Source organism: Heterodontus francisci, chromosome 8, assembly GCF_036365525.1.
Source record: "Heterodontus francisci isolate sHetFra1 chromosome 8, sHetFra1.hap1, whole genome shotgun sequence".
Taxonomy (NCBI): domain Eukaryota; kingdom Metazoa; phylum Chordata; class Chondrichthyes; order Heterodontiformes; family Heterodontidae; genus Heterodontus; species Heterodontus francisci.
The window spans coordinates 123,167,268-123,311,446 of record NC_090378.1 but is presented as its reverse complement, the minus strand read 5'-3'; the positions used below and the strand labels follow the sequence as shown (position 1 = coordinate 123,311,446).

The 144,179-nt window shown below is 43.2% G+C and overlaps 1 protein-coding gene, 1 long non-coding RNA gene and 1 gene segment (V, D, J or C); 2 read left to right on the top strand and 1 right to left on the bottom strand.

The window, feature by feature from the left end:
• Positions 1-3,149, top strand: part of LOC137373261 (centrosome-associated protein 350-like) — a 12,338-nt gene extending 9,189 nt beyond the window's left edge. The window contains exons 4-5 of the mRNA XM_068038111.1: positions 2,040-2,119; positions 2,980-3,149. Coding sequence (XP_067894212.1) covers positions 2,040-2,119; positions 2,980-3,149 — 250 coding nt within the window. The remainder of the gene's footprint in view (positions 1-2,039; positions 2,120-2,979) is intronic.
• A 28,346-nt stretch (positions 3,150-31,495) lies between these two features.
• On the top strand, positions 31,496-32,587 carry LOC137372602 (uncharacterized). Its single transcript, XR_010975458.1, has 2 exons — positions 31,496-31,603; positions 32,242-32,587. It is a non-coding gene; the product is annotated as an uncharacterized lncRNA (long non-coding RNA).
• A 31,191-nt stretch (positions 32,588-63,778) lies between these two features.
• LOC137373136 (Ig kappa chain V region Mem5-like) lies at positions 63,779-135,487 on the bottom strand. The segment is given in 4 exon segments: positions 63,779-64,724; positions 68,748-68,780; positions 134,879-135,178; positions 135,365-135,487. Coding segments are annotated over 4 exon segments (711 nt in total).
• Between the last annotated feature and the right edge of the window lie 8,692 nt (positions 135,488-144,179).

Below are 144,179 nucleotides of genomic sequence, written 5' to 3'. Positions count from 1 at the left end.
GTAGGTATTTATGCTCCACCTGAGCCTCCTCCCACCTTACACCATCTGACCCTAATAGTGCTTCCTCTTCCTTTTTCTTTCAGGTACTTATCTAGATTACCCTTAAATATACCTATATTATTCACCTTAAGCACTCCATGTAGTAGCCAGTTCCATAATTCTCACCACTCTCCATTCCACACTCTGGGTAAAGAATTTTCTTCTGAACTCCCTGTGGATTTATTCATGACTGCCTTATATTAATGGCCCCTAGTTCTGGTCTCCCCTCCAAGTGGAAGCATCTTCTCTATGTTTACCCTATTTGAACCCCTTCATATTTTAAAGACCTCCATCAGGACACACCTCAGCCTTCTCTTTTTTAGATTAAAGACCCCCAGTCGGTTCAACCTTTCCTAATAGTTATAACTAATGTTCCTCTCAACAGTTTAAAACCTTTCCAAAAACAAGCCTGTATATCTGATGCAAAACCGATCAGGTCATTCTGTATGACAGAAAAGAAGAGCATTGTTCAATAATTTTATTTTAAAGCAAACCTATGCAATTGCTCCAAAATGTTAATGTTCATACATTACCTGGGCAGGTCAATTGGGTGAGTTTTGGGATGTGCCATGAGGCAGTCCTGGGAGTGTAGTATTTCCACAAAATCCGTGTATTGTTGGGATTGTAAACTGCCATTTGTATACTCGCATCTCCTGCCCCCAGGTCGTTATGTTCCATGCACTGAAATGGACAATGACTCTTTTCTCCATTCATATTTAACACCCTTTCATACTTGAAATTTGAATTTATTTGCTGCTTCCGTTTACCCTATCTCCATCACACACTATTGTCTAAAGAGCTGGTTGTTCCAGCCTGGAGGCCCGGTTACATATATGAGTACTGCTCTGTAGCAACCTTCAGTGTCAAAAGAATCCATTCCACCATGTTACCACTTCCTCCTTTCACCATGGTCTAGCCAATGATGAGGGAAGGAGTAAGTGTCAATCAAGACAAAAACTCAACTTCAGGTTGACCCAATGCTTCCACACAGTGTGCACCAGGCCCAATACCTCCTTCAATTAGTTTGTGCTAAGTGCTGCAATTATATTCTCCTCTTTCGGGTGTTGATAGCAGACAGTCATTTAACCGAAGCTTTGTATGCTACTGGTTTAAGAAGATGGAACGATGCAACTGTTTGGCATCTTAATTTAATACGCATCAAAAGTGACTAAGTGCATGGAGCGAAATGTGTGTGGAAAATAAAAGTTGGAATTCCTTTATAACTGAAACATGGTAGATTTCTCCAGCATTTTGTATTTGGCAGCACAGAAATGTGATTGTAATATTAGATCAGGATGGTACCTTTCTTACTGCTGGTGTTTCAGGTTCATTTTTATTCAATGATAAAGTTGCTGTTTCAAGTTGGTGACCTTTTATCAGAATCTGATGCAAGGTCATTGACCTGAAACATTAACTCCATTTCTCTCTCTCCACAGCTGCTGCCTGACCTGCTGAGCGTTTCTAGCATTTTCTGTTTTTCGTTCAGATTTCCAGCATCTGCAGTATTTTGCTTTTGTCATTTTATTCAACTCATTATGGCCCAGAGTGGGAATTGTTTTACATTCCCTGGAAGACATTTTTGATAGCTGATTGCCTTTTTACTGATATAACTCCTCCAGGCAGCAGTGCAGAAATCTGTGTTCTTGCAGTTTAAAATGTGACTATTACCCAGAGACATCAGCTGTGTTACCAGCAGGGCAGGTTATAAGGTGAAAAGCAAGTCAGAAAAGCTTGCTGGGAAATAGTGGCACAACAGTTTCAGGGTTCTGACTAGGAGGCCAGTGTTGGTTTACCAGTTGTGTCTATCACAGACACTCCGGAAGGTTAGGCAAAGATTGGGAAATGCTGTTTAGTATGGGGACTGCCTGTTTATGCACTACAGTCTATGAAGGGGTTGACTGGATTTATCCATCACTGAAAATAGCTAAGTTGATTATACTGCACGGACTATATGATTTACGCTGCCGAGCTCTAAGTTAGAATTTGTTTTCTGTTTTCAGGACTGAATCTGCAAAGAGCTGGAAATCCCTTATTGAGGGCGAAAGATCCAAAGCATCGTTGGGCTCCGTTGCCAAACACGGTATGTACCTGTTACCACACACCAATAGATTTGGACCCCAGGGGTTGTGCTTTTAAACAGCTAAGTTAGTGTAGGATTGAAAAGCTCTAGAAAATGTTTACTATCATTTTAATATTTTGACTTGATGTATTGAGCAGCAAGCAGTCGGCCTTCATATTGAAAGCCAGTGTAAATCAGCAGCTGATATATTTATGTTTTTGGTAATTCTGCAATCGGTTGCTGCACTGATCTCCAGCTCACCTACTCTCCCTTGTATCTAGATCTTTCGCATTCAGTTCTGAACTTGTATGTGCCATCACCAGACTGGCTTTTTAAAAAAAAAATTCCAAATATTGTTTCAGTAAGGCTTTTTTGTTCCTTTACTGAGAATGCAATAGCTTTCAAAACTACATCCTCAAGTGGTGTCATTGCAAGTTTACATGGATAAAATAATTTCACGTCCCACTTCAGAGACCTGAATCCCATAATCCAGGCTGACACTTTAGTGCAGTACTGAGTGAGAGCTTCACTGTTGGTGGTGCTGTCTTTTGTTGAAGATGTTAAACCGAGGCCCCGTCTGCCTTCTCAGGTGGATGTAAAAGAAAAGTGTAGCGAGTTCTTCCCAAGTGTCCTGGCCAATTTTTATCCCTCAGTGAACACCTAAAACAGATTATCTCGTCATTGATCTTATTGCTAGTTGTGGGACCTTGCTGTGCTGCCGTGATTCCAACGTTACAACCGTGACTGCATTTCAAAAAATATTTGATTTATTGTCAGGTGCTTTGGTGGTGGTCCTGAGGACATGAAGTGTATTGTACACACACAATTTCATTCTTTATAGAAAGTGATTGAGTAACACCAATTACTTGTGTTTGTTACAGACCAAAGATTATCAAGTCCAGAAGGGCAGAAATCTAATTGCCTCAGTGAACTGCAAGCATCAGACCGAAGCAAATCCACAATCTTCGATAGTCGAGATTGGTCCAACAATTTGTTTCTCTCGACTTTGCGACAAAAAATTTCTCAAAGATGCAACTTTCCAGGAATCTGATGCAACTGAGGTTTACTTCATAGGAGATGCTATTGTCAGATTCAAGTGCTGTACTATTTTATATACTGAATCGATAAACTGATTTAATAGATATCTCTCAGCCTCGGTCTTAGACAAGGTTACATGTAAAAGACAAGTTAAACCTTCTGATAAATCTGACTTTATTTTGATGAACAGCCTCTCTGGTGATGTTGGATATTATTTTAAAGCTCAGTTGTTCTGTGAGCAGGCCTAGATTCATACCTGCTCTTGGATATCTCTGATAGTGATATTTTTTGTTTCATTTATAATTAAGGTTTCAAGTGTTTAATTTTAGCAGCATTTTGTTTACTCCAAATTCAGTCTAGGAACATAGGAGCAGGAGTAGGCCATTCAGCCCATCGAGCTTGCTGCGCTATTCTATATGATCATGGCTGATCATCTACTTCAGTGCCTTTTTCGCACACGATCCCCATATCCCCTTATGTCACTTGTATTTAGAAATCTGTCAATCTCTGCTTAAAACATACTCAATGAGTGAGCTTCCACAGCCCTCTGAGGTAAAGAATTCCAAAGATTCACAACCCTCTGAGTAAAGAAATTTCTCCTCATCTCTGTCCTCAGTGGCTTCCCCCTTATTTTTTAAATTGTGTCCCCTGGTTCTGGACTCCCCAACCAGGGGAAACATATTACCTGCATCTATCCTTTTAAGTATTTTGTAGGTTTCAGTTTCATTCTTCGAAACTCTCGAGAATACAGGCCCAGTTTCCCCAATCTCTCTCCATAGGACAATCCCGCCATCCTGGGAACAAATCTGGTGAACCTTCATTGCACTCCCTCTATGGCAATAATATCCTTCCTAGGGTAAGGGGAACAAAACTACATACAATACTCCAGGTGTGGTCTAACCAAGGTTCTATACAATTGAAGTAAGACTTCATTACTCCTGTCCTCAAATCCTCTTGCAATAAAGGCTAACATGCCATTCACCGCCTTACTTGCTTGCTGCACCTGCATATTAGCTTTCAGTGACTTATTGACAGGGAAACCCAGGTCCCTTTGTACATCTACACTCTCTAATCTCTTACCATTTAAGAAATACTCTGCACATCTGTTCCTCCTACCAGAGTGGATAACCTCACATTTTTCCACATGAGATTCCATCTGCCACGTTCTTGCCCACTCACAAAGTCTTTCCAAATCTCCTTGAAGCTACTTTGAATCTTCCTCACAACACACATTCCCATCTAGTTTTCTGTCATCCGCAAACTTGGAAATATTACATCTGGTCCCCACATCCAAATCATTGATATATATTGTGAACAGCTGGGGCCCAAGCACTGATAGCTGCAGTACCGCACTAGTCACAGCCTGTCAATGTGAGAATGACCCGTTTATTCCTACTCTGTTTTGTGCCTGTTAACCAATCCTTAATCCATGCCAGTATATTACCTCCTATCCCATTTGCTTTAATTTTGCTAATCAACCTCCTGTGGGGGACGTTATCAAAGGCCTTTTGAAAATCCAAGTATACCACGTCCACCAACTCCCCTTTATCAATTCTGTTAGTAACATCCTCAAAAAACTCCCAACAGGTTTGTCAAACATGATTTTCCATTCATAAATCCATGTTGACTATGCCCAATCAGACTATCCTTTGTTTCCTCTCACTGAGCCAATTTTGGATCCAACCTGCCACATTTCCCTGTATCCCATGGGCTTTCACTTTACTGGCCAGGCTGCCATACAGGACCTTATCAAATGCCTTACTAAAATCCATGTAGACCACATCCACTGCATTACCCGCATCTATCCATCTTGTTACTTCCTCAAAAAACTCAATCAAGTTAGCAAGACATGACCTTCCCTCAACAAATCCATGCTGACTATCTCTGATTAATCCATGCCTTTCCAAGTGGCAGTTTATCCTGTCCCTCAGAATTGATTTGAATAACTTACCCACCACTGAGGTCAGACTGACCGGCCTATAATTATTTGGCTTATCCCTCGCACCTTTTTTAAATAGTGGTATAACGTTCGCAGACCTCCAACCCTCTGGCACCTCTCCCATATCCAGTGAGGATTTGAAGATGATCCTCAGCGCATCCGTTATTTCTCCACCGGCTGAGTCGGTCACATGCTGGCTGCCTCAGGAGGAAAGTTGAAAAGGCCTTTGCGTGATCTCAGAGCTGCTCCTGGTCATTGTTGAAAAATGATTCACAATCCATGGCATAGGAATTCACCCATTGGGAAATCTTGAACCAACTGGCATGAGATGCTTCTGAGGAAGTCCATGTAACTCCAGTTGGGGTTCTCTAGATATCTTTCAATTAAACAAGAACCCTTCACACATCCAATAAGTGGGAAGATCATCCACAGTGTTAAACTGCAAGATCAGGTGATCTCCTCACTCTTTCCATCTGAGTGCAACAACAAGTGCACCAGGTTGGAATGGACCTGCTGGGAGATGGAAGATGTGGACCCTCCAATTCCACACTTGGTCAAGTTCCCCAACACGTTGAATACTTCCACCCGCACTTTCTCAGACTCTGCCCCAAAGAGTGGCTGAATTCTGGTAAGATTTGGATCCACAAAGAGCTGGATGGTGTTTGCCATTGACTGGATAATACTCAGGTACGACAGCACCACATGCGTTAGCAACTCCGAGTTCTGCTCATTCTCCAACAGGCTAATCATTGTGTCCATCACGCTCCAAGACTGTCTTTTAGTTCCAAAGTTAATATTTCTCCGGACCCAGTCACACAGCAACTGGCTAACAGGAGAGACATACAGCAAATACCTTATCAAACTGTTTAGCACAGTGTCTGTGAGCTACAGCTCTGAAACCAGTGGAGCTTTCAGCAGTTCTCCGAGGAGGTGATTACTTTAACTGCCTGATAGTCTTGGAGCCTCATGATGTGAGAAGCCAATTGGTTCACGATATGAGGCAGACTGTAGCCAGCATGTTCTGCCATTGCTCTGGCCAGCAGAACAACCCCCTTGTCGAAGTGGTTCAGCTTCATCCTTTGGCACCATCCTCCATTTCTATTCATGTTTTCAATGACGCCTCCATTTGTTGCTTGGCCTGGAAGGACCTTTAGTGTCTGTACACACTTCTTATACAGATCGCAACTTGGTGATGTTTGAAATAGGGCTGTGAAATCTCTCTGCTGCAATTCAGTATCTGAACAATCGAACAGAGAAATATTAACGCAGCTGGTTAACAAAATAATTAGGGTACTGAATATCAGTGGAAATAATGTATTCAGCACCTCTGCCAACACAGGCTTAGTGATAATCTCACACAACCTGCAGATGGCAGCCAGTGATACAGCGGTTGAATAGGGTTTTCTGTTTCCATTGATGGGGCAGGTTCTTTTCTCAAGTGTGTACACCAGCTACTTAATAGTCCTGACTGCACATTTGTGTCTTTGGCCATTGATCTCCACACGTCTCTGACAAATTTCTCCAATGGGTCCAGGGAGCTGAGGAGATGGGACACAACTGCTAGTATATTGTGCCAGGACAAAATGGTGAAACTACATAGAACAAAACATTTTGAATCCTCATAAGGAACTGACTCCAGTTCAACCCTCAGCATGTCTAGTATTTCTGAGACTTGGTCCCGTGGATCACTGCCTCACCTTTAATGATGATTTTTACGAGCACAGCGGCTGCAAAGGAACAGCTGGGGTGTTGGTCAGACAGTCCTTTAAAGACCATGAGGAGCAGTTGCACAGCTGGTTATGGGGAAAATTCTTGGAAATTACCTTTGCGATCTGATGGCATTTTTGCAAGAGGACTGAAAGGTCATTGTTGTCTAACTGTTCTCTGAGTGTGTTCAGATCCTCTAGCTGCTCCTGTTGCTGATCCAGATCGGTACCTTCATATTATAACTGAATGGACAGGATGGTGCACACAGAGACCAGGGCCATCTGTCACACAGGTAGCGAACTGTCTGCACAGTGCAGCATCAATTGTCCAATTAGAGTCCCCATAATATTTCCAGACACACCGTTTACTGACACTGAGTTTCTGCCAGTAAACTTTCAGAAGCTCTAAGGTGGTCTGCATGGCTCTCTGTCACTCATGGTCTTCAGTTGAAATGATCCCCTCCTCTACATGATGGATTGTATTTGATATATTCTGCTGAGAATTTTCACTTTTCTCAGTGATCTCTTTAAGGAGAGCTGTGAATAAATCTTCTTTGATGTCCATTTTATACTCATTCCACAGCCTACTGATTGAAATCAGATTTTGTTTGGTTGACTTCTTTTGGATTCCTTTTGAATCAGTGATCTTCACTGGATGTTTTTAACGCACTTGGCTTTGCCTCTTCCCTCTTTGCTCTTGCAGACACATGTGCACAGTTTGTAACAATTTGCTGTGTTTTATACAGCCCTGCAGTTTCTGTGTCGTCATGGTTCTCTGGTGAGGGGCAGGTTACATAACTCTTCAGTATTGATGTGGCCCTGGATCTTGCACCACACAAGACCTACCACCTGCGTGTAGCCAGTTAAGGTGGGTGGTGGGGATTTAAGGCCTGAGATGCAGACCATAGGGACAATGCAAATTCATAGACCTTGGCAGCCATATTTGGACTGAGCAGCTGTTTGTTCCTGATAAAGCATCTACTGCACTGCAGTCATTCAAAGTATTTGTGACAAGAGATGTAGAAATGGGAGTGTCAGACAAACTCTTTGAGCAGAATTTCCCCCAAATTAAGATGTTCAAGTGTCAGATCATGGGAAAATGCTGGAATCTATTATTAGGGGCATGAACACTTCAAGAATCATTAAAGCAAAATATTGCAGATGCTGGGAATCTGAAATAAAAACAGAAAATGCTGAAATGCTCAGCAGGTCAGGCAGCATCGGTGGAGAGAGAAGCAGTTAACATTGTAATCTGTGACATTTCATCAGGTCACAAATCTGAAACGTTAACTCTGTTTCTGTTTCCACAGATGCTGCCTGACCTGCTGAGTATTTCAACATTTCAGTTTTTACTTAAAGAATCATAATGTGTTTTGACCGAGTCAACATGGATTTATGAAAGGCAAATCTTAATTGACGAATCTCATGGAATTTTTTGAGGTTGTAGCAAGCAGTGTAGTCTAATTGCCCTTAAAAAGTTGGTAGTGAGCCACCTTCCTGATCCGCCACAGTCCATGTGGTGCAGGCAGACCCACAGCATTGCCAGGCAGGTGTTTCCAAATTTTTGACCAGCGACAGTGAAGGAACTGTGGTATATTTCCAAATCAAGATGGTGTGTGACTTGAAGGGAAACCCACAGTGGTGGTGTTCCCATGGGTCTGCTGCCCCTGTCCCCCTAGGTGGTAGGTCCTGTCAAAGGAGAGTTGATGAGTTGCTGCAGTGCATCCTGTAGATGGTGCACACTGCTGCCGCTGTGCACCAGTGATGAAGGGAGTGAGTGTTGGAGAAAGCCCAGTCCACTCTTGATACTAGCAAGGTAAAGTATCCACCGACATAACAACTTGCTGTGAAATGATTTATGCCGGGGCTGCACGGTACTGGGTAGAATACTGTCCTCTCACCTTTGGGACCTGGGTTAGAATCCAGCCCAGAATGATGGAGTGAAAGTCTTCTGTCAGCATTAATGAACTGGTGCAGCTGGCTCGAGCACCACACAATGCATAAAGTGGCTTACTCTTTTGAGGGTTAAAATTGAAAACAAATAAATTCAGACACAGGGCTGTGAAAATGTGGAATGCAGAAGGCGACAGATGCAGAATGAATTGAGACATCTGGAGCACGGGTAACGAAATTGGGTTTAAATATGTAGATGTTGCCAGGCCAACAAAATAACAAAGCGGCCTTGTCAGCTGAAAAGGCCGACCTTTGTTCCTCTGTATTGTTCCGACCAAGTGAGATAGGGATCTTGGGGTTCCCTCTCAGCCTTTGCCTGGTGTAACCATAACAGGGTTTAATTTTAAAAACACCGTGATTTTTGTTCCCCCTGAGCGAATCCTTGTTCACTGTTTTCCAATTGTAAGACAAACAAATTAATTAGACAGATTGTATTAGATTTAAACAAGGTGGAAGTTTATTTATCTTAAACTCTAATCCAATTAACGACTACGAACATGCAATGTGACCACACGATAAACACACATGCAGATAGAGAGAGGAAAGGTAGAAAGAATAAAGGGAAAAGTTTGAGGCAACAGATGGATTGTAGTTACAGTCCTTTGAGTTTGATGTTGAGTCTCTGGTTGTCGGTAAGTCTTGCTGTTCGTTGGGGCCCAGCGCACGCTTTAACTTGTTTCAGTGTCTGAGGTTTTCCACTCTTGAAGTTTTAGCAACTTCAGCGGGTCCGGAGACTTGTGAGAAAGTGAGAGAGAGAGCCAGGCAGCAGTTTGGCCAAACTGTCCTGTGAGCACAATTCAAAACTCCAAGTTGGCCAGCAGGTTAATTAACTGCCCAGTTGAATTCGGATGGGGGTCTGATAAAGGGCCGAGGCAGGATTGTCCCTCCCACTTTCTGACCTGTTGCCCAGACTTCCATTGTAGAAATAAAATCCAGCCCAAGGAGTCAGTTGCATGGTCAAAGTTGGAGGAGACGGGTGGCCTAAACTCCAGATTGATCTGGAGGCCACCCTGCTGACTGTGGATGCAGATTGCCCCGCTTGCAGCATGAATTCCTGGAGTCTAGTAGCTGGAAGGTCAGAGTGAACTCACGACATCCTGATCTTTACCGTAGAGCCATTCCAGGAAGTGAGGGGGTGACATCACTGAAGCTACTTCATACAGAAGGTGATGCTACACAAGGATCTCCAAGACACCAATAAAACTGACATTGAGTGCCAGATAGTCCACCATAAACCTCCTTCACCTTTACATAAGATGTATCTGGTTGCTTATCATGTCAGTGAAAGATCTCAAAGCACATCACTTCTGGAGTACATATGAACATACAAAATTGACGGACAGGAAAGGACCAGCTGGTCCATCAAGCCTACCCCAAACCTGGTCCATCATGACTAGATGCTTTGAGACCACTCCACAGTTATTTAACTTGCTGGAAGAGGCATGCTCTTCCTACCAAAATGTCCCCTTGTTCAAGAAGGGGAGTAGAGACAGCCCTGGTAATTATAGACCTGTGAGCCTTACTTCGGTTGTGGGTAAAATGTTGGAAAAGGTTATAAGAGACAGGATTTATAATCATCTTGAAAAGAATAAGTTCATTAGCGATAGTCAGCACGGTTTTGTGAAGGGTAGGTCGTGCCTCACAAACCTTATTGAGTTTTTCGAGAAGGTGACCAAACAGGTGGATGAGGGTAAAGCAGTGGATGTGGTGTATATGGATTTCAGTAAGGCGTTTGATAAGGTTCCCCACGGTAGGCTATTGCAGAAAATACGGAAGTATGGGGTTGAAGGTGATTTAGAGCTTTGGATCAGAAATTGGCTAGCTGAAAGAAGACAGAGGGTGGTTGTTGATGGCAAATGTTCATCCTGGAGTTTAGTTACTAGTGGTGTACCGCAAGGATCTGTTTTGGGGCCACTGCTGTTTGTCATTTTTATAAATGACCTGGAAGAGGGTGTCGAAGGGTGGGTTAGTAAATTTGCGGATGACACGAAGGTCGGTGGAGTTGTGGATAGTGCCGAAGGATGTTGTAGGGTACAGAGGGACATAGATAGGCTGCAGAGCTGGGCTGAGAGATGGCAAATGGAGTTTAATGCGGAAAAGTGTGAGGTGATTCACTTTGGAAGGAGTAACAGGAATGCAGAATACTGGACTAATGGGAAGATTCTTGGTAGTGTAGATGAACAGAGAGATCTTGGTGTCCAGGTACATAAATCCCTGAAAGTTGCTACCCGGGTTAATAGGGCTGTTAAGAAGGCATATGGTGTGTTAGCTTTTATTAGTAGGGGGATCGAGTTTCGGAGCCACGAGGTCATGCTGCAGCTGTACAAAACTCTGGTGAGACCGCACCTGGAGTATTGCGTGCAGTTCTGGTCACCGCATTATAGGAAGGATGTGGAAGCTTTGGAAAGGGTGCAGAGGAGATTTACTAGGATGTTGCCTGGTATGGAGGGAAGGTCTTACGAGGAAAGGCTGAGGGACTTGAGGTTGTTTTCGTTGGAGAGAAGGAGGAGGAGAGGTGACTTAATAGAGACATATAAGATAATCAGAGGGTTAGATAGGGTGGATAGTGAGAGTCTTTTTCCTCGGATGGTGTTGGCAAACACGAGGGGACATAGCTTTAAGTTGAGGGGTGATAGATATAGGACAGATGTCAGAGGTAGTTTCTTTACTCAGAGAGTAGTAGGGGCGTGGAACGCCCTGCTTGCAACAGTAGTAGACTCGCCAACTTTAAGGGCATTTAAGTGGTCATTGGATAGACATATGGATGAAAATGGAATAGTGTAGGTCAGATGGTTTCACAGGTCGGTGCAACATCGAGGGCCGAAGGGCCTGTACTGCGCTGTAATGTTCTAATACTAATTCTAAAAATGAATCACGTCACATTTCTCTGCTTTGAACTTCATCTGCCACCTGTCCGCGCATTCCACCAACTTGTCTGTGTCCTTTTGAAGTTCTACACTATCCTCCTCACACTTCACAATGCTTCATAGTTTCATATTGTCTGCAGACTTTGAATTTTTGCCCTGTACATAAAGGTCCAGGTCCCAACACTTCAAACCTTCTTCTAGCCGATAAAGCATCCATTAATCACGACTCTGTTTCCTGTCACTCAACCAATTCCGTATTGGTGTTGCTACTGTCCCTTTTAATCCATAAGCTTTAACTTTGCTCACAAGTCTGTTGTGTGGTACTGTCTCAAACTCCTTTTGAAAGTCCAGGTACACCACATCAACTGCATTGCCCTCATCAACCCTTTCTGTTTCCTCCTCAAAAAAACTCAGTGAAACTGACTGGCCTATAGTTGACGGGCTTATCTTTGCACCCCTTTTTGAACGAGGGTGTGAAACGTTTGCAATTCTCCAGTCCTCTGGCACCACGCCCGAGTCTAAGGAAGACTGAAAAACTATGGCCAGTGCCTGCACGATTTCAACCCTCACTTGTCTCAGTCCTGTGGACTGTTTGCATGAATAGAGATCAGAGCTCAGGCTCTGGGTTGATTATCCAGAGGGTTTTTCATGTCAGATGGGTGTGCCTAACCCTCCTGCCATATTGGATTTACCACCCAACTAACTGGTGTAAAGATGGTTACAGTCATAAAACGTGTTCCTGTTGCAGCCTAGTGGATGATAAATCGGCCTGTAAAGCATTAACCTACCACGCACTACTTCAAAAGGAAAAGTGTGAAGATACAAAAACTATCATTTTAAGCATCCTGAAACTGATTTTCATGAATGCAGTTTCTTGGATTGTAGAGCTAGGAGCTTTAAGGCCCGAAGTTCAGGTGGTCCTTAGTAGGAGGAGACAGCAGTGAAGAAGTGGGGCAAATAACATTGGGCAACAGGCCTAATTTTTAGAAGCAAGTGCTGGTAACAACATTAACTTACATCTTTGAGATGGAACAGAGGGGTCCGTGTTAAATATCCCATAACACCACTTCTTTTGGAGACTGAATCCTCCCAGCTTAATCAGAGGAAAGTACCAATGTCCATGACAAAGAGTGGCTTGGTAGCAGCATTGCTGGCTAAGTTCTAAAGGATATGATTGCAAGCCTGAGCTTTTCCAGGTGATGAGAACACCGTGAAGCAAAAGCCTACTTGACCTTGTCATCATCAGTCTACCTGTCGTAGTTGCATGTGTCCATAACAGCATTAGGAGGAGTGACCAGCACACAGTCCTTGTGGAGTCAAAGTCCCACCCTTTAATTGACGATATCCTCCATTGTGTTATGTAGTGCTATCAATGTGCTCAATGGGATATAATCAGAACAGATCTAGCAGCTCAAAACTGGGCATCCATGAAGTGCTCAGGGCCAACAGCACAATCTGTAACCTCATGGCCCAGCATATCCCTCACTTTGCCTTTACCATCAAGCCAGGAGACCAAACCTGGTTCAATGAGGAGTATAGAAGAATATGCTAGGAGGAACACCAGGTGTACCTGAAAATGAGTTGTAACTTGTGAAGCTGCAACACAGGACTGAACAGTGGGAGCAGCATGCTTTAGACAGCAAAGGAATTCACAATCAATGAATTCAGCCGTGAATAGTGGTTGACAATTAAACAACAGGAGGAGGAGACTCCGAGAACATTCGTATCCTGAATGATGGCAGAGCCTACATGAGAGTGCAAAAGACAAGGCTGAAGATAACTGAAGCAATTGTAACCATCTTCAACCAGAAGAGCTGCGTGGATGATCCAACATGGCTTCCCCATCATGGCAGCTTTTCCAAAACTCTTTTATTCAAATCTAGTGAAGCTTCATTTTTAGCACGAGAATAGCTTTCGAATAATAATAATAATTCCCTTCCATTTTGCTATTCTTAATCAATTCCACCATCTCAACCACACCCCATGCCATTCCCTCCATCTCATGCCATACCAATCCCATGCCATTACATCCTTCCCATGCCTTCCCTCTCATGCCATCCCATTCCTTCCATCCCTCTCATGCCATTCCCATCAATCCCATCCCATCCCATCCTTTATGGAAACAATCTCTCCAGTCAGGGTAACTTTGTTGTGCTCCCCTTACCTTCCAATGTTTTTGTTCTCCCCAAACCACAGCCTGCCATTGCTGCAGCCACCAACCGTTGACAACCTACGTACATCACGTACTCCAATCCTCCGCGTGTCCCATGTGCCTCTGTGTGCGACAGGCATCACCCAGCAACAGAAGCCCCCCTTTAACTGACCAATCAAAATAGTCCGGATAAACAAAAATAAGTGTATTATTATCAATGTACTTACATCTGTGTGTTATTTGTAAATACTTTTTGTATATGTGTTTTTTTTGTTTCTAAGTGTTTGATTTTACCTGTCTGTATGTTGTTTATCAATATATTTCTCTCTGTGTTATTGCTCAGTCTCTCTTATCAGTTGTAAATGTTGTTCTGTGAAGTTTGTTCTCCAATCATCTCCAGTTTAATCATTTCCCCTGATTTCTGCACTGTCTTATTTGCCATCTTTTCTTTCCAATCGATCTGGGCTGCTTCTCTTTTTAACTGATTGAAATTGGCCCCAGTAACGAACATTTATCACAGATTGTCCTCTTTCATTTTCAGTTTTTATATCAAACCTAATTAGATTGTCATCTGGTCATTGAGTCTCATGCTCTAGAGAAAGCTGCAAACTGATTCCTCCGAAAGAGATTCGACACCAATGTTGTGTTTAAACACTCGGGATCCAGTAGATCCCTGTTCACAAAGCACCAAATCCCAGCCCGCTGCCTCTCTCTGACTCCCAGTCACTCACACGGCCACAGTCAAACTATCAACTGCAATCTTTGTCTTGCATTTAGTACTGACAAGTCTGTGGCCTGTTCCCCATGTATCTGCAGGAGGCTTCACACCGATACTGAAGCCTTTCTGGTCACATGATCCTTTGGGGGCAGGACAGAACGCAGCAGACTAGAAAAGCCCGGTATTTCAATGTCTGTCAAAACGGCTGATTTTTAGAGCCCGTTTGTAAGATCGTGAGTGAGGGTGTCACTCACGATAAAATGATGTGAGTTGCAATGTCTGGTGTCTGTGTGTGAGTGAGTGTGTGTTCATCAGGAGAAACTGCACTGTATGAAGATCCACCAATAATTACAATGGCACAACAGAATATTTATTGCAACAAAATATTTATTTATTTACAATAATTTACAAATGTACAAATCATGTTGAGAGGAGGATCAGTTTGATGGTAAGAAGAAGTGGAGGAGGATCGGGGCCTGGATCTCTTTAGGCTTTATTCTGGTACTTGACAGCAGCAGTTCTTCCACCAGGTGACCCACCGGCTGAGGCGGTAACATGCTGGCTGCCTCAGGAGGAAAGTTGAAAAAGTCTTTACGTTAGAGGTGTGCAAAGGAAACCCGACGTGAGTCCAAATTCCAGACCCGGAAGTCCGACCCCATCCAACCCGAACCGGGCATATGTCGTCGGGACCCGTCGGGGTCGGGTTGCGTGGCAGGCCTTTACATCAGTACATGGGTAAATGCCTGCGACCCGACCTGACCCCGACCTGACCCCGACGGCATGTGTCGGGTTCGGGTCGGGTCAGGTCGAGCTTCCAGGTCCAGCATTCAGACTTGGGTCAGGTTTCCTTTGCACACCTCTACTTTGCATGATCTCGGTGCTGCTCCTGGTCATCATTGAAAAATGATTCACAATCCATGGCATAGGAATTCACCCTGTTGGGATATCTTGAACCAACTGGCATGAGATGTGTCTGAGGAAGTCCATGTAACTCCAGTTGGGTTCCTGTAGATATCTTTCAATTAAAGAGGAATGCTTCGCAGATCCAATAAGTGGTAAGATCATCCACAGTGTTAAATTGCAAGATCAGGTGATCTCACTCTTTCCATCCAAGTGCAACAACAAGTGCACCAGGTTGGAATGGACCTGCTGGGAGAAGAAAGACGTGGACCATCCAATTCCGCACTTGGTCAAGTTCACCAATATGTTGACTGCTTCCACCCACACTTTCTCAGACTCTGCCCCAAAGAGTGGCTGAATTCTGGTAAGGACTGGATCCACAAAGAGCTGGATGGTGTTTGCCATTGACTGGATTATGTCTTACTCGGGTAGGACAGCACCACATGCGTTAGCAACTCCGAGTTCTGCTCATTCCCCAACAGGCTAATCATTGTGTCCATCACGCTCCACAACTGACTTTTAGCTCCAAAGTTAATATTTCTCAGGACCCAGACACACAGTTACTGGGTAACAGGAGAGACATACCGAAAATACCTTATCAAACCATTTACCATGGTGTCTGTGAGCTGCGACCCTGAAACCAGTGGAGCTTTAAGCAGTTCTCAATGAAGTATTCACCACCTTTGCCAACTCAGGCTTAGTGATAATCTCACTCAGACGGCAGCCAGTGATACAGCGGTTGAATACGTTTTTCTGTCCCACTGATGGGGCAGGTGCTTTTCCCAAGTGTGTACACCAGCTCCTTGATAGTCGTGACTGCACATTTTGTGTCTTCGGCCACTGATGTCCGCACGTCTCTGACAAATTTCTCCGATGGGATTGGGAAGATGAGGAGATGGGACACAACCGCTGGTATATTGTGCCAGGCCAAAATGGTGAAACTACATAGAACTGAACGTTTTACATCTTCATACGGAACTGACTCCAGTTCAACCCTCAGCATGTCTAGTATTTCTGAGACTTGGTCCCGTGGATCACTGCCTCACCTTTAATGATGATTTTTACGAGCACAGTGACTGCAAAGGAACAGCTGGGGTGTTGGTCAGACAGTCCTTTAAAGACCATGAGGAGCAAGTTGCACAGCTGGTTATGGGGAAAATTCTTGGAAATTACCTTTGTGATCTGATGGCATTTTTGCAAGAGGACTGAAAGGTCATCGTTGTCTAACTGTTCTCTGAATGTGTTCAGATCCTCTAGCTGCTCCTGTTACTGATCCAGATCGGTACCTTCATATTATAACTGAATGGACAGGATGGTGTACACAGAGACCAGGGCCATCTGTCACACAGGTAGCGAACTGTCTGCACAGCACAGCATCAATCGTCCAATTAGAGTCCCCATAATATTTCCAGATGCACCGTTACTGACACTGAGTTTCTGCCAGTAAACTTTCAGTAGCTCTAAGGTGGTCTGCATGGCTCTCTGTCGCTCATGGTCTTCAGTTGAAATGATCCCCGCGTCTACATGATGGATTGTATTTGATATATTCTGCTGAGATTTTTCACTTTTCTCAGTGATCTCTTCAAGGAGAGCTGTGAATAAATCTACTTCGATGTCCATTTTATACTCATTCCACAGCCCATTGATTGAAATCAGATTTTGTTTGATTGGCTTCTTTCGGATTTCTTTCAAATAGGTGATTTTCAAAGATTTGGATGTTTTTAACGCACTTGGCTTTACCTCTTCCCTCTTTGCTGTTGCAGTCACATATACACAGTTTGTATCAATTTGCTATGTTTTATTCAGCCCTGCAGCTTCTGTGTTGTCATGGTTTTCATGTGAGGACAGGTTACATAACACTTCAGTTGTGATGATGCCCTGGTTCTTGCGCCTACATTAGAACTGCCACCTGCATGTGGCAAGTTAAGGTGGGTGGTGGGAATTTAAGGCCCGGACTAGAAGGAAAAGGCAAATTCACAGCCCTTGGCAGCCATATTTGGACTGAGTAGCTGTTTGTTCCTAATAAAGCATCCACTGCACTGCAGTCACTCAAAGTATTTGTGACAAGAGATGTAGAAATGGGAGTGTAGGACAAACTCTTTGAGCAGAATTTCCCCCAAATTAAGATGTTCTAGTGTCAGATCATGGGAAAATACTAGAATCTATTATTAGGAACGTGGAAGCAGAACACTTAAAAAAATCAGAATAGCAAAATACTGCAGGTGCTGGAAATCTGAAATAAAAACAGAAAATGCTGGAAATGCTCAGCAGGTCAGGCAACATCTGTGGAGAGAGAAACAGAATTAACATTTCAGGTCTGTGACCTTTCCAAAGATTCATAACCCTTTGAGTGTAGTAATTTCTCCTCATCTCAGTCCTGAATGATCGGCCCTTTATCCTGTGACTGACCCTGCTTTCTAGATTTCCCGACCAACGGAAAGAATCTCAGCTTCTACTCTTTCAAGCCCTTTCAGAATCTTGTATGTCTCAATTAGATCGCCTCTGATTCTTCTAAACTCCATAGAATATAGGCCCAATTTATTCACCCCCTCATTATAGGACAACCCCCTCATTCCAGGGACCAATTTGGTAAATCTTCACTGCATCGCCTCCAGTGCAAGTATATTCTTTTTTAAATGTGAAAACTACACACAGTATTCCAGGTGTGGTCTCATCAAAGCCCTGTACAATTTTACTAAGACTTCATTATTCCTGTACTCCAATCCCCTTGCAAACCAGCCTGCTTGCCACATTTGACCCCGAAATGAGCTTCTGACCTCATATTCCTGCTATCACTAAGACCAGCTATTTCTATTTCCATAACACCTTCGCCCCTGTCTCAGCTCATCTGCTGCTGAAACCTCATTCATGTCTTCGTTACCTCTGGGTGTGACTATTCCAAAGCACTCCTGGCTGCTGTCTCATAGTCTCCTCTTTGTAAACTTGAGGTGATCCACAACTCTTCTGCCCATGTCTTAACATGCACCAAGTGTTGTCCCCCATCCCCCTTTTGCTCGCTGATCTACATTGGCTCCTGGTCAAGCAACGTCTCAATTTTTAAAATCTCATCCTTGTTTTCAAATCCCTGCATGGCCCTGCCCCTCCATATCTCTGCAATCCCCTCCAACTCCGTAACCCTCCAAGATCCCTGCATTCCTCTAATTCTGGCCTCTTCTGTATCCCCGATTTTAATGGCTCCACCATTGGTGGCCATACCTTCAGTTGCCTCAGCTGCAATCTCTGGAATTCCCTCCCTACTTGTCTCTGCCCCTCTACCTTGCTTTCCTCCTTTGTGACGCTCCTTAAAACTTTTGCTCATCTGACCTCAGATCACCTTTGTGGCTCGATGTCATATTTTGTTTTATAATGTTCCTGTGAAGTACCTTGGGATGTTTTATTACATTAAAGGCGCTATTGTTGTTGTTGTTGTTGAGTTCCACATTCTAACCATCTCGGAGTCTAGAATTTTCTCCTGAATTCCCTATTGAATTTATTAGTGGTGATCTTATACATTTTGTCCTCTAGTTCTGTTCTCCCTGCAAGGGGAAATATCTTCTCTACATTTACCCTATTATATTTCATTACCTGAAAGGCCTCTCTCAGGTTACCCAAAGCCTTCTCTTTTCCTGAGAAAATAGCTCCAGCCTGTTCAATGTTTCCTGATAGGAATAACCACCCAGAGCCAGTAACATCCTTCCAAATCTTTTTTATACCTTTTCTAGTACGTCAATATCTTTTTCTTTATGTGAAGGTCATAACTATTCACAGTACTCCAAGTGTGCTCTCACCAAGGCTCTATACAAGTTGAACTTAATGTCACTGCTTCTCAATTCTGTCCTTTTAGATATGAACACGTGTTTTTTTTTTCTTTTTTATGGCCTTATTAAATAAGATTCATGTCTGATGGTGAGGAAGTTGGTTGAGTGGTAGGCGACAGAGAGTGGGGATAATGGGTAAGCACTCTGATTGGTAGGATGTGACTAGTGGTGTCCCACAGCGATCTGTGTTGGGGCCTCAAATTATTCACATTATTCATTAACGACTTGGATGATGGCATCTTAAGTATTATATCCAAATTTGCTGATGATACACAGTTAGGTGACATTGTAGACAGTCTAGATGATAGCATAAAATTGCAAGGAGATATTGACAGACTAGGTGAATGGGCAAAACTGTGACAGATGGATTTCAATGTGGGCAAGTGTGAGGTTATCCATTTTGGACCAAATAATGATAGAGCAGGGTACTTTCTAAATGGGAAGAGGTTAAGTACAGTGGATGTCCAAAGAGACTTGGGGGTTCAGGTGCATAGATCTTTAAAATGCCACGAGCAAGAGCAGAAAATAATCAAAAAGGCTGCTTGATAATTGAAATGATTGTAGCTTGCAGCCAATGCTAACTGTACTGTTGAGTGGCTGCACACCTGAGCAGAGGACAGAAACATGAGCGGCGAGGATGAGTTAAAACTATCTGCACTACTTAAAGCCTGGCTACACCTCTTAAAGGGGAGGCATGTGTTGGCTGGAGCAGGAGCTGAAAGTCTTTCTAAAAGTGATTTTGAAGTGGAAAAGACACAAGAATGGTACAATATGACATAGAGCAGGGTGCAAGATTTTCTGATGCTGCGCTGGAGGCCTAGGTGCAGGAGGTGGAGAGGAGGAGAGGTGTTATCTATCCATAGGGGGTCAGGTGACACTCCAGACCAATGATGAGAAGGCACTGGGACCGGGTAGCTATTGTGGTTAATGCCAGGAATCCAGCCCTGACAACCTGGATGCAGTGCCGCAAGAATTCAATGACCTCACACAAGTGGTCAAGGTCAGGGAATATATCTTCAAATGTTATCTCCTACCAACTGCACCATTAGCTTCATACACTGCTGTGTGTACCCCACCCCATCACCTAGCTACCAACAGTCACTATCAATCATGACTCATATCTAATATGCATAGTTTCACCTCACCCTCACACACTTAGCACTACTGCAAACCTCATACCCACATCTCATTGCTTGCATTCACTGCCAGCTATTCAACCATAACAACCACATCACCCAAACACATTGGAACACACTCTCTGACACATTTGCCTCTCCCTTGCAGAACAAGATGGAGGATAACCGAAAGTAGCTGCAGCTAACCGGTGGGGAACAGATCCAGCAGAATTGCCTTACCCCCATGGAGGAGCCAGTGCTCACCGTCATTGGAGCAGCCACGACTGAGGCCAGAGGTGGGGCTGAAACCATGGAAGGTGACGGCATGCTCATACCGAATCCTCCTTCTCACGTCCCACTTCCTCCTCATCCCACAATCCCTTCAGATTTACAAAGTACAGATGCTGTAAACATGCACCTCTTGCTTTCCCCCTGCACTCACCACAACATGACCCTTGTGCCTTTCTCCTTTCAGATACTCACGGACTGCAACCTGATCAGGTAGTGGTGAAAGAGCAAGAAATGGAAGAGGAGGAAGATAGTGGTGAAGAGAAACGGCATCTTGCGATCTCACTTGCAGCTGTCAGCTCAGATATTAACACTACATGTACTTTAGAGAATAGCTGAGAGGTGGGTTTGCATGTGGTGAGATGCTGGGCATGAGTGGCTTGCAGAAAAGCAGTGGACAAGGGTAGCACAGGTGTCAACTTGCTGGAGGGCATGGCTGCACATGTGTTCTGCTGCAGAGTATTCAGATGAGGACTTCTATGGTGTGGCCTACAGAAGAACACTGATAGATACTGAAATACTTGGTGTATTAGCAGGCTTGACAGAAATCCTACTGTCCATGTCAAGGATCATGGAGGAGCCCAGAACCAACTTGGCACAGGGCTTTGCACAGAGTTTGGAGCCCATGCTTTCCAGTGTGGAAGTGGTAGCCAACTTCATTGGCACGTTTGTGGACCAAACCATGACCCTTGTGGCATCTGATTGTCGATATCTCAGTTTCTATTGCAGCACAAGTTGCAGCCTCCCAACCTCTGGGTGCTGCAGTGGAAGATCGGAGTCAAGTTATGCAACGTCAGCTTGCTGTCACACACGAGCAGACTGATTCTATCATGGCTGGGGATACTAGTGTTGAACGGTGCTTGCATGGTGTCACAGCAGCCCAACAATCTGTCCTGCAACACATTACAGAGATTGCTGAGGCACCACCCCAGGGGAGTGGCAGTGGCCTCATGGAGAACAAACTTGTTGTCCTCTCTCAGGCTGACAGCATTCATCCTCCCACTACTGTCACTTCGCCAGTGTCCTTGCTGCCAGCCAGCCAGCCCAGACAACTACCACCCATGGGAGTTAGAGAGGCATTGGATCTGCGAGGAAACAGCCCAGGGTGAGAGACTATAAATCGGGACTGAGGCTCGAGGCCCACACTTACCTGGGAGTCAGAGAGACATTGGATCTGTGAGGAAACAGCCCGGAATAGGAGACTATAAATCAGGACCGAGGATCGAGGCTGACACTTACCTGGGAATCAGAGAGACATTGGATCTGTGAGGAAACAGCCCGGAATAGGAGACTATAAATCGGGAGCGAGGATCGAGGCTGACACTTACCTGGGAGTCAGAGACACATCAGGAGCTCCTTGGAATCAGAGGCACTGATTTGGAAAAAAATCTGTGATATCACAGCAAAGTCATAAGCTGATTGGTTGGTGAGTATGTAGTGTAAGTGTCTGATTGTAAAGAGCTTGACGCATTCAAAACTTTAGGTGGGTTAATAATTGGATTATAGAAAAAACGTAGAAGAAAGGTCAAAGTTTTTTTTTCTTGAACTCTGAAGAACCTACCTTGTACACACAGAAGGAGCTGATTGCTGAGTAATTTTACTTTCTACTCTCTGGTCTCCAGTTTAAAGTAAATAATCTGAAAGTAAGCTTAAGGCGTGGAAGGACAGCTCGGCTGCATGGAATGGCCATTCTGTGACGTGTGGGGAGTCGTGGACACGTCACGTGGCCCAGACGATCACATGCAGAAAGTGTCTCCAGCTGTAAAAACAAGCTCCTGTGTTTTGGAACTCGAACGGAGGTTGGAGTCGCTGTGGTGCATCCATGAAGCTGTAAACTATGTGGATAGTATGTTTAACAAGTGGTCACACTGCAGATTAAGAGCGTGCAGGCAGCGAGTGAATGGATGACCATTGGGCAGGCATGTAGTGCAGGAGTCCTCTGAGTCTATCTCACTCACTAACCAGTTTTCCATTTTGGATACTGGTGAGGGCAATGGTTCGTCAGAGGAATATAACAAGAGCCAAGGTTGTGGCACCACAAGTGTCTCAGCTGCACATGTAGGGGCAAAGAACAGTGGTAGGGCAATAGTGGTAGGCAATTCGATAGTTTGGGGAACAGACAGGCAGTTTTGTGGCTGTAGACCATGACTCCAGGATGGTAAGTTGCCTCCCTGGTGCCAGGGTCAAGGATATCATGGAATGGCTGCAGGACATTCTTTTGGAGGAAGGTGAACAGCCAGAAATTGTGGTCCACATTGACACGAGATACATAAGTAGAAAGAGGGATGAAGTCTTGAAAGCAGAATTTAGGGAGGTAGGAAGGAGATTAAAAAGCAGGACATCTAAGGCCATAATCTCAGGATTACTCCCAGTACCATGTGGTAGTGAGTTTAGAAATAGGAAGATAGAGCGAATGAACACGTGACTAGAAAAATGGTGTAGGAAGGAGGGCTTTAGATTCCTGGGCAGTTGGGACCGGTTCAGGGTAGTTGGCACCTCTGCAAGATGGACGGGTTATACCCTAACAGGACTGGGACTAATATCCTGGTGGGGAAATTTGCTAGTGCTGTTGCGGAGGGTTTAAACTAATTTATCAGGGGGTTGGGAATCTGCGAGGAAATGCAGATAGGAGAAAAGCAAAGCTGGTTATGGGAAGTAGAAAAGCTGTGAATGAAAGTGGAAAGCAGCAGAAACAAATGCTAGAACCAACCAGGGTCAAAATACAGAATAGTGTTCAAAAGGCAGAATTAAAGGCACTCTAGCTGACTGCAAGTAGCATTCGCAACAAGGTGAGTTGATGGCACAAGTAGAGTAAACAGGTATGATTGATTTGCCATTGCAGAGACGTGGCTGCAGGGTGACCAAGACTGGGAACTGAATATTAAAGGATATTCAACATTTAGGAATGACGGGCAAAAAGGAAAAGGCAGTGTGAAGTGCTGATAATAAGGGATGGGATTAGTGCATTAGTGAGAGAGCATCCTTGATTGGAAGGACAGGATGCAGAACCTGTTTGGATGGAGCTAAGAAACAGAAAAGGGGAACAATTGTTGGTAGTGGTTTACAGGCCACCAAACAGTAGTGTAAATGTAGGGTGTGGTATAAATCAGGAAATTAGAAGTGTATGTAGCAGGGACAATACAATAATCATGGGTGAATTAAATCTGCATATAGACTGGGTAAATCTAGTGAGCACCAATGCTATGGAAGAAGAATTCTTGGAATGTGTCCGAGATGGTTTTTTGGAGCAATATGTTGAGGAACCAACTAGGGAACAGGCTATTTTGGATTTAGTATTATGCATTGAGAAAGAGCTAATTAATAATCTGGAGGTAAAAGAACCTTTAGGGAAAAGTGACCATAGTATGATAGATTTTCCATGAAGTTTGAAAAAATGTAGTTCAATCTGAAATTAGTGTGTTAAATTTAAACAAGGGCAATTATGAAGGTATGAGGGGCAAGCTGGCCATGGTGGATTGGTAAAATACATTAAAAGGTTTGTCGGTAGACAGGCAATGGCTAGTATTTAAAGGATTAATGCATGGTTTTCAAAAAATATTCATTTCGGGCAAAAAAACCCAATAGGGAAAGCGAGTCAGTCTTGGCTAATAAAGGAAGTTAAAGATAATATTAGATCAAAGAGAGAGGCTTATAAAGTTGCCAAAAAGTCATAAGCCAGAGCATTGGGAGAATTCTAGAATCCAGAAAAGGAGGACCAAGAAATTGATAAAGAAGAGAGAATAGAATATGAATGTAAACTAGCAAGAAAAATATATACAGATTGTAAAAGTTCCTATGGGTATGTAAAAAGGAAAAAAATAGCAAAGACAAATGTGGGTCCATGACAGGCAGAGACAGGAGAATTTATAATGGGAAATAGATAAATGGCAGAGAAGCTAAATAATTACTTGAGTCTGTCTTATTTATTTAGAGATACAGCACTCAAACAGGCCCTTCGGCCCACTGAGTCTGTGCTGACCATCAACCACCCATTTCTACCAATCCTATCCTAGTTCCATATTTCCACCACATTCCCACCTGTCCCTATATTCCCCTACCACCTACCTATACTCGGGGCAATTTATAATGGCCAATTTACCTTTCAACCTGCAAGTCTTTGGGTGTGGGAGGAAACTGGAACACCTGGCAAAAACCCACACAGACACAGGGAGAACTTGCAAACTCCACACAGGCAGTACCCAAAATTGAACCCAGGTCGCTGGAGCTGTGAGGTTGCGGTGCTAGCCACTGCGCCACACATTCCTTGAAATAATTGAGATCCAAGGGGCTAGTGAGAATGAGGAACAATAAGAAATTAGGATTAGTAAAAAAGTAGTATTGGAGAAATTAATGGGATTGAAAGTTGACAAATCCCTGGGACTCAATGAACTTCACCCCAGAGTGTTGAAAAAGATGGCTACAGAGATAGTGGGTGCATTGCTGATCATCTTTCAAAATTCCATAAATTCTGCAACGGTGCCTGCAGATTACAAATATAACCCCACTGTTTCAGAAAGGAGAGAAAAACAGGGAACTACAAACTTGGGCTGAATTTTACTGACCCCCACCCCCCGACCTTGGGGGTTGTGACAGGAGGTCCCGGAAAATGCTTCCAGGAGAGGCCTGCCATGGGCCTCGAGGCCAGGAAGGCTCCGCCCCCTTTTACCAGCAGCGACGAGGCCTCGGTGGTGTCCCTCCCTGCACCCCTGCCGCTCGGCAGAAAAAATATCATTAACTTATGTATATAAATTATACTTATAGAATAATGATTTACCTTACAGTGACAGCCATCCTACGCTAATGTTCCAGCCGGTGGGGATGGAGGATTTGCATTTTTTGGGGGGCATGAAAAATAATGCTGTGATTATTCATTGAGTCGGGGAGGAGAGGGGTTTGGAAGTGTGACTCCATTTTTTCAAATTGTTTCACAAACCTGTGCCTTTAAAAATTTTAATACAATGGAAGGCCCTTTAAAAATGGCACCGGCACCTATGTGGTGGCTCCAGACACTGTTGGCGAGGACGGAGCATGCGCCCCTCGGGGTGGGCGTTCAACCCCCTCCATGTTAATGAGCCACCGCCTGACGTGGGTAGTAGGGAAAATACCAGAATCTGTTTTAAAGGATGTGTTTACTGGGCACTTAGAAAATAATGGGCTGAGTCAACATGGAGTTACGAAGGGAAAATCATGTTTTACTAGCAGAGTGGATAAGGGAGAACCAGTGGATGTGGTGTATTTGGACTTTCAGAAAGTTTTTGATAAAGTCCCACATAGGTTAGTAAGAAAAATTAAAGTGCATGGGATTGGGGGTAATATACTAGCATGGATTGGGGATTGGTAACAGGCAGAAAATAGAGAGTAGGAATAAATGGGTCATTCTCCAGTTGGCAGGCTGTCACTAGTGGGGTACCGGCGGGATCAATGCTTTGGCCCCAGCTGCTCACAATCTACATCAATGATTTGGATATGGAGAACAATTGTAATATTTCCAAGTCTGCGGATGACAAAACTTGGTGGGAATGTGAGTTGTGAGGAGGATACAAAGAGGCTTCAGGGGATTTGGACAGGCTGAGTGAGTGGGTAGGATCATAGCAGATAGAATATAATGTGGATAAGTGTGAGGATATCCACTTTGGTAGGAGGAACGGAGGTGCAGAGTATTTCTTAAATGATGAGCGATTGGAAAATGTTAATGTCCAAAGGGACCTAGATGTCCCTGTTCATAAGTCATTGAAAGCTAGCATGCAGGTGCAGCAAGCAATTGGGAAGGCAAACGGTATGTTAGCCTTCATCACAAGAGGACTTGAGTACAGGAGTAAAGAAGTCTTGGTTCGGTTGTATTGAGCATTGTTCAGGTTGCACCAGGAATATTGTGTGCAGTTCTGGTTCCCTTGCCTGAGGAAGGATATACTTGCCAGAGAGGGAGTGCAGCGGAGGTTCACCAGACTGAGTCCTGGGAAGGTGGGAATGTCCTATGTGGAGAGATGGAGGAGACTGGGCCTGTATTCTCTGGAGTTTAGAATAATGAGAGGCGATCTCATAGAAACTTACAAATTTCTTAAAGGGATAGTCAGGATAGATGCAGAAAGAATGTTCCCCCTGGCTGTGGGGTCTAGAACCAGGGGTCACAATCTCAGAATAAAGGGCAAGCAATTTAGGACTGAGATGAGGAGGAACTTCTGCACTCAGAGGGTGGTGAATCTTTGGAATTCTTTGCCCCAGAAGGTGGTGGAAGCTCAGTCACTAGGCCTGGAGCTGCTTGAGGTTGGCCTGCAAGGCCATCTACATTCTTCTCCACTGAAAGAGCTGGATTTTATGGCTCTCGACTGGGGATCTTGCTTCCAAGAGCTGCTGGCCAGTCACAGGTCCGGCAGTCCAACAGTATAGGCAGCACCACTGGGAGTAATGGCCACTGCTAACATTGCAGGCCGCAACAGACATCCATGAACCTTGACCCGTGCTCTACCGAGTACTGCAGGCCTCCTTCAGAATGGTTCAGGCAGTAGAAGCGCTGTTTCAACATCCCAATGGTCTGTATATTCACATTTTGTGTGGCAGCGTGGCTTTCATTGTATGCATGCTGCAACATGTGCACCAGAGTCTGAATCATATTGTCAGCAGATAGCCCTTGTTGCCCAGGAGCCGCCCTCTGGTTTGTGGTGGTGGCTGAAATACAAATGGCACAGCCAACTGCTGCAGAATGAAGGCATCATGACTGCTGTCAGGATACCGGGCATTGACCTGCATGCATCTGGTCACACACCAACTGGATATTGAGGAAGTGAGATCACTTTCAGTTGTGGTATATCTCAGAGTTAACATGCAGTGCCAGCAACGCGACTTGTGTGGAATCAGTGGCACCCTGCACCGTGGGGAAGTTGCAGTCCTCGTGAAGCCACATGTTTGCTCCACCTATTTCTCTCTGGCAAGACAGAATGAAATGCATTCAGCATTCTTGCAATACAGAGGCTCAGTGGCCTCCCTTATGCAAGAGTAGTTGGCACACTGAGAGAAGTTACAAATATTGCCTGCTGCTGCCTGGAAGGAGCCCAACACATAAAGTTCATGGTTACGATCACAGTGACTTCACAGTCACTGGCAATGTCATCCTCACCCTGCTCTGAACTGCAGTTGTGGCTGTAGCTTGTGGCAGATTTCAGTGAGGACCTCCTTGGTGAAGTGAAAACAAGTTTCCCACAGTTCTTCGCTGAGGTTCAGGTGGGAAAATTGCTCCTTGAACAACCTGGGTGGACATGGCCTCCTGCTGAGAGCCCTTCTCCCCCTCCTCCTCCTCCCTCTTCCAGCAGCTTGTCCTGCTCTGTACAGTAAAGCACCACTATTACATTCAGGTACAGTAATAAAAAAAAGTACATATATCGCACAGCCATTTACTGTAAGAAAGCATGTTATTAATATATTAGTCAAGTACAGCAATACAGTTGAGTACGAGTATTACAGTCAGATACAGTACTGCAATATAGTACCAGTATTACACAGGCATGCACAGTGACACAGTTTCAATATTATCAAATCAAATACAGTATGATACAATCAAGTAGAGCCATGTACTGTACCATAATTTGAATTAAATTGGGAGCATTAAAGTTAACGAACCTGTTAAGTTGGGAAAACTGGAATTTCATTTGTTACCACAATGAAATTATCAAGGTTTGAGAGACTCTTTAATTCCAGATACAAGGCTCACTCATGTAACATTGACAGTTTGAATTTTATATGTTTATTGCTGTGAACTGGAATTTGGAATCAGCCTGGTTGTTATCAAAAAATCATTGGGTTAGAAACCTCTTACAAGACGATGTTAGAAAGTTTGGAAACAATTGGAAGTTAATCCAAAACGCTGACTTCCTTGCCAGAGACATTTTTATTTGGAGTTTGAGTGGCGCAGTGGTTAACACTGCAGTCTCACAGCTCCAGTGACCTTGGTTCAGTTCTGGGTACTGCCTGTGTGGAGTTTGCAAGTTCTCTCTGTGACCATGTGAGTTTCCACTGGGTGCTCTGGTTTCTTCCCACAGCCAAAAGACTTGCAGGTTGATAGGTCAATTGGCCATTGTAAATTGCCCCTAGTGTAGGTTGGTGGTAGGGAATATGGGAATTAATGTTGGAATAGTATAAGTGGGTGGTTGTTGGTCGGCACAGACTTGGTGGGCTGAAGGACCTATTTCAATGCTGTATCTCTCTATAAGTTGATGATGTTACGAATGATTTTTGCTGTTTTCACTTCCTAAGGATACCAAAAAGAATTGGAAAAAAAACTATTTTAAAATGGAGTTTGATTGTTTTCAATCAGGAAAGTATTTTGAAAAAAGAAGTTACATAAAGCGACAAATCTGAGAATTATTTTTGCTCCATCTGCGTTTTCATTTAATTCACCACACAACTTTTGCATTGCTGAGTGTAAAATTTATATATTGGACATTATTAAATTTTAAGTTTCTAAATCGGCAGATGTATTTGGATAAGTTAACCCATTTGGCTCTGGGGCAGAGCCACAATGGATTCTTTGTGTGTTTTTTTTTTAAACAGGCGACATGAGAATTGATGCCACAGCACGAGAATTTAAGAACTTATCTGCAGACATCAGATTTGGACGAAAGGCTTTACCTTTTCTAAGATTTTTGTCATTTGTTATCTTCCAAGACAAAGTGCATGAGAATAAGGCTCTTTTGGGGAGAAATAAATAGAACATGAATAAAACTTGTCACTCCAACAACACTGTTATTTGAATTTGGGATAATTTTGAGATGCAAAGAGTCCAACGTAATTTTGCAAGTTACTTTTGAGAAACTAAAATGCCATCTAAGAATAAGAACAAACAAAATCTTGTAATGCCTGGGATCAAATGGGAATGTTTGGTTCTCAGGTTTAAAGATATTAGAATATTGTATTGGACTGTAAAGTTCTTCCAGGGCTCAAAAAAATGAAATCGAATTCTAATTAATGGGATTAATTATAATATTGGAAGTTAAATCGGGCTGGTGCAAGAGCTAATAAGGGAATTTGGGGAACAAATATTAGAAAATTAAAATTCAAACCCTTCAATTAGTATAGTGTATAATTTCCGAGAAGTCCAGTACTTTCCAGTGGAAGTTAAGATGTGTAGATAAGAATTGTAATTGACACTTTTCTCTTGGAAATATTTGTATCCTTGCTTTGGAGTTTTTTTTTAAAGAAAACCACATTTAAATGTCCAGCCACTGCCCGAGGTATCAGAACCATACGGGGGAGATAAGCAAAGGTTTTGTGACAGACACCCCACTTTTTGATCTTTTGATAAGATCACCTGAGAGTTGAGAATGTGTGGCGTGATATTGGGATACCAGTGTAAGAGTGCAGATGTGACTTTTTACATGTGAAGTAATTAACATGCAAAATGCATGGTGGAAATGCACTGACGAACGGTTCTCAAACATGTGCAACTACTTGACAAACAGCATGACATGAAATGGTTAATGTGGCCAGTGGAGTGAGACAACATTTTGAATCATCAAAGCATTGACATGTATTCCATAGAGAAACTGACTTTAAATTAATCAGATAGAATTGTACCTGTCAGAGGGAGTGAAATTAATATAAAGAGGGATATAGAATCTGGATTGCGACAATTAAGATCTAAGTCTAGCATTTAATAAGAATTATCCAGAAGTTGGATGCAGATAAAAGGAGAGCTGGAGAATCTTAAGTCCATGAATGATTGATTGCTTGAATTATATGTATTTATGTGCTCATAGTTGAGAGCATTATTGAGTGACGTGATCTGTAGGTGGGGAAGGTCAGAACAATCAATAGTATTCAGACATACCAGGGGTAGGAGATCAGGTCATGGTCAAGATTTTAAATGAAAAGACAGGATTAGCACCCCGATGGCAAGGGCCCTATGAGGTCCTAATGACAAGGACACTTGCGCACGTGTGGATATAAGAGGAAAGGGTAGTTGAAAATATTGGTCCCAACTTAAACCTTTTAAAGGCGCAAAGGATAATAAGGACTAACCAGTCATGACCGGCGTCCTCTGTGATTTCTCCCAACAGTGTAATGATGAATTGGAGAGATGGAATCATCGCAACCATCCTCCAGGGAACTGTGGCAGCCTGGGAAAAGCCTCTGATAGTTATTAGAAACAACACCTGTTAGCATCCTGGCCAGTACATACAGCTGCCCAAAGGAGGCCATGGAGAGTGGGTAAGGAGACCCAATGTCTGGATATTGGACAGGATGACCGGAGACAGCCATCGCATCATCTCGATTAGTTTGAGGGATGTGACAACACAGGTATCACTGTCCAGACCAGGTCTTACATTCTGCCTGCCAAACCCGTGGTCCTCGTGTAGAGACGACGTAGGCTCTTGGCTGTATGAGCCTGCAGGCTGCATTAACTCCTCTTGTCAGTGCCACATACACAAGTCTAACTTGACCTGTATTACCAGTACGGGTAATGATACGATGTTAAAAACGTTGATGACCCACTACAGGTGGAGGAGAGAAAATAATAAAGTTTCTGATGACCCTGCCCCAGTAACATACCAATGAGAATTATCAAGGGGGATGTAAATTCAAATCATTAGGAATAGAATAGACTGGGTGGGTATACCAGGTGGGATCCCGGGAATACTTGGTGACCAGTAAGAATACCACCTGACTGATGACAACACGGCAATGTTGTACAGAATCACAGCATTTCATTGTCTGCTCAGGCAACAGCTTAAAGCCCATCAGTAATAGTTCTGCCATTGTAGTGTCAGTGAATCCTCTGGAAAAGGCCTTCAAGGCAGTCCAAACCTTCCTCACACAATGGTCTTTCCTGACAGATAAAACAGAAGTTTAGAGTGTGGCAACAATCACACTTTCTGTTTGCATATAATTGACTTATTTACTGTTGGAGACTTCCACATAGCTGGTAGGGCTCTCACTGGATACATGTTCAGCCCACGGTGGGACAAAACGCAAAGCATAGATGATGCGCAGGAGAGATAGCCTGGAAGGAAGGCGATAGGTAAGGCCCTGATTATGGCCAATAAATATGCGAAGGAAAGTTACCAGGCAGTAACCAGTGGGAGAGTACAAATACACCAGGCAACAGAGAAAGCCAGGAAGCTGGAGGATTCAGCACAAGGCAGTGAAACAATAGCAAGAATGCAGTATGATTAGTGGGACAGAGAGAGATATGTGGCAGCAGGTGCATCCATTGTAGTGTTGCTAATCAGCCTGTGTATCTGCTGTTCCCAGAGACTGATGATGTCTCAAGCAGAGCTAATGGTAATGCTGGCCACCAAAAGATACAATCCAATGCCCACAGGGTCACGCACCTACTTAGGGGGGGGCAACCTCAGAGAGGTAATAATGATGTAATGTAGGTAGAATCAGTCCCAGGCTCAGCCTAGATCACTAAGACCTCAGTAAGGCCATAAGAGGACCTCAGGAAGAGATTTGAAGTTTGTCGAGTCCCAGATCCTCAGATTGTTTGACAGGTGGAGGATTCAGGGAATGACCACCTGGGCCACCTGGGCCAGATCGTATCTGACCAGGGGTCAAAAGTGGGGATTAAAGTAGGGAATCATGGAATAATTAGCAAGAAGAATGTTGAAAACTGCCAACATTGCACATAATGTGTAACCTCAACCTGTTTTTCAGAAGTGTGAAGCAATGGGCCATGTGAAGATATAATTAAAGTGAGACATGACTGGGGAAGGAACAAGAACGAAGAAGGAAATTGAACGATCAAACCACAAACTGATGGCCTTGGAACGGTTAGATGATTAAAAAATAGTTGATATGTAGAAACAAAGTATGTTGGAATAAGCAGCTGGCCAAGTGAATATGTGAAAATAGTTGACGCAGAGAATGTCATGTGAAGTTAAAGTATAAGTATGTGAATTGAACAAAGGAGTTTTGAGTTGCCTCTTGGATCTCACTGAGAAATGTACTCCCCTGTATGCATACTTGTATCTCTGAATAAATTTTCCTTAGTTCACCTACAGCCGTCTCGTGTGAAGTGCTTTCAAGAATACTCCACAACACACGCACACAAGAAAAGATGGAGAGTAGAGGGTAGTGTGCAATATTGATTCCAATTGTAAAGAGTTCAGTCTTTAAAAAAAAGCTTTAGAAGTTTTTTTGTGAGGAAATCTTTCATCCGTACAGGTCTGAATGTTCATTGTCTTGAAAAGGATGAAGTGTCATAGGCTCCTTGTGGTTAAGCCTCAGTCTGAAGTTGGTGGTGGGAAATCCTGGTTCCCCTTGCAATTTTTCTGCTGCAGTCGTTAAAAGATGTTATCACTGAGGCTTCTGCTTAGTTGGCACTGTCTCATAGCTGGTCTGCCTGGAAAAGACCTTCTTTGGCTGCTCATTGGCTGTTCTCTATCTCTCTCTCTCCAGAGAAATACCTTTTAAGGGAGAAACTCACCAGGTTGGGGTGTCGGTCAGGTGACTAAGGGCTCTGTCCCCTGGGGTGATTTATACAATGTTCCAGGACATGGGAACCAATTGTTACATGATGGTGTCTAAATATGGTCCATTTTGATAAATAGGTGTTCGTACCTATAATTTTGGCCTTGGCTTTGGAGTCAATCTGTCTGCAAACGTCTTTGTTAGCTCCATTCCTGTCGATAGGAGTTGTTAGCATGGAATGGGCTGTTTTTTCTATTTCAATGTGCTTTCCCCAAAGCTAATTCAGATGTGGATAATGGGTTTAATCTTCAATAGACATACATGTTTATTGACAATACAGGAGGGGTCACTTGACCTTTACTCCATTTTGTCTGCGGCACGAAGGTGTCCATTTTTTGTAGCTCGGTTCAACAGTTGAGTTTTATTTCATAATTCTTCCAGTTCATTTAATAATTCACCACTTCCCTTCGTGGCATGACAACTCCTAGATATAAATTCCAGTGCTTTGTTAGAATTTTTAATATCTTTACTGACCTACGATGCTGCATTTAATCATTTGTTCACTTGTATCCTCAGATCACTTTTCTCTTCTGCCCCATTCACTTTCTTATTTTCAAAGGAAAGACGATATTTCTATTTTTCCTATCATAGTGCATTATCTCACATTTATCTGTCATATTTCATTTGCCAATGACCACATGCAAATACTGCTGGACCAAGTCTCTGGATTTTCTTGCTTACCGGTGTTTTCCCTGCCAGTGCCTGGTACTGTCAACAGCAGGTGATAGGAAGCTCTGGAAGGTAGTGGTAGTTCCTCGAGGGTGGTGGTAGCCCTGGAAATTGGCAGTAGGCACTGGTGAGTGGCAGTAGAATGCCCATGCAGCTGGATGGAGGGAGAGGAGTTATTAGTGGTCTCATCTCCCTTCCTGTCGATCTCAATTACTAATCTTTTAAGGCTTTAGGATTAGACTGAGGCTAAAAATGAATTCCATTCCTCCCTTTCTGGGCTCTTCTGTTCCCTTTAAATACCCCCATTCTCTCAAAATCCCCTTTTCCTCAGGTGCTGTGGTGACAGTCTCATTGGAGAAATTCCAGAATTTTCTGGCTTTGCAGCATAGGCCTCCCTCTTGGTGGCAAGGATCACTGTAGGAGATTTACTTGCACAGCGAATGAGCTCTGACCATGAAATCAGGTTGGGGGTTAATTCAAGGTCAAAGTGCCGAGCAGAAGTCTTGTCTCCCCAGTATCCAACATCAAGAAAATACAGGCCTTAGTGTCAAATCTCAAAGTTACAGGATTGAAAGTCATGGCTCATAGAGGAAGAACAATGTATATTGATCCAATGATGTATTAAAGTAAAAGAGAACAATACTGAGCTCCTGTAATAGATGAATATCTGATCCAAGATCACTCCAAATGAACAAAGAGTTCCAGTTATTGGGAACGCTGAGGAATGTAAAATCCATCTGAATGATCTGTCACAATTGCAGATGGCCAAGAATAAATTGTGTAGAAATGAAAGCCAAGGGTGGAAGTATAACATGCAGAAAATTATAACTTGCTAAAAGGAGAAAGATGCAAAGTTTTACACTAATATAAGAAGTGGAGACCACAGAGCTGATTCTACAATGCATTCTCTTGAGAGGTGGATTTGGACTTCATACTTGCTGGCTGTCTATCTTTTGGGAAAAACTTCAGAACATGTCAGTAACCGCATATAAAAATCAACGACTGATCCCCAGCCAGCAGCTCAGTGAGGTCCTCCAATGAGCAGCTGAACAATGCAGTCCAGAAAGGTCTCAAGTTCAACCCCTGGTCTATAAAGAGATAGTGATGGAGACTCTCCAATTGACCTCAGTACCCATAGGTTTGGGAGGGGAAAACTGGCTGGGATTCCTGTTTCTGATCTCTCCAGCGGTGCTGACTAGATCTGCTTGAATGTGGTGGCTGGACAATAACAGATTCGCGTTTGTGAGGCCGTGCAGACAAGGGAGGAATGGAATTCATTTTTATGGGCGGCACAGTGACGCAGTGGTTAGCACCGCAGCCTCACAGCACCAGAGACCCGGGTTCGATTCTGGGTACTGCCTGTGCGGAGTTTGCAAGTTCTCCCTGTGTCTGCATGGATTTCCACCGCCAAACGACTTGCAGGTTGATAGGTAAATTGGCCATTGTAAATTGCCCCTAGTGTAGGTAGTTGGTAGGAGAATGGTGGGGATGTGGTAGAGAATATGGGGTTAGTGTAGGGTTAGTATAAATGGGTGTTGTTGGTCTGCACAGACTCGGTGGGCCGAAGGGCCTGTTTCAGTGCTGTATCTCTAAATAAATAAATAAAGTCCCAAATTTGGGCAAAGAATGTACAGGGAGGAATAAAAACAGAAACTGCTGGAAACACTCAGCAGTTCTGGCAGCATCTGTGAGGAGAGAAACAGAGTTAACATTTCAGGTCTGTGATCTTTCATCTGAACTCGGTCCAGATCGTGTCTGCATTGTTCACTCAAGAAAAAACAAGCACGAAGCAGCAAGATGGACTCTGCATTAACGTTATTTCAAGGGTTAGGCACCCTGATTGCAGGTAAGGTCATTTTTTTGCAACTTTTCCGTTGCAAAATGTCTGGAAGTACTCTGGAGTATTTTTGAGAGTTCTTGGATTTACTAGAGAGTGTTGCTGCATCCTCATGGTGAGGGACAGGAGGGCAGAGAATGAGGTGACCTTTCCACAGAGTCATAGAATTATACAGGACAGAAACAGGCCCTTCGGCCCATCTTGTCCATGCCAACCATCAAGCACCGAACTATTCTAATCCCATTTTCCAGCACTTGGCTCATAGCCTTAAATGCTATGGCGTTTCAAGTGTTCATCTAAATACTTCTTAAATGTTGTGAGGGTTCCTGCCTCTACCACTCCTTCAGGCAGTCTGTTCCAAATTCCAATTTTCCTCAAATCCCCTCTAAACCTCCTGCCCCTTACCTTAAATCTATGCTCCCTGGTTATTGATCCCTCTGCTAAGGGAAACATTTTTTTTCCCATCTAACCTATCAATGCCCCTCATAATTTTCTATACCTCAGTCATGTCCCCTGTCAGCCTTCTCTGCTCTAAGGAAAACAACCCTCGCCTTTTCAGTCTCTCTTCATAGCTGAAATGCTCCAGCCCAGGCAACATCCTGGTGAATCTCCTCTGCACCCTCTCCAGTGCAATCACATCCTTCCTGTAATGTGGTGCCCAGAACTGTACACAGTACTTCAGCTGTGGCCTAACTAGCATTTTATACAGCTCCATCATAACCTCCCTGCTCTTATATTCTCTGCCTCGGCTGATAAAAGCAAGTGTCCCATATGCCTTCCTAACCACCTTATCTAACTGTGCTGCTGCCTTCAGTGATCTATAGACAAGTACACCGAGATCCCTCTGACTTTCTGTACTTCCTAGGGTCCTCCCATCCATTGTATATTCCCTTACCTTGTTAGTCCACCCAAAATGCATCACCTCACACTTCTCAGGATTAAATTCCATTTGCCACTGCTCTGCCCATCTTACCAGCCCATCTATATCGTCCCATAATCTAAGGCTTTCCTCCTCACTATTTACGACACCACCAATTTTAATGTCATCTGCGAACTTCCTTAGCATACCTCCTATATTCACGTCTAAATCGTTAATGTACACTACAAACAGCAAGGGTCTCAGCACCGATCCCTGAGGTACACCACTGGTCACAGGCTTCGACTCACAAAAACAACCCTCTGCCTCCTGCCACGAAGCCAATTTTGGATCCACATTGTCAATGTTCTCCATGATGCCAGATGCCAAGGGCCCCATTGCAATCAATCCATAGGGCTCAGGAGATGCAGGCGTCTTATTCTGCCACTGGATTTGCCCATGCTCCATTCTATTGTGTACTACCTTGTCTTGCAAGAGAGAGGTCAGAATGTCACTGCTTGTGTAGCACTGTATTTGGGTAATGTGTCTGCCATAGCTGAATAGCTGGAGATATGTGAAGGCAGTGAGAGGTGGGTGTGAGGCTGGCAGCATTGTTAGGTGTGTGAAGGTTGTGGTGGAATATCTGATTATTAGACCTGAGTCCTGAGTGCCAGCGAATGTTGTCAGATGAGTGATGGGGATGCATTGAGCAGCGTGAAGTGTTGATGGTGTGGTGGGTCGGAGATTTCATGTTCTGACCAACTGCATGAGCTCATTAGACTTCTTGCGACGCTGCTATCAGGTCCTTGGGTCCAGACTCTGAGAGTTGACCTTTCTGGCCACCAGCTCCCACTTCCATCTGAGGGGTGTCCTTGAGGGTCTCCTAGCTCCCTGCAGAACCACGGAATCTCTCCTCCTTCTCACCTGCTCCACTAATGCTTCCAGCACTGCATCTGTCACTCTGGAATCCTCTGTCTACCCTGGTGTTTACGTTATACTAATTTGCATTGCACAAAAATAATGATGCAGCTTTCCTTTAAGAGGGACAGACTGCCTTTAAGAAGAGTAAGCTGGCTGGGCAATGTGACCTACAAACAATGCTGCTGGGCCCTCCTGCTGTGTGTAGGGGCCACAGGCAGTGTTCAGGATCAGACATCAAAGCGGAAGCTGCTCAGGCCAATGCCATAATCTTTCAGTTGAGGTGGCGACATGATGCTTGTGTTGTCCACCTTGAACTGAATGGACGCAGACAGGTCACAAGTCATGACCTCCATGTCCAAAACTTGGGGCTAACCAAATTCTAGCCCCATATGTTCTACCAAAGTGCCCCAAACAACTCGTGCAAACACGCAGCTGATATGTGACTCATTTGATGGCCAACATGGAACACAGCAACATGAAAGGGATATGTGCAAGAAAGAAGATAATGTGAAACAGCAACATGGCCCATTGAAATGAGTATGACGGAACCTTAGCAAAGGCCAGCAGTGGGCAAAGTTCCCTGCATTTTCATTTATACCAAGTTTATAGTCCGAAGCAATAAAGTTCAGCAAGACAATCCAGATCGACACGTCTCCCTCTGCCTGCTCCTACACTCAGGTCACAGACACCACCTCCCCCAATGCTGCTCTGGCTGTACACTTTGTTTCCAGGTGACCCTGTCTTCCATGTAGACCCAGCCTTTTGAAACAGGCGGCCGTTTAAGTACCAAATCTGAAATACCAAGCCTAAGGGGTGTGACTACCTCCTGGAACAAAGTGTCCAGGTAACTTTCCCCCACTCCCTGATGCCTCGCAGTGTCTGAGTCTCGAACTCCAGCTCGTCAACTCTGAGCTGAAGTTCCTCGAGCTGCAGACACTTACTGCAGATGTGGTTTCAGTGAATCACACTGGCATCCACCAGCTTCCACTTGCTACAGCTGCAACACATCACCTGCCCTGACATCTCGATTGTGTTTCAAGTTTAAAAATATTACTGAATGATAATTTGTAGTTATATTAATTTGTTTAACTCATTAAGCTACAAGTTTATACATTACTTATATTTCCCCAGTACCAGTTTACACTGCCCCATTTTAGAAAGAAGAAAAATACTTTTTTTTATTCTATCACGGGATGTGGGTGTCGCTGGCTCAGCCAGCATTTATTGCCCATCCCTAATTGCCCTTGAGAAGATGGTGGTGAGCCTCCTTCTTGAACCGCTGCAGTCTTTGTGGTGTATGTACACCCACAGTGCTGTTGTAAAGGGAGTTCCAGAATTTTGACCCAGTAACAGTGAAGCAACAGCAATATAGTTCTAAGTCAGGATGGTGTGTGCCTTGGAGGGGAACTTGCAGGTGGTGGTGTTCCCATGCATCTGCTGTCCTTATCCTTCTAGGTGATATAGATTGTAGATTTGGAAGGTGCTGTCAAAGGAGCCTTGGTGCTTTGCTGCAGTGCATCTTGTAGATGGTACATACAGCTGCCAGTGTGCGTCAGTGGTGGAGGGAGTGAATGTTTGTGGATGGGGTGCCAATCAAGTGGGCTGCTTTGTCCTGGATGGTGTCAAGCTTCTTAATTGTTGTTGGAGCTGCTCTCATCCAGGCAATTGGAGGGTATTCCATCACACTCCTGACATATGCCTTGTATATGGTGGAGAGCCTTTACGGAGTCAGGAGGTGAGTTACTCACTGCAGAATTCCTAGCCTCTGACATGTTCTTGTAGCCATAGTATTTCTGTGGCTGGTGCAGTTCATTTTCTGGTCAATGGTAACCCCCAGGATGTTGATTGTGGGGGATTTTGCGATAGTAATGCCATTGAATGTCAAGGGAAGATGGTTAGATTCTCTCTTGTTTGATGTGATCAGTACCTAGCACTTGTGTGGCGCAAATGTAACTTGCCACTTATCAGCACAAGCCTGAATGTTGTCCAGGTACTGCTTCAGTCTCTGAGGAGTCACGAATGGTGTTGAATATTGTTCAATCGTCAGCAAACATCTTCACTTCTGACCTTAAAGTGGAGGAAAGGTCATTGATGAAAGAGCTGAAGATGGTTGGGCCTAGGACACTACCCTGAGGAACTCCTGCAGAGATATCCTAGAACTGAGATGATTGACCTCCAACAACCACAACCATCTTCCTTCATGCTAGGTCTGAATCTAACCAGTGGAGAGTTTTTCCACTGATTCCCATTGACTCCAGTTTTACGAGGGCTCTTTGATGCCATACTCGGTCAATAGTGTCAAAGGCGGTCACTCCCACCTCACCTCTGGAGTTTAGCTCTTTTGTCCATGTTTCAATCAAGGCTGTAATGAGGTCAAGAGCTGAGTGGCCCTGGCAGAACCCAAACTGAGTGTCAGTGAGCAGGTTATTGCTGAGCACGTGCCACTTGATAGCACTGTCGACGACCCCTTCCATCACTTTGCTGATGATCGTGAGTAAACTGATAGGGCAGTAATTGGTTGGGTTGAATTTGTCCTGCTTTTTGTGAACAGGACACACCTGGCCAATTTTCCACATTGTCGGATAGATGCCAGTGCTGTAGCTGTTCTGGAATAGCTTTGTTAGGGGCGCTGATTGTTCTGGAGCACAAGTCTTCAGTTCTATTGCCGAAATGTTGTCAGGGCCCATAGCCTTTGCTCTATCCAGTGCCTTCAGTCGTTTCTTGATATCACATGAAGTGAATCAAATTGGCTGAAGACTGGCATCTATGGTGTTCAGGACCTCAGGAAGAGGCCAAGATGAATCATTGACTTCTAGCTGAAGATGGATGCAAATGTTTCAGCCTTGTCTTGCACACAGAGATGCTGGGCTCCCCCATAGTTGAGGATGGGGATGTTTGTGGAGCCTGTCACAGACCTTTAATTATTTTTCTTCTCAGATTAAAAACAGTGTGCGTGCCTTTAAGACGCTGTTAACAACAGTGCACCTCCAAGGGAGAGAATGTTTTAGAATTCCTGGAGACACAGTGCACCAGCTGCATTTTTGTTAAAATGGGCAACAGCAGGAGAGAGAAAGGTCACATGGTAATGTTTCCATTTTAACTGTGTGTGAAACTGGCAGAAACCGGCTGAGACCAGTTAGTTTTTGAGAGACTTTCCAGTGAGGCGATCTGAAGAAAAGGAGCTGTATTATTTTCTCTCAGAAAAATTCTACAAGGTGCTACAAGCCACGTTCATTCCTGAGTAAAGAAGAAAAGCTTTTCTTCCTCAATAAATTATTTGTATTGCTGTGCTCATCGTTCAAAGAACTGTTTAATGTGTGCTACAGCTGAAGAGTTGAATGCCTATCTTCTGAAGGACTGTTTTCACCAGATCCATGATAAGACCGCAAATGACCTTTGACTATTTTCACTTTAGAAGACCTCATCCACCAGGAACATAATCCACAAACACTTTCTTATTTTATTTATACTTAAGAGACAGCTAATTTTTAAAAATTCCACTTTAATAAAAAAAACAGTTAACTATTGTTACTTCTGAGTATATGTGTGTGAATGTGGGAGTTAGATTAATATAAGTTATAAGGTCTTTAGAATAGGTTTATCTTAATAGTGTTTAAGATTGCATTTTAATAAATAGTTAATTTATTGTTGTCTAAACATGCCTGGTTTGATCTGTTTCATTCTGGGGTTACTGTTTAATTTGGCAGTTTTCCGATTGGGTGTGAAAGCTTAATAATATGCTACGACCTGCGGAGTGACGGGACTGAATTAACAGTGTGTTGCTCCCATTACAGTTGTAACAAGCCTCCTCGCCCAGTTAGTTGTTTAATTGTCCACCGTCATTCACGAGTAGATATGGCAGCACTGCAGAGCTTAGATCTGATCCTTTGCTTGTGGGATCATTTATCTCTATCACATGCTGCTTCTGCTGTTCGACACGCCTGAACTCCTGGCTCCATAGCATTGGACGGGCTGCAGTCTCAGCAGTGGCCACCACTCCCAGTGGAGCTGCTGGGACTAAGAGCTGCCGGCCCACTGATTGGTCGGCAAGTTACTGAGGCAGGATCTCCTCCCTCAAGTGGGTGGAAGTCCTGCCTCGGAACAATTAAATCCCAGGGACCCGTAAAATGCAGGTTGGATCCCCGGGCTATGCGTAAAAGTCAGTGGTGAAGTCTCGTCCGCCTACGGTAAAATCCAGCCCATTGAGTGAATCTCACACACTACTGCTTTGTTGAGCCGCGTTAAATCCACACATATTCGCAGAGTTTCATTTGTCTTCAGGACAGGAACCATGGCTAATCACCAGTTCATTGGTTGCCTTACCAGAGAGATAATGCCCATTCTTGTCACCTCCTCCAATTGTTTTTGGGCTTTGTTTAATAAGGGATGAGGTATTCCTCTTTGTGTGAAGATACACACTGATTTGTCCCCTTCCTTCAGAGTGATCCTGTACTCCGTCTTTAGTTTTCTGAGCCCTTTGCACAGCTTCAGGAATTCTGTTTGAAAGGAATTGTTAGCCTTTGTTTGCTTGACTTTGGCTACATTTTTAATCAACTGCAGTTGTCAGCAGACATTCCTGCTTAGTAAAGAAAATGCTTGATTGTGCAAGAAATGCAAGTTCTCTACCAGTTGTCTGCCGCTGTGCTGAAGAGTTTCTTGGAGTTTGCCTTTTACTCACAGTTATGTCCTGCCAGGACCGTGCAATTGTATATCTGTCAGTTGCAGGTAATGTCTCTTCACCCAAGGATCTTGGTCAGACAATACCATGATACTCGCCCCTGTGTCAAGCTTAAACTTCATGAGGCGTCCATTCACAGAGATGTCTGCTGTCCAGAAATTTTGGTCTGTATTATTGATTTCTCCCAAGAGCTCTCCTGGTACTTGCCCTTGTGGATATTGCTGTACTTGATTCACTGCTGTTTGAGTGAAGGTTTTCTGCTTTGTACTTTTAAGTGCAGAGATTTTGCTGTGGCACATCTTCCCATAATTAAAACACTCAGCTTTACTTGCTGGGCACTGCTCTCGTCTGTGGGTCTTCTTGGCTCCACAACATTGACAAGGTTTTCCTGTGTCATGCATCTTCTCACCTGGATTTTTTTTCTGTTCCTCAAAGTTTTTCCCTGGCTTTGGCTTCACCAGTTGGTTGGGAATTGGACTCCTTCTCATCCACAGCTTGTCTTCAGCTCGTAGAATGTCCCTATTCTGTTTGTGAACCTCAGCCTGTCTTATAATTTGAATGGCCTTTTCCAGTGTAAGGTCTTCCTTGGATTGCAACAGGTCTGACAAGGATTCATCCGCTGTGCCGATGACTATCCTGTCTCTGATTAGTTCTGCTTTTCATTCACTGTGTTCACAACCTTCTGACAATTTGTACAGGTCATTAATATAGGAATCTACAGACTCTCCAATCATCTGCACCCACTTATTAAATTTGGCTCTTTTCAAAATTTCATTGGTAGGCAGATTAAAATATTTATCAAAAGCTTGGAGTAATTTTTGAATTTATCAGAAGCCTCATTGATCCCTTGTCGGACAGTTACATTGTCTGCTATTGCACCTACTGAATACAGGAGGGTGTTCACTTGCTCCATTTCAGATTTGGTCTGGAGTTGAGAAGCAATTCTGAATATTAAGAACCTTATTCTCCATATTAGCCAATTTTGGACCTGATTGAGACCTTCTTGGTTCTGGAAACTCTCAGGCATTCCCAATTTTGGATCCATATTGCTTCCTTTCGTTTTTTAGACTTTGCTAAGGTGGTCCTTGGCTCGAGGTGTTTGCGTTCTGTTTGGGGCTTTCCCACGCTCTCCGACCTTTCACGCACTTTCTGACAAATACCAAGCTTTTTTCCCTCGGTGAGGCTGAGCAATGGCTGCCACTGTACTCACCTCTCGTCGCCGATTCGACTGAGATCTCTTTCTGCACCTGATTTTTTTCCCAGTGCACCGTTTAAACAAATGGCCAATTTCACTGTCCCACCGATCCTGGATCGTCGTCTGGCATGAAGACTCAGACCCAACCGCTGGATGTGCTGGATGTACTGACGCAGAGCCTCCCATTGCTGTGGTGTGGTCTCCAGAGCCTCTTCACAGCCTCTTCTGCCAGTAAGTCATTTTCTTACTGTACTGGACCAGTATTTATCTTTAAATTTCTCTGCTTTACCCCTGGTGTTCCTTCAAAAGGTAAGGAGATCTTCAAATTCTCCTATAATAATAGCAAAATACTGCGGATGCTGGAAGTCTGAAATAAAAACAAGAAATGCTGCAACCACTCAGCAGGTCTGGCAGCATCTGTGGAAAGAGAAGCAGAGGTAACGTTTCGGGTCACTGACCGTTCTTCAAATTCTCCTGATCCCTTTCACAGCAGCCACCATATTGCGTTGTCGTGTTTGTATTAGTAGTTTTTAAGGGCGTTCTACAGAAAGTCTTCAATTCCGGTAAAGGTTAACAATAACTCTTTATTATTCACAGTTGCTATATACACTCTCCACAAGCCACTTAAACTAGTATCCTTCGTGCTGCTATACCTTCTCCTTCTCAAGTCTATCTCATGTGACTGTTACATCATCACTTGCACAGTGGGAGGGGTCTCATTGTCTTTGGTATTAACTCTTTACATCCTTATACTACACCTCGGTTGATGCTGGAGGTCTGTCCAGTTTCATTCCTTTTCGACTTTTCTCTTGTGATTTGGTACAACTGAATGGCTTGCCAGGCCATTTCAGAGGGCATTTAAGAGTCAACCACATTGCTGTGGGTCTGGAGTCATACATAGGCCAGACCAGATAAGGACAGCAGATTTCCTTCCCTAAAGGACATTAGTGAACCAGATGGGTTTTTATGACAATCTACAATGGTTTCATAGTCACCATTACTGAGAACATACGGACATACAAATTCAGAGCAGGAGTAGACCACTCGACCCCTCGAACCTGCTCCGCCATTCAATAAGTTCATGGCTGAACTGATTACTCCACATTTCCACCTACCCCCGATAACCTTCCACCCCCTTGCTTATCAAGAATCTATCTACCTCTTCCGTAAAAATATTCAAAGACTCTGCTTCCACTGCCTTTTGAGGAAGAGAATTCCAAAGACTCACGATCCTCTGAGAGAAAAGATTTCTCCTCATCTCTGACCCCTAGTTTGAGATTCTTCCACAAGGGAAAACATCCTTTCCACATCCACCCTGTCAAGACCCCCCAGGATCTTATATGTTTCAATCAAGACGCCTCTTACTTTTCTAAATTCCAGCGGATACAACCTAGCCTGTCCAATCTTTCCTCGGAAGACAGGCCACCCATTCCAGGTATCAGTCTAGTAAACCTTCTCTGTACTGCCTCCAAAGCATTTACATCCTTCCTTAAATAAGGAGACCAGTACTGTACACAGTACTCCAGATGTGGTTTCACCAATGTCCTGTATAGCTGAAGCATAACCTCCCTACTTTTGTATTCAATTCCCCTTGTGATAAATGATAACATTCTATTAGCTTTCCTAATTACGTGCTGTATCTGCATACTAACCTTTTGCGATTCATTGACTCATGCACTAGGACACCCAGATTCTTCTGCATCTCAGAGCTCTGCAATCTCTCACAATTTAGATAATATGCTTCTGTTTTATTCTTCCTGCCAAAGTGGACAATTTCCCACTTTCCCACATTATACTCCATTTCCCAGGTCTTTGCCCACTCACTTAACCGATCTGTATTTCTTTGTAGCCTCCTTATGTCCTTTTCACAAGTTACTTTCCTACCTATCTTTCTGTCCTCAGCAAATTTAGCGACCATACCTTCATCTAAGTCATTTATATAAATTGTAAAAAGTTGAGGCCCCCAGCACAGATCCCTGTGGCACACCACCTGTTACATCTTGCCAACCAGAAAATGACCCATTTATGCCTACTGTCTGTTTGCTGTTAGCTAACCAATCTTCTATCCATGCCAATATGTTACCCCCTACACCATGAGCTTTTATTTTCTGCAATAACCTTTGATGTAGCACCTTATCAAATGCCTTCTGGGAATCCAAGTACAATACATCCACTGGTTCCCCTTTATCCACAGCACATGTAACTCCCTCAAAGAACTCCAATAACTTGGTTAAACATGATTTCCCTTTCACAAAACCATGTTGAGTCTTCCTGATTACCTTGAATTTTTCTAAATACCCTGCTATAACATCTTTAATAATAACTTCAAACATATTCCCTAAGACAGATGTTAAGCTAACTGGCCTGTAGTTTCCTGCTTTCTGTCTCCCTCCCTTTTTGAATAAAGGAGTTACATTTGCTATTTTCCAATCTAAAGGAACCTTCCCTGAATCTCGGGAAATTTGGAAAATTAAAACTAACGCATCAACTATCTCACTAGCCACTTCTTCTTATACCCTAAGATGAAGTCCATCAGGACCTGGGGACTTGTCGTCCCGCAGCTTCAACAATTTGTTCAGTACCACGTCCCTGATGATTGTAATTTTCTTGAGTTCCTCCCTCCCTTCCATTTCCTGACTTACAGCTAATACTAGGATGTTACGTGTATACTCAGTAGTAAAGGCTGATACAAAATATATTTTCAATTCATCTGCCATCTCCTTATTATCCATCAATAATTCCCTGGACTCACTTTTTATAGGACCAATGCTCACTTTGTTAACTTTTTTCTTTTTAATATATTTATAGATGCTCTTACTATCTATCTTTATATTTCTAGCTAGCTTTCTCTCGTACTCTAACTTTACCTTCCTTATCAATCTTTTAGTCCTTCTTTGCTGTTTTTTATATTCTGTCCAATCTTCTGGCCTGCCTCCCATCTTTGCACAATTTTAGGCTTTTTCTTTAAGTTTTATATATCTTTAACTGTTTTACTTAACCACGAATGGCGGGTCCCACCCTTGGAATTTTTCTGTCTCGTTGAAATGTACCTATTCTGCATATTCTGAAATATCCCCTTAAAAGTCTGCCACTGCATCTCTATTGACCTATCCCTAAACCTACTTTGCTAGTTCACTTCAGCTCGCTCTGCTTTCATTCCCTCATAATTGCCCTTATTTAAGTTTAAAATACTAGTCTTGGACCCACTCTTCTCTCCTTCAAACTGAATGTAAAATTCAGTCATGTTCTGATCGCTGCTACCTAGGGGCACTTTAACTATGAGGTCATTAATTATTCCTATCTCATTCCACAATACCAGGTCTAGTATAGCCTGCTCTCTGGTTGGATCCTGAACGTATTGTTCCAAGAAATTATCCCAAAATCATTCCATGTACTCATCTAGGCTACCTCTGCCCATCTGATTTTTCCAGTCTATATGTAGGTTAAAATCCCCCACAATTATCACTATACCTTTCTGACAAGCTGCCATTATTTCTTCCTTTATACCCCTTCCCACAGTGTAGTTAATGTTAGGTAGCCTGTGCACCACTCCCACATGTGACTTCTTGTCTTTATGATTTCTCATCTCTACCCAAACTGCTTCATCATCCTGGTCTCCTGAACTTAGGTCATCCCTCTCTATTGCGCTAATGCCATCATTAATTAACAGAGCTACCCCTCCACCGTTTCCTAGCTTCCTGTCCTTCCTAAATGCCAGATATCCTTCAATATTCAGGTCCCAATCAATGTCGTCCTGTAGCCTGTAATGGCTATCTTCCTTGGCCTCCTTGTCTCGGGAGACAATGGGTAAGCACTTGGAGGTGGTCAGTGGTTTGTAAAGCAGCGCCTGGAGTAGCTATAAAGACCAATTCTAGAGTGACAGACTCTTCCACAGGTGCTGCAGAAAAAATTGGTTGTCGAGGCTGTTACACAGTTGGCTCTCTCCTTGCGCTTCTGTCTTTTTTCCTGCCAACTGCTAAGTCTCTTTGACTCGCCACACTTTAGCCCCGCCTTTATGGCTGCCCGCCAGCTCTGGCGATCGCTGGCAACTGACCCCCACGACTTGTGATCAATGTCACAGGACTTCATGTCGCGTTTGCAGACGTCTTTAAAGCGGAGACATGGACGGCCGGAGGGTCTGATACCAGTGGCGAGCTCGCTGTGCAATGTGTCCTTGGGGATCCTGCCATCTTCCATGCGGCTCACATGGCCAAGCCATCTCAAGCGCCGCTGACTCAGTAGTGTGTATAAGCTGGGGATGTTGGCCGCCTCGAGGACTTCTGTGTTGGAGATACGGTCCTGCCACCTGATGGCAAGGATTCTCCGGAGGCAGCGAAGATGGAATGAATTGAGACGTGGCTCTTGGCTGACATACGTTGTCCAGGCCTCGCTGCCATGGAGCAAGGTACTGAGGACACAGGCTTGATACACTCGGACTTTTGTGTTCCGTGTCAGTGCGCCATTTTCCCACATTCTCTTGGCCAGTCTGGACATAGCAGTGGAAGCCTTTCCCATGCGCTTGTTGATTTCTGCATCGAGAGACAGGTTACTGGGGATAGTTGAACCACTTCCAGAGTGTGGTCGCCGATATTGATGGATGGAGCATTTCTGATGTCCTGTCCCATGATGTTCATTTTCTTGAGGCTGATGGTTAGGACAAATTCATTGCAGGCAGCCGCAAACTTGTCGATGAGACTCTGCAGGCACTCTTCAGTGTGAGATGTCAGCAAAGAGGAGTTCCCTGATGAGGACTTTCCGTACTTTGGTCTTCGCTCTTAGACAGGCAAGGTTGAAAAACCTGCCACCTGATCTTGTGTGCAGGAAAATTCATTCTTCTGAAGACTTGAACGCGTGTGAGAGCAGCAGAGAGAAGAAAATCCCAACCAGTGTAGGTGCGAGAACATAGCCCTGTTTCACGCCACTCAGGATAGGAAAGGGGTCTGATGAGGTGCCGTTATGCTGAATTGTGCCTTTCATATTGTCATGGAATGAGGTGATGATACTTAGTAGCTTTGGTGGACATCCAATCTTTGTTAGTAGCCTGAAGAGACCACGTCTGCTGCCGAGGTCAAAGGCTTTGGTGAGATCAATGAAAGCAACATAGAGGGGCATCTGTTGTTCACGGCATTTCTCCTGTAGCTGATGAAGGGAGAACAGCGTGTCAATGGTCGATCTCTCTGCTCGAAGGCCACACTGTGCCTCAGGTTACATACGCTTGGCCAGCTTCTGGAGCCTGTTTAAAGCGACTCGAGCGAAGACTTTCCCCACTATGCTGTGCAGGGAGATTCCACGGTAGTTGTTGCAGTCACCGCGGTCACTCTTGTTCTTATAGAGGGTGATGATATTGGCATCGCGCATGTCCTGTGGTGCTGCTCCCTCGTCCCAGCACAGGCAAAGCAGTTCGTAGAGTGCTGAGAGTTTGGCAGGCTTAGCACTCTTGCTTATTTCAGGGATAATGCCGTCCTTCCCAGGGTCTTTTCCGCTGGCTGGAGAATCAGTGGCATCACTGAGTTCTGATTTTGTTGGCTGTATGTCCAGCTCATCCATGACTGGCAGAGACTGGGCTGCATTGAGGGCGGTCTCAGTGACAACATTCTCCCTGGAGTACAGTTCTAGGTAGTGCTCCACCCAGCGGTCCATTTGCTTGCTTTGGTCAATGATTGTGTCCCCTCATTTAGATTTGAGGGGGGCGATCTTCTTGATGGTTGGCCCAAAAGCTCTCTTAATGCCATCATACATTCCAATGATGTTTCCGGTGTCAGAGGCCAGCTGAATATGACTGCATAGGTGTTGCCAGTAGTCATTTGCGCAGCGCCTGGCTGTTCTTTGTGCAGCGCTTCTGGCTGTTTTAAGTGCTACGGATGTTAACTCGCTGGGGGCTTTTTTGTAGTTCAGCAGTGCAATGCGCTTAGTGGCTATGACAGGTTCCAGCTCTTCAATGTGAGATTGAAACCAGTCTGCATTCCGCTTCACACGTTTGCCATAGGTGGTCATGGCTGACTCATAAATGGCGTCTCTGATGTGGGCCCACTTGGTCTCTGCATCCCCTGTGGGATTGTTTTGAAGGGCTTTTCCAAGTGAATTTAGAAATTTTTGTAACAGCTGTGGATAAGAAATTCTGCTCGTGTTGATGCGCGGGTGGCCCTTCTGCTTGGAGTGATGCAGCTTCTTTGGTTTGAGTCTAACCTTGCTGCACACCAGGGAGTGGTCGGTGTCGCAGTCCGCACTGTGGAAGCTGCATGTGATTTGAACACTGTTTAAGGAGGCTCGCCTTGTGACGATGAGGTCCAGCTGGTGCCAACGACGTGATCTTGGGTGCCTCCAAGAAACCTGGTGACAGGGTTTAGTGTGAAAGAACGAGTTGTTGATGCAGAGGTTATGATAGGTACACAACTCAAGCAGTCTCTGTCCATTCTCATTCATCCTTCCAACGCCATAGCGCCCAAGGCAGGAGGGCCATGAGTCATGGTCGGCCCCAACCCTGGCATTAAAGTCCCCCAGCAGGAACAGATGTTCGGTATTTGGGATGCTACCAATGATATTATGGAGTTCCTCGTAGAACTGGTCTTTATCTTCATGTGGGGAGCAGAGTGTTGAAGCATAGATGCTGAGTAGGTGTACTGGACCAGAGGTGGTGAGCAGTCGGATGGACAGTATGCGTTCTGAGCCATTTGAAGGTGGCTCTATCATGCTGAGCAAAGAGTTTCTGATGGCGAAGCCCACTCCATGCTGTCTTAGTTCTTCAGGAACCCTACCCTGCCAGAAGAAGGTGTAGTCTTGCTCTGTTAGAGATCTGCTCGCTGGGAGGCATGTCTCCTGAAGTGCTGCAATGTCCACATTGAGTCTACTGAGCTCGTTGTTAATGATGGCGGTCTTCCGAGAATCGTTGATTTGTGTAAGGTCTTCCGACAGGCCAGGACACATAGTTCTGACGTTCCAGTTTGCAAAACGAAGGGCTGGTACCTTCTTTCCTTTTTTCGTGCTGTTTGGTGCAGTGTTGCAGTCCGCTTTTCGGGCAATAACCCTGAGCTCCAAGCACCCATTGAAGCAGGTGGACTGTGGGGGGACAGAACCTTATTGACTGGGGGCTTCCCGGTTTGAGGCGGGCGGTAGCTGTCCACTGAGGTGCGATGACCTCTTCCACTGACAAAGGCAACCCGTGGCGCCCAATCTCTACGCCAATTGAGCTGGACTTATAACCTGTAACTGTTGCCTTCCGTGTTGTTTCGGTTGCTGTGAGGCGACTTTGGAGTGACCTCTCCATGGCGCTTGCCTGGGTGAATGTATGGAGGTTGTGAGTTGCCCAAGCGTCAAAACCCCCCTCTCGGCCTTCTGGTGGGGTCCAAAGGAGTGCAGAGCACGATATTTGGCACCGGTATGGCTGCAGGAACTGCCGGAAACATGCCTAAAGTGACACATGACCGCCTACGGGGTTCCGCTCCGGATTTCTGTTAGGGTTTACTGCCTTAGCCTTGGACTCTCCCAAGACGCCAACAAGGCAGTGGGGTTGTTAGGGCCCCTGCTCAGGGCTAGGTGGATGCCGGTGGGAGGAGGGGGTGCGAGGGGGAGGGGTGGAGGGAAGGGGGTGCGAGGGGGAGCTGGGAAGGGGGCTGTAGAGGGGTGGGGGGGGTTCAGGCGAAGGGGGTGCAGGGGGAAGATGGTGCAAGGGGGGAGCTGGGAAGGGGTTGCGAGGGGGGAGGGGGTGGGGTAAGAGGGTGCTGGGGGGGGTGAGCTGGGAGGGGGGAGCTGGGAAGGGGAAGCGGGGGGAGTGAAGGGGATGCAGGTAATAAAACATTTCATCAGTTCCCACCATCCATGCCGGGAAAGCTCAACCGCGTCCTCCGGGAGGTGGGTGACAGCCTCCGGCGCCAGTACCAGCAGGAATTCGTAGACATTGAGCTGACAGTATTGGAGGCTGCAGGGAGCTGGCAGTATTGGAGGGTACAGGGAGCTGGCAGTATTGGAGGGTACAGGGAGTGGCAGTATTGGAGGGTACAGGGAGTGGCAGTATTGGGGGGGGGGAGCAGGGAGCTGGCAGTATTGGGGGGGCGGAGCAGGGAGCTGGCAGTATTGGGGGAACAGGGTCTAACAGTCCTGTGAGTCCAGGTATTTTGGATTTAAATATCCTGTTTCATCCACTTTCAAACCTCCTGTTTCCAATTTCTACTGTCTTCCCACCGTCAGCGTTTCTCTGTCTCTGCTCAGCTAAAATCAGGAGGTGACTGACTGCAAAACAATGAATTTCCAGTATACAATGTTTTCTGTCCAATGAAACAGAATAAAATCTATTATTTTACACCATTGCTGTCTCTCGGTGTTGTTTGCCAGAATGAGTTCCACATTCTAACCTCTCTCTGGTTAAAAAAGTTGCTCCTGAATTCCCTATTGGATTTAATGTTGATTATTGTATGTTCTGATCTCACCCACAATTGGAAGAATCTTCTCAACATCTACTCTATCAAACCTCTTCATATCCTGAAAGACATTCATGAGGTCACCAAAGAGCCCCAGCCTGTTTAGCCTTTCCTGATCAGTTTATCCTCTCAGTTCTGGTAAATCTATTTTGCACCTTCTCCACTGGCTCGAGATCCTTTTCAGAATATGGAGGCTCGAACCGTTCAGTGTACGTCGAGTGTGGCCTCAACAACATTGTACAGCAGTTCAACAGAAATTCACTGCTTTTCAATTCGAAGCCTCTAGAAATAAATCCAGCTGCTTGATTTGCTTTGTTTAAGTCTTTATTCACCTGTGTCACTACTTTTAGTGATTTTTCATATTTTTGCCTCATTGTTCCTATTATCCACAAATCTTCATTGAATTTCTCCAATCAGGTTATCAGCCCTGTCACATCACCATAACGGCTGGAACCAGTGACACATGGACTCATCTGTGACTTCAACCCTGGAGCATTATCCGTCTTCAACACACACCCACAGTACTGGGTAACACACCCACACTCAGAGACACTCACCTACAGACAGTACTGGGTAACGCACCCACATTCAGAGACACTCACCTACAGACAGTACTGGGTAATACACCCACACTCAGAGACACACCTACAGACAGTACTGGGTGACACACCCACACTCAGAGACACTCACCTACAGACAGTACTGGGTAACGCACCCACACCCAGAGACACTCACCTACAGACAGTACTGGGTAACGCACCCACATTCAGAGACACTCACCTACAGACAGTACTGGGTAACGCACCCACACCCAGAGACACTCACCTACAGACAGGACTGGGTAACGCACCCACATTCAGAGACACTCACCTACAGACAGTACTGGGTAATACACCCACACTCAGAGACACACCTACAGACAGTACTGGGTGACACACCCACACTCAGAGACACTCACCTACAGACAGTACTGGGTAACGCACCCACACCCAGAGACACTCACCTACAGACAGTACTGGGTACCACACCCACACTCAGAGACACACACCTACAGACAGTACTGGGTAACACACCCACACTCAGAGACACACACCTACAGACAGTACTGGGGAACGCACCCACTCTCAGAGACACACACCTACAGACAGTACTGGGTAACACACCCGCAATCAGAGACACACACCTACAGACAGTACTGGGTAATACACCCACACTCAGAGACACACACCTACAGACAGTACTGGGTAACGCACCCACATTCAGAGACACTCACCTACAGACAGTACTGGGTAATACACCCACACTCAGAGACACACACCGACAGACAGTACTGGGTGACACACCTACACTCAGAGACACACACCTACAGACAGTACTGGGGAACGCACCCACTCTCAGAGACACTCACCTACAGACAGTACTGGGTAACACACCCACATTCAGAGACACTCACTGACAGACAGTACTGGGTAACACATCCACACTCAGAGACACGCACCTACAGACAGTACTGGGTAATACACCCACACTCAGAGACACACACCTACAGACAGTACTGGGTAATACACCCACACTCAGAGACACACACCTACAGACAGTACTGGGTAATACACCCACACTCAGAGACACACACCTACAGACAGTACTGGGGAACGCACCCACTCTCAGAGACACACACCTGCAGACAGTCCTGGGTAATACACCCACATTCAGAGACACACACCTACAGACAGTACTGGGTAACACACCCACACTCAGAGACACACACTGACAGACAGTACTGGGTAACACACCCACATTAAGAGACACTCACTGACAGACAGTACTGGGTAACACATCCACACTCAGAGACACGCACCTACAGACAGTACTGGGTAACACACCCACACTCAGAGACACGCACCTACAGACAGTACTGGGTAACACACCCACATTCAGAGACACTCACTGACAGACAGTACTGGGTAACACATCCACACTCAGAGACACGCACCTACAGACAGTACTGGGTAACACACCCACACTCAGAGACACACACCTACAGACAGTACTGGGGAACGCACCCACTCTCAGAGACACACACCTGCAGACAGTCCTGGGTAATACACCCACATTCAGAGACACACACCTACAGACAGTACTGGGTAACACACCCACATTCAGAGACACTCACTGACAGACAGTACTGGGTAACACATCCACACTCAGAGACACGCACCTACAGACAGTACTGGGTAACACACCCACACTCAGAGACACACACCTACAGACAGTACTGGGGAACGCACCCACTCTCAGAGACACACACCTGCAGACAGTCCTGGGTAACACACCCACACTCAGAGACACACACTGACAGACAGCACTGGGTAATACACCCACACTCAGAGACACACACCTACAGACAGTACTGGGTAACGCACCCACATTCAGAGACACTCACCTACAGACAGTACTGGGTAATACACCCACACTCAGAGACACACACCGACAGACAGTACTGGGTGACACACCTACACTCAGAGACACACACCTACAGACAGTACTGGGGAACGCACCCACTCTCAGAGACACTCACCTACAGACAGTACTGGGTAACACATCCACACTCAGAGACACACACCTACAGACAGTACTGGGGAACGCACCCACTCTCAGAGACACACACCTACAGACAGTACTGGGTAACACACCCACACTCAGAGACACACACCTACAGACAGTACTGGGTAACACACCTACACTCAGAGACACACACCTACAGACAGTACTGGGTAACACACCCACACTCAGAGACACACACCGACAGACAGTACTGGGTAATACACCCACACTCAGAGACACACACCTACAGACAGTACTGGGTAATACACCCACACTGAGAGACACACACTGACAGACAGTACTGGGTAATACACCCACACTCAGAGACACACACCTACAGACAGTACTGGGGAACGCACCCACTCTCAGAGACACACACCTGCAGACAGTCCTGGGTAATACACCCACATTCAGAGACACACACCTACAGACAGTACTGGGTAACACACCCACACTCAGAGACACACACTGACAGACAGTACTGGGTAACACACCCACATTCAGAGACACTCACTGACAGACAGTACTGGGTAACACATCCACACTCAGAGACACGCACCTACAGACAGTACTGGGTAACACACCCACACTCAGAGACACGCACCTACAGACAGTACTGGGTAACACACCCACATTGAGAGACACTCACTGACAGACAGTACTGGGTAACACATCCACACTCAGAGACACGCACCTACAGACAGTACTGGGTAACACACCCACACTCAGAGACACACACCTACAGACAGTACTGGGGAACGCACCCACTCTCAGAGACACACACCTGCAGACAGTCCTGGGTAACACACCCACACTCAGAGACACACACTGACAGACAGTACTGGGTAATACACCCACACTCAGAGACACACACCTACAGACAGTACTGGGTGACACACCTACACTCAGAGACACACACCTACAGACAGTACTGGGGAACGCACCCACTCTCAGAGACACACACCTGCAGACAGTCCTGGGTAACACACCCACACTCAGAGACACTCACCTACAGACAGTACTGGGTAATACACCCACATTCAGAGACACACACCTACAGACAGTACTGGGTAACACACCCACACTCAGAGACACACACCTACAGACAGCACTGGGGAACGCATCCACTCTCTGAGACACACACCTACAGACAGCACAGGGTAACACACCCACACTCAGAGACACACACCTACAGACAGTACTGGGTAACACACCCACATTCAGAGACACTCACTGACAGACAGTACTGGGTAACACATCCACACTCAGAGACACGCACCTACAGACAGTACTGGGTAACACACCCACACTCAGAGACACACACCTACAGACAGTACTGGGGAACGCACCCACTCTCAGAGACACACACCTGCAGACAGTCCTGGGTAATACACCCACATTCAGAGACACACACCTACAGACAGTACTGGGTAAAACACCCACATTCAGAGACACTCACTGACAGACAGTACTGGGTAACACATCCACACTCAGAGACACGCACCTACAGACAGTACTGGGTAACACACCCACTCTCAGAGACACACACCTGCAGACAGTCCTGGGTAACACACCCACACTCAGAGACACACACTGACAGACAGTACTGGGTAATACACCCACACTCAGAGACACACACCTACAGACAGTACTGGGTAACGCACCCACATTCAGAGACACTCACCTACAGACAGTACTGGGTAATACACCCACACTCAGAGACACACACCGACAGACAGTACTGGGTGACACACCTACACTCAGAGACACACACATACAGACAGTACTGGGTAACGCACCCACACCCAGAGACACTCACCTACAGACAGTACTGGGTACCACACCCACACTCAGAGACACACACCTACAGACAGTACTGGGTAACACACCCACACTCAGAGACACACACCTACAGACAGTACTGGGGAACGCACCCACTCTCAGAGACACACACCTACAGACAGTACTGGGTAACACACCCGCAATCAGAGACACACACCTACAGACAGTACTGGGTAATACACCCACACTCAGAGACACACACCTACAGACAGTACTGGGTAACACACCCACATTCAGAGACACTCACCTACAGACAGTACTGGGTAATACACCCACACTCAGAGACACACACCGACAGACAGTACTGGGTGACACACCTACACTCAGAGACACACACCTACAGACAGTACTGGGGAACGCACCCACTCTCAGAGACACTCACCTACAGACAGTACTGGGTAACACACCCACACTCAGAGACACACACCTACAGACAGTACTGGGTAATACACCCACACTCAGAGACACACACCTACAGACAGTACTGGGTAATACACCCACACTCAGAGACACACACCTACAGACAGTACTGGGTAATACACCCACACTCAGAGACACACACCTACAGACAGTACTGGGTAATACACCCACACTCAGAGACACACACCTACAGACAGTACTGGGGAACGCACCCACTCTCAGAGACACACACCTGCAGACAGTCCTGGGTAATACACCCACATTCAGAGACACACACCTACAGACAGTACTGGGTAACACACCCACACTCAGAGACACACACTGACAGACAGTACTGGGTAACACACCCACATTCAGAGACACTCACTGACAGACAGTACTGGGTAACACATCCACACTCAGAGACACGCACCTACAGACAGTACTGGGTAACACACCCACACTCAGAGACACGCACCTACAGACAGTACTGGGTAACACACCCACATTCAGAGACACTCACTGACAGACAGTACTGGGTAACACATCCACACTCAGAGACACGCACCTACAGACAGTACTGGGTAACACACCCACACTCAGAGACACACACCTACCAGACAGTACTGGGGAACGCACCCACTCTCAGAGACACACACCTGCAGACAGTCCTGGGTAATACACCCACATTCAGAGACACACACCTACAGACAGTACTGGGTAACACACCCACATTCAGAGACACTCACTGACAGACAGTACTGGGTAACACATCCACACTCAGAGACACGCACCTACAGACAGTACTGGGTAACACACCCACACTCAGAGACACACACCTACAGACAGTACTGGGGAACGCACCCACTCTCAGAGACACACACCTGCAGACAGTCCTGGGTAACACACCCACACTCAGAGACACACACTGACAGACAGTACTGGGTAATACACCCACACTCAGAGACACACACCTACAGACAGTACTGGGTAACGCACCCACATTCAGAGACACTCACCTACAGACAGTACTGGGTAATACACCCACACTCAGAGACACACACCGACAGACAGTACTGGGTGACACACCTACACTCAGAGACACACACCTACAGACAGTACTGGGGAACGCACCCACTCTCAGAGACACTCACCTACAGACAGTACTGGGTAACACATCCACACTCAGAGACACACACCTACAGACAGTACTGGGGAACGCACCCACTCTCAGAGACACACACCTGCAGACAGTCCTGGGTAACACACCCACACTCAGAGACACTCACCTACAGACAGTACTGGGTAATACACCCACATTCAGAGACACACAACTACAGACAGTACTGGGTAACACACCCACACTCAGAGACACACACCTACAGACAGCACTGGGGAACGCATCCACTCTCTGAGACACACACCTACAGACAGTACTGGGTAACACACCCACACTCAGAGACACACACCGACAGACAGTACTGGGTAACACACCCACACTCAGAGACACTCACCTACAGACAGTACTGGGTAATACACCCACACTCAGAGACACACACCGACAGACAGTACTGGGTAACACACCTACACTCAGAGACACACACCAACAGACAGTACTGGGGAACGCACCCACTCTCAGAGACACTCACCTGCAGACAGTACTGGGTAACACATCCAGACTCAGAGACACACACCTACAGACAGTACTGGGTAATACACCCACATTCAGAGACACACACCTACAGACAGTACTGGGTAACACACCCACACTCAGAGACACACACCTACAGACAGCACTGGGGAACGCACCCACTCTCAGAGACACACACCTACAGACAGTACTGGGTAACACACCCACACTCAGAGACACACACCTACAGACAGTACTGGGTAACACACCCACACTCAGAGACACACACCTACAGACAGTACTGGGTAACACACCCACACTCAGAGACACACACCTACAGACAGTACTGGGTAATGCACCCACACTCAGAGACACACACCTACAGACAGTACTGGGGAACGCACCCACTCTCAGAGACACACACCTGCAGACAGTCCTGGGTAATACACCCACATTCAGAGACACACACCTACAGACAGTACTGGGTAACACACCCACACTCAGAGACACACACTGACAGACAGTACTGGGTAACACACCCACATTCAGAGACACTCACTGACAGACAGTACTGGGTAACACATCCACACTCAGAGACACGCACCTACAGACAGTACTGGGTAACACACCCACACTCAGAGACACGCACCTACAGACAGTACTGGGTAACACACCCACATTCAGAGACACTCACTGACAGACAGTACTGGGTAACACATCCACACTCAGAGACACGCACCTACAGACAGTACTGGGTAACACACCCACACTCAGAGACACACACCTACAGACAGTACTGGGGAACGCACCCACTCTCAGAGACACACACCTGCAGACAGTCCTGGGTAACACACCCACACTCAGAGACACACACTGACAGACAGTACTGGGTAATACACCCACACTCAGAGACACACACCGACAGACAGTACTGGGTGACACACCTACACTCAGAGACACACACCTACAGACAGTACTGGTGAACGCACCCACTCTCAGAGACACACACCTGCAGACAGTCCTGGGTAACACACCCACACTCAGAGACACTCACCTACAGACAGTACTGGGTAATACACCCACATTCAGAGACACACACCTACAGACAGTACTGGGTAACACACCCACACTCAGAGACACACACCTACAGACAGCACTGGGGAACGCATCCACTCTCTGAGACACACACCTACAGACAGTACAGGGTAACACACCCACACTCAGAGACACACACCTACAGACAGTACTGGGTAACACACCCACATTCAGAGACACTCACTGACAGACAGTACTGGGTAACACATCCACACTCAGAGACACGCACCTACAGACAGTACTGGGTAACACACCCACACTCAGAGACACACACCTACAGACAGTACTGGGGAACGCACCCACTCTCAGAGACACACACCTGCAGACAGTCCTGGGTAATACACCCACATTCAGAGACACACACCTACAGACAGTACTGGGTAACACACCCACATTCAGAGACACTCACTGACAGACAGTACTGGGTAACACATCCACACTCAGAGACACGCACCTACAGACAGTACTGGGTAACACACCCACACTCAGAGACACACACCTACAGACAGTACTGGGGAACGCACCCACTCTCAGAGACACACACCTGCAGACAGTCCTGGGTAACACACCCACACTCAGAGACACACACTGACAGACAGTACTGGGTAATACACCCACACTCAGAGACACACACCTACAGACAGTACTGGGTAACGCACCCACATTCAGAGACACTCACCTGCAGACAGTACTGGGTAATACACCCACACTCAGAGACACACACCGACAGACAGTACTGGGTGACACACCTACACTCAGAGACACACACCTACAGACAGTACTGGGGAACGCACCCACTCTCAGAGACACTCACCTGCAGACAGTACTGGGTAACACATCTACACTCAGAGACACACACCTACAGACAGTACTGGGGAACGCACCCACTCTCAGAGACACACACCTGCAGACAGTCCTGGGTAACACACCCACACTCAGAGACACACACCTACAGACAGTACTGGGTAACACACCCACACTCAGAGACACTCACCTACAGACAGCACTGGGGAACGCACCCACTCTCAGAGACACACACCTACAGACAGTACTGGGTAACACACCCACACTCAGAGACACACACCTACAGACAGTACTGGGTAACACACCCACACTCAGAGACACACACCTACAGACAGTACTGGGTAACACACCCACACTCAGAGACACACACCTACAGACAGTACTGGGTAATACACCCACACTCAGAGACACACACCTACAGACAGTACTGGGTAATACACCCACACTCAGAGACACACACTGACAGACAGTACTGGGTAATACACCCACACTCAGAGACACACACCTACAGACAGTACTGGGGAACGCACCCACTCTCAGAGACACACACCTGCAGACAGTCCTGGGTAATACACCCACATTCAGAGACACACACCTACAGACAGTTCTGGGTAACACACCCACACTCAGAGACACACACTGACAGACAGTACTGGGTAACACACCCACATTCAGAGACACTCACTGACAGACAGTACTGGGTAACACATCCACACTCAGAGACACGCACCTACAGACAGCACTGGGTAACACATCCACACTCAGAGACACACACCTACAGACAGTACTGGGGAACGCACCCACTCTCAGAGACACACGCTGACAGACTGTACTGGGTAATACACCCACACTCAGAGACACACACCGACAGACAGTACTGGGTGACACACCTACACTCAGAGACACACACCTACAGACAGTACTGGGGAACGCACCCACTCTCAGAGACACACACCTGCAGACAGTCCTGGGTAACACACCCACACTCAGAGACACTCACCTACAGACAGTACTGGGTAATACACCCACATTCAGAGACACACAACTACAGACAGTACTGGGTAACACACCCACACTCAGAGACACACACCTACAGACAGCACTGGGGAACGCATCCACTCTCTGAGACACACACCTACAGACAGTACTGGGTAACACACCCACACTCAGAGACACACACCGACAGACAGTACTGGGTAACACACCCACACTCAGAGACACTCACCTACAGACAGTACTGTGTAATACACCCACAGTCAGAGACACACACCGACAGACAGTACTGGGTAACACACCTACACTCAGAGACACACACCAACAGACAGTACTGGGGAACGCACCCACTCTCAGAGACACTCACCTGCAGACAGTACTGGGTAACACATCCAGACTCAGAGACACACACCTACAGACAGTACTGGGTAATACACCCACATTCAGAGACACACACCTACAGACAGTACTGAGTAACACACCCACACTCAGAGACACACACCTACAGACAGTACTGGGTAACACACCCACACTCAGAGACACACACCTACAGACAGTACTGGGTAACACACCCACACTCAGAGACACACACCTACAGACAGTACTGGGTAATACACCCACACTCAGAGACACACACCTACAGACAGTACTGGGTAACACACCCACACTCAGAGACACACACCTACAGACAGTACTGGGTAACACACCCACACTCAGAGACACACACCTACAGACAGTACTGGGTAATGCACCCACACTCAGAGACACACACCTACAGACAGTACTGGGGAACGCACCCACTCTCAGAGACACACACCTGCAGACAGTCCTGGGTAACACACCCACACTCAGAGACACTCACCTACAGACAGTACTGGGTAATACACCCATATTCAGAGACACACACCTACAGACAGCACTGGGGAACGCACCCACTCTCAGAGACACTCACCTACAGACAGTCCTGGGTAATACACCCACATTCAGAGACACACACCGACAGACAGTACTGGGTAACACATCCACACTCAGAGACACTCACCTACAGACAGTACTGGGTAACACACCCACACTCAGAGACACACACCTACAGACAGTACTGGGGAACGCACCCACTCTCAGAGACACTCACCTGCAGACAGTCCTGGGTAACACACCCACACTCAGAGACACACACTGACATACAGTACTGGGTAACACACCCACATTCAGAGACACTCACTGACAGACAGTACTGGGTAACACATCCACATTCAGAGACACTCACCTACAGACAGTACTGGGTAATACACCTACACTCAGAGACACACACCGACAGACAGTACTGGGTGACACACCTACACTCAGAGACACACACCTACAGACAGTACTGGGGAACGCACCCACTCTCAGAGACACACACCTACAGACAGTACTGGGTAACACATCCACACTCAGAGACACGCACCTACAGACAGTACTGGGTAACACACCCACACTCAGAGACACACACCTGCAGACAGTACTGGGTAATACACCCACACTCAGAGACACACACCTACAGACAGTACTGGGGAACGCACCCACTCTCAGAGACACACACCTGCAGACAGTCCTGGGTAACACACCCACACTCAGAGACACACACTGACAGACAGTACTGGGTAACACACCCACATTCAGAGACACTCACTGACAGACAGTACTGGGTAACACATCCACACTCAGAGACACGCACCTGCAGACAGTACTGGGTAACACACCCACACTCAGAGACACACACCTACAGACAGTACTGGGTAACACACCCACATTCAGAGACACTCACTGACAGACAGTACTGGGTAACACATCCACACTCAGAGACACGCACCTACAGACAGTACTGGGTAACACACCCACACTCAGAGACACACACCTACAGACAGTACTGGGTAAAACACCCACACTCAGAGACACACACCTACAGACAGTACTGGGTGACACACCCACACTCAGAGACACACACCTACAGACAGTACTGGGTGAGACACCCATACTCAGAGACACACACCTACAGACAGCACTGGGTGACACACCCACACTCAGAGACACTCACCTACAGACAGTACTGGGTAACACACCCACACTCAGAGACACACACCTACAGACAGTACTGGGTAACACACCCACACTCAGAGACACACACCTACAGACAGTACTGGGTAACACACCCATACTCAGAGACACACACCTACAGACAGTACTGGGTAACACCCCCACACTCAGAGACACTCACCTACAGACAGTACTGGGTAACAGTCACACCCACACTCAGGGTCATGTACACAATGATACCCTGACTGCTCCTCTCTCTAAACTGAGACCTCACTTGGTTCAGTTTTGTACTGTTACCATGAGGCATTGGTTAAGGTGGGAGAAATGAACATTGTGAGTGTGGCCTCCAGCCCTGAGATTGTCCCAGGCTCATTTCAGGTATTGCTCAGCAGTCAGCACAGAGTGCACAGTGCGATCCCACCAGCTGGGGCTACACCAACACCTCCAGTGTGAAGAGTGATGTGTGAATGCTGGGATTGTGATGATTTAATTCCAGCTGCTTTCAGTTTCTGTTTTTAATCTTGTAATCTCAAGGGATTTGAGATAAAACTGATCATTTTAATATGATTTACAATTGGCTATGAATCAATTCTGCTTCTGACATGTTATTGATTGACAGGTCAACCAGCCAATCATCAGATTCACTTGCTGAAATGCAGCCAATCAGCTGACAGGAAGGTGGGACATTTCCAAAGCACTCCCAAGACATTTACTGAATATTCTTAATGTTTATTACCTTTTACTGATTTACATTTACAGAAAAAAGACTTGAATAAACAGCCCAGCGAGAGGTAGCTGGAGAAATTCACAGGGAGAATGGAGGTTTATTAAAACAGTTGTGGAGATTTTCTCAATAACATGAGAATCCTGTCGCTTTAAACAGAGACTAAACTTTAAATTGTAACTGCAGAGTGAGCAGGAAGGAGGTCTGGTTTACTGAGCGGCGAATTCTGAGGTTCACATTATTTTAGCTCAGCTGACAGTCTTCAGCATCTTAGAGAGGTTTTACTTGGCATCACGAGTCTACATTGTCCAATCAAACACTCCCAGGGCAGGTCCAGTACGGGTTAGATACAGAGTAAAGCTCCGTCTACATTGTCCAATCAAATACTCCCAGGGCAGGTACAGTACGGGTGAGATACAGAGTAAAGCTCCCTCTACACTGTCCCAATTTCGAGCCTTAACCCCTGATCCTCAGAAGTGTCTCAGACCCAGTCACGAGAAGGAAGAGAGTTGAAATTCCGTGTTGAAAATGACCTTTATCCTCCCAGCTCACCCCTGTTATATTTAAAGTTGTGTCTCCTCTGCGGACTGTCTCTAACACTCTACACACATTCTGATCTGCTCACACTCTTACTGAGGGGAGAGGAGAGGGTCTCATGGATCAGGGCACAGGAGAAGCGGGCGTTGGACTCCCAGTCAGAGCCAGAGAGGGTCAGCAGGCTGCTGACACTGTAGGTGCTATCCGAAGCTCGCAGGTAGTTGCTGGTCTGAACCCCGGCCGAAATGGCTGCACCGTCCTTCTTCCACTCTACCCCCACTTCATCGGGATAGAAGTGATCGGCAAGGCACACCAGGGTGGCAGTGCCCTTGGCCTTGACCTCCTCCTCCGAGGGGGGCAGCAGGGTCAGTGTGGGTTGAGACTTCTCTCGGCCTGAAAGAGAAGAGAAAAACTGTTAATCACTGCATGTTTGTGTGCTCGGTGTATATATTTGTGTGTTGTGGGTATATGTGTTCTTTGTGCATTTTTGCATATTCTGTGTATATCTGTGTTTCCTGTGTGTATATTTGTGTGTTCTGTGTGTGTATTTATGTGTTCTATATATATTTGTGTGTTCTATAAATATTTATGTATTCTGAGTATATATTTATTTGTTCTGTGTATATGTGTGTGTTCTGCATATTGTTACAAGAGATTTATTTTTGTACTAAAATCTTAGAATTCTGTGTGTTTTTAAAAATTGAAAACAGGATTTCCAGTGGACATGGACACCTGCAACTAGCTGAAATTTTTGGATGTTGACTTTGTATACAAGAATAGGAAAAGCAAACCGTTTCAAGGAAGCCTGCCAAGGGGTTTTTGACCTCCTCAGAGCATCACTTTGAATGACAGTGGATACTCTATGTCTGGTCATGTGATTGGCTCAGGAAGGTTTACTGTCACTTCAGACCCTTTTAAAATCCAATGAGTTAGACAAAAAGCAGGCATTTGAAATTTGGTTGCTGATCTGCCTTGAGATCAAAGTTGAAGACCAAAAAAGACCTCTCTCTGTAAAGGAAACTTGCATCTCTTGAAAAGAAACCCTGCATTTGAAAGGTGGCAGATTCCGATTGCCTCCTGTCTCTGAAGAATTCCTGCATCCAGCATGGTTCCTGTTGCCTGCTGTGTTTTGGGAAATCCTGGAACCTGAAGAAAGCTTCTACTGCAATACTGCTGCTGTGAGCCCTCAGCAGACCTGTTGCTACACCCCTGCCAAAAGTCCTGTGTGACGCCTACTGTAGCCGAATTGCCCTGAACGCCGACCCATCACAGACTGTTCATCAACTTCTCCTGGAGAGACTTTGAGTGGCATCCGACTATTCAACTCTGGGACACCTCATTCAACTGAAGAACTTCATATCAAGAACGTGACAAACTGATTTATTTTATTTTTCCTTCTATTCCTAAGAAACAGCTGTGACCCGTGAAGAAGTGGGACTGAATTAATATTTATTTCTTCCACCTTGGTCGGAACAATATATATTATTTTGTTCTTCGTGTATTTGTGTGCTCTTTGTGTATTTATGTGTTTCAGTGTATATTTGCATTATCTGTGCATTTTTGTGTTCTATGTCTATGCTTCTGTGTTCTCTATATATTTTTGTAAATTCTGTGTTCATATTTGTGTGTTCTGTGTGTTTATATTTCTGTGCTGTGTGTTTGTGTATTCTGTGTTTATTTGTATGTTTTGAGTCTATTTGAGTGGTCTATGTGTATATTCGTCTGTGTCTCTCTGTGGGTGTTTCTACATTGGAATTCACATTGGATAACAGACAGCTGGGTTGATGAACTCCTGTTTGTGTTTAACCATTAGAGGTGAGAACCATTAATTCTTGATTTCCTTCTGTTTTGCCTAGCTTGCTAAGGTTAGTCTAAATATAAATACATTGAATCATTTGATGTTCAGATGGTTAAATCGTGTTGGACAGTTTTTTAAATCTGTAATGAAGGGTTACCACAAATTCAGCACTGAAATGGTTATAGTAAGAGTGTTTGAAGACTCAGTGTCCCTTTAAGACACTGTTAACCTGACAGGAAGCTCGAACTATAGATCAGTCCATCTGGAGGAAACAGGCTCAGTGTTAACAAATCTCAGATCACACATACACATCGGGAGAACTTTCTCCGGAACACTGGAACAGACTTGTCTCAACACACTTCAGAAATAACAACAACCAAAACAATAACTTGTATTTATATGTTCAGTGATTGCTTTTAAGAATAATGTACCTTTAAGATCTTTGTATGCTAATGAGGTGAGCACCACTATTTGAGATCTTCAACAGCCAGATCTCCACATACCTCATTCATGTTGCATCAGACAACATAAAAAGCTTCTCATTACATGGTGGCAGCTGTGGTGTATAGCGCCTTTAATCTCATTAAGCATTTAAAACATCTCAATGTGCTTCACAGGAGCATTATAAAACAGAAATATGACACTGAGCCACAAATGGAGATAAAGGAGGAAAGTGAGGTAGATGATGAGCAGATGAGCTGAGCAGGGACACAGTCGTGTGATGTTACTGCGGTGGAAATAGGGGGTCTTAGTGATGGCCGGAACATGAGGTCAGAAATATGACACCAAGGCTGTGAACAGTCTGGTTTAGTCTCAGACGGGGGGAAGGATGGAGGGATGGAGAAGGGTTGGATGACGTGGGGGAGGATGGAGGGATGGAGAAGGGTTGGGTGTCAGTGTAGAAGGTTCTAGATGTCATTTAAAACCTTCCTGCCCAGCACTGGGGTGAGGTCAAGGGTGAGGCTATAATTAGTCTCAGTGCACTGGGGTCAGGCAGGGTCACTGCTCCGAATGATCCCATGACCCCTGGAAGGTGAGAGTGTGCGGACAATGGGCGAGGGTCAGGATCAGGAGCCTCCAACCTCAAAGAAAGACTTGCATTTCTATAGCGCCTGTCACCACCTCAGCATATCTTCAAGTATTTTACAGCCAACTGTTCACAGTAAGATCCCAGACAGCTGAGTGATACTGAGCAGATAATCTGATTTTTAATGGTGTTGGTTGAGTGATAAACATTGTCCAGGACACCGGGGAGAACTCCCCTGCTCTTCTAATAGTGCAGTGGGATCCTTTACATTCACCTGAGAGGGCAGACGTCAGTTTGTCTCATCTGAAAGACAGCACCTCTGACAGTGCAGCATTCCCTCAATACTGCACTGCAGTGTCAGCCTGGATTATGTGCTCCAGTCTCTGGAGTGGGACCTGAAGCCACGACATTCTGACTCAGAGGTGAGAGTGTTACCCACTGAGACAACACTAAAACCTCACAGTCGAATAGCCTGCCATTCTCAACCTCCCGGCTCACACTTGGAGGAATGAGGCCACTTGGGGAGGGTGGAGCTGTGCCCCAGCCAGAGATAGTGCCTTCAGGAGAGAGATGGAGAGCAGATTACGGGAGGCCTGTAGTCTAGAGGGGTGACATTTAACCAGTCGATGGCAGGTGCTGAGCCCTTTCCCCGTAAGTATTATGTAAGTCGATGGGGAAAGTGGGAGGGGCACTAGAGTAACACCTTTGTTGCTGCTGAAACTCTTGCTATCTGCTCAGTCATGTCTAATAAACACACAGACAAATCAGACAAACATTAGTCAGTTTTCTGTGGATTTTCTGCTGGGTTCAGCTTTAATCAACAGGGTATTGTGGGAGCTCCCGGTTAATAAAAAGAAAAGAAAGACTTGTATTTATATCGAGTATTTCACACCTCAGGACCTCCCAAAGTCATTTACAGACAATGAAGGACTTGTTTAAAGAGCAGTCACTGTTGGAATGTAGGAAATGTGGCAGACAATTTGTGCACAGCAAGATCCCACAAACAGCAATGAGGTAAATGAGCATTTTTAGCAATGTCGGTTCAGAGATAAATTTTGGCCTGAACTTCACCCAAAGAGAAAGCAACTGAGAGTCTCCCCAAAACCCTGGAACACTGAAGCCACTGGATTGGGAGCCCTGCTGTCACTGTTTGTCATCAGAACTTTGACAAGAGATAAGCAGGGAGTGGACAGAACAGAGTTAAAGCTGGGGGAGGTGGGACCTCGGTGTCTCACTGTGCTGGTGCTGAGATCAGTTATATCAGAGACTGTGACAGAGACCCAGAGCTCACACTGAGACTGGCAGGAATCTAGTGAGGGATTTCACTCCATGGAGCAGGAATGTGACCACAGTCTGCAAACGTCCAGATCTCCTCTACACACTCGGTAAAAGTTGGTTACTTATATCTTGTTGGTTAAAGGGGGAATGTAACTAAAGAAATACAGCTGGGCACCCTGTTATACACAGTGCTCTTCAATGAACCATTTCATTGACTGCAGCTCCTTACTAACACCTTCCACTATTCAGCATTTGTGTTTTAGAATGTTTCAGTATTTAAAGGATTAGTAACGGAGGATTGAGGTTTACTTACTCAGTCTGAGCTTGGTTCCTTTACCAAACGTTAACCACACTGACAGCTTCCAGTGCAGGGGCTGTACAATATCCTCTGCTCTGTGTTTCACTCACTCACTCTCACACTCTCTCTGTCTTTCACTGTCACTGTGTCTCTCTCTCTCTGTCTGTATTTGTGTGTGTGTGTGTGTCTCTCTTTCTCTCTCTCTGTGTTTCCTTCCCTGTGTGTGCCTCTGTGTGTGTGTCTGTCTCTCTGTCTGTATTTGTGTGTGTGTCTCTCTCTGTGTTTCCTTCTCGGTGTGTGCCTCTGTGTGTGTGTCTCTCTCTGTCTGTATTTGTGTGTGTGTCTCTCTCTGTGTTTCCTTCTCGGTGTGTGCCTCTGTGTGTGTGTCTCTCTCTGTCTGTATTTGTGTGTGTGTCTCTCTCTGTGTTTCTTTCTCGGTGTGTGCCTCTGTGTGTGTGTCTGTCTCTCCGTCTGTATTTGTGTGTGTGTCTCTCTCTGTGTTTACTTCCCGGTGTGTGCCTCTGTGTGTGTGTCTGTCTCTCCGTCTGTATTTGTGTGTGTGTCTCTCTCTGTGTTTCCTTCCCTGTGTGTGCCTCTGTGTGTGTGTCTCTCTCTCTCTGTATTTGTGTGTGTATGTGTGTGTGTGTGTCTCTCTTTCTCTCTCTCTGTGTTTCCTTCCCTGTGTGTGCCTCTGTGTGTGTGTCTCTCTCTGTCTGTATTTGTGTGTGTGTCTCTCTCTGTGTTTCCTTCCCTGTGTGTGCCTCTCTTTGTCTGTATTTGTGTGTGTGTCTCTCTCTGTGTTTCCTTCTCGGTGTGTGCCTCTGTGTGTGTGTCTGTCTCTCCGTCTGTATTTGTGTGTGTCTCTCTCTGTGTTTACTTCCCGGTGTGTGCCCCTGTGTCTCTCTCTCTCTTCGGGTAAGAATGGATCTGACCCAGATAAATTGGAGAACTGTAACTGAACAATGGGCTGCTTTTAAAGAAGAGATAGTTCGGGCAAAACCAAGGTGTATTTCCACGAAGGGGAAACGTGGGGCAAACAAATCCAGAGCTCCCTGGATGACAAAAGAGACAGAGGTTAAGATAAAGAAGAAAAAGTCTGCTTATGATAAATGTCAGGTGGATTTTCTTTTGTTATTTGATCATGGGATATGGGCGTCACTGGCTAGGCCAGCATTTATTGCCCATCCCTAATTGCCCACTGAAGGCATTTAAGAGTCAACCACATTGCTGTGGGTCTGGAGTCACATGAAGGCCAGACCAGGTAAGGCCTGCAGATTTCCTTCCCTGAAGGACATTAGTGAACCAGATGGGTTTTTACAACAATCGACAATGGTTTCATGGTCACCATTCCACCAGCTTTTAATTCCAGATTTATTAATTGAATTCAAATTTCACTATCTGCCATGGTGGGATTCAAACACATGTCCCCAGAACGGCACAGTGGCGCAGTGGTTAGCACCGCAGCCTCACAGCTCCAGCGACCCGGGTTCAATTCTGGGTACTGCCTGTGTGGAGTTTGCAAGTTCTCTCTGTGTCTGCGTGGGTTTCCTCCGGGTGCTCCGGTTTCCTCAAACATGCCAAAGACTTGCAGATTGATAGGTAAATTGGCCATTAGCAATTGCCCCTAGTATAGGTAGGTGGTAGGGAAATTTGGGTACAGGTGAGGATGTGGTAGGAATATGGAATTAGTGTAGGATTAGTATAAATGGGTGGTTGATGGTCGGCACAGACTCGGTGGGCCGAAGGGCCTGTTTCAATGCTGTATCTCTAAAAAAAAAATTAGCCTGGGCCTCTGGATTACTGGTCAAGTGACATTACCACTACACCATCACCTCCCCCTACAATCGAGAACTAGGCTGAATGTAGAAGGCTCAGAGGGGAATTTAAAAGGCAAAGGGAAGAAAAGAGAGAGTATGAAAAGAGACTGGCAGCTAATACAATAGTGGATCTAATAGTCTTGTATCGGCATGTATATAGTAAAAGAGTGGTAAAAGGAGTAGTGGGGCGATTAGGGACCAAAAAGGGGATTTACACATGGAGGTAGGAGCATGGCTGAGGTATGAAATGAATACTTTCCATCTGTCTTTATCAAGGGAGAAGATGCTGCACAGGTCATAGTGAAAGAGAAGGTAATTCAGACACCAGATGGGTTTAAAATTGATAAAGAGGAGTTATTGGATAGGCTGTCTGTACTTAAAGTGGATTAAACACCAGGACCGGATGAGATACTGAGGGAGTGAGAGTGGAAATTGCAGAGCCACTGGCCATAATTTTACAGTCTTCGTTAAACTCAGGGATGGTGGCAGAGAATTGGAGAATTGTAAATGTGACACCCTTGTTCAAAAAAAGGGTGTAAAGATAAGCCCAGCAATGTCAAGCCAGTCAGTTTAACCTCAGTGGTGGGGAAACTTCTAGAAAGAATAATTCGGGACAAGATTAATAGTCACATGGACAAGTGCAAGTTAGTTAAGGAAAGCCAGCAATGATTTGTTCAGGGCAAATCATGTTTAACTAACTTGTTGGAGTTTTTGATGAGGTAACAGAGAGAGTTGATGAGGGCAATGTTGTTGCTGTTGATGTTGTGTACATGGACTTTCAAAAGGTGTTTGACACAGTGCCACACAACAGACTGGTGAGCAAAGTTATAGCTCATGGAATAAAAGGGACAGTAGCAACATGGATACAAAATTGGCTGACTGACAGGAAAAAGAGAGTAGTTAATGGATGTTTTTCAGGCTGGAGGAAGGATTGTAGTGGAGTTCCTCAGGGATCAGTGTTGGGATCCTTGCTTTTCCTAATATATATTAATGACCTAAACCTTGGTGTGCAGGGCACAATTTCAAAATTTGCAGAAGATACAAAACTTGGAAGTATTGTGAACTGTGAGGAAGATAGTGTAGAACTTCAAAAGGATACGGACAGGTTGGTGGAATGGGCTGACAAGTGGCAGATGAAATTTAAATGCAGAGAAGGGTGATGTGGTAGAGAGAATGCGGAGAGACAATATAAAATAAAGGGTATAATTCTAAAGGGGGTTCAGGAGCATAGGGACCTAAGTGTATATGTGCGGACGTCATTGAAGGTGGCAGGACAGGTTGAGAGAGAGGATAATAAAGCATACAGTATCCTGGGCTTTATTAATAGGGGCACAGAGTACAAGAGCAAGGAGGTTATGTTAAATTTGTATAAAACACTAGTTCAGCCTCAACTGGAGGACTGTGTCCAGTTCTGGGTGCCACAATTTAGGAAGGAAGTGAAGGCATTAGAGAGGGTGCAGAAAGGATTCACAAGAATCGGTCCAGGGATAGTTATGTGGATAAATTGGAGAAGCTGGGACTGTTTCCTTGGAGATGAGAAGGTTGAGAGGGGATTTGATAGGGGTATTCAAAATCATTAGGGCTCTGGACAGAGTAGATAGGGAGAAACTATTACCATTGGTGGAAGGATCGAGAACCAGACGGCACAGATGTAAGGTAATTGGCAAAAGATGCAATGGTGACATGAGGAGAAACTTTTTCACACAGCGAGTAGTTCGGATCTGGAATGCACTGCCTGAGAGTGTGGTGGAGGCATGTTCAATTGATGCATTCAAAAGGGAATTGGATTATTCTCCTAAAAGGAAGGATATGCAGGATGACGGGGAGAAGGTGCCGGAGTGTCACGAGGTGAATTGCTCTTTCAGAGATCCAGCACAGAAATGATGGCCTGAATGGCCTTCTTCTGTGCTGTAACCATTCTATAATTCTATCATTGTTTTTCAAAGTCTGTATTTGTCTCTCATTGCCTGCGTGTCTCCCGTTGTGTGTGTGTGGATGTGTCTCTTTCCTTCTGTCTCTCTCTCAATGTCTGCGTGCATGTCTCTGTGCCTCTACGCATATCTCCCTGTCCCTCTCCCACCTTCTCTCACTCATTCTGTCTCTCCCTTGGTCTGTATCTCTCTCACACTCTGCCTCTCACTGTTTCTGTGTCTTGCTGTGTCTAAGCTGCATGCAGCAGTGCTCGGGAGAGTTGGAATCCCAATTCAATGAAAACATTTTCAGCATCTCTTCATAAGTGCACATGGAGTGTTCGAGGAACAACTTAAGCCTTCAATGAGCAGTGGGCACCACAGGGGCAGGGGGGTGTAGTGGACAGTGAACATAATGTCATGGTTTAATTTGATCAGTTTACGTTCTTCATTAATTATATTACATATATAACTGTGGGATGTGTCAGTTCAGGAGGTGGGACCGTGTGTCCATTATTATATATTATATATAACTGTGGGACGTGTCAGTACAGGAGGTGGGACTGTGTGTCCATTATTATATATTATATATAACTGTGAGATGTGTCAGTCCAGGAGGTGGGACTGTGTGTCCATTATTATATATTATATATAACTGTGGGACGTGTCAGTACAGGAGGTGGGACTGTGTGTCCATTATTATATATTATATATAACTGTGAGATGTGTCAGTCCAGGAGGTGGGACTGTGTGCCCATTATTATATATTATATATAACTGTGGGATGTGTCAGTCCAGGAGGTGGGACTGTGTGTCCATTATTATATATTATATACAACTGTGGGATGTGTCAGTCCAGGAGGTGGGATTGTGTGTCCATTGTTATATATTATATATAACTGTGGGATGTGTCAGTCCAGGAGGTGGGACTGTGTGTCCATTATTTTATATGATATATAACTGTGGGATGTGTCAGTCCAGGAGGTGGGACTGTGTGTCCATTATTATATATTATATATAACTGTGGGATGTGTCAGTCCAGGAGGTGGGACTGTGTGTCCATTATTATATATGATATATAACTGTGGGATGTGTCAGTCCAGGAGGTGGGACTGTGTGTCCATCATTATATATTATATATAACTGTGGCATGTGTCAGTCCAGGAGGTGGGACTGTGTGTCCATTATTTTATATGATATATAACTGTGGGATGTGTCAGTTCAGGAGGTGGGAGCGTGTGTCCATTATTATATATTATATATAACTGTGGGACGTGTCAGTCCAGGAGGTGGGACTGTGTGTCCATTATTATATATTATATATAACTGTGGGATGTGTCAGTCCAGGAGGTGGGACTGTGTGTCCATTATTATATATTATATATAACTGTGGGATGTGTCAGTCCAGGAGGTGAGACTGTGTGTCCATTATTATATATTATATATAACTGTGGGATGTGTCAGTCCAGGAGGTGGGACTGTGTGTCCATTATTATATATTATATATAACTGTGGGATGTGTCAGTATGCAGGAGGTGGGACTGTGTGTCCATTATTATATATTATATATAGCTGTGGGATGTGTCAGTACAGGAGGTGAGACTGTGTGTCCATTATTATATATTATATATAACTGTGGGATGTGTCAGTATACAGGAGGTGGGACTGTGTGTCCATTATTATATATTATATATAGCTGTGGGATGTGTCAGTACAGGAGGTGAGACTGTGTGTCCATTATTATGTATTATATATAACTGTGGGATGTGTCAGTCCAGAAGGTGAGACTGTGTGTCCATTATTATATATTATATATAACTGTGGGATGTGTCAGTGCAGGAGGTGGGACCGTGTGTCCATTATTATATATTATATATAACTGTGGGATGTGTCAGTCCAGGAGGTGGGACTGTGTGTCCATTATTTTATATTGTATATAACTGTGGGACGTGTCAGTACAGGAGGTGGGACTGTGTGTCCATTATTATATATTACATATAACTGTGGGATGTGTCAGTCCAGGAGGTGGGACTGTGTGTCCATTATTATGTATTATATATCACTGTGGGAAGTGTCAGTATACAGGAGGTGGGACTGTGTGTCCACTATTATATATTATATATAGCTGTGGGATGTGTCAGTACAGGAGGTGGGACTGTGTGTCCATTATTATATATTATATATAACTGTGGGATGTGTCAGTCCAGGAGGTGGGACTGTGTGTCCATTATTATATATTATATATAACTGTGGGATGTGTCAGTCCAGAAGGTGAGACTGTGTGTCCATTATTATATATTATATATAACTGTGGGATGTGTCAGTCCAGGAGGTGGGACTGTGTGTCCATTATTTTATATTGTATATAACTGTGGGACGTGTCAGTCCAGGAGGTGGGACTGTGTGTCCTTTATTATATATTATATATAAATGTGGGATGAGTCAGTACAGGAGGTGGGACCGTGTGTCCATTATTATATATTATATATAACTGTGGGATGTGTCAGTCCAGGAGGTGGGACTGTGTGTCCTTTATTATATATGATATATATAAATGTGGGACGTGTCAGTACAGGAGGTGGGACTGTGTGCCCATTATTATATATTACATATAACTGTGGGATGTGTCAGTCCAGGAGGTGGGACTGTGTGTCCATTATTATATATTATATATAAATGTGGGACATGTCAGTACAGGAGGTGGGACTGTGTGCCCATTATTATATATTACATATAACTGTGGGATGTGTCAGTCCAAGAGGTGGGACTGTGTGTCCATTATTATATATTATATATAACTGTGGGATGTGTCAGTACAGGAGGTGGGACCGTGTGTCCATTATTATATATTATATATAAATGTGGGATGTGTCACGACAGGAGGTGGGACTGTGTGTCCATTATTATATATTCTATATAACTGTGGGATGTGTCAGTGCAGGAGGTGGGACCGTGTGTCCATTATTATATATTAAATATAACTGTGGGATGTGTCAGTAGAGGAGGTGAGACTGCGTGTCCATTATTATATATTATATATACCTGTGGGATGTGTCAGTGCAGGAGGTGGGACCGTGTGTCCATTATTATATATTACATATAACTGTGGGATGTGTCAGTGCAGGAGGTGAGACTGCGTGTCCATTATTATATATTATATATAACTGTGGGATGTGTCAGTCCAGGAGGTGGGACTGTGTGTCCATTATTATATATTATATATAACTGTGGGATGTGTCAGTCCAGGAGGTGGGACTGTGTGTCCATTATTATATATTATATATAACTGTGGGATGTGTTAGTCCAGGAGGTGGGACTGTGTGTCCATTATTATATATTATATATAACTGTGGGATGTGTCAGTATACAGGAGGTGGGACTGTGTGTCCATTATTATATATTATATATAGCTGTGGGATGTGTCAGTACAGGAGGTGGGACCGTGTGTCCATTATTATATATTACATATAACTGTGGGATGTGTCAGTCCAGGGGGTGGGACTGTGTGTCCATTATTATATATTGTATATAACTGTGGGACGTGTCAGTCCAGGAGGTGGGACTGTGTGTCCATTATTATATATTATATATAACTGTGGGATGTGTCAGTACAGGAGGTGGGACTGTGAGTCCATTGTTTTTTATTATATATATCTGTGGGATGTGTCAGTACAGGAGGTGGGACTGTGTGTCCATTATTATATATTATATATAACTGTGGGATGTGTCAGTATACAGGAGGTGGGACTGTGTGTCCATTATTATATATCATATATAGCTGTGGGATGTGTCAGTACAGGAGGTGAGACTGTGTGTCCATTATTATGTATTATATATAACTGTGGGATGTGTCAGTCCAGAAGGTGAGACTGTGTGTCCATTATTATATATTATATATAACTGTGGGAAGTGTCAGTGCAGGAGGTGGGACCGTGTGTCCATTATTATATATTATATATAACTGTGGGATGTGTCAGTCCAGGAGGTGGGACTGTGTGTCCATTATTTTATATTGTATATAACTGTGGGACGTGTCAGTCCAGGAGGTGGGACTGTGTGTCCATTATTATATATTGTATATAACTGTGGGATGTGTCAGTACAGGAGGTGGGACTGTGAGTCCATTGTTTTTTATTATATATATCTGTGGGATGTGTCAGTACAGGAGGTGGGACTGTGTGTCCATTATTATATATTATATATAACTGTGGGATGTGTCAGTATACAGGAGGTGGGACTGTGTGTCCATTATTATATATTATATATAGCTGTGGGATGTGTCAGTACAGGAGGTGAGACTGTGTGTCCATTATTATGTATTATATATAACTGTGGGATGTGTCAGTCCAGAAGGTGAGACTGTGTGTCCATTATTATATATTATATATAACTGTGGGATGTGTCAGTGCAGGAGGTGGGACCGTGTGTCCATTATTATATATTATATATAACTGTGGGATGTGTCAGTGCAGGAGGTGGGACCGTGTGTCCATTATTATATATTATATATAACTGTGGGATGTGTCAGTGCGGGAGGTGGGACTGTGTGTCCATTATTTTATATTGTATATAACTGTGGGATGTGTCAGTACAGGAGGTGGGAATGTGTGTCCATTATTATATATTACATATAACTGTGGGATGTGTCAGTCCAGGAGGTGGGACTGTGTGTCCATTATTATATATTATATATAACTGTGGGACGTGTTAGTCCAGGAGGTGGGACTGTGTGTCCTTTATTATATATTATATATAAATGTGGGATGTGTCAGTACAGGAGGTGGGACCGTGTGTCCTTTATTATATATTATATATAAATGTGGGAAGTGTCAGTATACAGGAGGTGGGACTGTGTGTCCACTATTATATATTATATATAACTGTGGGACGTGTTAGTCCAGGAGGTGGGACTGTGTGTCCTTTATTATATATTATATATAAATGTGGGATGTGTCAGTACAGGAGGTGGGACCGTGTGTCCATTATTATATATTATATATAACTGTGGGATGTGTCAGTCCAGGAGGTGGGACTGTGTGTCCTTTATTATATATTATATATAAATGTGGGATGTGTCAGTACAGGAGGTGGGACTGTGTGTCCATTATTATATATTATATATAACTGTGGGATGTGTCAGTACAGGAGGTGGGACTGTGTGCCCATTATTATATATTACATCTAACTGTGGGATGTGTCAGTCCAGGAGGTGGGACTGTGTGTCCTTTATTATATATTATATATAAATGTGGGACGTGTCAGTACAGGAGGTGGGACTGTGTGCCCATTATTATATATTACATATAACTGTGGGATGTGTCAGCCCAGGAGGTGGGACTGTGTGTCCATTATTATATATTATATATAACTGTGGGATGTGTCAGTACAGGAGGTGGGACCGTGTGTCCATTATTATATATTATATATAAATGTGGGATGTGTCACTACAGGAGGTGGGACTGTGTGTCCATTATTATATATTATATATAACTGTGGGATGTGTCAGTGCAGGAGGTGGGACCGTGTGTCCATTATTATATATTACATATAACTGTGGGATGTGTCAGTACAGGAGGTGAGACTGCGTGTCCATTATTATATATTATATATACCTGTGGGATGTGTCAGTGCAGGAGGTGGGACCGTGTGTCCATTATTATATATTACATATAACTGTGGGATGTGTCAGTGCAGGAGGTGAGACTGCGTGTCCATTATTATATATTATATATAACTGTGGGATGTGTCAGTCCAGGAGGTGGGACTGTGTGTCCATTATTATATATTATATATAACTGTGGGATGTGTCAGTCCAGGAGGTGGGACTGTGTGTCCATTATTATATATTATATATAACTGTGGGATGTGTCAGTCCAGGAGGTGGGACTGTGTGTCCATTATTATATATTATATATAACTGTGGGATGTGTCAGTATACAGGAGGTGGGACTGTGTGTCCATTATTATATATTATATATAGCTGTGGGATGTGTCAGTACAGGAGGTGGGACTGTGTGTCCATTATTATATATTACATATAACTGTGGGATGTGTCAGTCCAGGAGGTGGGACTGTGTGTCCATTATTATATATTGTATATAACTGTGGGACTTGTCAGTCCAGGAGGTGGGACTGTGTGTCCATTATTATATATTGTATATAACTGTGGGATGTGTCAGGACAGGAGGTGGGTCAGTGTGTCCATTATTATATATTATATATAACTGTGGGATGTGTCAGTGCAGGAGGTGGGACTGTGAGTCCATTGTTTTTTATTATATATATCTGTGGGATGTGTCAGTACAGGAGGTGGGACTGTGTGTCCATTATTATATATTATATATAACTGTGGGATGTGTCAGGACAGGAGGTGGGTCAGTGTGTCCATTATTATATATTATATATAACTGTGGGATGTGTCAGTGCAGGAGGTGGGACTGTGAGTCCATTATTCTTTATTATATATATCTGTGGGATGTGTCAGAACAGGCGGTGGGACTGTGTGTCCATTATTATATATTATATATAACTGTGGGATGTGTCAGTGCAGGAGGTGAGACTGTGTGTCCATTATTATATATTACATATAACTGTGGGATGTGTCAGTCCAGGAGGTGGGACTGTGTGTCCATTATTATGTATTATATATAACTGTGGGATGTGTCAGTATACAGGAGGTGGGACTGTGTGTCCACTATTATATATTATATATAGCTGTGGGATGTGTCAGTACAGGAGTTGAGACTGTGTGTCCATTATTATGTATTATATATAACTGTGGGATGTGTCAGTCCAGAAGGTGAGACTCTGTGTCCATTATTATATATTATATATAACTGTGGGATGTGTCAGTGCAGGAGGTGGGACCGTGTGTCCATTATTATATATTATATATAACTGTGGGATGTGTCAGTCCAGGAGGTGGGACCGTGTGTCCATTATTTTATATTGTATATAACTGTGGGACGTGTCAGTCCAGGAGGTGGGACAGTGTGTCCTTTATTATATATTATATATAAATGTGGGATGTGTCAGTACAGGAGGTGGGACCGTGTGTCCATTATTATATATTATATATAACTGTGGGATGTGTCAGTCCAGGAGGTGGGACTGTGTGTCCTTTATTATATATTATATATAAATGTGGGACATGTCAGTGCAGGAGGTGGGACTGTGTGCCCATTATTATTTATTACATATAACTGTGGGATGTGTCAGTCCAGGAGGTGTGACTGTGTGTCCTTCATTATATATTATATATAAATGTGGGACGTGTCAGTACAGGAGGTGGGACTGTGTGCCCATTATTATATATTACATATAACTGTGGGATGTGTCAGTCCAGGAGGTGGGACTGTGTGTCCATTATTATATTTTATATATAACTGTAGGATGTGTCAGTACAGGAGGTGGGACCGTGTGTCCATTATTATATATTATATATAAATGTGGGATGTGTCACTACAGGAGGTGGGACTGTGTGTCCATTATTATATATTATATATAACTGTGGGATGTGTCAGTGCAGGAGGTGGGACCGTGTGTCCATTATTATATATTACATATAACTGTGGGATGTGTCAGTACAGGAGGTGAGACTGCGTGTCCATTATTATATATTATATATACCTGTGGGATGTGTCAGTGCAGGAGGTGGGACCGTGTGTCCATTATTATATATTACATATAACTGTGGGATGTGTCATTGCAGGAGGTGAGACTGCGTGTCCATTATTATATATTATATATAACTGTGGGATGTGTCAGTCCAGGAGGTGGGACTGTGTGTCCATTATTATATATTATATATAACTGTGGGATGTGTCAGTCCAGGAGGTGGGACGGTGTGTCCATTATTATATATTATATATAACTGTGGGATGTGTCAGTCCAGGAGGTGGGACTGTGTGTCCATTATTATATATTATATATAACTGTGGGATGTGTCAGTATACAGGAGGTGGGACTGTGTGTCCATTATTATATATTATATATAGCTGTGGGATGTGTCAGTACAGGAGGTGGGACCGTGTGTCCATTATTATATATTACATATAACTGTGGGATGTGTCAGTCCAGGAGGTGGGACTGTGTGTCCATTATTATATATTGTATATAACTGTGGGACGTGTCAGTCCAGGAGGTGGGACTGTGTGTCCATTATTATATATTGTATATAACTGTGGGACGTGTCAGTCCAGGAGGTGGGACTGTGTGTCCATTATTATATATTGTATATAACTGTGGGATGTGTCAGTACAGGAGGTGGGACTGTGAGTCCATTGTTTTTTATTATATATATCTGTGGGATGTGTCAGTACAGGAGGTGGGACTGTGTGTCCATTATTATATATTATATATAACTGTGGGATGTGTCAGGACAGGAGGTGGGTCAGTGTGTCCATTATTATATATTATATATAACTGTGGGATGTGTCAGTGCAGGAGGTGGGACTGTGAGTCCATTATTCTTTATTATATATATCTGTGGGATGTGTCAGTACAGGCGGTGGGACTGTGTGTCCATTATTATATATTATATATAACTGTGGGATGTGTCAGTGCAGGAGGTGGGACTGTGTGTCCATTATTATTTATTATATATAACTGTGGGATGTGTCAGTGCAGGAGGTGGGACTGTGTGTCCATTATTATATATTATATATAACTGTGGTTTGTGTCAGTCCAGGAGGTGAGACGGTGTGTCCATTATTATATATTATATATAACTGTGGGATGTGTCAGTGCAGGAGGTGGGACTGTGTGTCCATTATTATATATTATATATAACTGTGGGATGTGTCAGTGCAGGAGGTGGGACTGTGTGTCCATTATTATATATTATATATAACAGTGGTTTGTGTCAGTCCAGGAGGTGGGACTGTGTGTCCATTATTATATATTATATATAACTGTGGGATGTGTTAGTACAGGAGGTGGGAACGTGTGTCCATTATTATATATTACATATAACTGTGGAATGTGTCAGTCCAGGAGGTGGGACTGTGTGTCCATTATTATATATTGTATATAACTGTGGGACGTGTCAGTACAGGAGGTGGGACTGTGTGTCCATTATTATATATTATATATAACTGTGGGACGTGTCAGTAATGGAGGTGGGACTGTGTGTCCATTATTATATATTGTATGTAACAGTGGGATGTGTCAGTACAGGAGGTGGGTCAGTGTGTCCATTATTATATATTATATATAACTGTGGGATGTGTCAGTACAGGAGGTGGGACTGTGAGTCCATTATTTTTTATTATATATATCTGTGGGATGTGTCAGTACAGGCGGTGGGACTGTGTGTCCATTATTATATATTATATATAACTGTGGGATGTGTCAGTGCAGGAGGTGGGACTGTGTGTCCATTATTATATATTATATATAACTGTGGGATGTGTCAGTGCAGGAGGTGGGAGTGTGTCCATTATTATTTATTATATATAACTGTGGGATGTGTCAGTCCAGGAGGTGGGACTGTGTGTCCATTATTATATATTGTATATAACTGTGGGACGTGTCAGTCCAGGAGGTGAGACTGTGTGTCCATTATTATATATTGTATATAACTGTGGGACGTGTCAGTACAGGAGGTGGGACTGTCTGTCCATTATTATATATTGTATGTAACTGTGGGAAGTGTCAGTCCAGGAGGTGGGACTGTGTGTCCATTATTATAAATTATATATAACTGTGGGATGTGTCAGTACAGGAGGTGGGACTGCGTGTCCATTATCATATATTATATATAACTGTGGGATGTGTCAGTACAGGAGGTGGGACTGTGAGTCCATTATTTTTTATTATATATATCTGTGGGATGTGTCAGTACAGGCGGTGGGACTGTGTGTCCATTATTATATATTATATATAACTGTGGGATGTGTCAGTCCAGGAGGTGGGACTGTGAGTCCATTATTTTTTATTATATATATCTGTGGGATGTGTCAGTACAGGCGGTGGGACTATGTGTCCATTATTATATATTATATATAACTGTGGGACGTGTCGGTACAGGAGGTGGGACTGTGTGTCCATTATTATATATTATATATAAGTGTGGGATGTGTCAGTACAGGAGGTGGGACTATGTGTCCATTATTATATATTATATATAACTGTGGGACGTGTCGGTACAGGAGGTGGGACTGTGTGTCCATTATTATATATTATATATAGGTGCGGGATGTGACAGTACAGGAGGTGGGACTATGTGTCCATTATTATATATTATATATAACTGTGGGACGTGACAGTACAGGAGTTGGGAGTGTGTGTCCATTATTATATCTTATATATAACTGTGGGACATGTCAGTACAGGAGGTGGGACTGTGTGTCCATTATTATATATTATATATAACTGTGGGACGTGTCAGTACAGGAGATGGGACTGTGTGTCCATTATTATATATTATATATAACTGTGGGAGGTGTCAGTACAGGAGTTGGGACTGTGTGTCCATTATTATATTATATAACTGTGGGACGTGTCAGTACAGGAGGTGGGACTGTGTGTCCATTATTATATATTATATATAACTGTGGGACGTGTCAGTACAGGAGGTGGGACTGTGTGTCCATTATTATATCTTATATATAACTGTGGGACATGTCAGTACAGGAGGTGGGACTGTGTGTCCATTATTATATATTATATATAACTGTGGGACGTGTCAGTACAGGAGGTGGGACTGTGTGTCCATTATTATATATTATATGTAATTGTGGGACGTGTCAGTACAGGAAGTGGGACTGTGTGTCCATTATTATATTATATAACTGTGGGATGTGTCAGTACAGGAGGTGGGACTGTGTGTCCATTATCATACATTATATATAACTGTGGGACGTGTCAGTACAGGAGCTGGGACTGTGTGTCCATTATTATATATTATATATAACAGTGGGATGTGTCAGTACAGGAGGTGGGACTGTGTGTCCATTATTATATTATATAACTGTGGGACATGTCAGTACAGGAGGTGGGACTGTGTGTCCATTATTATATATTATATATAACAGTGGGATGTGTCAGTACAGGAGGTGGGACTGTGTGTCCATTATTATATTATATAACTGTGGGACATGTCAGTACAGGAGGTGGGACTGTGTGTCCATTATTATATTATATAACTGTGGGACATGTCAGTACAGGAGGTGGGACTGTGTGTCCATTATTATATATTATATATAACTGTGGGATGTGTCAGTACAGGAGGTGGGACTGTGTGTCCATTATTATATTATATAACTGTGGGACATGTCAGTACAGGAGGTGGGACTGTGTGTCCATTATTATATTATATAACTGTGGGACATGTCAGTACAGGAGCTGGGACTGTGTGTCCATTATTATATTATATAACTGTGGGACATGTCAGTACAGGAGGTGGGACTGTGTGTCCATTATTATATATTATATATAACTGTGGGATGTGTCAGTACAGGAGGTGGGACTGTGTGTCCATTATTATATATTATATATAACTGTGGACGTGTCAGTACAGGAGGTGGGACTGTGTGTCCATTATTATATATGATATATAACTGTGGGACGTGTCAGTACAGGAGGTGGGACTGTGTGTCCATTATTATATATTATATATAACTGTGGGACGTGTCAGTGCAGGAGGTGGGACTGTGTGTCCATTATTATATATTATATATAACTGTGGGATGTGTCGGTACCGGAGGTGGGACTGTGTGTTCATTATTATATCTTAGATAGAACTGTGGGACGTGTCAGTGCAGGAGGTGGGTCAGTGTGTCCATTATTATGTATTATATATAACTGTGGGATGTGTCAGTCCAGAAGGTGAGACTGTGTGTCCATTATTATATATTATATATAACTGTGGGATGTGTCAGTGCAGGAGGTGGGACTGTGTGTCCATTATTATATATTATATATAACTGTGGGATGTGTCAGTCCAGGAGGTGGGACTGTGTGTCCATTATTTTATATTGGATATAACTGTGGGACGTGTCAGTAGAGGAGGTGGGACTGTGTGTCCATTATTATATATTACATATAACTGTGGGATGTGTCAGTCCAGGAGGTGGGACTGTGTGTCCATTATTATGTATTATATATAACTGTGGGACGTGTCAGTACAGGAGGTGGGACTGTGTGCCCATTATTATATATTATATATAGCTGTGGGATGTGTCAGTACAGGAGGTGAGACTGTGTGTCCATTATTATGTATTATATATAACTGTGGGATGTGTCAGTCCAGAAGGTGAGACTGTGTGTCCATTATTATATATTATATATAACTGTGGGATGTGTCAGTGCAGGAGGTGGGACCGTGTGTCCATTATTATATATTATATATAACTGTGGGATGTGTCAGTCCAGGAGGTGGGACTGTGTGTCCATTATTTTATATTGTATATAACTGTGGGACGTGTCAGTCCAGGAGGTGGGACTGTGTGTCCTTTATTATATATTATATATAAAATGTGGGATGTGTCAGTACAGGAGGTGGGACTGTGTGTCCATTATTATATATTACATATAACTGTGGGATGTGTCAGTACAGGAGGTGGGACTGTGTGTCCATTATTATATATTACATATAACTGTGGGATGTGTCAGTCCAGGAGGTGGGACTGAGTGTCCTTTATTATATATTATATATAAATGTGGGACGTGTCAGTACAGGAGGTGGGACGGTGTGCCCATTATTATATATTACATATAACTGTGGGATGTGTCAGTCCAGGAGGTGGGACTGTGTGTCCATTATTATATATTATATATAACTGTGGGATGTGTCAGTACAGGAGGTGGGACCGTGTGTCCATTATTATATATTATATATAAATGTGGGATGTGTCAGTACAGGAGGTGGGACTGTGTGTCCATTATTATATATTATATATAACTGTGGGATGTGTCAGTGCAGGAGGTGGGACCGTGTGTCCATTATTATATATTACATATAACTGTGGGATGTGTCAGTACAGGAGGTGAGACTGCGTGTCCATTATTATATATTATATATACCTGTGGGATGTGTCAGTCCAGGAGGTGGGACCGTGTGTCCATTATTATATATCACATATAACTGTGGGATGTGTCAGTGCAGGAGGTGAGACTGCGTGTCCATTATTATATATTATATATAACTGTGGGATTTGTCAGTCCAGGAGGTGGGACTGTGTGTCCATTATTATATATTATATATAACTGTGGGATGTGTCAGTCCAGGAGGTGGGACTGTGTGTCCATTATTTTTTATTATATATATCTGTGGGATGTGTCAGTACAGGAGGTGGGACTGTGTGTCCATTATTATATATTATATATAACTGTGGGATGTGTCAGTCCAGGAGGTGGGACTGTGTGTCCATTATTTTTTATTATATATATCTGTGGGATGTGTCAGTACAGGAGGTGGGACTGTGTGTCCATTATTATATATTATATATAACTGTGGGATGTGTCAGTACAGGAGGTGGGTCAGTGTGTCCATTATTATATATTATATATAACTGTGGGATGTGTCAGTACAGGAGGTGGGACTGTGAGTCCATTATTTTTTATTATATATATCTGTGGGATGTGTCAGTACAGGCGGTGGGACTGTGTGTCCATTATTATATATTATATATAACTGTGGGACGTGTCAGTACAGGAGGTGGGACTGTGTGCCCATTATTATATATTATATATAGCTGTGGGATGTGTCAGTACAGGAGGTGGGACTGTGTGTCCATTATTATATATTATATATAACTGTGGGATGTGTCAGTCCAGGAGGTGGGACTGTGTGTCCATTATTTTATATTGTATATAACTGTGGGACGTGTCAGTCCAGGAGGTGGGACTGTGTGTCCTTTATTATATATTATATATAAAATGTGGGATGTGTCAGTACAGGAGGTGGGACCGTGTGTCCATTATTATATATTACATATAACTGTGGGATGTGTCAGTCCAGGAGGTGGGACTGTGTGTCCTTTATTATATATTATATATACATGTGGGACGTGTCAGTACAGGAGGTGGGACGGTGTGCCCATTATTATATATTACATATAACTGTGGGATGTGTCAGTCCAGGAGGTGGGACTGTGTGTCCATTATTATATATTATATATAACTGTGCGATGTGTCAGTACAGGAGGTGGGACCGTGTGTCCATTATTATATATTATATATAAATGTGGGATGTGTCAGTGCAGGAGGTGGGACCGTGTGTCCATTATTATATATTACATATAACTGTGGGATGTGTCAGTACAGGAGGTGAGACTGCGTGTCCATTATTATATATTATATATACCTGTGGGATTTGTCAGTGCAGGAGGTGGGACCGTGTGTCCATTATTATATATTACATATAACAGTGGGATGTGTCAGTACAGGAGGTGGGACTGTGTGTCCATTATTATATATTATATATAAATGTGGGATGTGTCAGTGCAGGAGGTGGGACCGTGTGTCCATTATTATATATTACATATAACTGTGGGATGTGTCAGTACAGGAGGTGAGACTGCGTGTCCATTATTATATATTACATATAACTGTGGGATGTGTCAGTCCAGGAGGTGGGACTGTGTGTCCATTATTATATATTGTATATAACTGTGGGACGTGTCAGTCCAGGAGGTGGAACTGTGTGTCCATTATTATATATTGTATATAACTGTGGGACGTGTCAGTCCAGGAGGTGGGACTGTGAGTCCATTATTTTTTATTATATATAACTGTGGGATGTGTCAGTACAGGGGGTGGGACTGTGTGTCCATTATTATATATTATATATAACTATGGGATGTGGCAGTGCAGGAGGTGGGACTGTGTGTCCATTATTATATATTATATATAACTGTGGGATGTGTCAGTACAGGGGGTGGGACTGTGTGTCCATTATTATATATTATATATAACTATGGGATGTGGCAGTGCAGGAGGTGGGACTGTGTGTCCATTATTATATATTATATATAACTGTGGGACATGTCAGTACAGGAGGTGGGACTGTGAGTCCATTATTTTTTATTATATATAACTGTGGGATGTGTCAGTACAGGGGGTGGGACTGTGTGTCCATTATTATATATTATATATAACTATGGGATGTGGCAGTGCAGGAGGTGGGACTGTGTGTCCATTATTATATATTATATATAACTGTGGGATGTGTCAGTACAGGGGGTGGGACTGTGTGTCCATTATTATATATTATATATAACTATGGGATGTGGCAGTGCAGGAGGTGGGACTGTGTGTCCATTATTATATATTATATATAACTGTGGGATGTGTCAGTGCAGGAGGTGGGACTGTGTGTCCATTATTATATATTATATATAACTGTGGGATGTGTCAGTACAGGAGGTGGGACTATGTGTCCATTATTATATATTAAAAATAACTGTGGGATGTGTCAGTCCAGGAGGTGGGACTGTGTGTCCATTATTATATATTGTATATAACTGTGGGATGTGTCAGTACAGGAGGTGGGACTGTGAGTCCATTATTATATATTATATATAACTGTGGGATGTGTCAGTACAGGAGGTGGGACTGTGAGTCCATTATTATATATTATATATAACTGTGGGATGTGTCAGTGCAGGAGGTGGGACCGTGTGTCCATTATTATATATTACATATAACTGTGGGATGTGTCAGTACAGGAGGTGAGACTGCGTGTCCATTATTATATATTATATATAACTGTGGGATTTGTCAGTCCAGGAGGTGGGACTGTGTGTCCATTATTATATATTGTATATAACTGTGGGATGTGTCAGTACAGGAGGTGGGACTGTGAGTCCATTATTATATATTATATATAACTGTGGGATGTGTCAGTGCAGGAGGTGGGACCGTGTGTCCATTATTATATATTACATATAACTGTGGGATGTGTCAGTACAGGAGGTGAGACTGCGTGTCCATTATTATATATTATATATAACTGTGGGATTTGTCAGTACAGGAGGTGGGACTGTGTGTCCATTATTATATATTATATATAACTGTGGGATGTGTCAGTACAGGAGGTGAGACTGCGTGTCCATTATTATATATTATATATAACTGTGGGATTTGTCAGTACAGGAGGTGGGACTGTGTGTCCATTATTATATATTATATATAACTGTGGGATGTGTCAGTACAGGAGGTGAGACTGCGTGTCCATTATTATATATTATATATAACTGTGGGATTTGTCAGTACAGGAGGTGGGACTATGTGTCCATTATTATATATTATATATAACTGTGGGATGTGTCAGTACAGGAGGTGGGACCGTGTGTCCATTATTATATATTACATATAACTGTGGGATGTGTCAGTCCAGGAGGTGGGACTGTGTGTCCATTATTATATATTGTATATAACTGTGGGACGTGTCAGTCCAGGAGGTGGAACTGTGTGTCCATTATTATATATTATATATAACTGTGGGATGTGTCAGTACAGGAGGTGGGACTGTGAGTCCATTATTTTTTATTATATATATCTGTGGGATGTGTCAGTACAGGAGGTGGGACTGTGTGTCCATTATTATATATTATATATAACTGTGGGATGTGTCAGTACAGGAGGTGGGACTGTGAGTCCATTATTTTTTATTATATATATCTGTGGGATGTGTCAGTACAGGAGGTGGGACTGTGTGTCCATTATTATATATTATATATAACTGTGGGATGTGTCAGTACAGGAGGTGGGACTGTGAGTCCATTATTTTTTATTATATATATCTGTGGGATGTGTCAGTACAGGAGGTGGGACTGTGTGTCCATTATTATATATTATATATAACTGTGGGATGTGTCAGTACAGGAGGTGGGACTGTGAGTCCATTATTTTTTATTATATATATCTGTGGGATGTGTCAGTACAGGAGGTGGGACCGTGTGTCCATTATTATATATTACATATAACTGTGGGATGTGTCAGTCCAGGAGGTGGGACTGTGTGTCCATTATTATATATTGTATATAACTGTGGGACGTGTCAGTCCAGGAGGTGGAACTGTGTGTCCATTATTATATATTATATATAACTGTGGGATGTGTCAGTACAGGAGGTGGGACTGTGAGTCCATTATTTTTTATTATATATATCTGTGGGATGTGTCAGTACAGGAGGTGGGACTGTGTGTCCATTATTATATATTATATATAACTGTGGGATGTGTCAGTACAGGAGGTGGGTCAGTGTGTCCATTATTATATATTATATATAACTGTGGGATGTGTCAGTACAGGAGGTGGGACTGTGAGTCCATTATTTTTTATTATATATATCTGTGGGATGTGTCAGTACAGGCGGTGGGACTGTGTGTCCATTATTATATATTATATATAACTATGGGATGTGGCAGTGCAGGAGGTGGGACTGTGTGTCCATTATTATATATTATATATAACTGTGGGATGTGTCAGTGCAGGAGGTGGGACTGTGTGTCCATTATTATTTATTATATATAACTGTGGGATGTGTCAGTACAGGAGGTGGGACAGAGTGTCCATTATTATATATTATATATAACTGTGGGATGTGTCAGTCCAGGAGGTGAGACGGTGTGTCCATTATTATATATTATATATAACTGTGGGATGTGTCAGTCCAGGAGGTGGGACTGTGTGTCCATTATTATATATTATATATAACTGTGGGATGTGTCAGTACAGGAGGTGGGACCGTGTGTCCATTATTATATATTACATATAACTGTGGGATGTGTCAGTCCAGGAGGTGGGACTGTGTGTCCATTATTATATATTGTATATAACTGTGGGACGTGTCAGTACAGGAGGTGGGACTGTGTGTCCATTATTATATATTGTATGTAACTGTGGGAAGTGTCAGTACAGGAGGTGGGACTGTGTGTCCATTATCATAAATTATATATAACTGTGGGATGTGTCAGTACAGGAGGTGGGACTGCGTGTCCATTATCATATATTATATATAACTGTGGGATGTGTCAGTACAGGAGGTGGGACTGTGAGTCCATTATTTTTTATTATATATATCTGTGGGATGTGTCAGTACAGGCGGTGGGACTGTGTGTCCATTATTATATATTATATATAACTGTGGGATGTGTCAGTACAGGAGGTGGGACTGTGAGTCCATTATTTTTTATTATATATATCTGTGGGATGTGTCAGTACAGGCGGTGGGACTGTGTGTCCATTATTATATATTATATATAACTGTGGGACGTGTCAGTACAGGAGATGGGACAGTGTGTCCATTATTATATATTATATATAACTGTGGGACGTGTCAGTACAGGAGATGGGACTGTGTGTCCATTATTATATATTATATATAACTGTGGGAGGTGTCAGTACAGGAGGTGGGACTGTGTGTCCATTATTATATTATATAACTGTGGGACGTGTCAGGACAGGAGGTGGGACTGTGTGTCCATTATTATATCTTATATATAACTGTGGGACGTGTCAGTACAGGAGGTGGGACTTTGTGTCCATTATTATATATTATATGTAATTGTGGGACGTGTCAGTACAGGAGGTGGTACTGTGTGTCCATTATTATATTATATAACTGTGGGATGTGTCAGTCCAGGAGGTGGGACTGTGTGTCCATTATTATATATTGTATATAACTGTGGGAAGTGTCAGTACAGGAGGTGGGACTGTGTGTCCATTATTATATATTATATATAACTGTGGGACGTGTCAGTACAGGAGGTGGGACTGTGTGTCCATTATTATATATTGTATATAACTGTGGGACTTGTCAGTACAGGAGGTGGGACTGTGTGTCCATTATTATATATTGTATGTAACTGTGGGAAGTGTCAGTACAGGAGGTGGGACTGTGTGTCCATTATCATAAATTATATATAACTGTGGGATGTGTCAGTACAGGAGGTGGGACTGTGAGTCCATTATTTTTTATTATATATATCTGTGGGATGTGTCAGTACAGGCGGTGGGACTGTGTGTCCATTATTATATATTATATATAACTATGGGATGTGGCAGTGCAGGAGGTGGGACTGTGTGTCCATTATTATATATTATATATAACTGTGGGATGTGTCAGTGCAGGAGGTGGGACTGTGTGTCCATTATTATTTATTATATATAACTGTGGGATGTGTCAGTACAGGAGGTGGGACAGAGTGTCCATTATTATATATTATATATAACTGTGGGATGTGTCAGTCCAGGAGGTGAGACGGTGTGTCCATTATTATATATTATATATAACTGTGGGATGTGTCAGTCCAGGAGGTGGGACTGTGTGTCCATTATTATATATTATATATAACTGTGGGATGTGTCAGTACAGGAGGTGGGACCGTGTGTCCATTATTATATATTACATATAACTGTGGGATGTGTCAGTCCAGGAGGTGGGACTGTGTGTCCATTATTATATATTGTATATAACTGTGGGACGTGTCAGTACAGGAGGTGGGACTGTGTGTCCATTATTATATATTGTATGTAACTGTGGGAAGTGTCAGTACAGGAGGTGGGACTGTGTGTCCATTATCATAAATTATATATAACTGTGGGATGTGTCAGTACAGGAGGTGGGACTGCGTGTCCATTATCATATATTATATATAACTGTGGGATGTGTCAGTACAGGAGGTGGGACTGTGAGTCCATTATTTTTTATTATATATATCTGTGGGATGTGTCAGTACAGGCGGTGGGACTGTGTGTCCATTATTATATATTATATATAACTGTGGGATGTGTCAGTACAGGAGGTGGGACTGTGAGTCCATTATTTTTTATTATATATATCTGTGGGATGTGTCAGTACAGGCGGTGGGACTGTGTGTCCATTATTATATATTATATATAACTGTGGGACGTGTCAGTACAGGAGATGGGACTGTGTGTCCATTATTATATATTATATATAACTGTGGGACGTGTCAGTACAGGAGATGGGACTGTGTGTCCATTATTATATATTATATATAACTGTGGGAGGTGTCAGTACAGGAGGTGGGACTGTGTGTCCATTATTATATTATATAACTGTGGGACGTGTCAGGACAGGAGGTGGGACTGTGTGTCCATTATTATATCTTATATATAACTGTGGGACGTGTCAGTACAGGAGGTGGGACTTTGTGTCCATTATTATATATTATATGTAATTGTGGGACGTGTCAGTACAGGAGGTGGTACTGTGTGTCCATTATTATATTATATAACTGTGGGATGTGTCAGTCCAGGAGGTGGGACTGTGTGTCCATTATTATATATTGTATATAACTGTGGGAAGTGTCAGTACAGGAGGTGGGACTGTGTGTCCATTATTATATATTATATATAACTGTGGGACGTGTCAGTACAGGAGGTGGGACTGTGTGTCCATTATTATATATTGTATATAACTGTGGGACGTGTCAGTACAGGAGGTGGGACTGTGTGTCCATTATTATATATTGTATGTAACTGTGGGAAGTGTCAGTACAGGAGGTGGGACTGTGTGTCCATTATCATAAATTATATATAACTGTGGGATGTGTCAGTACAGGAGGTGGGACTGTGAGTCCATTATTTTTTATTATATATATCTGTGGGATGTGTCAGTACAGGCGGTGGGACTGTGTGTCCATTATTATATATTATATATAACTGTGGGATGTGTCAGTACAGGAGGTGGGACTGTGAGACCATTATTTTTTATTATATATATCTGTGGGATGTGTCAGTACAGGCGGTGGGACTGTGTGTCCATTATTATATATTATATATAAGTGTGGGATGTGTCAGTACAGGAGGTGGGACTGTGTGTCCATTATTATATATTATATATAAGTGTGGGATGTGTCAGTACAGGAGGTGGGACTATGTGTCCATTATTATATATTATATATAACTGTGGGACGTGTCAGTACAGGAGATGGGACTGTGTGTCCATTATTATATATTATATATAACTGTGGGACGTGTCAGTACAGGAGATGGGACTGTGTGTCCATTATTATATATTATATATAACTGTGGGAGGTGTCAGTACAGGAAGTGGGACTGTGTGTCCATTATTATATTATATAACTGTGGGACGTGTCAGGACAGGAGGTGGGACTGTGTGTCCATTATTATATATTATATATAACTGTGGGACGTGTCAGTACAGGAGGTGGGACTGTGTGTCCATTATTATATCTTATATATAACTGTGGGACGTGTCAGTACAGGAGGTGGGACTTTGTGTCCATTATTATATATTATATGTAATTGTGGGACGTGTCAGTACAGGAGGTGGTACTGTGTGTCCATTATTATATTATATAACTGTGGGATGTGTCAGTAAAGGAGGTGGGACTGTGTGTCCATTATTATATATTATATATAACTGTGGGATGTGTCAGTACAGGAGCTGGGACTGTGTGTCCATTATTATATATTATATATAACAGTGGGATGTGTCAGTACAGGAGGTGGGACTGTGTGTCCATTATTATATTATATAACTGTGGGATGTATCAGTAAAGGAGGTGGGACTGTGTGTCCATTATTATATATTATATATAACTGTGGGATGTGTCAGTACAGGAGCTGGGACTGTGTGTCCATTATTATATTATATAACTGTGGGATGTGTCAGTAAAGGAGGTGGGACTGTGTGTCCATTATTATATATTATATATAACTGTGGGATGTGTCAGTACAGGAGCTGGGACTGTGTGTCCATTATTATATATTATATATAACAGTGGGATGTGTCAGTACAGGAGGTGGGACTGTGTGTCCATTATTATATATTATATATAACAGTGGGATGTGTCAGTACAGGAGGTGGGACTGTGTGTCCATTATTATATTATATAACTGTGGGACATGTCAGTACAGGAGGTGGGACTGTGTGTCCATTATTATATATTACATATAACTGTGGGATGTGTCAGTACAGGAGCTGGGACTGTGTGTCCATTATTATATATTATATATAACAGTGGGATGTGTCAGTACAGGAGGTGGGACTGTGTGTCCATTATTATATATTATATATAAGTGTGGGATGTGTCAGTACAGGAGGTGGGACTATGTGTCCATTATTATATATTATATATAACTGTGGGACGTGTCAGTACAGGAGATGGGACTGTGTGTCCATTATTATATATTATATATAACTGTGGGACGTGTCAGTACAGGAGATGGGACTGTGTGTCCATTATTATATATTATATATAACTGTGGGAGGTGTCAGTACAGGAAGTGGGACTGTGTGTCCATTATTATATTATATAACTGTGGGACGTGTCAGGACAGGAGGTGGGACTGTGTGTCCATTATTATATATTATATATAACTGTGGGACGTGTCAGTACAGGAGGTGGGACTGTGTGTCCATTATTATATCTTATATATAACTGTGGGACGTGTCAGTACAGGAGGTGGGACTTTGTGTCCATTATTATATATTATATGTAATTGTGGGACGTGTCAGTACAGGAGGTGGTACTGTGTGTCCATTATTATATTATATAACTGTGGGATGTGTCAGTAAAGGAGGTGGGACTGTGTGTCCATTATTATATATTATATATAACTGTGGGATGTGTCAGTACAGGAGCTGGGACTGTGTGTCCATTATTATATATTATATATAACAGTGGGATGTGTCAGTACAGGAGGTGGGACTGTGTGTCCATTATTATATTATATAACTGTGGGATGTATCAGTAAAGGAGGTGGGACTGTGTGTCCATTATTATATATTATATATAACTGTGGGATGTGTCAGTACAGGAGCTGGGACTGTGTGTCCATTATTATATTATATAACTGTGGGATGTGTCAGTAAAGGAGGTGGGACTGTGTGTCCATTATTATATATTATATATAACTGTGGGATGTGTCAGTACAGGAGCTGGGACTGTGTGTCCATTATTATATATTATATATAACAGTGGGATGTGTCAGTACAGGAGGTGGGACTGTGTGTCCATTATTATATATTATATATAACAGTGGGATGTGTCAGTACAGGAGGTGGGACTGTGTGTCCATTATTATATTATATAACTGTGGGACATGTCAGTACAGGAGGTGGGACTGTGTGTCCATTATTATATATTATATATAACTGTGGGATGTGTCAGTACAGGAGCTGGGACTGTGTGTCCATTATTATATATTATATATAACAGTGGGATGTGTCAGTACAGGAGGTGGGACTGTGTGTCCATTATTATATTATATAACTGTGGGACATGTCAGTACAGGAGGTGGGACTGTGTGTCCATTATTATATATTATATATAACTGTGGGATGTGTCAGTACAGGAGGTGGGACTGTGTGTCCATTATTATATTATATAACTGTGGGACATGTCAGTACAGGAGGTGGGACTGTGTGTCCATTATTATATATTATATAGAACTGTGGGATGTGTCAGTCCAGGAGGTGGGACTGTGTGTCCATTATTATATATTATATATAACTGTGGGATATGTCAGTCCAGGAGGTGGGACTGTGTGTCCATTATTATATATTATATATAGCTGTGGGATGTGTCAGTACAGGAGGTGGGACCGTGCGTCCATTATTATATATTACATATAACTGTGGGATGTGTCAGTCCAGGAGGTGGGACTGTGTGTCCATTATTATATATTGTATATAACTGTGGGACGTGTCAGTCCAGGAGGTGGAACTGTGTGTCCATTATTATATATTGTATATAACTGTGGGATGTGTCAGTACAGGAGGTGGGACTGTGAGTCCATTATTTTTTATTATATATATCTGTGGGATGTGTCAGTACATGAGGTGGGGCTGTGTGTCCATTATTATATATTATATATAACTGTGGGATGTGTCAGTACAGGAGGTGGGTCAGTGTGTCCATTATTATATATTATATATAACTGTGGGATGTGTCAGTACAGGAGGTGGGACTGTGAGTCCATTATTTTTTATTATATATATCTGTGGGATGTGTCAGTACAGGCGGTGGGACTGTGTGTCCATTATTATATATTATATATAACTGTGGGATGTGGCAGTGCAGGAGGTGGGACTGTGTGTCCATTATTATATATTATATATAACTGTGGGATGTGTCAGTGCAGGAGGTGGGACTGTGTGTCCATTATTATTTATTATATATAACTGTGGGATGTGTCAGTACAGGAGGTGGGACTGAGTGTCCATTATTATATATTATATATAACTGTGGGATGTGTCAGTACAGGAGGTGGGACCGTGTGTCCATTATTATATATTACATATAACTGTGGGATGTGTCAGTCCAGGAGGTGGGACTGTGTGTCCATTATTATATATTATATGTAACTGTGGGATGTGTCAGTCCAGGAGGTGAGACGGTGTGTCCATTATTATATATTATATATAACTGTGGGATGTGTCAGTCCAGGAGGTGGGACTGTGTGTCCATTATTATATATTATATATAACTGTGGGATGTGTCAGTACAGGAGGTGGGACCGTGTGTCCATTATTATATATTACATATAACTGTGGGATGTGTCAGTCCAGGAGGTGGGACTGTGTGTCCATTATTATATATTATATATAACTGTGGGATGTGGCAGTGCAGGAGGTGGGACTGTGTGTCCATTATTATATATTATATATAACTGTGGGATGTGTCAGTGCAGGAGGTGGGACTGTGTGTCCATTATTATTTATTATATATAACTGTGGGATGTGTCAGTACAGGAGGTGGGACTGTGTGTCCATTATTATATATTATATATAACTGTGGGATGTGTCAGTGCAGGAGGTGGGACTGTGTGTCCATTATTATTTATTATATATAACTGTGGGATGTGTCAGTACAGGAGGTGGGACTGTGAGTCCATTATTTTTTATTATATATATCTGTGGGATGTGTCAGTACAGGCGGTGGGACTGTGTGTCCATTATTATATATTATATATAACTGTGGGATGTGGCAGTGCAGGAGGTGGGACTGTGTGTCCATTATTATATATTATATATAACTGTGGGATGTGTCAGTGCAGGAGGTGGGACTGTGTGTCCATTATTATTTATTATATATAACTGTGGGATGTGTCAGTACAGGAGGTGGGACTGAGTGTCCATTATTATATATTATATATAACTGTGGGATGTGTCAGTACAGGAGGTGGGACCGTGTGTCCATTATTATATATTACATATAACTGTGGGATGTGTCAGTCCAGGAGGTGGGACTGTGTGTCCATTATTATATATTATATGTAACTGTGGGATGTGTCAGTCCAGGAGGTGAGACGGTGTGTCCATTATTATATATTATATATAACTGTGGGATGTGTCAGTCCAGGAGGTGGGACTGTGTGTCCATTATTATATATTATATATAACTGTGGGATGTGTCAGTACAGGAGGTGGGACCGTGTGTCCATTATTATATATTACATATAACTGTGGGATGTGTCAGTCCAGGAGGTGGGACTGTGTGTCCATTATTATATATTATATATAACTGTGGGACGTGTCAGTACAGGAGGTGGGACTGTGTGTCCATTATTATATATTATATATAACTGTGGGACGTGTCAGTACAGGAGGTGGGACTGTGTGTCCATTATTATATATTATATATAACTGTGGGATGTGTCAGTCCAGGAGGTGGGACTGTGTGTCCATTATTATATATTGTATATAACTGTGGGACGTGTCAGTCCAGGAGGTGGGACTGTGTGTCCATTATTATATATTGTATATAACTGTGGGATGTGTCAGTACAGGAGGTGGGACTGTGAGTCCATTATTTTTTATTATATATATCTGTGGGATGTGTCAGTACATGAGGTGGGGCTGTGTGTCCATTATTATATATTATATATAACTGTGGGATGTGTCAGTACAGGAGGTGGGTCAGTGTGTCCATTATTATATATTATATATAACTGTGGGATGTGTCAGTACAGGAGGTGGGACTGTGAGTCCATTATTTTTTATTATATATATCTGTGGGATGTGTCAGTACAGGCGGTGGGACTGTGTGTCCATTATTATATATTATATATAACTGTGGGATGTGGCAGTGCAGGAGGTGGGACTGTGTGTCCATTATTATATATTATATATAACTGTGGGATGTGTCAGTGCAGGAGGTGGGACTGTGTGTCCATTATTATTTATTATATATAACTGTGGGATGTGTCAGTACAGGAGGTGGGACTGAGTGTCCATTATTATATATTATATATAACTGTGGGATGTGTCAGTCCAGGAGGTGAGACGGTGTGTCCATTATTATATATTATATATAACTGTGGGATGTGTCAGTCCAGGAGGTGGGACTGTGTGTCCATTATTATATATTATATATAACTGTGGGATGTGTCAGTACAGGAGGTGGGACCGTGTGTCCATTATTATATATTACATATAACTGTGGGATGTGTCAGTCCAGGAGGTGGGACTGTGTGTCCATTATTATATATTGTATATAACTGTGGGACGTGTCAGTACAGGAGGTGGGACTGTGTGTCCATTATTATATATTATATATAACTGTGGGACGTGTCAGTACAGGAGGTGGGACTGTGTGTCCATTATTATATATTGTATATAACTGTGGGACGTGTCAGTACAGGAGGTGGGACTGTGTGTCCATTATTATATATTGTATGTAACTGTGGGAAGTGTCAGTACAGGAGGTGGGACTGTGTGTCCATTATCATAAATTATATATAACTGTGGGATGTGTCAGTACAGGAGGTGGGACTGCGTGTCCATTATCATATATTATATATAACTGTGGGATGTGTCAGTACAGGAGGTGGGACTGTGTGTCCATTATTATATATTATATATAACTGTGGGACGTGTCAGTACAGGAGATGGGACTGTGTGTCCATTATTATATATTATATATAACTGTGGGAGGTGTCAGTACAGGAAGTGGGACTGTGTGTCCATTATTATATTATATAACTGTGGGACGTGTCAGGACAGGAGGTGGGACTGTGTGTCCATTATTATATATTATATATAACTGTGGGACGTGTCAGTACAGGAGGTGGGACTGTGTGTCCATTATTATATCTTATATATAACTGTGGGACGTGTCAGTACAGGAGGTGGGACTTTGTGTCCATTATTATATATTATATGTAATTGTGGGACGTGTCAGTACAGGAGGTGGTACTGTGTGTCCATTATTATATTATATAACTGTGGGATGTGTCAGTAAAGGAGGTGGGACTGTGTGTCCATTATTATATATTATATATAACTGTGGGATGTGTCAGTACAGGAGCTGGGACTGTGTGTCCATTATTATATATTATATATAACAGTGGGATGTGTCAGTACAGGAGGTGGGACTGTGTGTCCATTATTATATTATATAACTGTGGGATGTATCAGTAAAGGAGGTGGGACTGTGTGTCCATTATTATATATTATATATAACTGTGGGATGTGTCAGTACAGGAGCTGGGACTGTGTGTCCATTATTATATTATATAACTGTGGGATGTGTCAGTAAAGGAGGTGGGACTGTGTGTCCATTATTATATATTATATATAACTGTGGGATGTGTCAGTACAGGAGCTGGGACTGTGTGTCCATTATTATATATTATATATAACAGTGGGATGTGTCAGTACAGGAGGTGGGACTGTGTGTCCATTATTATATATTATATATAACAGTGGGATGTGTCAGTACAGGAGGTGGGACTGTGTGTCCATTATTATATTATATAACTGTGGGACATGTCAGTACAGGAGGTGGGACTGTGTGTCCATTATTATATATTATATATAACTGTGGGATGTGTCAGTACAGGAGCTGGGACTGTGTGTCCATTATTATATATTATATATAACAGTGGGATGTGTCAGTACAGGAGGTGGGACTGTGTGTCCATTATTATATTATATAACTGTGGGACATGTCAGTACAGGAGGTGGGACTGTGTGTCCATTATTATATATTATATATAACAGTGGGATGTGTCAGTACAGGAGGTGGGACTGTGTGTCCATTATTATATTATATAACTGTGGGACATGTCAGTACAGGAGGTGGGACTGTGTGTCCATTATTATATTATATAACTGTGGGACATGTCAGTACAGGAGGTGGGACTGTGTGTCCATTATTATATATTATATATAACTGTGGGATGTGTCAGTCCAGGAGGTGGGACTGTGTGTCCATTATTATATATTATATATAACTGTGGGATATGTCAGTCCAGGAGGTGGGACTGTGTGTCCATTATTATATTATATAACTGTGGGACATGTCAGTACAGGAGGTGGGACTGTGTGTCCATTATTATATATTATATATAACTGTGGGATGTGTCAGTACAGGAGCTGGGACTGTGTGTCCATTATTATATTATATAACTGTGGGATGTGTCAGTAAAGGAGGTGGGACTGTGTGTCCATTATTATATATTATATATAACTGTGGGATGTGTCAGTACAGGAGCTGGGACTGTGTGTCCATTATTATATATTATATATAACAGTGGGATGTGTCAGTACAGGAGGTGGGACTGTGTGTCCATTATTATATATTATATATAACAGTGGGATGTGTCAGTACAGGAGGTGGGACTGTGTGTCCATTATTATATTATATAACTGTGGGACATGTCAGTACAGGAGGTGGGACTGTGTGTCCATTATTATATATTATATATAACTGTGGGATGTGTCAGTACAGGAGCTGGGACTGTGTGTCCATTATTATATATTATATATAACAGTGGGATGTGTCAGTACAGGAGGTGGGACTGTGTGTCCATTATTATATTATATAACTGTGGGACATGTCAGTACAGGAGGTGGGACTGTGTGTCCATTATTATATATTATATATAACAGTGGGATGTGTCAGTACAGGAGGTGGGACTGTGTGTCCATTATTATATTATATAACTGTGGGACATGTCAGTACAGGAGGTGGGACTGTGTGTCCATTATTATATTATATAACTGTGGGACATGTCAGTACAGGAGGTGGGACTGTGTGTCCATTATTATATATTATATATAACTGTGGGATGTGTCAGTCCAGGAGGTGGGACTGTGTGTCCATTATTATATATTATATATAACTGTGGGATATGTCAGTCCAGGAGGTGGGACTGTGTGTCCATTATTATATATTATATATAGCTGTGGGATGTGTCAGTACAGGAGGTGGGACCGTGCGTCCATTATTATATATTACATATAACTGTGGGATGTGTCAGTCCAGGAGGTGGGACTGTGTGTCCATTATTATATATTGTATATAACTGTGGGACGTGTCAGTCCAGGAGGTGGAACTGTGTGTCCATTATTATATATTGTATATAACTGTGGGATGTGTCAGTACAGGAGGTGGGACTGTGAGTCCATTATTTTTTATTATATATATCTGTGGGATGTGTCAGTACATGAGGTGGGGCTGTGTGTCCATTATTATATATTATATATAACTGTGGGATGTGTCAGTACAGGAGGTGGGTCAGTGTGTCCATTATTATATATTATATATAACTGTGGGATGTGTCAGTACAGGAGGTGGGACTGTGAGTCCATTATTTTTTATTATATATATCTGTGGGATGTGTCAGTACAGGCGGTGGGACTGTGTGTCCATTATTATATATTATATATAACTGTGGGATGTGGCAGTGCAGGAGGTGGGACTGTGTGTCCATTATTATATATTATATATAACTGTGGGATGTGTCAGTGCAGGAGGTGGGACTGTGTGTCCATTATTATTTATTATATATAACTGTGGGATGTGTCAGTACAGGAGGTGGGACTGAGTGTCCATTATTATATATTATATATAACTGTGGGATGTGTCAGTCCAGGAGGTGAGACGGTGTGTCCATTATTATATATTATATATAACTGTGGGATGTGTCAGTCCAGGAGGTGGGACTGTGTGTCCATTATTATATATTATATATAACTGTGGGATGTGTCAGTACAGGAGGTGGGACCGTGTGTCCATTATTATATATTACATATAACTGTGGGATGTGTCAGTCCAGGAGGTGGGACTGTGTGTCCATTATTATATTTTGTATATAACTGTGGGACGTGTCAGTACAGGAGGTGGGACTGTGTGTCCATTATTATATATTATATATAACTGTGGGACGTGTCAGTACAGGAGGTGGGACTGTGTGTCCATTATTATATATTATATATAACTGTGGGATGTGTCAGTCCAGGAGGTGGGACTGTGTGTCCATTATTATATATTGTATATAACTGTGGGACGTGTCAGTCCAGGAGGTGGGACTGTGAGTCCATTATTTTTTATTATATATATCTGTGGGATGTGTCAGTACATGAGGTGGGGCTGTGTGTCCATTATTATATATTATATATAACTGTGGGATGTGTCAGTCCAGGAGGTGGGACTGTGTGTCCATTATTATATATTGTATATAACTGTGGGATGTGTCAGTACAGGAGGTGGGACTGTGAGTCCATTATTTTTTATTATATATATCTGTGGGATGTGTCAGTACATGAGGTGGGGCTGTGTGTCCATTATTATATATTATATATAACTGTGGGATGTGTCAGTACAGGAGGTGGGACTGTGTGTCCATTATTATATATTATATATAACTGTGGGATGTGTCAGTCCAGGAGGTGGGACTGTGTGTCCATTATTATATATTGTATATAACTGTGGGATGTGTCAGTACAGGAGGTGGGACTGTGAGTCCATTATTTTTTATTATATATATCTGTGGGATGTGTCAGTACATGAGGTGGGGCTGTGTGTCCATTATTATATATTGTATATAACTGTGGGATGTGTCAGTACAGGAGGTGGGACTGTGAGTCCATTATTTTTTATTATATATATCTGTGGGATGTGTCAGTACATGAGGTGGGGCTGTGTGTCCATTATTATATATTGTATATAACTGTGGGATGTGTCAGTCCAGGAGGTGGGACTGTGTGTCCATTATTATATATTGTATATAACTGTGGGATGTGTCAGTACAGGAGGTGGGACTGTGAGTCCATTATTTTTTATTATATATATCTGTGGGATGTGTCAGTACATGAGGTGGGGCTGTGTGTCCATTATTATATATTATATATAACTGTGGGATGTGTCAGTACAGGAGGTGGGTCAGTGTGTCCATTATTATATATTATATATAACTGTGGGATGTGTCAGTACAGGAGGTGGGACTGTGAGTCCATTATTTTTTATTATATATATCTGTGGGATGTGTCAGTACAGGCGGTGGGACTGTGTGTCCATTATTATATATTATATATAACTGTGGGATGTGGCAGTGCAGGAGGTGGGACTGTGTGTCCATTATTATATATTATATATAACTGTGGGATGTGTCAGTGCAGGAGGTGGGACTGTGTGTCCATTATTATTTATTATATATAACTGTGGGATGTGTCAGTACAGGAGGTGGGACTGAGTGTCCATTATTATATATTATATATAACTGTGGGATGTGTCAGTCCAGGAGGTGAGACGGTGTGTCCATTATTATATATTATATATAACTGTGGGATGTGTCAGTCCAGGAGGTGGGACTGTGTGTCCATTATTATATATTATATATAACTGTGGGATGTGTCAGTACAGGAGGTGGGACCGTGTGTCCATTATTATATATTACATATAACTGTGGGATGTGTCAGTCCAGGAGGTGGGACTGTGTGTCCATTATTATATATTGTATATAACTGTGGGACGTGTCAGTACAGGAGGTGGGACTGTGTGTCCATTATTATATATTATATATAACTGTGGGACGTGTCAGTACAGGAGGTGGGACTGTGTGTCCATTATTATATATTGTATATAACTGTGGGACGTGTCAGTACAGGAGGTGGGACTGTGTGTCCATTATTATATATTGTATGTAACTGTGGGAAGTGTCAGTACAGGAGGTGGGACTGTGTGTCCATTATCATAAATTATATATAACTGTGGGATGTGTCAGTACAGGAGGTGGGACTGCGTGTCCATTATCATATATTATATATAACTGTGGGATGTGTCAGTACAGGAGGTGGGACTGTGAGTCCATTATTTTTTATTATATATATCTGTGGGATGTGTCAGTACAGGCGGTGGGACTGTGTGTCCATTATTATATATTATATATAACTGTGGGATGTGTCAGTACAGGAGGTGGGACTGTGAGTCCATTATTTTTTATTATATATATCTGTGGGATGTGTCAGTACAGGCGGTGGGACTGTGTGTCCATTATTATATATTATATATAAGTGTGGGATGTGTCAGTACAGGAGGTGGGACTGTGTGTCCATTATTATATATTATATATAAGTGTGGGATGTGTCAGTACAGGAGGTGGGACTATGTGTCCATTATTATATATTATATATAACTGTGGGACGTGTCAGTACAGGAGATGGGACTGTGTGTCCATTATTATATATTATATATAACTGTGGGACGTGTCAGTACAGGAGATGGGACTGTGTGTCCATTATTATATATTATATATAACTGTGGGAGGTGTCAGTACAGGAGGTGGGACTGTGTGTCCATTATTATATTATATAACTGTGGGACGTGTCAGGACAGGAGGTGGGACTGTGTGTCCATTATTATATATTATATATAACTGTGGGACGTGTCAGTACAGGAGGTGGGACTGTGTGTCCATTATTATATCTTATATATAACTGTGGGACGTGTCAGTACAGGAGGTGGGACTTTGTGTCCATTATTATATATTATATGTAATTGTGGGACGTGTCAGTACAGGAGGTGGTACTGTGTGTCCATTATTATATTATATAACTGTGGGATGTGTCAGTCCAGGAGGTGGGACTGTGTGTCCATTATTATATATTGTATATAACTGTGGGAAGTGTCAGTACAGGAGGTGGGACTGTGTGTCCATTATTATATATTATATATAACTGTGGGACGTGTCAGTACAGGAGGTGGGACTGTGTGTCCATTATTATATATTGTATATAACTGTGGGACGTGTCAGTACAGGAGGTGGGACTGTGTGTCCATTATTATATATTGTATGTAACTGTGGGAAGTGTCAGTACAGGAGGTGGGACTGTGTGTCCATTATCATAAATTATATATAACTGTGGGATGTGTCAGTACAGGAGGTGGGACTGCGTGTCCATTATCAGATATTATATATAACTGTGGGATGTGTCAGTACAGGAGGTGGGACTGTGAGTCCATTATTTTTTATTATATATATCTGTGGGATGTGTCAGTACAGGCGGTGGGACTGTGTGTCCATTATTATATATTATATATAACTGTGGGATGTGTCAGTACAGGAGGTGGGACTGTGAGACCATTATTTTTTATTATATATATCTGTGGGATGTGTCAGTACAGGCGGTGGGACTGTGTGTCCATTATTATATATTATATATAAGTGTGGGATGTGTCAGTACAGGAGGTGGGACTGTGTGTCCATTATTATATATTATATATAAGTGTGGGATGTGTCAGTACAGGAGGTGGGACTATGTGTCCATTATTATATATTATATATAACTGTGGGACGTGTCAGTACAGGAGATGGGACTGTGTGTCCATTATTATATATTATATATAACTGTGGGACATGTCAGTACAGGAGATGGGACTGTGTGTCCATTATTATATATTATATATAACTGTGGGAGGTGTCAGTACAGGAAGTGGGACTGTGTGTCCATTATTATATTATATAACTGTGGGACGTGTCAGGACAGGAGGTGGGACTGTGTGTCCATTATTATATATTATATATAACTGTGGGACGTGTCAGTACAGGAGGTGGGACTGTGTGTCCATTATTATATCTTATATATAACTGTGGGACGTGTCAGTACAGGAGGTGGGACTTTGTGTCCATTATTATATATTATATGTAATTGTGGGACGTGTCAGTACAGGAGGTGGTACTGTGTGTCCATTATTATATTATATAACTGTGGGATGTGTCAGTAAAGGAGGTGGGACTGTGTGTCCATTATTATATATTATATATAACTGTGGGATGTGTCAGTACAGGAGCTGGGACTGTGTGTCCATTATTATATATTATATATAACAGTGGGATGTGTCAGTACAGGAGGTGGGACTGTGTGTCCATTATTATATTATATAACTGTGGGACATGTCAGTACAGGAGGTGGGACTGTGTGTCCATTATTATATATTATATATAACAGTGGGATGTGTCAGTACAGGAGGTGGGACTGTGTGTCCATTATTATATTATATAACTGTGGGACATGTCAGTACAGGAGGTGGGACTGTGTGTCCATTATTATATATTATATATAACTGTGGGATGTGTCAGTACAGGAGCTGGGACTGTGTGTCCATTATTATATATTATATATAACAGTGGGATGTGTCAGTACAGGAGGTGGGACTGTGTGTCCATTATTATATTATATAACTGTGGGACATGTCAGTACAGGAGGTGGGACTGTGTGTCCATTATTATATATTATATATAACAGTGGGATGTGTCAGTACAGGAGGTGGGACTGTGTGTCCATTATTATATTATATAACTGTGGGACATGTCAGTACAGGAGGTGGGACTGTGTGTCCATTATTATATTATATAACTGTGGGACATGTCAGTACAGGAGGTGGGACTGTGTGTCCATTATTATATATTATATATCACTGTGGGATGTGTCAGTCCAGGAGGTGGGACTGTGTGTCCATTATTATATATTATATATAACTGTGGGATGTGTCAGTCCAGGAGGTGGGACTGTGTGTCCATTATTATATATTATATATAGCTGTGGGATGTGTCAGTACAGGAGGTGGGACCGTGTGTCCATTATTATATATTACATATAACTGTGGGATGTGTCAGTCCAGGAGGTGGGACTGTGTGTCCATTATTATATATTGTATATAACTGTGGGACGTGTCAGTCCAGGAGGTGGAACTGTGTGTCCATTATTATATATTGTATATAACTGTGGGATGTGTCAGTACAGGAGGTGGGACTGTGAGTCCATTATTTTTTATTATATATATCTGTGGGATGTGTCAGTACATGAGGTGGGGCTGTGTGTCCATTATTATATATTATATATAACTGTGGGATGTGTCAGTACAGGAGGTGGGTCAGTGTGTCCATTATTATATATTATATATAACTGTGGGATGTGTCAGTACAGGAGGTGGGACTGTGAGTCCATTATTTTTTATTATATATATCTGTGGGATGTGTCAGTACAGGCGGTGGGACTGTGTGTCCATTATTATATATTATATATAACTGTGGGATGTGGCAGTGCAGGAGGTGGGACTGTGTGTCCATTATTATATATTATATATAACTGTGGGATGTGTCAGTGCAGGAGGTGGGACTGTGTGTCCATTATTATTTATTATATATAACTGTGGGATGTGTCAGTACAGGAGGTGGGACTGAGTGTCCATTATTATATATTATATATAACTGTGGGATGTGTCAGTCCAGGAGGTGAGACGGTGTGTCCATTATTATATATTATATATAACTGTGGGATGTGTCAGTCCAGGAGGTGGGACTGTGTGTCCATTATTATATATTATATATAACTGTGGGATGTGTCAGTACAGGAGGTGGGACCGTGTGTCCATTATTATATATTACATATAACTGTGGGATGTGTCAGTCCAGGAGGTGGGACTGTGTGTCCATTATTATATATTGTATATAACTGTGGGACGTGTCAGTACAGGAGGTGGGACTGTGTGTCCATTATTATATATTATATATAACTGTGGGACGTGTCAGTACAGGAGGTGGGACTGTGTGTCCATTATTATATATTGTATATAACTGAGGGACGTGTCAGTACAGGAGGTGGGACTGTGTGTCCATTATTATATATTGTATGTAACTGTGGGAAATGTCAGTACAGGAGGTGGGACTGTGTGTCCATTATCATAAATTATATATAACTGTGGGATGTGTCAGTACAGGAGGTGGGACTGCCTGTCCATTATCATATATTATATATAACTGTGGGATGTGTCAGTACAGGAGGTGGGACTGTGAGTCCATTATTTTTTATTATATATATCTGTGGGATGTGTCAGTACAGGCGGTGGGACTGTGTGTCCATTATTATATATAACTGTGGGATGTGTCAGTACAGGCGGTGGGACTGTGTGTCCATTATTATATATTATATATAAGTGTGGGATGTGTCAGTACAGGAGGTGGGACTGTGTGTCCATTATTATATATTATATATAAGTGTGGGATGTGTCAGTACAGGAGGTGGGACTATGTGTCCATTATTATATATTATATATAACTGTGGGACGTGTCAGTACAGGAGATGGGACTGTGTGTCCATTATTATATATTATATATAACTGTGGGACGTGTCAGTACAGGAGATGGGACTGTGTGTCCATTATTATATATTATATATAACTGTGGGAGCTGTCAGTACAGGAGGTGGGACTGTGTGTCCATTATTATATTATATAACTGTGGGACGTGTCAGGACAGGAGGTGGGACTGTGTGTCCATTATTATATATTATATATAACTGTGGGACGTGTCAGTACAGGAGGTGGGACTGTGTGTCCATTATTATATCTTATATATAACTGTGGGACGTGTCAGTACAGGAGGTGGGACTGTGTGTCCATTATTATATATTATATGTAATTGTGGGACGTGTCAGTACAGGAGGTGGTACTGTGTGTCCATTATTATATTATATAACTGTGGGATGTGTCAGTACAGGAGGTGGGACTGTGTGTCCATTATTATATATTATATATAACTGTGGGATGTGTCAGTACAGGAGCTGGGACTGTGTGTCCATTATTATATATTATATATAACAGTGGGATGTGTCAGTACAGGAGGTGGGACTGTGTGTCCATTATTATATTATATAACTGTGGGACATGTCAGTACAGGAGGTGGGACTGTGTGTCCATTATTATATTATATAACTGTGGGACATGTCAGTACAGGAGGTGGGACTGTGTGTCCATTATTATATATTATATATAACTGTGGGATGTGTCAGTACAGGAGGTGGGACTGTGTGTCCATTATTATATTATATAACTGTGGGAAATGTCAGTACAGGAAGTGGGACTGTGTGTCCATTATTATATTATATAACTGTGGGACATGTCAGTACAGGAGGTGGGACTGTGTGTCCATTATTATATTATATAACTGTGGGACATGTCAGTACAGGAGGTGGGACTGTGTGTCCATTATTATATATTATATATAACTGTGGGATGTGTCAGTACAGGAGGTGGGACTGTGTGTCCATTATTATATATTATATATAACTGTGGACGTGTCAGTACAGGAGGTGGGACTGTGTGTCCATTATTATATATTATATATAACTGTGGGACTTGTCAGGACAGGAGGTGGGACTGTGTGTCCATTATTATATATTATATATAACTGTGGACGTGTCAGTACAGGAGGTGGGACTGTGTGTCCATTATTATATATTATATATAACTGTGGGATGTGTCAGTACCGGAGGTGGGACTGTGTGTTCATTATTATATCTTATATAGAACTGTGGGACGTGTCAGTGCAGGAGGTGGGACTGTGTGTCCATTATTATATTATATAACTGTGGGACGTGTCAGTACAGGAGGTGGGACTGTGTGTCCATTATTATATATTATATATAACTGTGGGATGTGTCAGTACAGGAGGTGGGACTGTGTGTCCATTATTATATATTATATATAACTGTGGGACGTGTCAGTACAGGAGGTGGGACTGTGTGTCCATTATTATATATTATATATAACTGTGGGACGTGTCAGTACAGGAGGTGGGACTGTGTGTCCATTATTATATTATATAACTGTGGGACGTGTCAGTACAGGAGGTGGGACTGTGTGTCCATTATTATATATTATATATAACTGTGGGACATGTCAGTACAGGAGGTGGGACTGTGTGTCCATTATTATATATTATATATAACTTTGGGACGTGTCAGTACAGGAGGTGGGACTGTGTGTCCATTATTATATTATATAACTGTGGACGTGTCAGTACAGGAGGTGGGACTGTGTGTCCATTATTATATATTATATATAACTGTGGGACATGTCAGTACAGGAGGTGGGACTGTGTGTCCATTATTATATATTATATATAACTTTGGGACGTGTCAGTACAGGAGGTGGGACTGTGTGTCCATTATTATATATTATATATAACTGTGGGACATTTCAGTACAGGAGGTGGGACTGTGTGTCCATTATTATATATTATATATAACTGTGGGATGTGTCAGTGCAGGAGGTGGGACCGTGTGTCCATTATTATATATTACATATAACTGTGGGATGTGTCAGTACAGGAGGTGAGACTGCGTGTCCATTATTATATATTATATATAACTGTGGGATGTGTCAGTGCAGGAGGTGGGACCGTGTGTCCATTATTATATATTACATATAACTGTGGGATGTGTCAGTGCAGGAGGTGAGACTATGTGTCCATTATTATATATTATATATAACTGTGGGATGTGTCAGTCCAGGAGGTGGGACTGTGTGTCCATTATTATATATTATATATAGCTGTGGGATGTGTCAGTACAGGAGGTGGGACCGTGTGTCCATTATTATATATTACATATAACTGTGGGATGTGTCAGTCCAGGAGGTGGGACTGTGTGTCCATTATTATATATTATATATAACTGTGGGATGTGTCAGTCCAGGAGGTGGGACTGTGTGTCCATTATTATATATTATATATAGCTGTGGGATGTGTCAGTACAGGAGGTGGGACCGTGTGTCCATTATTATATATTACATATAACTGTGGGATGTGTCAGTCCAGGAGGTGGGACTGTGTGTCCATTATTATATATTGTATATAACTGTGGGACGTGTCAGTCCAGGAGGTGGAACTGTGTGTCCATTATTATATATTGTATATAACTGTGGGATGTGTCAGTACAGGAGGTGGGACTGTGAGTCCATTATTTTTTATTATATATATCTGTGGGATGTGTCAGTACAGGAGGTGGGACTGTGTGTCCATTATTATATATTATATATAACTGTGGGATGTGTCAGTACAGGAGGTGGGTCAGTGTGTCCATTATTATATATTATATATAACTGTGGGATGTGTCAGTCCAGGAGGTGGGACTGTGTGTCCATTATTATATATTATATATAGCTGTGGGATGTGTCAGTACAGGAGGTGGGACTGTGAGTCCATTATTTTTTATTATATATATCTGTGGGATGTGTCAGTACAGGCGGTGGGACTGTGTGTCCATTATTATATATTATATATAACTGTGGGATGTGTCAGTGCAGGAGGTGGGACTGTGTGTCCATTATTATATATTATATATAAATGTGGGATGTGTCAGTACAGGAGGTGGGACTGTGTGTCCATTATTATATATTATATATAACTGTGGGATGTGTCAGTACAGGAGGTGGGACTGTGTGTCCATTATTATATATTATATATAACTGTGGGATGTGTCAGTGCAGGAGGTGGGACTGTGTGTCCATTATTATATATTATATATAACTGTGGGATGTGTCAGTACAGGAGGTGGGACTGAGTGTCCATTATTATATATTATATATAACTGTGGGATGTGTCAGTACAGGAGGTGGGACTGTGTGTCCATTATTATTTATTATATATAACTGTGGGATGTGTCAGTACAGGAGGTGGGACTGTGTGTCCATTATTATTTATTATATATAACTGTGGGATGTGTCAGTCCAGGAGGTGGGACTGTGTGTCCATTATTATATATTATATATAACTGTGGGATGTGTCAGTACAGGAGGTGGGACTGTGTGTCCATTATTATTTATTATATATAACTGTGGGATGTGTCAGTACAGGAGGTGGGACTGTGTGTCCATTATTATTTATTATATATAACTGTGGGATGTGTCAGTCCAGGAGGTGGGACTGTGTGTCCATTATTATATATTATATATAAATGTGGGATGTGTCAGTACAGGAGGTGGGACTGTGTGTCCATTATTATATATTATATATAACTGTGGGATGTGTCAGTACAGGAGGTGGGACTGTGTGTCCATTATTATATATTATATATAACTGTGGGATGTGTCAGTGCAGGAGGTGGGACTGTGTGTCCATTATTATTTATTATATATAACTGTGGGATGTGTCAGTACAGGAGGTGGGACTGAGTGTCCATTATTATATATTATATATAACTGTGGGATGTGTCAGTACAGGAGGTGGGACTGTGTGTCCATTATTATTTATTATATATAACTGTGGGATGTGTCAGTACAGGAGGTGGGACTGTGTGTCCATTATTATTTATTATATATAACTGTGGGATGTGTCAGTCCAGGAGGTGGGACTGTGTGTCCATTATTATATATTATATATAACTGTGGGATGTGTCAGTACAGGAGGTGGGACTGTGTGTCCATTATTATATATTATATATAAATGTGGGATGTGTCAGTACAGGAGGTGGGACTGTGTGTCCATTATTATATATTATATATAACTGTGGGATGTGTCAGTGCAGGAGGTGGGACTGTGTGTCCATTATTATTTATTATATATAACTGTGGGATGTGTCAGTACAGGAGGTGGGACTGAGTGTCCATTATTATATATTATATATAACTGTGGGATGTGTCAGTCCAGGAGGTGAGACGGTGTGTCCATTATTATATATTATATATAACTGTGGGATGTGTCAGTCCAGGAGGTGGGACTGTGTGTCCATTATTATATATTATATATAACTGTGGGATGTGTCAGTACAGGAGGTGGGACCGTGTGTCCATTATTATATATTACATATAACTGTGGGATGTGTCAGTCCAGGAGGTGGGACTGTGTGTCCATTATTATATATTGTATATAACTGTGGGACGTGTCAGTACAGGAGGTGGGACTGTGTGTCCATTATTATATATTATATATAACTGTGGGACGTGTCAGTACAGGAGGTGGGACTGTGTGTCCATTATTATATATTGTACATAACTGTGGGACGTGTCAGTGCAGGAGGTGGGACTGTGTGTCCATTATTATATATTGTATGTAACTGTGGGAAGTGTCAGTACAGGAGGTGGGACTGTGTGTCCATTATCATAAATTATATATAACTGTGGGATGTGTCAGTACAGGAGGTGGGACTGCGTGTCCATTATCATATATTATATATAACTGTGGGATGTGTCAGTACAGGAGGTGGGACTGTGAGTCCATTATTATATATTATATATAACTTTGGGACGTGTCAGTACAGGAGGTGGGACTGTGTGTCCATTATTATATTATATAACTGTGGGACGTGTCAGTACAGGAGGTGGGACTGTGTGTCCATTATTATATATTATATATAACTTTGGGACGTGTCAGTACAGGAGGTGGGACTGTGTGTCCATTATTATATTATATAACTGTGGGACGTGTCAGTACAGGAGGTGGGACTGTGTGTCCATTATTATATATTATATATAACTGTGGGACATGTCAGTACAGGAGGTGGGACTGTGTGTCCATTATTATATATTATATATAACTGTGGGACATTTCAGTACAGGAGGTGGGACCGTGTGTCCATTATTATATATTATATATAACTGTGGGATGTGTCAGTACAGGAGGTGGGACCGTGTGTCCATTATTATATATTATATATAACTGTGGGATGTGTCAGTACAGGAGGTGGGACTGTGTGTCCATTATTATATATTATATATAACTGTGGGATGTGTCAGTGCAGGAGGTGGGACCGTGTTTCCATTATTATATATTACATATAACTGTGGGATGTGTCAGTACAGGAGGTGAGACTGCGTGTCCATTATTATATATTATATATACCTGTGGGATGTGTCAGTGCAGGAGGTGGGACCGTGTGTCCATTATTATATATTACATATAACTGTGGGATGTGTCAGTGCAGGAGGTGAGACTGCGTGTCCATTATTATATATTTTATATAACTGTGGGATGTGTCAGTCCAGGAGGTGGGACTGTGTGTCCATTATTATATATTATATATAACTGTGGGATGTGTCAGTCCAGGAGGTGGGACTGTGTGTCCATTATTATATATTATATATAGCTGTGGGATGTGTCAGTACAGGAGGTGGGACCGTGTGTCCATTATTATATATTACATATAACTGTGGGATGTGTCAGTCCAGGAGGTGGGACTGTGTGTCCATTATTATATATTGTATATAACTGTGGGATGTGTCAGTACAGGAGGTGGGACTGTGAGTCCATTATTTTTTATTATATATATCTGTGGGATGTGTCAGTACAGGAGGTGGGACTGTGTGTCCATTATTATATATTATATATAACTGTGGGATGTGTCAGTACAGGAGGTGGGTCAGTGTGTCCATTATTATATATTATATATAACTGTGGGATGTGTCAGTACAGGAGGTGGGACTGTGAGTCCATTATTTTTTATTATATATATCTGTGGGATGTGTCAGTACAGGCGGTGGGACTGTGTGTCCATTATTCTATATTATATATAACTGTGGGATGTGGCAGTGCAGGAGGTGGGACTGTGTGTCCATTATTATTTATTATATATAACTGTGGGATGTGTCAGTACAGGAGGTGGGACTGAGTGTCCATTATTATATATTATATATAACTGTGGGATGTGTCAGTCCAGGAGGTGAGACGGTGTGTCCATTATTATATATTATATATAACTGTGGGATGTGTCAGTCCAGGAGGTGGGACTGTGTGTCCATTATTATATATTATATATAACTGTGGGATGTGTCAGTACAGGAGGTGGGACCGTGTGTCCATTATTATATATTACATATAACTGTGGGATGTGTCAGTCCAGGAGGTGGGACTGTGTGTCCATTATTATATATTGTATATAACTGTGGGACGTGTCAGTACAGGAGGTGGGACTGTGTGTCCATTATTATATATTATATATAACTGTGGGACGTGTCAGTACAGGAGGTGGGACTGTGTGTCCATTATTATATATTGTATATAACTGTGGGACGTGTCAGTGCAGGAGGTGGGACTGTGTGTCCATTATTATATATTGTATGTAACTGTGGGAAGTGTCAGTACAGGAGGTGGGACTGTGTGTCCATTATCATAAATTATATATAACTGTGGGATGAGTCAGTACAGGAGGTGGGACTGCGTGTCCATTATCATATATTATATATAACTGTGGGATGTGTCAGTACAGGAGGTGGGACTGTGAGTCCATTATTTTTTATTATATATATCTGTGGGATGTGTCAGTACAGGCGGTGGGACTGTGTGTCCATTATTATATATTATATATAACTGTGGGATGTGTCAGTACAGGAGGTGGGACTGTGAGTCCATTATTTTTTATTATATATATCTGTGGGATGTGTCAGTACAGGCGGTGGGACTGTGTGTCCATTATTATATATTATATATAAGTGTGGGATGTGTCAGTACAGGAGGTGGGACTGTGTGTCCATTATTATATATTATATATAAGTGTGGGATGTGTCAGTACAGGAGGTGGGACTATGTGTCCATTATTATATATTATATATAACTGTGGGACGTGTCAGTACAGGAGATGGGACTGTGTGTCCATTATTATATATTATATATAACTGTGGGACGTGTCAGTACAGGAGATGGGACTGTGTGTCCATTATTATATATTATATATAACTGTGGGAGGTGTCAGTACAGGAGGTGGGACTGTGTGTCCATTATTATATTATATAACTGTGGGACGTGTCAGGACAGGAGGTGGGACTGTGTGTCCATTATTATATATTATATATAACTGTGGGACGTGTCAGTACAGGAGGTGGGACTGTGTGTCCATTATTATAACTTATATATAACTGTGGGACATGTCAGTACAGGAGGTGGGACTGTGTGTCCATTATTATATATTATATATAACTGTGGGATGTGTCAGTACAGGAGGTGGGACTGAGTGTCCATTATTATATATTATATATAACTGTGGGATGTGTCAGTCCAGGAGGTGAGACGGTGTGTCCATTATTATATATTATATATAACTGTGGGATGTGTCAGTCCAGGAGGTGGGACTGTGTGTCCATTATTATATATTATATATAACTGTGGGATGTGTCAGTACAGGAGGTGGGACCGTGTGTCCATTATTATATATTACATATAACTGTGGGATGTGTCAGTCCAGGAGGTGGGACTGTGTGTCCATTATTATATATTGTATATAACTGTGGGACGTGTCAGTACAGGAGGTGGGACTGTGTGTCCATTATTATATATTATATATAACTGTGGGACGTGTCAGTACAGGAGGTGGGACTGTGTGTCCATTATTATATATTGTATATAACTGTGGGACGTGTCAGTGCAGGAGGTGGGACTGTGTGTCCATTATTATATATTGTATGTAACTGTGGGAAGTGTCAGTACAGGAGGTGGGACTGTGTGTCCATTATCATAAATTATATATAACTGTGGGATGAGTCAGTACAGGAGGTGGGACTGCGTGTCCATTATCATATATTATATATAACTGTGGGATGTGTCAGTACAGGAGGTGGGACTGTGAGTCCATTATTTTTTATTATATATATCTGTGGGATGTGTCAGTACAGGCGGTGGGACTGTGTGTCCATTATTATATATTATATATAACTGTGGGATGTGTCAGTACAGGAGGTGGGACTGTAAGTCCATTATTTTTTATTATATATATCTGTGGGATGTGTCAGTACAGGCGGTGGGACTGTGTGTCCATTATTATATATTATATATAAGTGTGGGATGTGTCAGTACAGGAGGTGGGACTGTGTGTCCATTATTATATATTATATATAAGTGTGGGATGTGTCAGTACAGGAGGTGGGACTATGTGTCCATTATTATATATTATATATAGCTGTGGGACGTGTCAGTACAGGAGATGGGACTGTGTGTCCATTATTATATATTATATATAACTGTGGGACGTGTCAGTACAGGAGATGGGACTGTGTGTCCATTATTATATATTATATATAACTGTGGGAGGTGTCAGTACAGGAGGTGGGACTGTGTGTCCATTATTATATTATATAACTGTGGGACGTGTCAGGACAGGAGGTGGGACTGTGTGTCCATTATTATATATTATATATAACTGTGGGATGTGTCAGTACAGGAGGTGGGACTGTGTGTCCATTATTATAACTTATATATAACTGTGGGACATGTCAGTACAGGAGGTGGGACTGTGTGTCCATTATTATATATTATATATAACTGTGGGACGTGTCAGTACAGGAGGTGGGACTGTGTGTCCATTATTATATATTATATGTAATTGTGGGACGTGTCAGTACAGGAGGTGGTACTGTGTGTCCATTATTATATTATATAACTGTGGGATGTGTCAGTACAGGAGGTGGGACTGTGTGTCCATTATTATACATTATATATAACTGTGGGACGTGTCAGTACAGGAGCTGGGACTGTGTGTCCATTATTATATATTATATATAACAGTGGGATGTGTCAGTACAGGAGGTGGGACTGTGTGTCCATTATTATATTATATAACTGTGGGACATGTCAGTACAGGAGGTGGGACTGTGTGTCCATTATTATATATTATATATAACAGTGGGATGTGTCAGTACAGGAGGTGGGACTGTGTGTCCATTATTATATTATATAACTGTGGGACATGTCAGTACAGGAGGTGGGACTGTGTGTCCATTATTATATTATATAACTGTGGGACATGTCAGTACAGGAGGTGGGACTGTGTGTCCATTATTATATATTATATATAACTGTGGGATGTGTCAGTACAGGAGGTGGGACTGTGTGTCCATTATTATATTATATAACTGTGGGACATGTCAGTACAGGAGGTGGGACTGTGTGTCCATTATTATATATTATATATAACTGTGGGATGTGTCAGTACAGGAGGTGGGACTGTGTGTCCATTATTATATTATATAACTGTGGGACATGTCAGTACAGGAGGTGGGACTGTGTGTCCATTATTATATTATATAACTGTGGGACGTGTCAGTACAGGAGGTGGGACTGTGTGTCCATTATTATATATTATATATAACTTTGGGACGTGTCAGTACAGGAGGTGGGACTGTGTGTCCATTATTATATTATATAACTGTGGGACGTGTCAGTACAGGAGGTGGGACTGTGTGTCCATTATTATATATTATATATAACTGTGGGACATGTCAGTACAGGAGGTGGGACTGTGTGTCCATTATTATATATTATATATAACTGTGGGACATTTCAGTACAGGAGGTGGGACCGTGTGTCCATTATTATATATTATATATAACTGTGGGATGTGTCAGTACAGGAGGTGGGACCGTGTGTCCATTATTATATATTATATATAACTGTGGGATGTGTCAGTACAGGAGGTGGGACTGTGTGTCCATTATTATATATTATATATAACTGTGGGATGTGTCAGTGCAGGAGGTGGGACCGTGTTTCCATTATTATATATTACATATAACTGTGGGATGTGTCAGTACAGGAGGTGAGACTGCGTGTCCATTATTATATATTATATATACCTGTGGGATGTGTCAGTGCAGGAGGTGGGACCGTGTGTCCATTATTATATATTACATATAACTGTGGGATGTGTCAGTGCAGGAGGTGAGACTGCGTGTCCATTATTATATATTTTATATAACTGTGGGATGTGTCAGTCCAGGAGGTGGGACTGTGTGTCCATTATTATATATTATATATAACTGTGGGATGTGTCAGTCCAGGAGGTGGGACTGTGTGTCCATTATTATATATTATATATAGCTGTGGGATGTGTCAGTACAGGAGGTGGGACCGTGTGTCCATTATTATATATTACATATAACTGTGGGATGTGTCAGTCCAGGAGGTGGGACTGTGTGTCCATTATTATATATTGTATATAACTGTGGGATGTGTCAGTACAGGAGGTGGGACTGTGAGTCCATTATTTTTTATTATATATATCTGTGGGATGTGTCAGTACAGGAGGTGGGACTGTGTGTCCATTATTATATATTATATATAACTGTGGGATGTGTCAGTACAGGAGGTGGGTCAGTGTGTCCATTATTATATATTATATATAACTGTGGGATGTGTCAGTACAGGAGGTGGGACTGTGAGTCCATTATTTTTTATTATATATATCTGTGGGATGTGTCAGTACAGGCGGTGGGACTGTGTGTCCATTATTCTATATTATATATAACTGTGGGATGTGGCAGTGCAGGAGGTGGGACTGTGTGTCCATTATTATTTATTATATATAACTGTGGGATGTGTCAGTACAGGAGGTGGGACTGAGTGTCCATTATTATATATTATATATAACTGTGGGATGTGTCAGTCCAGGAGGTGAGACGGTGTGTCCATTATTATATATTATATATAACTGTGGGATGTGTCAGTCCAGGAGGTGGGACTGTGTGTCCATTATTATATATTATATATAACTGTGGGATGTGTCAGTACAGGAGGTGGGACCGTGTGTCCATTATTATATATTATATATAACTGTGGGATGTGTCAGTCCAGGAGGTGGGACTGTGTGTCCATTATTATATATTACATATAACTGTGGGATGTGTCAGTCCAGGAGGTGGGACTGTGTGTCCATTATTATATATTGTATATAACTGTGGGATGTGTCAGTCCAGGAGGTGGGACTGTGTGTCCATTATTATATATTATATATAACTGTGGGATGTGTCAGTCCAGGAGGTGAGACGGTGTGTCCATTATTATATATTATATATAACTGTGGGATGTGTCAGTCCAGGAGGTGGGACTGTGTGTCCATTATTATATATTACATATAACTGTGGGATGTGTCAGTCCAGGAGGTGGGACTGTGTGTCCATTATTATATATTGTATATAACTGTGGGACGTGTCAGTACAGGAGGTGGGACTGTGTGTCCATTATTATATATTATATATAACTGTGGGACGTGTCAGTACAGGAGGTGGGACTGTGTGTCCATTATTATATATTGTATATAACTGTGGGACGTGTCAGTGCAGGAGGTGGGACTGTGTGTCCATTATTATATATTGTATGTAACTGTGGGAAGTGTCAGTACAGGAGGTGGGACTGTGTGTCCATTATCATAAATTATATATAACTGTGGGATGAGTCAGTACAGGAGGTGGGACTGCGTGTCCATTATCATATATTATATATAACTGTGGGATGTGTCAGTACAGGAGGTGGGACTGTGAGTCCATTATTTTTTATTATATATATCTGTGGGATGTGTCAGTACAGGCGGTGGGACTGTGTGTCCATTATTATATATTATATATAACTGTGGGATGTGTCAGTACAGGAGGTGGGACTGTGAGTCCATTATTTTTTATTATATATATCTGTGGGATGTGTCAGTACAGGCGGTGGGACTGTGTGTCCATTATTATATATTATATATAAGTGTGGGATGTGTCAGTACAGGAGGTGGGACTGTGTGTCCATTATTATATATTATATATAAGTGTGGGATGTGTCAGTACAGGAGGTGGGACTATGTGTCCATTATTATATATTATATATAACTGTGGGACGTGTCAGTACAGAAGATGGGACTGTGTGTCCATTATTATATATTATATATAACTGTGGGACGTGTCAGTACAGGAGGTGGGACTGAGTGTCCATTATTATATATTATATATAACTGTGGGATGTGTCAGTACAGGAGGTGGGACTGAGTGTCCATTATTATATATTATATATAACTGTGGGATGTGTCAGTCCAGGAGGTGAGACGGTGTGTCCATTATTATATATTATATATAACTGTGGGATGTGTCAGTCCAGGAGGTGGGACTGTGTGTCCATTATTATATATTATATATAACTGTGGGATGTGTCAGTACAGGAGGTGGGACCGTGTGTCCATTATTATATATTACATATAACTGTGGGATGTGTCAGTCCAGGAGGTGGGACTGTGTGTCCATTATTATATATTGTATATAACTGTGGGACGTGTCAGTACAGGAGGTGGGACTGTGTGTCCATTATTATATATTATATATAACTGTGGGACGTGTCAGTACAGGAGGTGGGACTGTGTGTCCATTATTATATATTGTATATAACTGTGGGACGTGTCAGTGCAGGAGGTGGGACTGTGTGTCCATTATTATATATTGTATGTAACTGTGGGAAGTGTCAGTACAGGAGGTGGGACTGTGTGTCCATTATCATAAATTATATATAACTGTGGGATGAGTCAGTACAGGAGGTGGGACTGCGTGTCCATTATCATATATTATATATAACTGTGGGATGTGTCAGTACAGGAGGTGGGACTGTGAGTCCATTATTTTTTATTATATATATCTGTGGGATGTGTCAGTACAGGCGGTGGGACTGTGTGTCCATTATTATATATTATATATAACTGTGGGATGTGTCAGTACAGGAGGTGGGACTGTAAGTCCATTATTTTTTATTATATATATCTGTGGGATGTGTCAGTACAGGCGGTGGGACTGTGTGTCCATTATTATATATTATATATAAGTGTGGGATGTGTCAGTACAGGAGGTGGGACTGTGTGTCCATTATTATATATTATATATAAGTGTGGGATGTGTCAGTACAGGAGGTGGGACTATGTGTCCATTATTATATATTATATATAACTGTGGGACGTGTCAGTACAGGAGATGGGACTGTGTGTCCATTATTATATATTATATATAACTGTGGGACGTGTCAGTACAGGAGATGGGACTGTGTGTCCATTATTATATATTATATATAACTGTGGGAGGTGTCAGTACAGGAGGTGGGACTGTGTGTCCATTATTATATTATATAACTGTGGGACGTGTCAGGACAGGAGGTGGGACTGTGTGTCCATTATTATATATTATATATAACTGTGGGATGTGTCAGTACAGGAGGTGGGACTGTGTGTCCATTATTATAACTTATATATAACTGTGGGACATGTCAGTACAGGAGGTGGGACTGTGTGTCCATTATTATATATTATATATAACTGTGGGACGTGTCAGTACAGGAGGTGGGACTGTGTGTCCATTATTATATATTATATGTAATTGTGGGACGTGTCAGTACAGGAGGTGGTACTGTGTGTCCATTATTATATTATATAACTGTGGGATGTGTCAGTACAGGAGGTGGGACTGTGTGTCCATTATTATACATTATATATAACTGTGGGACGTGTCAGTACAGGAGCTGGGACTGTGTGTCCATTATTATATATTATATATAACAGTGGGATGTGTCAGTACAGGAGGTGGGACTGTGTGTCCATTATTATATTATATAACTGTGGGACATGTCAGTACAGGAGGTGGGACTGTGTGTCCATTATTATATATTATATATAACAGTGGGATGTGTCAGTACAGGAGGTGGGACTGTGTGTCCATTATTATATTATATAACTGTGGGACATGTCAGTACAGGAGGTGGGACTGTGTGTCCATTATTATATTATATAACTGTGGGACATGTCAGTACAGGAGGTGGGACTGTGTGTCCATTATTATATATTATATATAACTGTGGGATGTGTCAGTACAGGAGGTGGGACTGTGTGTCCATTATTATATTATATAACTGTGGGACATGTCAGTACAGGAGGTGGGACTGTGTGTCCATTATTATATATTATATATAACTGTCTACCCTGAGGCACAGTGTGGCTTTCGTGCAGAGAGATCGACTATTGACATGCTGTTCTCCCTTCGTCAGATACAGGAGAAATGCCGTGAACAACAGATGCCCCTCTACATTGCTTTCATTGATCTCACCAAAGCCTTTGACCTCGTCAGCAGACGTGGTCTCTTCAGACTACTAGAAAAGATCGGATGTCCACCAAAGCTACTAAGTATCATCACCTCATTCCATGACAATATGAAAGGCACAATTCAACATGGTGGCTCCTCATCAGAGCCCTTTCCTATCCTGAGTGGTGTGAAACAGGGCTGTGTTCTCGCACCCACACTTTTTGGGATTTTCTTCTCCCTGCTGCTTTCACATGCGTTCAAATCCTCTGAAGAAGGAATTTTCCTCCACACAAGATCAGGGGGCAGGTTGTTCAACCTTGCCCGTCTAAGAGCGAAGTCCAAAGTACGGAAAGTCCTCATCAGAGAACTCCTCTTTGCTGACGATGCTGCTTTAACATCTCACACTGAAGAATGCCTGCAGAGTCTCATCGACAGGTTTGCGTCTGCCTGCAATGAATTTGGCCTAACCATCAGCCTCAAGAAAACGAACATCATGGGGCAGGATGTCAGAAATGCTCCATCCATCAATATTGGCGACCACGCTCTGGAAGTGGTTCAAGAGTTCACCTACCTAGGCTCAACTATCACCAGTAACCTGTCTCTAGATGCAGAAATCAACAAGCGCATGGGTAAGGCTTCCACTGCTATGTTCAGACTGGCCAAGAGAGTGTGGGAAAATGGCGCACTGACACGGAACACAAAAGTCCGAGTGTATCAGGCCTGTGTCCTCAGTACCTTGCTCTACGGCAGCGAGGCCTGGACAACGTATGCCAGCCAAGAGCGACGTCTCAATTCATTCCATCTTCGCTGCCTTCGGAGAATACTTGGCATCAGGTGGCAGGACTATATCTCCAACACAGAAGTCCTTGAAGCGGCCAACACCCCCAGCTTATACACACTACTGAGTCAGCGGCGCTTGAGATGGCTTGGCCATGTGAGCCGCATGGAAGATGGCAGGATCCCCAAAGACACATTGTACAGCGAGCTCGCCACTGGTATCAGACCCACCGGCCGTCCATGTCTCCGTTATAAAGACGTCTGCAAACGCGACATGAAATCGTGTGACATTGATCACAAGTCGTGGGAGTCAGTTGCCAGCATTCGCCAGAGCTGGCGGGCAGCCATAAAGACAGGGCTAAATTGTGGCGAGTCGAAGAGACTTAGTAGTTGGCAGGAAAAAAGACAGAGGCGCAAGGGGAGAGCCAACTGTGCAACAGCCCCAACAAACAAATTTCTCTGCAGCACCTGTGGAAGAGCCTGTCACTCCAGAATTGGCCTTTATAGCCACTCCAGGCGCTGCTTCACAAACCACTGACCACCTCCAGGCGCGTATCCATTGTCTCTCGAGATAAGGAGGCCCAAAAGAATAACTGTGGGATGTGTCAGTACAGGAGGTGGGACTGTGTGTCCATTATTATATTATATAACTGTGGGACATGTCAGTACAGGAGGTGGGACTGTGTGTCCATTATTATATTATATAACTGTGGGACATGTCAGTACAGGAGGTGGGACTGTGTGTCCATTATTATATATTATATATAACTGTGGGATGTGTCAGTACAGGAGGTGGGACTGTGTGTCCATTATTATATTATATAACTGTGGGACATGTCAGTACAGGAGGTGGGACTGTGTATCCATTATTATATATTTTATATAACTGTGGGACATGTCAGTACAGGAGGTGGGACTGTGTGTCCATTATTATATATTATATATAACTGTGGGATGTGTCAGTACAGGAGGTGGGACTGTGTGTCCATTATTATATATTTTATATAACTGTGGGACATGTCAGTACAGGAGGTGGGACTGTGTATCCATTATTATATATTTTATATAACTGTGGGACATGTCAGTACAGGAGGTGGGACTGTGTGTCCATTATTATATATTATATATAACTGTGGGATGTGTCAGTACAGGAGGTGGGACTGTGTGTCCATTATTATATATTATATATAACTGTGGACGTGTCAGTACAGGAGGTGGGACTGTGTGTCCATTATTATATATTATATATAACTGTGGGACGTGTCAGTACAGGAGGTGGGACTGTGTGTCCATTATTATATATTATATATAACTGTGGACGTGTCAGTACAGGAGGTGGGACTGTGTGTCCATTATTATATATTATATATAACTGTGGGATGTGTCAGTACCGGAGGTGGGACTGTGTGTTCATTATTATATCTTATATAGAACTGTGGGACGTGTCAGTGCAGGAGGTGGGACTGTGTGTCCATTATTATATTATATAACTGTGGGACGTCTCAGTACAGGAGGTGGGACTGTGTGTCCATTATTATATATTATATATAACTGTGGGATGTGTCAGTACAGGAGGTGGGACTGTGTGTCCATTATTATATATTATATATAACTGTGGGACGTGTCAGTACAGGAGGTGGGACTGTGTGTCCATTATTATATATTATATATAACTGTGGGACGTGTCAGTACTGGAGGTGGGACTGTGTGTCCATTATTATATTATATAACTGTGGGACGTGTCAGTACAGGAGGTGGGACTGTGTGTCCATTATTATATATTATATATAACTGTGGGACATGTCAGTACAGGAGGTGGGACTGTGTGTCCATTATTATATATTATATATAACTTTGGGACGTGTCAGTACAGGAGGTGGGACTGTGTGTCCATTATTATATATTATATATAACTGTGGGATGTGTCAGTACAGGAGGTGGGACTGAGTGTCCATTATTATATATTATATATAACTGTGGGATGTGTCAGTCCAGGAGGTGAGACGGTGTGTCCATTATTATATATTATATATAACTGTGGGATGTGTCAGTCCAGGAGGTGGGACTGTGTGTCCATTATTATATATTATATATAACTGTGGGATGTGTCAGTACAGGAGGTGGGACCGTGTGTCCATTATTATATATTACATATAACTGTGGGATGTGTCAGTCCAGGAGGTGGGACTGTGTGTCCATTATTATATATTGTATATAACTGTGGGATATGTCAGTACATGAGGTGGGACTGTGTGTCCATTATTATATATTATATATAACTGTGGGATGTGTCAGTATACAGGAGGTGGGACTGTGTGTCCATTATTATATATTGTATATAACTGTGGGACGTGTCAGTGCAGGAGGTGGGACTGTGTGTCCATTATTATATATTGTATGTAACTGTGGGAAGTGTCAGTACAGGAGGTGGGACTGTGTGTCCATTATCATAAATTATATGTAACTGTGGGATGAGTCAGTACAGGAGGTGGGACTGCGTGTCCATTATCATATATTATATATAACTGTGGGATGTGTCAGTACAGGAGGTGGGACTGTGAGTCCATTATTTTTTATTATATATATCTGTGGGATGTGTCAGTACAGGCGGTGGGACTGTGTGTCCATTATTATATATTATATATAACTGTGGGATGTGTCAGTACAGGAGGTGGGACTGTGAGTCCATTATTTTTTATTATATATATCTGTGGGATGTGTCAGTACAGGCGGTGGGACTGTGTGTCCATTATTATATATTATATATAAGTGTGGGATGTGTCAGTACAGGAGGTGGGACTGTGTGTCCATTATTATATATTATATATAAGTGTGGGATGTGTCAGTACAGGAGGTGGGACTATGTGTCCATTATTATATATTATATATAACTGTGGGACGTGTCAGTACAGGAGATGGGACTGTGTGTCCATTATTATATATTATATATAACTGTGGGACGTGTCAGTACAGGAGATGGGACTGTGTGTCCATTATTATATATTATATATAACTGTGGGAGGTGTCAGTACAGGAGGTGGGACTGTGTGTCCATTATTATATTATATAACTGTGGGACGTGTCAGGACAGGAGGTGGGACTGTGTGTCCATTATTATATATTATATATAACTGTGGGACGTGTCAGTACAGGAGGTGGGACTGTGTGTCCATTATTATATCTTATATATAACTGTGGGACATGTCAGTACAGGAGGTGGGACTGTGTGTCCATTATTATATATTATATATAACTGTGGGACGTGTCAGTACAGGAGGTGGGACTGTGTGTCCATTATTATATATTATATGTAATTGTGGGACGTGTCAGTACAGGAGGTGGTACTGTGTGTCCATTATTATATTATATATCTGTGGGATGTGTCAGTACAGGAGGTGGGACTGTGTGTCCATTATTATACATTATATATAACTGTGGGACGTGTCAGTACAGGAGCTGGGACTGTGTGTCCATTATTATATATTATATATAACAGTGGGATGTGTCAGTACAGGAGGTGGGACTGTGTGTCCATTATTATATTATATAACTGTGGGACATGTCAGTACAGGAGGTGGGACTGTGTGTCCATTATTATATATTATATATAACAGTGGGATGTGTCAGTACAGGAGGTGGGACTGTGTGTCCATTATTATATTATATAACTGTGGGACATGTCAGTACAGGAGGTGGGACTGTGTGTCCATTATTATATTATATAACTGTGGGACATGTCAGTACAGGAGGTGGGACTGTGTGTCCATTATTATATATTATATATAACTGTGGGATGTGTCAGTACAGGAGGTGGGACTGTGTGTCCATTATTATATTATATAACTGTGGGACATGTCAGTACAGGAGGTGGGACTGTGTGTCCATTATTATATTATATAACTGTGGGACATGTCAGTACAGGAGGTGGGACTGTGTATCCATTATTATATATTTTATATAACTGTGGGATGTGTCAGTACAGGAGGTGGGACTGTGTGTCCATTATTATATATTATATATAACTGTGGACGTGTCAGTACAGGAGGTGGGACTGTGTGTCCATTATTATATATTATATATAACTGTGGGATGTGTCAGTACAGGAGGTGGGACTGTGTGTCCATTATTATATATTATATATAACTGTGGACGTGTCAGTACAGGAGGTGGGACTGTGTGTCCATTATTATATATTATATATAACTGTGGGACGTGTCAGTACAGGAGGTGGGACTGTGTGTCCATTATTATATATTATATATAACTGTGGACGTGTCAGTACAGGAGGTGGGACTGTGTGTCCATTATTATATATTATATATAACTGTGGGATGTGTCAGTACCGGAGGTGGGACTGTGTGTTCATTATTATATCTTATATAGAACTGTGGGACGTGTCAGTGCAGGAGGTGGGACTGTGTGTCCATTATTATATTATATAACTGTGGGACGTCTCAGTACAGGAGGTGGGACTGTGTGTCCATTATTATATATTATATATAACTGTGGGATGTGTCAGTACAGGAGGTGGGACTGTGTGTCCATTATTATATATTATATATAACTGTGGGACGTGTCAGTACAGGAGGTGGGACTGTGTGTCCATTATTATATATTATATATAACTGTGGGACGTGTCAGTCCAGGAGGTGGGACTGTGTGTCCATTATTATATTATATAACTGTGGGACGTGTCAGTACAGGAGGTGGGACTGTGTGTCCATTATTATATATTATATATAACTGTGGGACATGTCAGTACAGGAGGTGGGACTGTGTGTCCATTATTATATATTATATATAACTTTGGGACGTGTCAGTACAGGAGGTGGGACTGTGTGTCCATTATTATATATTATATATAACTGTGGGACATTTCAGTACAGGAGGTGGGACTGTGTGTCCATTATTATATATTATATATAACTGTGGAACGTTTCAGTACAGGAGGTGGGACTGTGTGTCCATTATTATATATTATATATAACTGTGGGACGTGTCAGTACAGGAGGTGGGACTGTGTGTCCATTATTATAGATTATATATAACTGTGGGACATGTCAGTACAGGAGGTGGGACTGTGTGTCCATTATTATATATTATATATAACTGTGGGACGTGTCAGTACAGGAGGTGGGACTGTGTGTCCATTATTATATATTATATGTAATTGTGGGACGTGTCAGTACAGGAGGTGGTACTGTGTGTCCATTATTATATTATATATCTGTGGGATGTGTCAGTACAGGAGGTGGGACTGTGTGTCCATTATTATACATTATATATAACTGTGGGACGTGTCAGTACAGGAGCTGGGACTGTGTGTCCATTATTATATATTATATATAACAGTGGGATGTGTCAGTACAGGAGGTGGGACTGTGTGTCCATTATTATATTATATAACTGTGGGACATGTCAGTACAGGAGGTGGGACTGTGTGTCCATTATTATATATTATATATAACAGTGGGATGTGTCAGTACAGGAGGTGGGACTGTGTGTCCATTATTATATTATATAACTGTGGGACATGTCAGTACAGGAGGTGGGACTGTGTGTCCATTATTATATTATATAACTGTGGGACATGTCAGTACAGGAGGTGGGACTGTGTGTCCATTATTATATATTATATATAACTGTGGGATGTGTCAGTACAGGAGGTGGGACTGTGTGTCCATTATTATATTATATAACTGTGGGACATGTCAGTACAGGAGGTGGGACTGTGTGTCCATTATTATATTATATAACTGTGGGACATGTCAGTACAGGAGGTGGGACTGTGTATCCATTATTATATATTTTATATAACTGTGGGATGTGTCAGTACAGGAGGTGGGACTGTGTGTCCATTATTATATATTATATATAACTGTGGACGTGTCAGTACAGGAGGTGGGACTGTGTGTCCATTATTATATATTATATATAACTGTGGGATGTGTCAGTACAGGAGGTGGGACTGTGTGTCCATTATTATATATTATATATAACTGTGGACGTGTCAGTACAGGAGGTGGGACTGTGTGTCCATTATTATATATTATATATAACTGTGGGACGTGTCAGTACAGGAGGTGGGACTGTGTGTCCATTATTATATATTATATATAACTGTGGACGTGTCAGTACAGGAGGTGGGACTGTGTGTCCATTATTATATATTATATATAACTGTGGGATGTGTCAGTACCGGAGGTGGGACTGTGTGTTCATTATTATATCTTATATAGAACTGTGGGACGTGTCAGTGCAGGAGGTGGGACTGTGTGTCCATTATTATATTATATAACTGTGGGACGTCTCAGTACAGGAGGTGGGACTGTGTGTCCATTATTATATATTATATATAACTGTGGGATGTGTCAGTACAGGAGGTGGGACTGTGTGTCCATTATTATATATTATATATAACTGTGGGACGTGTCAGTACAGGAGGTGGGACTGTGTGTCCATTATTATATATTATATATAACTGTGGGACGTGTCAGTCCAGGAGGTGGGACTGTGTGTCCATTATTATATTATATAACTGTGGGACGTGTCAGTACAGGAGGTGGGACTGTGTGTCCATTATTATATATTATATATAACTGTGGGACATGTCAGTACAGGAGGTGGGACTGTGTGTCCATTATTATATATTATATATAACTTTGGGACGTGTCAGTACAGGAGGTGGGACTGTGTGTCCATTATTATATATTATATATAACTGTGGGACATTTCAGTACAGGAGGTGGGACTGTGTGTCCATTATTATATATTATATATAACTGTGGAACGTTTCAGTACAGGAGGTGGGACTGTGTGTCCATTATTATATATTATATATAACTGTGGGACGTGTCAGTACAGGAGGTGGGACTGTGTGTCCATTATTATAGATTATATATAACTGTGGGATGTGTCAGTACAGGAGGTGGGACTGTGTGTCCATTATTATATATTATATATAACTGTGGGACGTGTCAGTACAGGAGGTGGGACTGTGTGTTCATTATTATATATTATATATAATTGTGGGATGTGTCAGTGCAGGAGGTGGGACTGTGTGTTCATTATTATATATTATATATAACTGTGGGATGTGTCAGTGCAGGAGGTGGGACTGTGTGTCCATTATTATATATTATATATAACTGTGGGATGTGTCAGTGCAGGAGGTGGGACTGTGTGTTCATTATTATATATTATATATAACTGTGGGACGTGTCAGTACAGGAGGTGGGACTGTGTGTTCATTATTATATATTATATATAACTGTGGGATGTGTCAGTACAGGAGGTGGGACTGTGTGTCCATTATTATATATTATATATAACTGTGGGACGTGTCAGTACAGGAGGTGGGACTGTGTGTCCATTATTATATATTATATATAACTGTGGGATGTGTCAGTGCAGGAGGTGGGACTGTGTGTCCATTATTATATATTATATATAACTGTGGGATGTGTCTGTGCAGGAGGTGGGACTGTGTGTCCATTATTATATATTATATATAACTGTGGGACGTGTCAGTACAGGAGGTGGGACTGTGTGTTCATTATTATATATTATATATAACTGTGGGATGTGTCAGTGCAGGAGGTGGGACTGTGTGTTCATTATTATATATTATATATAACTGTGGGATGTGTCAGTGCAGGAGGTGGGACTGTGTGTCCATTATTATATATTATATATAACTGTGGGATGTGTCAGTACAGGAGGTGGGACTGTGTGTTCATTATTATATATTATATATAACTGTGGGATGTGTCAGTACAGGAGGTGGGACTGTGTGTTCATTATTATATATTATATATAACTGTGGGATGTGTCAGTGCAGGAGGTGGGACTGTGTGTCCATTATTATATTATATATCTGTGGGATGTGTCAGTACAGGAGGTGGGACTGTGTGTCCATTATTATACATTATATATAACTGTGGGACGTGTCAGTACAGGAGCTGGGACTGTGTGTCCATTATTATATATTATATATAACAGTGGGATGTGTCAGTACAGGAGGTGGGACTGTGTGTCCATTATTATATTATATAACTGTGGGACATGTCAGTACAGGAGGTGGGACTGTGTGTCCATTATTATATATTATATATAACAGTGGGATGTGTCAGTACAGGAGGTGGGACTGTGTGTCCATTATTATATTATATAACTGTGGGACATGTCAGTACAGGAGGTGGGACTGTGTGTCCATTATTATATATTATATATAACAGTGGGATGTGTCAGTACAGGAGGTGGGACTGTGTGTCCATTATTATATTATATAACTGTGGGACATGTCAGTACAGGAGGTGGGACTGTGTGTCCATTATTATATTATATAACTGTGGGACATGTCAGTACAGGAGGTGGGACTGTGTGTCCATTATTATATATTATATATAACTGTGGGATGTGTCAGTACAGGAGGTGGGACTGTGTGTCCATTATTATATTATATAACTGTGGGACATGTCAGTACAGGAGGTGGGACTGTGTGTCCATTATTATATTATATAACTGTGGGACATGTCAGTACAGGAGGTGGGACTGTGTATCCATTATTATATATTTTATATAACTGTGGGATGTGTCAGTACAGGAGGTGGGACTGTGTGTCCATTATTATATATTATATATAACTGTGGACGTGTCAGTACAGGAGGTGGGACTGTGTGTCCATTATTATATATTATATATAACTGTGGGATGTGTCAGTACAGGAGGTGGGACTGTGTGTCCATTATTATATATTATATATAACTGTGGACGTGTCAGTACAGGAGGTGGGACTGTGTGTCCATTATTATATATTATATATAACTGTGGGACGTGTCAGTACAGGAGGTGGGACTGTGTGTCCATTATTATATATTATATATAACTGTGGACGTGTCAGTACAGGAGGTGGGACTGTGTGTCCATTATTATATATTATATATAACTGTGGGATGTGTCAGTACCGGAGGTGGGACTGTGTGTTCATTATTATATCTTATATAGAACTGTGGGACGTGTCAGTGCAGGAGGTGGGACTGTGTGTCCATTATTATATTATATAACTGTGGGACGTCTCAGTACAGGAGGTGGGACTGTGTGTCCATTATTATATATTATATATAACTGTGGGATGTGTCAGTACAGGAGGTGGGACTGTGTGTCCATTATTATATATTATATATAACTGTGGGACGTGTCAGTACAGGAGGTGGGACTGTGTGTCCATTATTATATATTATATATAACTGTGGGACGTGTCAGTCCAGGAGGTGGGACTGTGTGTCCATTATTATATTATATAACTGTGGGACGTGTCAGTACAGGAGGTGGGACTGTGTGTCCATTATTATATATTATATATAACTGTGGGACATGTCAGTACAGGAGGTGGGACTGTGTGTCCATTATTATATATTATATATAACTTTGGGACGTGTCAGTACAGGAGGTGGGACTGTGTGTCCATTATTATATATTATATATAACTGTGGGACATTTCAGTACAGGAGGTGGGACTGTGTGTCCATTATTATATATTATATATAACTGTGGAACGTTTCAGTACAGGAGGTGGGACTGTGTGTCCATTATTATATATTATATATAACTGTGGGACGTGTCAGTACAGGAGGTGGGACTGTGTGTCCATTATTATAGATTATATATAACTGTGGGATGTGTCAGTACAGGAGGTGGGACTGTGTGTCCATTATTATATATTATATATAACTGTGGGACGTGTCAGTACAGGAGGTGGGACTGTGTGTTCATTATTATATATTATATATAATTGTGGGATGTGTCAGTGCAGGAGGTGGGACTGTGTGTTCATTATTATATATTATATATAACTGTGGGATGTGTCAGTGCAGGAGGTGGGACTGTGTGTCCATTATTATATATTATATATAACTGTGGGATGTGTCAGTGCAGGAGGTGGGACTGTGTGTTCATTATTATATATTATATATAACTGTGGGACGTGTCAGTACAGGAGGTGGGACTGTGTGTTCATTATTATATATTATATATAACTGTGGGATGTGTCAGTACAGGAGGTGGGACTGTGTGTCCATTATTATATATTATATATAACTGTGGGACGTGTCAGTACAGGAGGTGGGACTGTGTGTCCATTATTATATATTATATATAACTGTGGGATGTGTCAGTGCAGGAGGTGGGACTGTGTGTCCATTATTATATATTATATATAACTGTGGGATGTGTCTGTGCAGGAGGTGGGACTGTGTGTCCATTATTATATATTATATATAACTGTGGGACGTGTCAGTACAGGAGGTGGGACTGTGTGTTCATTATTATATATTATATATAACTGTGGGATGTGTCAGTGCAGGAGGTGGGACTGTGTGTTCATTATTATATATTATATATAACTGTGGGATGTGTCAGTACAGGAGGTGGGACTGTGTGTTCATTATTATATATTATATATAACTGTGGGATGTGTCAGTACAGGAGGTGGGACTGTGTGTTCATTATTATATATTATATATAACTGTGGGATGTGTCAGTGCAGGAGGTGGGACTGTGTGTCCATTATTATATATTATATATAACTGTGGGATGTGTCAGTACAGGAGGTGGGACTGTGTGTTCATTATTATATATTATATATAACTGTGGGATGTGTCAGTACAGGAGGTGGGACTGTGTGTTCATTATTATATATTATATATAACTGTGGGATGTGTCAGTGCAGGAGGTGGGACTGTGTGTTCATTATTATATATTATATATAACTGTGGGATGTGTCAGTACAGGAGGTGGGACTGTGTGTATTGAGGTTTTTGTACGGCTCTGTCTCACTGTGTAGAGGGAAGCTGTAATATTGCTGACAGTAATAATCTGCGACATCCTCATTCTGTACATTACTGATTGTCAGAGTGAATTTGAGGTTCTGTTGACTGCCGGTGAACCGTTCCGATATTCCTGTGTATCGAGTTGTTGCAGCATAGATCAGGGGAGTGGGTTTCTGACCGTCTCGCTGCTGATACCAAGCTACATATTTGCTAACGGACTGGCTGGCCGTACAGGTGATCGTTGCGGTCTGTCCCAGTGTCACTGACAGTGCCGGTGGAGACTGGGTCATGATGATGGTGTCTCCACTGATACCTGAGGGGTAATAGAGAAACAGAGTGAAGTAAGAACTGTCACAGAAAGACCCTGTAAAATGAGATATTATTAGAGACAGTGACCGCTCCTCATGTTTCAGCATTTTCACTCCAATCACAAGTCAGTAGAATTGGACTGAAATAAACAGCAGGAAAATATTAAACGTGGAAGGAGAGAGATTTGTACCTGCGACGCAGAATGCCAGAGGCCAGATCAGCTGGATGGGTGAAATCATGGTGCCTGCTCCTGTCTCTGTGCCTGGTTACTGATAAACTCTCCCTTCACTGGGCTCTGCTTTATAAAGCTGCAGCCTGTGAGAGTCTGACTGCCTGTTTCTCAGTATGTAAATGGTATCACCCAGAGAAAGGCACGTCAGCAACTCTCACTTCCTCTTCTCTCTCCCTCTTCCACCCTCCCTCTCACTCTCCCTCTCCTCCCTCCCTCTTCCTCACTCTCCCTCTCCTCCCTCTGTCTCCCTGTCTTCCTCTTCCACCCTCTGACTCTCCCTCTTCTCCCTCTTTTCCTCTTCCTGTCTCCCTCCCTTCCTCTTCCTCACTCTCCCTCTCCTCCCTCTCTTCCTCTTCCTCACTCTCACTCTCCTCCCTCTTTTCCTCTTCCTCTGTCTCCCTCTCTTCCTCTTCCTCACTCTCCCTCTCCTCCCTCTCTTCCTCTGTCTCCCTCTCTTCCTCTTCCTCACTCTCCCTCTCCTCCCTCTCTTCCTCTTCCTCACTCTCCCTCTCCTCCTTCTCTTCCACTTCCTCTGTCTCCCTCTCTCACGATCCCTCTCCCTCACTCACTCTCTTTCTCTCCCCTTCTCTCTATCCTTGTCTCTGTTTTGCTCTTTTGTGCTCTTTCTTTGTCATCCTCTCTTTCTGCCTCTCTCTCTCTGTTACTCTGTCTCACTGGCCTGGATTTTAAGGCTCCCTCGACATTGTGATCCCTGGTGGGAGATCCTGAAGTTGGCTCCGGATGAGGCCACCACGGACCTTGACGCCGGCAGAGCTACTCCCGATCCTCCCGGTGACGGGGAGGCTCCGTGCCGACCACCCGGCCGCTGGGCGACAGGACCACAATTTAAACATTTAAATCAATAATATTAATGAATTTAAATCGACTCACCCGTGATCTTGAGGGTCCGTCACAGTGTCGCACCTTCAGAACCCTGTCTTGGGAAACAAGGCACCACACTGGTGGGGAGGTGGGAGCAGGTCAGTTTCTCAGTGCAGGAGTTGGGGGGGAAACAGGGTCAAATAAACAGCAGGATGGAGGGGATGGTGGGAATTTTCTGTCATTTTCTGAACTCGCTGACGAGCTCATAGAATCCAGCACATTGTTTCTCCTCTCTCTGTCTCTCTCTCTCTCTCTGTCTCTCTCTCTGTCTCTCATTCTCTCTCTCACCCTCTTTTTCTATCTCCCTCTCCCTCTCTCTGTCTCAGTTTTCGAGCCTCTGGGCTGAATTTTACCAGCCCCTCCACTCGCGGGTCACAGCGCTGGGGCAGGTAAAATTATGTGGGGAGTCGCCCGCCTCGACCCCCCATGTTGTGGAGAAGGGCTCGCCGCATATTACCAGTGGCGAGGGGACATTGGTGCCACCGCCCACTGCCACCTGGCAGCAGGACCTTCATCTCCATATTAAAATGAACCTTAATGATATGTAAATAAACTTACCTGCAGGTGCGGCTGTCCCACACCGATTTTACCACCACCGTTCATACCTCGCGCACCTTCGGAACTCCGTACGGAATTCCCAGGCGGGAACCTGGTGGATAGCGGGGAGGAATAAAACTTTCAGGGCGGGAGGGGTGGGGGAGCGGGGGAGCGGGGAAAACAATTTTGATTGGATGTGGGGATGGTGGGAAGAGGTTGAAGGGTAAAAGATTGAAGGTTGGGGTGAAAGTTCAGGTATTTGAAAAAGCCAGTTGTTGATCATTTCGGGCAATGAAATGACCATTGGGGAGTTGGGGAAGGGCTTCCATCACAAAGATTTTTATTTAATAAAGTTTTACAATAATACACCTTTATTTAAATGAGCCCCTATGTGTAATTTCGCGGGGGCTCCGGGACGACACATCTGCACAGTCTACATCCCGACAACACTCATAAAATTCATCCTTGGATTTCTATCACCCTGTTCGTCCACCTCTCTGTATCTCTCTCAGTTATACTTTCACCCTCCTCTCTCTCATTGCATATCTGTCTTTCACATTCTTCCCATCTCGCTCTCCCTGTTTTGCTCTCCTCCCTGTCGCTCTGTCTCTTTCTCATTCTCTCTCATTTCTGGTCTCTCTCTCCCATTGCGTTTCTCTCTCCCTCTTTCCCTGTCTCTATCTCTCTGTCTTTGTTCCTCTGCCGACTCATCTCTCTCTCCCACCCTCCATTGTTCTGTAATTCTGTAACTGATCTCTATAACAGGAGTTATTACTGGAGACTGGAACACTTTGAGGCCTGGTGCAGCAGTTAAATGCCTCCCCCTCTCTCTTTCTCTCACTCTGTCTCACAGCCTCCACCTCTCTCTCTTTCCCACAGTCTCCCAGGTGGAGCACAGTTAAATGAAGGGTAAAACTCCCTCTGCTCTGCCCCATCAATGGTTGTTAATTCTTGACCCCAGAAACATGCCTTCTCCTGGAGTAAGGCCCCATTCCCCACAGTGACCATGCTTTGACCTCTCTCAGTAAGACTGGCAGATTATTGTCAAATTTAGGGCAGTTCTGTGCTGTTGGTCTATTCTCACTGGGACTGGTTTGGACAGAAAGCTCATTTCGTGAAGGCCCAGCAGAGAGAGGAGATCCTCACCCCATCAGTGTGAGCTGGAGGGACAGGATAGGGTCTGACCCACTGCCCCATCCTGTCAGCTCATAACATGTTCTAATCCCTTCCCGTCTCCATCCCTTTCCATGGTCAGGCTCCGGGTCATGGGGTTTTACTGGGATGAGGGGTCGACAATCACACATTTACAACATGAAGGAGCTTTGCTTCACATCAACCATGGTGACCATGTTCCACTGGACCTCCAATAGGGACCAGTAAACATGGGCCTCCTTCTCACTGGACCTCCAATAGGGAACAGTAAACATGGGCCTCCTTCCCACTGGACCCTCCAATAGGGACCAGTAAACATGGGCCTCCTTCCCACTGGACCCTTCAATAGGGACCAGTAAGCATGGGCCTCCTTCCCACTGGACCCTCCAATCGGGACCAGTAAACATGGGCCTCCTTCCCACTGGGCATCCAATAGGGACCAGTAAACATGGGCCTCCTTCCCACTGAACCCTCCAATCGGGACCAATAAACATGGGCCTCCTTCCCACTGGACCCTTCAATAGGGACCAGTAAACATGGGCCTCCTTCCCACTGGGCATCCAATAGGGACCAGTAAACATGGGCCTCCTTCCCACTGGGCATCCAATAGGGACCAGTAAACATGGGCCTCCTTCCCACTGGGCCTCCAATAGGGACCAGCAAACATGGGCCTCCTTCCCACTGGGCCTCCAATAGGGACCAGTAAACACGGGCCTCCTTCCCACTGGACCCTCCAATAGGGACCAGTAAACATGGGCCTCCTTCCCACTGGACCCTCCAATAGGGACCAGTAAACATGGGCCTTCTTCCCACTGGGCATCCAATAGGGACCAGTAAACATGGGCCTCCTTCCCACTGGGCATCCAATAGGGACCAGTAAACATGGGCCTCCTTCCCACTGGCCCTCCAGTAGGGACCAGCAAACATGGGCCTCCTTCCCACTGGGCCTAAAGTAGTTGAGCTTCAAACCCCACATCCTCTCCATCATGTGAGCCTCTTATTTCTGTCCCCACAACATTGCCTGTCTCTACACTACATCAGCCCCTTGACCACACAAACCCTTATCCCTGCTCATCTTGTCTCCAAACTTGATTATTCCCATGTCTGCTGCCGGCTTCTTTCATCCACTCTCCATAAACCCCGACTTGTCTGAAATGCAGTGGTCAGTACACTGTCTGACACCAAGTGCCGTTCCAACACTACCCCTGACCTCACTGACCTACTACCCTGACCTCACTGACCTCTGTTTCCCTCCTCCCTACCCTCTGCCTCCTGCTGCAGACTCACATTCCCTCCCTCACTCTTCCATCTTCTAACTCGCCTCTCCTGCCCATCGCTGCTTCCTTCATCCCACCATGGACAGCAGAGCCTTCAGATGCCTCGGCCCTGCTCTCTGAACTCCCGCCATTAATCCCTCCCCCTCTCCAGGTCTCTCTCTGCTCCATCAAACTCCATCCTTTCACCCAAGACTTTGATCACTCTTCCGAAAGTCTCCTCACCCCCTACCCCGTTCCTCTTACTGTGGCTCTGTGAAGCATCTTGTGATGTTTTGTACTTTAAAGGTGCTATATAAATGCAAGTTGTGTGTGGATTTCAGGTGGGGACAGAATTGGACACAGTTGTGATGGCCCCTGCAGTCAAATATCCTGCTAACAGGGTCCAGGTTTACACATGTAGGCTGGGATTTTGTTGAGGTCCCGATGTCGGGATCCGTGGCGGGGAATGGTGGCGGGGGGGCCGGAAGATCATTCTGACAGCGGCCGGACACGGAGTCCGACGCCAGGAGTGTCGGACCCGATCTTCCTGGTGGTGACGTGGCTCCAGGGCGGTCCCTCCGCTGCTGGGTGATGGGATCCGACTTTACATATTTAAATTAAGTAAATGAATAAATTTAAATAAAATCAACAGCAATCTTCCCGGCTGCCCGCGATCTTCCGAGTGGCGGCCGGCACTCACACCTTCACTTCCCCGTCCAGGGAAAACTAGCACCACCGAGGTGGGGATGGGGGGAGACTTAGGACCTTTAGTGCAGTGAGAGGGGGATCAGGATCCAATCAGCATTAATAGTGTAGGGGAGGGTGGGAAGGGGTGACCTCTGAACTTTGATCAGTTTGGGGGGAAAGGTCAAGTCTTGCTGGTAAGTGTTTTGTTGGGGGAGAGGAGGACAACCATTACATTTAATTGTTATTGGGGGGAAGGGGCGAGAGTTTATTTTGCAGTTCATTGGGTGGGGAGGGGTTAGGCCATTAAAAATGTAAATGTAGCAGCAGGACTGGCTGTCCTTTCAAAATGGCACCAGCGCCTGTGTAAAGGCAGCTGATGCTGTTGCCAGCGTCGCAGAGCACCCACCCTCCACGTGATTGAGGGGGCAGCACGACCATCGTTTTATGTTGGGCCACCGTGCGGTCGATCGTGGTAGCATGGCGGCACGGGGACCACATGTGTGACCATCATATTGTTCACCCACAGAATGGGGAAGTGGGTGAGGTAGGAATGTGCTGTCGGGGTCCATGGAACTGTTACCCCAGCATGAAGTGTCCCTCAGGAGGGGAGAGGGAATGTTCCGAGTCCTGAGCTCCATTTCCCACACCAGGCATTTTGTCTTCCAATGAATGAATGAGATGCCAATTTCGAGCCCAGGTTAGGGACAGTCTCGTACTGTGGGCCCAGGTCTAGAAGAGGGAATTGGAGATAGACCTGAAAAGGAAAGATTTGCTGGGTTATGGGGCTGGAGAGGGGCAGTGGGAGGAATTGGGTAGCTCACAGGCACGATGGGCTGAATGGCCTCCTTCTGTGCTGTAAGATTCTAGGTAGTGTGTGCGGTTCACAGTTTTGTCCCGTGTCATTAACAAACGTCCAGCTGCTCCGAGCTCCTTCTTTCACTTCCTCTGTTAGTTAAGTTTCAATCTTCCGATCTGACAGTCTTTGCAGTTATTTTTTACATTGGGGATTTCTGCTGTGGTCTGAGTCTCTAATAATAACCGTCCAATCAAAGAAAATAACAGCAGCTAAGACCAGTCAGCACTGAGGACCCAGTCTCACTGGGGAACACATTGGGAAGATCAAAGCCATTGTCTTCAGTTCCTGGTACAAACTCCATCCCTCTCCCTGAACACTGTCTGCTGCCGAACCAGACTCTTTACAACCTTAGTCTCATCTTTGACCCTGATCTGACCCCAAATCCTCCACATCTCAATGATTATCCACTTCCCCCTCTGTAACATTGCCCATCTCTGCCCCTCCCTCACTCCTTCCACTACTGAAACTCTTCTTCATGTCTTTGTCACCTCTAACTTTACTATTCCAGTGTTCTCCTGACCAGACTGCCATCCTCCACTCTCTGTATTCTTCAGCTCATCCGAAGCTCTGCTCTCTCTATCCTGTTCCAAACCAAGTCCTGTTCACCATCACCCCCGTCCATGCTGACCTACATTGGGCTTCCATCCCCAAACACCCTCAAATTTCAATGTAAAATTCTACTCTCTGGATTTAAATCCCTCCGTAGTCTTAACCCACCCCCCATATCTAGAACCTCCTTTAACCTTGGTCTCCTTGAAACACTTCACCCTCCTTAAAACCCACATCTTTAACCAAGCATTTGGTCACCCCTCCTAATCTCTCTGTATTACTTGTGTCTGTTTTCCTGATGTCATGTGAGGTGGCGTGCGATGTTTCTCTACATTAAAGAGGTGACTTGTTGCTGATATATATCGATGATTTGGTCTTGGACAGAGGGAGCACGATCATTGGAATGTGCTGATTACACAGAAGGAGAGGTTTGACAAACAGGGAGGAGAAGAGACAAAGACTCGGGGAGAGGGATCAGGGAAGGGACAGATCGGAGACTGACACAATTCAATGGCGAGGGGTTTGAGATGATGGGTTTTGGAAGGAAAAGGAGTGAAAAGCTGATGAAGGATGTGTAGAAGCAGAGAGATCTCGGGTTCAATTACATCATTCCTTGAAAGTGGAAATGCAGATCGATAAACCCTTGAATTAAAACAATCAACAGCGTTTGGAAACTAAAAACTACAGATAGTAGAAATCTGAAATCAAAACCGAGAATTCACTAAACATTCAGCAGCCTCTCGGGGATTAAACTTCAGGTTTTTATTCAAATTGTATTCAATAAACATGTGAATCTGAGGAGAATACAGGACTATGGGGATAGAGCAGGGTAGTGGGATTGGGAATATAGGAACAGGAGGAGGCTGTTCAGCCCATCGAGCCTGTTCTATCCTCCAGTTAGATCATCTGATCTGTATCTGATCTCCATCTCCCTGCCTTGGTCCCATACCCCACAATACCCCGACCCAACAAAATCTATCAAGCTCATTGTTAAATGTTTAAATTGATCTTCAGCCTCAACAGCTTTATGAGGGAGAGAGTTCCCGATTTCCACTCGCCTTTATGTGAAGAAATGCCTCCTGACATCACCCCGAGCTCTAATATTAAGATTATGTCCCCTTGTTCTCGACTCCCCCACCAGAGGAAACAGTTTCTCGCCATCTCTCCGAATCATCTTAATCCTTTATTCATCTTAAATACCTCAATGAGATCACCCCTGAATTCACATTCCCCCATCACTGTGATCACTGACCTACATTGGCTCCTGTTCCAGCAACACCTCGATGTTGCCTCATCTTGCCTCACATTATCCCTACTCTCTGTCTCCTACCTCCTAACCAATTCCTTACCCATGTCAAAAGGTTTCCTCACATTCCATATGCTTCTATTTTGCGAACAGTCTCTTGTGTGGAACCTTCTCAAATGCCTTCTGGAAATCCATATAAATAACATCCATAGACATTCCCTTATCTACCACATTAGTGACCTCTTCAAAAAATACAACTCGATTAGTTAAACATGTTTCACCCTTTTTAAATCCGTGCTGACTCTCTCTGATCAGTTTCTATTTGTCAGTCATTCTGTCCCTAATACCAGATTCAAATAACTTCCCCACAACAGATATTAAACTGAGATGTTAGTCGTGAATTACTCGAGCAAACAGCTGGCAGAGAGACGAGAGTCTGAACGGCCTCCTCCTGTGCTGTAGAATTATACGGCTCTTTGGCTGAAACATGTGGATTGGAACAGGAGGTGTGCTGGAGTTTAAACAATGAGTTAAATGTGGACGTAGTGTCATTCGTGGGTAATGCACAGTCTGCATTGTGTCCATTGACCGTCTCTAAAAGATGTCTTTCTCTTTTTCCCTTTTCAGATCCAGGGCTGTAATTAAGGAGCTGAAAGAATATTTAGTGAAGAAGTTTCCGGACGGTGCGGTGTGTGTGAAGGTGTTCGGCAGTGACTGATGATGACAGCTCCTTGTTCAGTCTGCTCCGCCCTCACCACTGATCAAGCAATGTAACCTCCTGTCACACTGAGTGAAATTACAATCGATATCATAGTGTCAGTCACAGAAAACAACAGCATCACAGTCTGAGTCACTGGGACAGACATCACTGCCTCAAATCAAAGAACAGATCCCTAATCCCCTCTCACCATGTTCATAAACCATACAGCAGTGAAAATATACTGACAAACACCACCTTATATTAAACACTCACATCCATAGAACACCTTCAGAGGTAGAAGATGGGATAGAGATTGAGAGAGAGAAAAAGAGAGAGTGAGATGGAGAGAGAGAGAGAGGGAGTGAGAGGGAGTGAGATGGAGACAGAGACTCTGTGTCAGCTCTTGTACATGGAAGAGTGAAGAAGTCTTATTGCAGTTGGATCGGACCTTGCTGAGACCACACCTGGAGAACTGTGGCCAGTTTTGGTCTCTTGACCAAAGGAAGGATATTCTGGCCTTGGAAGGAGAGCAGCAAAGATTCACCAGATTGATTCCTGGGATGCGGGGATTGTCCTATGAGGAGAGATTGAGTAGACTGGGATATTATTCCCTGAAATGTAGAAGAATGAGAGGTGATCTGATTGAAAGATATACAATTTTTAATGTGATTGACAGGGTAGATACTGGGAGGATGTTTTCCCCTGGCTGGGGAATCTAGAACTAGGGGTCACAGTCTCAGAATAAGGGGTCGGCCATTTCGGACTGAGATCAGGATAAAGTTCTTCAACTCAAGGGGTTGTGAATCTTTGGAATTCTGTTTCCCAGAGAGCAGTGGATGCTCAGTCATTGAAGACAGGAGTCTATAGATCCGGAGTGCGCCTGTTCCTGCCCAATTTCTAATACAATG